The sequence below is a fragment of the Apteryx mantelli genome, chromosome 3 (genome assembly GCF_036417845.1).
Source record: "Apteryx mantelli isolate bAptMan1 chromosome 3, bAptMan1.hap1, whole genome shotgun sequence".
Taxonomy (NCBI): Eukaryota; Metazoa; Chordata; class Aves; order Apterygiformes; family Apterygidae; genus Apteryx; species Apteryx mantelli.
Window position 1 is genome coordinate 28,032,013 of NC_089980.1, and position 144,179 is coordinate 28,176,191.

The window sequence follows — 144,179 nt, forward strand, 5'->3', positions numbered from 1 at the left end:
CCTCCTGTAAACACTAATTGATTGTTTTCCCCATTGTACTTCAGATTCTTCAAGCTTTGACAGTAGCTGCAAATCTAGCACATAGGGAACGTGAACGATCACAGACAATATAGTGTAATAAAACAAAATATTTGATGTATTTGCTATAAGAAGCATCCTCAAGTTACTCTCTGCAGCCGTGTCAGGAAAAGCAATTGTACCGATGGAAATGTCCTCTTCGTATCCTGCACCCATATTATGACAATAAAATACCAAAACTGAATGTTTATGTGTGGGGAGTTTATTATGATTTAGCCTTAGAAAAACTGTGAAAAGATCTTAATAATATTTCACCATGAAATGTCCAAAATACCAAGAAACATCAAAGTTAAGTTATATTCACTGTGTTCTACAGCTAGTTGTGTTTCCATATTATAATACTTTTTTAGTGTCAAGAACACCTCAGCAGTTGTATATACCAGTTACATTGCATATTTGATTCAAAATCAAATTATTAACTCTGTTGCCAGACTTACAACAAGAACAGTGTCAAATACAGGATCTTAAGTCTTTCTGCAAGTATTTCATGCCTTTAAATGAGTTATTGTCTCACCTTGTATGTCATTATTATTATAGTATACATGTACTAGACATTGTCATATAAAATTATATATGGAGGGTTAAAGAAAGAAAACAGTCTACAGATACCTTCATTGTAAAGATTTAAGATCTTGAGAACAAGACTGATGCACAGAAATTAACTCTGTAAGACTGATTTATATATTCTCTCTGGCAAATACGGTATTTTTCCAAAAAAATACAGTTCAAACTCAAGGGGGTGGGGAGACAAAAAAATTGAGCAAGAATGGCTTACATTAATGAAATTATTTTGTTATCACTTATGAAAATTAGATGCTTTGTCGTATATAGAGCTAATATGCCTTGCTTCACATTTTAAAGCCATAATCAAGTATTTAAGAATTAACAGACACGTACTAATTTCAACCCTTTCTCTTGCAGAGAATTTTATATAGGGGTTTATATTTTCTAAGGAATGGGAATTTGGGGGGCATGGGAGTTTGGTGTGCAGGACAGTACATCTACACTGGTAAAAATAACCACTGCTGAGGTGCGTGCTTGGGCAACGGACCACGACTGTCTCTACTCTCGCACTGTGACAGTGGCCCCTGCCACAGTTTCGCCCAGGGCAGCTTGCATTCATTCTTCTAGACAATTCACAGGCCAGGCATGGTTCAAGATTAGCCCAGGCCAAGCATGATTACAAATCAGCAATCTGAGGTAGCCAGTCTGCTCTAGAGGCTACATGTTCAATAGCATAGACTAGGCTATTTCATGATGGTGGGAATTTGTGACAGACAGCAGTCCTGAAAAAATTTAAAATGCTCATATAGACTTAACCAGAGAGTATGTTACTTAGCACCTTCTTTATTTTCTGTATCTTAACCAATCACTATACTGTCATGTATAACATTTAAACCGATAAAAATACGCTGGCCTATCATGTCAGTCATGACACTGGTTCAAATAACATTGAAAAACTAAATGATCTCTCTCCAATTCTGAAGAAAACATTTAAGATTAGCTATTCCACTTACTGGCTTGAGAATAGGGACATTTGGGTGGAAACACATGACTTGGAACAGAGATTATATTAGAAAAGGATAATAAATTGTTAGGAATATTAGGCAACAGTATTGTTAGTGTGCACCTGTGTGGGTGTGTAGTTTTCCATCACAACCTTAATTCAGAAAAGGAAAGGAAAGTAAAACAGAGGAAAAAAAATCCTGAGTCATCAGTGTCAGGAGCTGCACAGGGAGGGCTCTGAACGGGCTCCACAGGCGCCACTCTCTGCCGGCTGACTGACAGAAGTGGGAGTTCAAGGGAGCAGAGCTTGAGGCTGACTCACGTTACAAGGTGGTACCCTGGACTGCAGGGCAATGCTCATTGAATATCTAGTAGAAAATGACTCTTGGTCTTTGTCAAGCACCAATAATCATCTGATGATGATACAAAAGCATTCTCCCTATGCAATATGTGCAACATCCTGTACTGTCTCTCATTCATTAGTAGTAATTATTGAAATTACCAAAAATCTAGTAGTTCTCCCCTGATGGGCCAGGCAGCTGTTCTGGTACATCGATGAAGCATCCTTCAGACTTTGAGTAGTAGAGCTTCTTGTTATTTGTGGGAATTGTTGAGCAATTAAACCACAGAAAGCAAGCCCATTTCTTTACCTAGTACAAGCACTAAATGTTTGGGTTTGTGGAGAGTTTTTCTGGTGTGTCCTGCTGTGCTAATATTTACAGGACAACTCTAATATAGGACTAATGGCAAATGCAAAGGGGAACCAATCTGCAACGGGACCTTAAAAAAGAGTAAGACCAAAACAATGCCAATGGTAGTGGCAGGCTACTGTAGTGAGCAGGAATTCATTTGCAGAAAGATGAAATCCCAAGCCCAGGGTCTTTTTTTTTTATTATTATTTGGTCTCTACATAAATCAAATTTCACCAAAATGTGCCACGCCAGATGATAGTGTAAATATTTACATATTTCAATCTAAATTCACTGAATAATGAGCTAGAAAGAAGATGAAATTAGATCACATATTCTGAGAGTATTTAAGTGTGCTACATTTGTTGTGAACATGTATATGCATGCATAGCATGATCTCTGCATAATTTACATACATTAAAAAAAGGTGGCCTCCTTTTTCTTAGATTATTACTATCCTCATATATGCTTTATGAGGATGTGTACATGAAGGGAACTTAATCCAATAACCATTAAATGTCGTTCAAACATATCATTAGCAGTTAGATACAGTTGTGTAAATATCCATATGCTAACTGTTTAACTATATAGCCAGCTTCTTGGGACTGGCTGTAGTACAAGCTGCTTCCCTTAGTCAAACCCTGAAAAACCCTTTGAGTTTTATCATTTAATGAAGTCTCACAGACTAAACAATAAGCATTTGTTCTCCATACTGAAGAGGCTTTGAATTACTGTATTCAGTTCCCCAAAGCATAGAGTTTGTTTTCAGTAGCAGGAAAGAGTCTCAGGCTATGCTGCAGAAGTCCTTAGAAAACTCTAGGTAATGGTATGGACTATGTCTAATGTACAGGCTAAACACTGTTCTCGTTTACATGCACATGTGCACTTGCAGGAAAGAACAGGCCAGTATTTTCACAAGTGAATTTATACATCACGTTGTTTTCAAATAGATGAAATGCTCAGCAGTTTCTCTGAAGGTTGCATATTGCCTATGAGCTGAAGGTAGAACTCACCCTATGGAACCACACTGCCTTTTTTTTTTTTGATACGCACGCTAGAGTTTATTTACTAAGCTATTCCAGGATGCAATCACAGCATTATGGTAGATACTATTTATGAATAATTCCAGTAGCATAACTGTAGCTTCCTCTTAATTCTGCTAGTCTGTTTAAACTCTATAGTACAATGATAGTAGCCTAGCAGACTTCTATGCCAAATTCAATGCAAAGGCACTGAAAGTTGCAACACTTCGATGAAAATGAAGCTGTTGTCAAATTTTGTAGAGTGTATCAGAGAATGCTGCCTTTTTGTTTAAATCAGCTCTTCTTCTTCAGTGTGAATGTGTGTGTAATTCCACATTCAGCATATCAGAGGCCATGCATAGCCTCTTCCTTGCGTAGAGACAGGAAGAAGAAATGGGCTGATACAGGCAATCCATGTTCTATTTTAAGGCTGTCATTTGCAGTCATATTGTCAAGGTACCTTCAGTTATACTTTTAAAGATGTATATACCTGTGCAGGATTGTTGAAAGTGTAGCTCAAAGGACCACAGACAGGTTGAAGTCATGAGTCTGTACACATTCACACATATGCACACAAATTCATGCTCTTATATGAAATGCATATATATGACAAGTAGATAGCTATGAGCTTCCTCAACTTGCACGAATCCAAAATTCAGTATCTGATCTTTGGTTTCAGTGGTACTTAGAAAGAAAATCAGAAATGATATCCACTGGGCTGCTGAAGGAATTCAGTGAAAGCTGCCCAAAATTTCTTTAGGTGCTTAGCATCGTAAACAATGGACAGCCATGAAAGGTAGGCAGTATAGTTATAAAGGAGAAAACTAGTGGAAAGTTTTCTTGATAAAACATTTTTCTTTGGAAAATATGGATTTGACTAAATTGTGTTTTGCAGAGACATATTGCTTTCAGCACAATTCAATAAAATTGTCAAAACTTCATTTCAATAGGGTTGAAAATATTTCATTTTTACCTCAGATAGATATGAAACTTTTCAAGTGAGTTAACGTGATTTCTATGTCCACCTGTGCAATCCTAATGTCTCAAGAGAAGATGATAGTCTGCTTACCCCTCTGGTCTCCGTTCAGGCCAGGCTCCCTTTACGAGAGAGGCAGACTGCACACCAGTCCCTGAACTCCTTCTACCGAGATACTGCAGAAGGAAAATTGTAGGGACTTTATGAATAAAATTCTAAGAGCTATCTCAGTGGGTCAGGTAGCTAAATATTAAGAATTACCAGAATCAATATTAAATATTTTATTTCTCATTGTTGTCCATAAGTAAAGTCTTTCAGATTACAAGTACTGAAGCAGCACATGCTGGAGGATAGGGAAGGGGCACATTTCAGCACCTCCGAAACAGCTTCTAAAAAAAAAAAAAAATCTTGGGATGAGTGGGGAGGTTTCCAAATGGAATAGCAAAAGCTATTTCTGTATTACCTCTAATCCTTTAAGGCAAGTCCAAATAATATTGATTTAAAATTGGTTCACCAGATCTCATTCTCTTTCCTCTTACAGTGATGATCTCCTTAGGGTGATGAGCAAAATTTTGCTAGGTAGTGTGTTGATTTCACTTGCATGCTTTCTCACAGATACGATTATTGTTGAATTTTACTCATGTTGTTAACTTTAAGGCTGAAAACATAGAGTATCTTGAAGCTGTAAATTAGAACCTCTCAGAGTTTTATTTTTTATAAGTATACCTATGCTTTATAAAATGGAATATGTTTTTATACATTGCATTCCCAGTCTGCCAAAACTTTTGCCAATGTGGAGTTGCAGAAAAGTTAGTGGAAAGCTGTTGTTCTTTTTCAAGCAAGCCACAATTTTATCACGAACTCTTCACCCAAAAGGGGCTGATGCAACTTCCATAGAAGTAAATGAAAATATTTCTAGTGGATTTGGTGAGGACTGGAACAGACTCATAAAGAGTTAGACTACTTGTATTGGTAAAAGTAGGTCTGCCTAACTGTTTCTAAGTCTATAGTCTCCACATATGTTAAACAGGAACAAGAGTAAATACATTGCGCAAATGTGAAATTATTTATCTTTTATATAGAGGAAATAGCCTTTCCTTTAAACAGTTATTGAGAACCATGCTTAACCATACTGATGTATCATACAGCCATCAGTCTGTGTCTAGCCTGTGTTCATCATCATTAAAGTAAATGTTCTACCTTCTATATATTATTGGTAATGGAGACTGTAATACATGCATCAGTATTTAGGAAGTTTCTGCAGTGTCGACTTTTCATCCCGATGCATTTTATAAGTGGATTTATCTATAATAAATCCATGAAACAAATGCATGCGGAAACACATTTCTGAATTTATTACTTCATTAAGTTAAGCTTCAGTAAGGTTGCTGAGGTAAAGCTAATATCAAGGCATGCCATATTCTACAGGCTTTCTAGATTTTTCTAAGTAATATAAATAAATCATAAAAACATTCCTTGCCATGTTGTGAAGGCTTATGGGTAATTGCCAGTGTGACTATTCTCCCAATTCCAATGTTTTAGGATTACTTCTATATTTCATTTTTCAGCACTAACAGGCAGCAGCAATAAAAATGTTGAATCCAAAGAAAAATCTAACAGTTCATAAAAAGAAATTGACATTATCTTTATTATTTGAGAAGAAATCATATTTACTTATAATTTTTCATTTCTAAACCTGCCTTTTGCATACCTAAACATTATAGAGATGGACCCAATCCTGAAAGCACTATAATCTCCAGGAGCCTACTCAAAGGCCTGTGAATTGGGATCCAAATGCAGAGACAGTTATAAATGTTAGTATAGAGCCCTAACTCCTACAACGTTACATAAAATTGAGGCACCTCTATTTCATTGTCCTGGACCCAAAATTCTTCATTTTAAAAAGCAGCTATCCATTAACATTAGTCAAATAGGTAATGCCTTAGGGAGAAATCTTTCTTTATTCAGAAGTGTCAAATATTTTATGCAATTTTATAGGAATAATCTTTCTTTTCAAACCTCTTTGGTCCAGTTTTAAACTGTCCAAGTGATCTGAGAACCTAACTAACTGTCTTAAAGTCCTTCATGCCATTTCTAAGAACAACACAGACATTTCGTAGTTTTACTGAACATCATTGGTAGATCTGATCCTCCTGCCCATGGCACCTAACTGAGGCAATGAAAGTAAGAACTGGGGTTGCTCTATGCACTGTATATTCACAATGGGGGAAGCAGAAACCGCTCAGATGTGACTATACACCCATCTCAGCTCAGTTACATGGGATGAGCCTGAGCCCTTGTGCTTAAGTCACTTTTGCAAATGGCCTGGAAGGGAATAGCTGCGCAGATGGGTGCAGACAGAGTGGAGCTGGCTGCTATCTGCCTAGCTGCTAGGTACACGTCAGCTACAGAAGCTGTGTAACCATCTTATCATGTTGCTGTGGCTGTTCTGACATACCCAGCCTTGCAGCTGAGATTATCAGCTCAGGCACGACCCCACACCAAAATAATTGTATGTCTAATGTAGTTGGCACATATTGTCCAGCTCAGAGCACAGGCCGATTATGCACCCCAATTGTCTTTACCCTATAGACATATTTAATACAAAATATCTCCACATTGACAGCTACAGTGTTACACTCAAAACATTGCTATGGGAAAAAGGGAATGCACCATCTATATGTAGCCAAGAACCTATTGTTAGCCCAACTAAAACCTGAATAAGCGTATTAAATGCAGGAAACTGTTGTTCTTGGTCCAGCTATAATAAGACTAACACTTTAGAGTCACAACTAATACAGGCAACCCTCAATAATCACCCTAAAATTATAATGCAAGTTAACTTTATAACATTCATCCCTTTTCTTCAGTGTTAATTCTCATCCTTCCAATGCTACTTTGGGTCCTAAGGTCAACGTCATTAGTCTGTCTCAAGCTAAGAAGTAGTGGGTTGCCATGGTGCATCATCAGCATTCCAACTTCTCCACCATGAGGGGGGGTCCTTCCTCCTCAGTTCAGAAAACCACAGAGGTTGGAAGAGACCTCTGGAGATCATCTAGTCCAACACCCCTGTTAAACAGAGTCAACTAGATCAGGTTGCTCAGGACCATGTCTAGTTGGGTTTTAAATATATCCAAGGATGGTGACTCCAAAAGCTCTCTGGGCAACCTCTTCTAGTGCTTGGTCACCCTTGCAGTTAAAAGCAATTATTTCCTGTATTTCAGGTTATGCCCATTGCCTCTCGTCTTGTCACTGAAGAGTCTGTCTCTGTCTTCTTTATGTCCCACCCCGCTGCCCACCACCTTCAGGTATTTACATGCATTGATCAGATTCCCCTGAGCTTTTTCTTCTCTCAGCTAGAGAGTCCCAGGTCTCTCAGCCTTTTCTCACTTGAGAGATTGCTCTAGTCCCTTAATCATTTCAGCTGCCTTTCTTTGACCCCTCACTGGACTTTCTCCCTGTCTTGTACTGGGGATCCCAGCACTGGACACAGCACTCCAGGTGTGGCCTCACCAGGGCTGAGTAGAGAGGACTGGTCACCTTCCTTGATCTGCTGGCAATGCTCTGCCTCATGCACCCCAGGATACCATTGGCCTTCGTTGCCACAAGGGCACATTGCTGGCTCATGGTCAACTTGTTGTCCACCAGGACCCCCAGGTCCTTCTCCGCAGAGCTGCTTTCCAGCAGGTCAACCCCCAACCTGTCCTGGTGCATGGGGTTATTCCTCCCCAGGTGCAGGACTCTGCACTTGCCTTTGTTGAACTTCAGGAGGTTCCTCTCCGCCCACCTCTCCAGCCTGTCCAGGTCTCTCTGAATGGCAGCACAGCCCTCTGGGGTATCAGCCACTCCTCACAGTTTGTATCATCAGCAAACTTGCTGAGGGCACACTCTGTCTCATCCCCCAGGTCATTAATGAAAATGTTAAACAACATTCACACATCTTGAATCTGTTGATTTTTACCCTTCTTATCTTTTTTTATCTTTTTCAGAAAAAAACTGAGGAGTTCTGCATAAGTTTTATAACACTCCAAATTATGGAGGCCTATATCATGACATGATAAACCCAGTTCAAGTTTTAAAGATTGTTTGACAACATGTTTGACAGCTACTTTAAGACTTTAGCTCACTGTTAGAGGTTGTCTGCATTTCTAATGCTACATTTGTTTAAAGAGCAATTAATCAGTTTTTCTGTTTGTATGCTGCTAAATACCCTTCATAATACATAGCTGCAGTTTTAAGATCAAGAAGATTAAAGCTATGTAAGGATACCCTATTTATCTTCTGTCCTCAGAGACAAAGTTATCAGAAGTTATGGATGTTTGTGAATTATCAAAAGAAAAATGCCTGTAATGAGAATTACAGAAAAGACATATGAGTAAGGAAAGTAATTGAAATTCAAGAGAATGAAAGTAGATTCCATAATGAAAGATGCTGTCATATTATATGACAATACTTTAAGTCATATAATGACAACATATTCTCATTGCAACACAGTGATCTGGACTGTGTAGAAATGGAAAATATTTAGAGAAAATCACTGTGCAAATGTGATGATTCATCACATTTCTTTGTTGGATGAAGACATACCTTGGAGCTTTTAGTCAGAACTGATAGTCCTCTACTCTTCTTTCAGAAGGGTTTTTTGATAAGCTGATTATAAATTTAACAATTTAAAAATTTAATCTCTTCAAAAAAAACAAAGGATTTTTATTAAGGACAGCATATACTGCTTATTAACCTAAAACAGATTGCTACAGGTAGAAATATTTATTTATTTGCTTGTTTGTTTTCCATCCTACATTACCACATGTCTGCTTTTAAGAACTATATGTACACTGTTTGCACAGTGCTTTAGCACAAGGTGTTGCATTTCTGGGTCTTATATATTTGAAGGCAACATTTGCCTCTGAATCCATGCCATATATGTGTACCCACAGAAGCCCAGAAAGATGCAGAAAAAGCTGCAGAAAGATGAGAACAGGAAACAGAAGATTCAAGTTCTTTTAAAAAAAGTTCTACTGTTAAAAGGTGCAAAGAGCAGAGAATGAGGCCAGTATTAAACATACGGTTCAAATTTCACTCGGAGAGCCATCTCAGACCCACTGGAATCTTACTGCTCAATTAGAGCCACTGTCCACACAAAATTAATGATTTTGGCTAAGAGAGTTTATTTTTCTGATAATGCAAGCTTCTCTTGTTTAAGGAGATTTTTCTTTAAAAGCTGTCAGAACAGCTTTTATTAGGTGTCCTTATTAGAGTGACCAAAGATCAAAGAGGTTATTTAGTTTTTATATCACAGCATTCAAATTCCAGCAGTTGGGGCCAACAAGAAATCCATGGCTGAGGGAATTCCATTGATGTATATTATGTATTTTTAAAGGCAACATTCACATTCCTCAGCAGAGAAATTTTTGGTGGCAAGTCACTGTGATACTTTCGTGTCCAGGTATTTCTGACTGTAGTAACATACTATATTTAGCTCATGCTGATGAAAAGCACACACATGCACTTCTGTGCATGTGGAGAACTCACGCTTTAACCTGCACAACTATGTGTTTAATATTTATTTTGTCAGCACCACTAGAACTGGAGTACTGGAGTTAATTGGGTTAGAAGAGAAAAGTTTGTGTTTAAGAAGGCTAAGGAAAAAGCTGAGAACTGCCCAGACTCATCAGCTCATACAGTGCTCCCAATGACTCTGCAGAGGAGGGTGCTGGTTCAGAGGTGAAAGGGGAACCTGATACAAAAACAAAACAAAACAAAACATTCCCACTAGGGACATTTCAGTTAGTACTTACTGAGTGCCTTTTAATTCAGTGAGAAAGCGGTTCCTTCAGAATAATGTTGCAGGTGCCTATATTTCCTTCCTTTCTCTACACTGTCTCTCAGGACAGTAGCTAGTAGGAAGACAATTCTAAGGTAGAAAAGGAAAGGGAGTAAATACAGGAGAAGGAACTTTAATTTCCTCACTGTTGCGATTGTATTTTAAGTCTTCATCACATAACCAGTATGCTGAATGTGGTCTAAAATTAGTAATACTGACAAGAAAAAAATACTTCAACCTTCCTAAGGCAACTGGGTTGCTGCAGGCATTGCAATGTGAAATGTTATGGCCTGTGTCATGCAGAAGGTACTCCAACTAGAAGATAGTCATTAGCCTGTGGCCTTAAAAAACAGGATTTTTATGAATAAACAAGTTGTTTTGATGCTAATCGCCTCATTGATCAGCAAATGGAAAATGCTGTTTGATCACAGATGTTGCCAGCAATGTTGAAGATAAGTACTGACTTGCTGGGTTTTGAGAAACAATTTAAAATTTTTTGTTTGCTAAGCAAAATAGTCAGCAAATAAATAATTTGTGTCCTACATCTAAATATATGGAGAATAAGTAAAAGACAGAGTTTGAGCTCTATTGCATGCTGTATCTTCTCTTCAGTAAGGGAACTAATAGTGAAATTTGCTTCAGTATTATTCTCACTTATTGCTATTAAGTTTTTACTTATTGCTTTTGTATTTCAGTGAAGCATAGCTATGGAATTAAGCATTTTTTAATCTCATATGAAAAATACATCATTATGTTATGATAATTCATACTAAGGTGCATATAGCTAACATTTTTAAAACAAAAAGTTAATTGTGATTTGTTTCTCATGTAGTTTGAGTACGATTCTGTACTCATGAAGTGCAAGTCAATTTTACAGTTCATTTCAAGGCTTTATGTTGGTAGACTGTCTTAAAGTTCTGCAATTCAAAGTCACAGTCACTGTTCAAATAAAATACAGTTTTCAAATCACATTTCTAAACCGTGACGCACACAGTTATGTTGTGTCCTAGATTTCTTATGTGGACTACTCAAGATGATAAGAATTACTTTAGATATATATCGTTTACAGGCTAGATTCTCCGTACAAGCCACCTTACTGTTTACAACTTGGTGCTGTCTCAAGGACCACCCCGCAAGTACTAGTTTAATCTGAATATCTGTCTCAAGTTCATTCAGTGCAGATGACTCATGAATATCTGGAATAAAAGAATTTCACCTCTCTCTCTCTCTGCAACATGACTTCTGTATATATTATTAGGAAAGTGTAGAAATCCATCAAAATCCAAAACTACCACCTGGGCAACTTTTTGACTTCTTCCTCTTGCTGATGGTATCTGAAGCATCTGGAAGGGGGATAGAGAAGATCTGTCTGCCTATATTTTATTAAAGATGTTAAAGTTTATAATAGCATAAAAGTCAATAGACTTAAAAAGTCAGCTTCCTACACTCATAAATGAAAACTTGTGTTCTTGAAAACATTCAGGATTTCTTTACTAAATAGGACCAAATTCTGTAATTTTTATAGTAGTTTCATTTTATAGGATATCTTAGCTATCAATACCAATACATTTTCTATACATTGATTTAACAAATTATGGCTATGGACATAAGTGTTTTGTTGGTTATGAATTTAAACAAATCAGTTAATCTAAACAATATTTTGACCTGAAAATAGCTCACCTGGCTTTGTAAACTACTCCTCAGCACTACGCAACTAAAGGTTTTCCTTTGTCTCCTGCAGCGAAAGGTCTCAGAGTTGCCGAATGTAATTTACTAAGACTAAGATGAAGCATCTTTTAAATTTCCCCTCATGATCTAGAGCTGGTGATGAGAAAGAAATATGGAGGCTCCACAATTCTTGAGAACCTATAAAACATTGTGCCTGCTTTAGCATTTATCAATTTTTAACTACTGCTACAAGGCTTCAAGCAATCAATTATTTCCCAGCTCAGTGAGAGACTCAGAGCTATACCAGATAAACCAGAAATCAATTTTACTGCCTTGTGGCTAGTTTCTAAATACGTTTCTCCTTACCACACTTAAAAACAAACAAAGCTGGCTTTTCGTTTTGTTTCGTTTTGTTTTGTTTTGTTACAGACATGCCTGAACTTCCTTCATACCTTACACAATGTTTAAAATTCAGAAAGGGATAAACCTTTTCTTTGTTGTGATTTATACACGTGCTCCTTTGATTATTGTTTCTTAAAGAAATGGAAAAACAAATCTTTTCCTTTTCTTTTCCTAAGCGAGTCTGGTAGTGAATTTGGGAACTGTTTTCCATAGTTAAGAGACTATTTTTTTATATATCACCCTTTTGGAATTTTCTGTTGTGAGGGAAGCATTTGCTAGGCATGGGGGCCTATTGTAATATGTAAATATGTAATATTGTGTTAAGGAAACACTGGAGTTTGATTGTAACTTTCAGCACGCTAATGAAAAATACATCTCCTAAAAAGGACGAGCAAACCCTTGCATGATAGTCAAAGCAAATCTTATGCTTTTTAAAGAGACAGCAATACGAAGTCATAGATTTAGCTTTTCTCATGCCAGTGTCCTCCTATGAATTCCTGTGCCTGGATCTGACTCTGCGTGCCATCAGGTGAAATGCTGCGAACAGCACTGGGCACAGCAGTTTATGCCTTCCCATCGCAGACCACAGATATTTTGATAGAATACTTTGACAAAGCCTTAGACTGCCTAATTTATAAGGTGAGCCTTATCCCAAGGTACATTGTAGTCTAACTTTTAGAGAGAACAGAGCTGATGGCATTTTACTCTCAAAGCGACTCCTGGACAAGGGTTACCCAGACTTTGCAAACATGGTTGCTTGTAAGGATAGGCTGAACAGTTGTATAGTCTGTACGGGCTTTATTCCTCCTCAGCTATGCTTATCAGTTCACGTGCACCCTGTACCTTAGTCTTGCACTGTAGTTTGGTGGAGATTGTTTCTGCGTGCAAAAACTTTATTTCTTTCTACTACAAACCTCTACATTTGAAGCTTATATAACTTCTAAGAATTATTATTTTTATTCTTTTCCCATTATGTGGAACAGTTGTACACAAGTTTTAGTAGACCTTTTCACTCTTGAATAGACTCTCTTTATGTAAATGATATATAGGCACAGGAAAAAGTAGAAGACATTCTTTCACAGCATTTTAGCACTGCTTTTTACTAAAATTGAAATCAAAATTTCCAAAATTTCATTTACTAGATACCACCCCATATGATACTTCTTCCCTGTCTAAAAAACATTAGTAATATTATTTTAAATGACACAAATACCAGTCAATTTTCATGAAGCCTGGGAAAATATTGGGTCACCTTCAAAGCCTGTGAAATGGAAATTGCTTCAGGTGTTTATTTTCTTTCTGAGTCCCTTCTGATTTTGACCAGCCCGATCAGGACAATGTGTAAAGGGCAGTGACATTTTGATCAGTAGTGAAAGCACAGGAGACCAATGATAAAGACTAGGTACAACTGTTTGAATTATTTTCCTTAGAAATGAGTCACAGGTTCAAAGCAATGGTGCCTTGAACCCATTTCTAATATAAACCAGGACATGCTCAACTGTTTAAGCCTGTCCTCTCAGACGATTCATTGGCACTACTGAGTCATTATCTACTCTAGTGAAGGCATAAAGCACATGTTGTTTGCCTGCAAATATTCCTACAGTAGTTTGCAGTCAGAACAATGCTGCTTTTACCTTTTTACAAGCTGAGCCATTTGGCTATCAGCAATAATTTATTTGTGTGTTCTTTTTACTAGATTATACATAAACAATTCCCCTCTGGTCTGACTTGTAAGGCAGAAGATTCGCCATCATATTCCAGGATAAGTTTACTTTCCTGTATAAATTTTCACGCACAAAAACTTCATTAAATAACTAAACTATGGAAACAGAGTAAAGACCTATTTAATTTTACTTTTCACATGCACAAAAAAAAGTGGTTTAAAATGCTTGATGCACTTTATACCTTATTAGATTTCATTAAAGTTTAAAATAAACACTGATGATTTACAATTTCATATATAAAATCTTCTTTTTTCTCCGAGAGAGATGTATATACTCTCTATCAAATTCCCCACTACATGAAAAATAACATCTTTCAGGTACATTGAAACCTCACAGTGCCAGTGGCTACAGAAGCGTTAGACTGCGTTGTAGCATGGTGCAACCTGAAAGGGACCACAAAGGACTAAAATTATATGAATGAGTAGATGAGTATATAAATGAGTAAAGCTAGCAATATTTGTGACAGCATTTTGCAGCCTGGTTATTCTCATGTAGCGAGTGTGTCCATAAGTACAGGACATAAGTTGAAGCATATACAAACAAGTATGTACGTGTGAAATCATTAATTTTGCACAAGCTTTAATTCTGTTCCAACAATTTCAACTTGTATGTGAAATTTGTCTGAGGGTTTCATTTTATTTCTCTTCTCTTTTGAATAGTTGGCATGATATACTTTTTGACCAGACTTCACTAAAAGGTATAACACTGAGGAAAAAAATTGCCTTTCTATCAAGAATCATTAAGGTTGCACATGCACCATTCAAAAGGTAAGAAATACTATAGCAAAATTTGTCAATCCAGTTTTAAATCTCCTCTACTTTTTATATGTTCATTACACATGTGCAGTGTGCATGGACATTCAGTTTTAATTACACTCTCACCTACCATTTCTTGCACAGGATTTAAATCAACTCACAGAACAGAGTATGATCTCTTAATGAGTAGCTGCCCAACTCTAGGTTTTATCTCCCTTATTAAATATGTTATCCTATGCCTTATTCACTTTACCTGTTTAAAATCCTGTTACAGAATTATTAATTTCCTCAAGGGCTTTCCACTACATTAGTCACTGCAAGCAGTTCATAAATACACATTTATTTTGCAACACCTGCATGAAGTAAGACTGTACAGTAACCATTTTCTAGAAACAGTGAAGCACAGACACTAAGTCAGTCTGGCAAATGAAACTAACCCAAAATTCATAAGGCCTAGATTTGGAAAAAAAATACAGTAAAATTTAAAATACACTTTTTTATAAGTTATTGACACAGTTAACATTATCTTTATTTTCTCTCATGAATCTTTGTCACATCTGCAATTTGGGACCATGTTTCTGTTTAGGTTCACAGAAAATGAGCAAGATAGATAGCTAGGGCAAAACTGAGTTGCTTCATAGGACCACAGGATCACAGGATAATTCAGGTTGGTAGGAAGTCCTCCTGCTCAAAACAGGGTCAGCTGTGAGGTCAAACCAGGTTGCTCTGGGCTTTTGCCAGCTGGGTCTTGAAAACCTCCATGGATGGAAATAGCAGCCAGAGCCACTGCTTGAGTGCTCTCCATGTGAAAACACTTTATTTATGCCCATTGCTTCTCATCCTCCCACCATGCTGCAAAAAGCCTGGCTCCACCTTCTCAATCACTTCCCCACAGGTGCTAGGGGCTGCTCTTAGTTGCCCCTGCAGCCATCCCTTCCCCAGGCTGAACAAACCCTGGTCCTGCAACCTCCCCTCACAGGGCAAGTGCTCCTGCCCCTGACCACCTTGGTGGCCTCCCCTGAACTCGCTCCAGTCCAGCCGAGGAAACACAATACTTGTTTTCTGTATTGGGGAGACCCCACATTGGACTATGTATTCCAGACTACAACATGGTCTAATGACTGCTGAGTAAGGAGGAATCATCACTTCCCTTGAGCTACTGGCTGTGCTGCTGTTCACGTAGCCCAGCATGCTGTTGACAGTCTTTACTGCCAGGGCACACTGCTGGTGCATGTCCAGCTTGGTGTCCACTGAGACTCCACAGATGTAGTGGGACAGCTGACATGATGAGAGTGCTGAGATGGACAGATAGAAGCTCTTCAGGAGAGACAGGGAAGATGAGGAGAAGGAGTTGCCCTCTACGTGAAGGAGCGGCTCAGATGTATGGAGCTCTTCTATCAGATGGATGACAGGCTGGTTGAGAGCTTGTGGGTCAGGATCTCCTTGTCTCATCACCCTGCAGCATCCCTGTACATCGCTACTTCACTTAAATATGGATTGTAATCTCCCTCACCCGTCGTTTCTAGTTAAAAGCTTCCCTCACCAGGTTGGCCAGCCTCTTGGCAAGGTTGCTTTTGCTCCACTTTGTGAGGTGGATCCCGTCTCTCCCCCTCAGTCCTTGATCTCCAGAGAAGGTCCCATGCTCCTAAAAGTCAAATCCCTGTCAACAACACCAGCTGTGAATCCAGATGGTGACTCACAAGATCTATCTGTTCCTCCCAAAGCTTTGCGCCTTCACTAGCAGGATAAAGGAGACACCACCTGGGTCCCCATATCCTTCACCCTCACCTCCAGAGCTGCATAGTCACTCTTGATATGCTTCAGGTCTCTCCAGCAGTATGGTGCCCACTTGGATGAACAGGAATGGGTAATAAGGGGTGGACCAATACTCTAGGGGTAGGCTTTAAATGTTATATGCAGTGCTGTGAGTATCTTATCTGGTCTGCAGCTGCCTTCCAGAAGGGTGCAGATTTTCCATACTTCCTATGTTTTCTCTCCCAGCCCTGTGTGTATGTTATAGATACTGCTTATCTTTACGCAACTGAATCCTTCCTTTAGAGATCCTGTACAAAAAGTCTGAGTGACTTGTTCAGGATCAAATAGGAACATTGTACAGGGGTAGAATCAATACTCTTGGCCTAACATCATATCATGTTAACATCTCTGTGTGGATGTCTGGTGTATTCACTACATGCAACCTATAACAAAAGAAAAAGGTCTTAGAAATAAGCCACTGCTTTGATTCAACCCCAGATAAAGACCATTCTCTGCACTGAAAGATATACAAGAAATGAAGAGAAAAAGAGAGTATCATAAATTCTATTAAGAGTATTGTATATTAACATAATGTGCTTTTAAAAGCCTTTTTATGTTTAATTTCTTTAGTTTTTAAAAAGCTGAATTTCCATTATATTCATTTCCATATGATTTATGAGCAACTTGGGACTTTGACAACCTCTTCACAGACTCTCGCCTCTTCTCCTGAGAGTATTAACAGCAGCAATATGGAGTATGGAGTTCTGTGATTCAGACTTTTGCTAGAATTACATATAAAAAAGAAGGCCAGTAACGAGAGGCATAATGCTCTGATTGCCAGCTCAGTCCCTCTAAGTAGGGAGATTGAGATTAAAACCCTTTTTGAGGCTCTCAAAGTCTAGATGGCTAGCACTGAGATTAAAGAAAAGCTGCTTTGTTGAGAGCCATGGCATCCAATTAACCATTTCAGAACACTTGAAAAAGGGTAACTATTAGGAAGGAAGTCTATTTTCCAAGGTGAACAGAGGCATTGACCTGAAGCCTAAGGGTAAGGATGGTGCTATAATTTACATGTTTTATTTGGAAACTCTACGTTAGATTACTTTTTAATCGAGCAGTAAATTCCTTTGCCTGACAAGGAAGAAATTGATTCTGTATTGCAGTAGCAGTGCCTGGCCAGTTATGAGAAAAATGCACAAAAGGTAGATTTTTCTGGTGTGAGCAGACTCAAACTTACCCATGCATTATAATATTTCCATATGGAACAGAGGAAAGGTGGGGAAGAATGGATAAAATTCGAAGGAGGTGAACTTTGCCTTAGGAGTTTTCCTTAAAAAAGGGACAAAAACAAAGCTGAAATATCAAATTGCAGAGCTCAAAGCTCCAATAAAAGAGTCAGACTGGAAATAGTAACTCCATTTCATATGACACCTCTCTCAATCAGAGTAAGGTGCTGTGACATTTCTGAATCAGAATATTTGGTTCTGAGTCAGCTTGACACTGCGTCCAGGATGTCTCAGGAGTGACTTGATGGCTTACCGGTCAGAGGCACCCTTCCTGATGACCTTGCTTACCTGAAAGATATGGTGCACCACACTATGAGTGGAATATCCTTCCAGCATGAAACACTGAGACCAGCCTAAGAACCTGTCTAGAGCAAAGAAGGCAGAGGTGGAGAGACAGTGGATACCTCAGATTAATTTTGAACTGATCGGTAGCAAAGTGCTCTGTGTTAAGGGCAATGAAAATGTTTTAATTTAGATTAAATATATTTGTAACCTTGTGTGTTTTGGGGGGAAATCTAAAGAAACTGTATTTCTTGAAAAACTAAAAAAAAAAACATTCTTACCTGGCTATAGTTATCAGTTTTCAAAGAGCAATTGAAAAGATGTTTTTTTCAACCTATGGCATTTACAAGAGGAAGAGGACAAACAAAAAGTGAATTTTTGTCACACTGATCAGTTAACCTATCAGTGAATTAAAGTACTTGAAGAAAAAAACAACAGCAGTGTGAGAAAAAATCCATGCTGTTCAGACAGATTCAGACAGAGGGAGAGCAATATGATCCTATGGTATCAACATCCCAGCAAGATAGCACCAAGAATTCCTTATCTACAGTAGTCCATCCAGTCATATTCAAGTCTACAAAAAGAGTTTGAGACTGGTGAGTTCTTTAATACTTTTAAACAATATGAAGTTTAGCAATAAAATGGATGAAAAATATGTCACAAAAACTGCATTTTGCATATTCTGAAATTTTCAGGTTTTAAACAGAGTAGAAATAGGTGAAACACAGAAAATGATATTCTTTTTATATGTAAAAAATTGGTATTGCAACAACATTGTGCACAGCAATGCCAGTGCACTGATACCATTTGGATGAGGTCCCCCGATCCTTTCTCCTGTTGAACACAACCATGTTCTGTGAGCAGTCCCACTGCAAATGCAAAGGAAATGACTAACCAGGATTGTGAAGGCATCCTGATATTTTGGTAGCTATAAGACAGCTAAGTCTATGCTCCCTATGAAACTTCTAGCAAAACCGGGTTCCACGTTTATATAGTGAAGGAAGGGGCAAATTAATCTGGTGAATTTCAGCAAGTTTCACTCCTAACCCAAAGAAAATTTGGATAGTTGTCAGTGCAGACAACTCTTACTTGTTACTTACGTTCTGTCTTCAGAATAACCAACCTTTTATCACTCTTAGTCCCTGATCGATATGCCTTGATCCTTTCTAACACATTCCTTGACGCTGAAACTTTACACAGTACCACAATTTAAAACTTTACAAATGTGTGGCCCTCCAGAAGGTGTTTTCAATAACTGCCAACATAAAGTGAGGCTTACTCATACCAAAACTCAATGCCTGGCAAATCCCCTGAACAAAACACAAACATACTCACACACACACACACATAGACACAAAATCCAGAAAATGCACTGAAGGGATCAATCCTACAGTGCTAAGTGATCTAGTCTGTCAATGCGTTACTTCTTAGACTGGTTTCTTTCGTCCCAAAGTTCTACTGTTCTGCTTTTTCTTTCCCGAGTGGCTGAGTCACTCTTCCAGAGACTCAGTAGATATGTCTTCACTAGATTTTGTTCAGGAATACATTCGCCTTTCAAAGAACTAGTATATTAAAAACCTAACGAGATTATTTCATGGAGTTACTTCCCCCCAACCACACCACTATTTTCCAAGTCTCTAATAACCTGGCCCTAGGACAGATTCACATGATTATATTGCTTCAGTTCTTTCTTCTTTTTCTTCCCTTCCTCATCAATAACTTCATCCAAGTACCTCTTCCTCAGTTGTTAGTAAATGGCATTGCTATACAGTGATCTACTGTATAAACAATTCAGGAATCACATAAGACAGAAAGCTGAACAACAGTTTGCAAGGTGATGTTCAGTCTGAGAGGATTAACGTAAGCCTTGCATGGTTCAAGAGAGAATAGCAAGCTGGAAAGTATGGTTCTTTCATAACTGCATGCAGCACTGGTAAGAATGATACTTGAATTTTCATTTTACATACATTTGCTTTTTAAATACATTTTAGGATGTGAAAGAAGAAATGTTGAGAGCCAAAAGATTTCTGGGCTGAGGAAAGATGCCATGTAAAGAGGGGCTTAATGGATTTAATTCTGTTTGAATCAAAGGACAATTCAAAGATGATAGGTCTTATACACAGTTATCATTTTGGGAGAGTCTGCCAATTACAAGAGAACCAACAAGTTGAATTCTCAGGCAATTTCAAAAGAAAAATTAGACACACTGGCAATGAAGGTGGTTAATCATGTATGCTACATCTCTAATGTCTTTAAACAGGGACAAGATGTATTTCTGAAACCCATACACCATAGGGTACTGTGTTCAACAAAAGAATAACTGGGTAAATATGCATGCTGCTCTACAAGGAGGGAGACAAGACAGCCTGATTTCGTAGATTATATACTTAGTTCCCATTTTTCTTTGTTGAGCAAGATGAGGCTAATGGCACTGGCAAGGTGGCTGTTTATATGCCTGGTGCATTCAGCTAATGCAGGGCACTTTTAAGCTATGATCTTCCTGAACACTTCATTCTTTGATACTTGCAAGAAAGGCAAATGAAAAAACAGCTAGACTCACAAAGCAAATGAAAGCAACGGGTGGAGTCCAGTCATTAGAGAAGACCTAAGAGGCAAATTTTCATCAGTTTCATTTGACTTACCAATGCACTCAGAGACCTCTAGTGAGATGGAAAACCCTTAGCTAGTCAAGCAGAATATTTTAATGCCTGCCTCGCAATAAATGTCAATACACCAATCTATTCTTTAAAATCATCTAGCATTGAATAGTAAAGCAAGTATGCAAACTGTAGAATTATCACAGTCTCTGGAAACAGAATAAATGGGCAAAATAGCCAGACTTTTAACTGTATTAATCGATCTTTATTATATTTGCATCTACTCATTTTTTGTTCAGTACATTTTATCCATTCTGGCTAAATTAGCTGTTCAGCTTTCAAAATGTAACTGTGGTCTCAGTCCAAGTGAGCAGCTGTCTGAAGTGCAGGCCACCACTCAGTCTGGAACAATATGGAACAATTGGCAAGTCCTTCCCAAAGGAGACCCAATGCAAGGATAACTCAAGTGTTGTAGGTTAGACTGATTACTGCCAAAGGTAGTTATAGAGGCTTGTTCAGTGCCGATCTCTCTGCACACTGTTGGTCACCAGCTAACTATTTTAAAGAGGTCTTCAGTCACCATAAAACAATCATATTTAAGTCTATCTACTAGAATGGGATAAACATTTGCCAGTCCTCGCACTATAATTTTTGAGTTCCTCTTAGTTAACAAATACTGAAAATAAACACAATTAAAACCAGTGTGAGAGAAGAAATGGAAAGTGTTTTCACTGACATTCACCTTCATATCAAAATATACTCAGACACAGTTTAATACCCACCACCAAGATTTGAGGCTGAATCCTAATTTCATGCTCGAGTTTTTCAATAGGCTGAATTCAGATACCTACTCTCCCCATTTCTAGCCCCAGTAAAACCTTGGGATACTCATATATACTTGGACTACAATAGAAATAGATGAAACAGAACTTTATATTATCTTTCTTTCCTGCTGTACTGTAGCTGCAGATCAACAATGAACAAACTGACTGATACCAAAAAGTGTCAGTATTTTCCATGGTATTAAAAATGTTTGTGTTTGCGAATATCTCTATAGCTCTTAAATTAGTTGTCCAAAAATTAGATTAGTTGTCCAAAGTTGCAAAAACTAGACATTTTCTTAATTTCACAGAAATAGAAAGTCACTCATCAGTTTTCTAGCATCAAATTCATGGCCAAGAGAAGAGATAGCACCAAGGGACAATGGCATCTCCTCTAGCATTTTCTGTGTGTCTGTTTTTTCATATGGCCAGACAGCAACATAGTCAGGACCCCACAGGAATGAATGAGAACTGATAACACTCCTCTGAATTCTGTGAGCTGTTTGCAAGATCACTGTCACTTAATTCTTCTTGAATGCTACTAACACACATTTGCAAAATAAGAAGGAAGCTTATAAAAGAAGTTTAGTTCAAATTAGAAAAGCTTTTTACCCTGTTTATTTGGAATTCAGTTGTTCCATCTAGGGCTTTGCTATGAGTTAGTTTGTTACACACATCGCTCAGTTGATTGTGACTGTGATATGAATGGGAGTTTTAACAGAAGACTCAACAGAGCAAATTATGGCAAATTTAGGACAAATGAAAATGATACTACTGTATTTCATTCTCCAGTTCTTATGAAGTAGTGAAATACTATTGTCTCAGAGCTCCCAACAGTGTCATAAAACAACTTATTTTTTAACTTAAATATCTAGGAAAAATCCCTTCAACATTCATATTCACATTACAGTTCTGGAAGCATTTTTCATGAAGAGCTACATTTTGGGCCTAACTTGGCCAGCTTATATTTAAAGAAAAGAGTTTTGGGTAAAGCCAAGAATTTTTTCACAATGCCAGTTTGCTAGGTGAACAAAAGAAAAATCAAGTGAAAATCAATGGTGCTTCCTACACTCCTGGAAGATAAGATACAGGCAATATAGTACTTTGTAAAATGGTACTGTCAGCTGACTGTGGGGCTCTTAATAGCTTTCCAGTCTTTGTCATATATATCACACATCTTTGGATTTGACAAAGCAGAACCAAGCTCCTGAAACACAGTGTTAAAAATCCCTCTGTCCTCTGCAGATATCATCCTTGGAGACACAGACAAGGAGAAATAAATTTGGAATTGACATTAAACCAATTTACTCAAGGCCTCATCTAATCCACAAGTCACCTTTGCATACTGGAGACTGCTGGTGGGGATTGGAAAATAATAGTTTTTTTTATTGGAAATCTAAGACAAAGAGGTTGAGGCAGAAAGCAAGGAAAACTCTCTCATAAGTATATGACATGGGCGCATACATATTGAATAGCTATCTGACATTAGTCTGTCACTCCTAGGAACAGATCACAGGCTAGCAAGAGTCAGCACAGTGCCACAGAAGTCAGGGTAGCAATGGCCATTTGCATAAACTGAATATATATTTTCTAGAAGGGAAAAAGGAAGAGGTTGTAGGACATGCAAAGGCACAAGCACCTCACATTTTACAGACAGAGACTGGAATTTTACAGACAGACTCTACTCAGAGCTCTGGAAGATGAGAATTTATATAAGGAAACAAATCTATTTTGCTCTCTTTGTACTGGACACAACCAAAAAGCAAACTTGATGGAAAGGTTTCTTTAAATATAAGGCCATACTACTAGTACGGTAGTGGTACGGTATTATCCTGTGGACAAATGCATGTAAAGAGCCTTTCATTTGACAACAAAACACAGTGTCATTTTCTTAGACTACAAGTTTTCAGTGACATGGTCCTTTTGTACTTGTTCTATAGAGCAAAAGGGTAACAGAGTTTACAACTGCACATCTACTTGCTACGGTAATATGTTTAGCACCTGACAACATGACAATGAAAAGAAGGGCTGTGAAGATGGAGAAGGAAGTGGCAGTTGCTGTAGCCATCACATAAATCCAGCAGAAGTGGAAAGCAGGGGAGCCCAATACTGAAGCAGTATCTACTTTCAAGTCCTGTTTTGACTTAGCAAAGTCTGATTCCAACTAGCTGCTCAGCAGTACCTATCCTTGCTTGGTAAACTGTAATTCCTACGGCCCTGGCTGAATGCCATTCTTTTCCTGCACAGAACATCCCAGCAAGATACACTGCCTTTTGCAGCTGGACCAATTTGCTAGTTTTCAACGGCAGGAAAAGGTACCTCTTTCATTCTGTGGTTCAAGAGTCTGAACAAACTAACTGACTCCATTTAGTTCTGCTTTCCCTCCTGTCTGTAGGTAAATTTGGTGCATCAAATGAGCTTTGCCTGGAGGGCTGCTTCATGCACAGACAATATTTTCTTGCTGTTTGTATGCACTTTAGAAAGAAATAGCGAGGCTGGAGGACTAATAAGATGCATGAGCCCTGACTGAGCCAAGTAATTCTTTTCACTTACGAAGAGTAGTGATCCAGGGAAAAAGGCCAGAGCAGAATCCAGCAGAAATGGATTGCAAGGTAATCATAACATTACAGACAAAGCAGAATTCTAAGTCTTCCACCCACCAATCAGAGCAGATCTGGGTGCAGGATGTATTCTGCTTATTTGATCTGATCAGCCAAATCAGAGATTCATTTGTGAATGAAATATTTTATGTGAAGACTGTGCAACGAACAACCTGCACTTGTTTATTTTTTGAATTGAAAATGAAAATCTGCTGAAAATTTCAAATAAAGAGGCACTTAGTATGTACAAGGTTTTATGGAATGAAAGAGCAAAAATGTATGAGCTAAAGAACATATAAGTATACATACAAGTATAGTCATTCAATTGCAAAATTTTGAGATGTAACTGTTACTTAGTACATCCTACAAACCAAAACTCCATAAAAAGCCTGATGGAACAGTTTAGCATGCAGCTTCCTTTCTTTTTGTATAAACGTATTAGAAATTATGTAAATGTCTAAAATTGCCACAATAAAGGTTTCATCATTTGTTGGCAAACATATAGTGAACACTGAAAGAAAATGTCTTCCCTTCCAAACTAGAATCTTCGCTCAGTGAGTGTCTGTGCTGCTGAGATTACTTATGGAAGTTTTTATAAATAGTAGAGTCATTTCCAGTATGTTTGTCACATGTTATTATTTTGTGGCTTCTCCCTGACATTGCATCAAAGAAAAAATGATTTTTATTTCAACATCAACCATCTTGACAATTATAAATATTCACTCCATAGGGGAAGTGGATGCACAGAGTCAAATTCATGCACAACTTCATGCTATCGGAAATATAAACTATTAGCATTCTCTCTAGATTTCTTGTTTACTTCTCCTGTATGAAAATTTTACTAATTAAAAAAGGGAAGAATCCCAGATGTAATGTACATTCCACAGGAGTTAAGTCTGGGAATGCGGCTGTTAGTTTCTCAGTGGAGAAACTGCTGCAGTAGTCTTTTAATGAATGACTTTAAGCAGTAACAGTTACGTTCTTGGAAAATTCAGAAATAATACAGTAAAATAACACAGCAAATAATACTACACTAATGTATGGAAATGTAAAAACTAAGTCACTCAAAGACCCTTAGCTCTGCCCAGGATGAGTAACATTAAAATGTCTAAATGAGAAAAAAAAGTGTCCTTACTGTTGATACAATATGAAATTGCAAACTAAATATGTATTGCTCTAAGAAGTACTGCATTTATATTACATAAGGTTAAGGGTAACTATAAAGTTCCTGAGTTCTTCAAAAATGTATTCCCATCAGGTTAAAACATATTTTCCTAGCTTTTTGTAATATCTGGTTTGAGAATAATGAAATATTCCCATAATATATTTAACCTTATCTTAATGGCATTACAGTAGAGAAAAGTTGCAGTTGTATGTCATGTTTGCCTGTATTAAAATACTCATATTACCTGCATTATCTCTCTAACCTAATCTGTGAAAACTTCATTTCCCAACTTCTGAAAGTTCTAATAGCTGAACCTTAGTTTGCTCAAATTCATATTATTTATGAAGGGAAATGCTGTACATAGTACTCTGTATGAATGTAAGATTAGATTGCCCCTACTCAGCCATGTTCCTCTCTTGCAACTCTGCAGATACAACTTATCCAAATTTAGTGCATTGAGCAGATTCACACCAATCTCAAAGTATCTGCAAAGAAGAGATGAATTTTAAGAGTGCTTCATCCTTCGGGAAGGTGAAAAAAGTAAAACACTTCAAGTTTCGACTTTGTTGTAGCAGTCATGCATGGACTATAACTCAAGCTCTTGTAGAGCTACTGCAGTCTGATTTCTTACTGCAATTCCCTCCTCAAGGGGCTTACGGACTAGTATAGACAAATAATAAAACCAAGCCATTTGTAATTAATTCTGATCTTCCAGACTATTTGAATAGTCTTTAAAACTGTGAAATACAGTGGATTACAGTTACAGTTCTGCTATAGCAAAGCCAAACCTGTGCATGTCAGTCAAAGGGGCTGAAAAGAAGTTAATATACTCTACCCAATTAAATACAATGATACATTACAACACGCTTTTACTCTGTCAAACTAATGCAGTTTTTTTGATGTATCAAGAATAAACTGAAAAGTAAATAACAGGGCACATCTGGATTTAACTGTGACTGCTACATAGAGCTAGGGACATAAGAATGGTAGCTGGATATGCTTTACTTACACAGACACAGACACACACACACATTCACACTCAAATACAGACACTCACATGCATAGTACTGCTACATAGTGCTACTCCATAGGGTATATGGTAAGCAACGACACTTAATGCATATGTATACAGCATTTTTCTGTCTTTCAGATCAAGAAAAATGTCACAGATAAATAAAGTTAGGATTTTGAAATTCATAGGTTTCATTTGCAGTCAGGTATAATAAATCTCGACAGGTTCTGCATTTCTTACCAAATTTTTGATCTGTTCCTCAGTATTTCAAACAATAGCCTCAATTTACTAAATTCCAGAAATAAAAACATTATTCAGAATTATCCAGTTGAATTAATCAATCGAATATGTGAATTCATGTGACACTACTCTTATCAGTAACTGGAAGAAGTCATTGGCCAAAACCACACCAAAAATCAATACAGCCTTTTTTTAAATTAATTTAACTTCACACCTTTCTGGTGAATGAGTCCCAAGCCAAAGTCCCATTAAATCTCTGCTCTCATGGTATATGACTCGGGCCAAACAAGTGCAAATCTATAATCAAGATGGAATTAATCAGAGTACACCTACAGGGATATTCAGAGTCTAACTTGTGGTCATCCAGCTGGCACGAAAGTTGAACTTCTTGAAATCTCCATTAACATATATTCCAAGCTCTTCCACACTGGTCTGGGGACAATCCAACTTTCCTTTGGCTCTGTGTTTACTAAAATACAGAATAGAGAAGTTAAGTAGGAGAGGTGACAGGAACAGGGAAGTGTGGGATTGCTGCTGTCAGACTGGCTGTTTCAGAGCCTTTTGCCTTATGATTCTTCAAAGACAGCACAGAGATGGGTGGCTGAGAGGAAAAAGGAGTAGGCTCGATCTCAAACCCAGGAATTCAGCAGGGCTTTATTATCTGTGGATCAGGCAGATGGATATACAACATATATTGTCAATAGGAATAAAATAGCTTGATGAGGAATTTAAAATCAGCCCAAACTACCAGAAGAGCAGTAGTCTAAAAAGGCTTTAAGAATGGAAAAAAACAACAGAGCTACAGAAAGGGGATATGGGTGAAATAGGAGCAGTTCCAGGGACACAAAATGATCTGTTATTCTAATTGTTCTGCTTATTATTCTGTAAACACTCTATCAAACGTTCTCCATGGTTATCAAGCATATGTTTTGAATGCATTATATGAAACAATTAGAAGCACCTGCTTCCTTTTCTATTCATAGAAAAATGTCAATATTAATCTTATTCTCACAGTCCTGACAGAACTCTCCTTTGGCTAGATACTCCCCAGGCAGCTGTGTTGGATCCCAGGCTGCTCAGCCTCTTCCTGTTAAGTTCCCCTTTGCTTATGCAGCTGATAAAACTGCTACTTCTTTTAGCCTTCCTTGCCCATTTTATGTGCACATTCTTGCCCATCACCCTATTATACAGAAACCCCAGGATTTATTGCCTTGGAACACCAGTGTTAGCCCACTGTCCAGCTCTTCTGAACCTCCAACAGCCTTCATAGGCCCCTCTTTTCACAGAATCACAGAAAGGTTGAGGTTGGAAGGGACCTCTGGAGATCATCTAGTCCAAACCCCCTGCTCAAGCAGGGTCACCTACAGCAGGTTGCCCAGGACCGTGTCTAGATGGTTTTTGAATATCTCCAAGGATGGAGCCTCTACAACGTCTCTGGGCAACCTGTTCTACTGCTTGGTCACCCTCACAGCAGACTAATTTTTTCTTAAATTCAGATGGAACTTCCTGTGTTTCAGTTTGTGCCCAGTGCCTCTTGTCCTGTCTTTGCTTAAGGAACGTTTGGGTTTACCGACCTGGGACAGCTCTAGCACTGGTGCAGTGAGGTCTATCCCCACTGAAACTTTACCAAGGATTACATTGGTAAAAGCTTAGCAGAGTTATTTCCTTCTTGCACTAAGCACAGATGGCAGCAATGTATATGTCAGCACCAAACCTGGCACCACAACACACGAGAACTGGAAGTGCACAGCAGAATCAAAAATATCTTGTGCTGCAAATCAGCCCTCTGTGGGGAAGATCCCCACCAGCTAAAGGGCATTACAGCTGCCACTGCCACAGATTAACTCTCGTACATACTGTGGCATGTGATTAAAATAGTATAGAACAAACATACACAGAATTTGTTTAGGATTCTTGATGGAAACTTTGGTCAACTCTTGGCTCATGTAGCAGAAGAAATCTAGAAAAAATATTAAACCAAAGCATACAGTTTCCTGTGGTAGTTTCCTCAACTCTCTAAAGCATTCTTTGGTCAAGATCTCAGTAGGATAAACTCCATATTTATCAGTCCATTAGCATTTTGTTGACAGCCAGCTATGATTAGGTGGCTGACAAAAACCTCTTTCCTTTGTAGTCCTTGTGTTTGCGTGATGGCCAGATTAAGACTCCTCCTCCCTATTATGTCTCCTGTTTGCTGGAGGAGCAGAGTGTTCTTATGATCTAGCTCAATCCATCTAATTCAGTTCACTTGACTGGAGGAAATGAATTCTTTCCAGAAGAATTTCTTCTCTTTGACTCTTTGAAAAGGATTATGTCATAAAAACCTTCTACAGTCTCCCTAAAGGTTAAGCTCTATCCCCTCCCACCCTGCCCCAGACCACACACAGCTATCTTTTTTTTCCAGACAATCCCTTATTTGAACGGACAACCAATTCCGTGCAGTGGTTTGATATTGGTAGGTCACATCCCAGAAAGAGATAATACAAAAGCAAGAAAGCAAAGGCTAGATTTATGGACAAAATGGAATTTACAGTTTATCATGTATTCTACTTCCATTTTCAATGGACACACACATGACCTGCTAGCAGCAGACCCCTCTCATAGAAAGTCTTCTCAAGAAACAGACATAGAGGAAAATCCTAAAATGCATTACTGTCATAAAGATTATTAACGTGACTCCAAGCTCAACAAATATAGAAGGTTTTTAAACTATAACAAGTTGCTGTTCATAAGTCTTTGATGCAAAGGGGTTTACAATCTGGAACACATGTTCTTTTCAATACTAACCCAAAATGGAAATACAAAATAGTCATATATGGAAAATAAACAATCTCAAAGAGAATTTAAAATAGATTGTCCAGACCATCACAATAATGCTCTAATATTGCCAAAAATTCAATATCTATTCATTTCAGTCAATTTTTTTCAGGCTTTGAAATTTGCTGTTGCTGCTAATGAAAATGGGAAAAAGAAGTGTTCATAATTTTCATAGAGAAAAAAAAAGGTTCTGCTTACTCCTCCCAGTGTAAAAACTAAGGACTTGGAGAAAGCCCTTCAAAGCAGCTTTCAACTGTTTTGCTTGCTTCCGAAATAACCAGTCTTTTGCCAGTCTGTTGTGCAACCAGAGGAATATCTGCTTGAGAGCCTAGCACCCCTCAATGGGCAGCTGCAGAAAACCGGCTGGCAAAAGGAGGCCATTCAGAAGAGAACCTGCAAGAGGCAGGAGGCGAGAAAGGAGACCCTGCGCTAAACTGCTCCCACAGCCCTTCTTTTACAACAGGACAAAGCTGTTCAGACAAATTTGTGTAACTGACGTTTTCACTTTGATAATTTTAATTCATGGCATAACCCCCCCCAAATCTTGAACAGAATGTAAAACAATTATAGTATCTCTACAGAATTAATCGAAATGCTTTTTGAAAACATCATGGTTTCTTTGTGTAATTTATACCTCTCAAAACTAGAATCAATGACAGGAAATCAGCAAACTCTGTACTCAGTTATTTCCTTAATACCTTAATAGCTTTGAAATTCCTCTCCTAGTGCCACATTTCTTTTCCAGTGAAACTGATGTGCAGTACCAGTTTAAAAAAACAAACAAAAAAAACAACCTTGAAGAGCACATTAATCTGGGATCTTAATATAAAGCTTTAAATAAATAAAAGAATATACTGCCTGTATGTCAGCAAAGCACTTTCTTCTCAGCAGAAAACCTAAGAGTGACAAAAGCAGTCAAATGGCAAATCTGGATCTTCACTCTGGACTTTGAGCTCCTCGCCTTTATCATGAATTATCTATAAACAAACAATGACTTTCTCAGATGCTTGGAATAAAAACAAAAAATATTGTGCTAATATGAATATTATTTCAAGTAAAATATTCTTAGTAACTTAATATCACAAAATATTCATAAAGCACTTCTTTAATGAGTTCCCCTACACCAGACCTTTACTGAAAGGTGATAAGTTGTATTTTCAGAATTGCTGTGTGGAGTTAAGTAATGTGATTATTATAAATTGTATGATTACATTAAACAAGGATTGTTAACCACATTCAAAGCTGAAGAATATTTTTAAAAGAATGTTTATTTTACATTTGATTTGCTTTTCCCTTTAAAAACTTTACATTAACTTGAACAATCATTTTTAGTGTATTTTGGCAAATCCTTGAGCAAAATCTAATTGGCTTAGAATAGATCTCAAAGAAATGATCTGCAGTTATGGGAAAAAATACTTTTTTGAATGATGAAACAAGTTATTACATTAAGGTAGGACAACAACATTTGTCCCAGTTTTGGTACAACAGGACATGATTTAAAAAATCATCTTTTCCGCATATGATATTGTGACAGACTGAAAAAGTTTTGACAGAAAGAGGACGCAGTATAATCCCTTCCAACACAGTATGCATATCTATATAGTACATTTATTTTATATTCCTTTAATTTTTTCCTCCTTTCTCTGGATGGGGACATAAAACTCACTACTGCAAACATCATGCTTTGTGGAAGTTAAGCCAGGCACACAAACAGGAGCACAGTTAATGCCTTTTTTTTGCTAACAGAGTAGTCACTTGCACATGTCACTCAATCCCAGAACTGCTTGTAGTTCTTACTGTAATATGTTGGCTTTATAACCCAGCCCCCTCCCCCTGCAAAAGACACCATAAAGACAAATATTTTGTAATACAGATGATCTGCAACATTCATCAGTAGGGAAAATAGCTACAGGGGAAGGAAAATACAGGTTCTGGGGTTTCTGCTAGCAGAAACCTCTGTGTCAAATTCTCGTTCCAACACTGACATGGGAAATAGTTTTATTGACACTCACTCTGGATGACCCACATAACTCATTAATAGCTCTTCTGTTTGCAAAACAAATATAAGTCATTCAAAATAGACAGACATAAAAAATACAAAACTTCCTGGAAGCATCAGCTCTTACTTTAAATTCAAGACCATGTTACCATTAATGTACAAGCTTAAGTCTCAGATGGATACTATGGAAGTAAAAGGTACTCAGTACCTTGCAGGACAAGACTATATGATACTACAACAAAACATTCACATTTTCCTTTAATTCATATTATACTTCATATAGAAGCCAAAGCCAGGAATTTGTTTTAAAAGGAAAATTTGTTTCCCTAGTACAAAGACAGTGAATAAACTCTATACATTTCCTGTCACATCAATAGGTCGACATTCTTCTGCTTCCTTGGATCAATCCAAACCCGTAATAAAACCCAGTGATTTGGTGACAGAGCCTGTTACTCAAAACGTGCAGAATGAGTGCTGTGAACATCCACAATGCAGGGCTCATCCACTGCTGGCAAGCACTTGCTACGATGAAAAGTGCCACTACACTATTGATGGGCAAAACTCATCTCAAAGGGAGAAAATGTTGCATAGCCTGGTCTGAATATTTTCATGACTATTACTCTGAAGCTTCTGCTTTAAGAAACTACTGGCGATTGAAATCACTGTGTAAAAGAATTGTTTTTATTTTCAGTTTAGTTTGTCGCACTGCAAGAATGAAAAAGAACAACTGAGTGAAGACCGATATCAGGAAATTAGGGCATTATAGTGATAAAAGCCCCATAAATAATTTACTATTATCCAGTTCTGACCCCAAATCACCTCCTCACAAAAAAGGGGAAAGGAACAAAGAAACAAATAAATGCCACTGCAGCTGGTGGTAGTGAACTTAACACTAGCAGTTACATCAGCTGGTATGACCTACTCACAAAGAAACAGTGAAAAGGGCATCCAAATGCAGCAGAAAAAATCTGGTAATCCATCAGCTTACTGTGGTATTAGCAGAAATATTTACCATGGATTTTCTGACTCTATTTGTTGCAGAAAGAATAAAGATTGTCTATAACACTGGACTATGAAAATTCCAACCATGCAGCAAAATATCATGGCAGGAAAGATGTCCAATATAACATATGTAAAACACTGCAGACAGAGTTACCTCTGAACTTGAGCAGAAGAGCATTCAATATGTGTAACTGCTGATCGTGTGACCGTATAGCTCTCCAAGCATGAATTCACCTTTATCTTCAGTGTGACTACCAAAAGCAGAATGATCAGTGTCCGTCTGCATAATGTAGACTGCCACTGGAGAAAATGGTACTTAAGCCAATATTTACACACATAGGAGAAAGAGAGCATTGTACATATCGCTAGGTTTATTTACAGGCAGAACTCTGAAATCAGTTCAAGGTTTGGTCCCCGAAAAAGAGACCACATGTCACGTATTAGCATGACTCATGTTAATGGTGTAGTTACAATGGGGAGAAACATCATATTAAATTGGTTGGAAAGAAGTTTGGAAGATAGGAATTGGCATTTCATAAAATAATCCGTGGATATGAGGTCAGTAGAGTTATTCTAGATTTGGACAATGCAAATGAGATCAAAATGTACCAGCATTTGTTTTCTTGGGACTGGAAGGAGGGGAAGAAGGTGACTTTAAAATTCTGACTATAATTAATAAAATATTCAAATATATGGCAAAGACCACACTGTCATTTATATAGTGGCTGTGACAGGACTGGCAGAGAGAACAGTCTGTCCCTTAACTCTCAACTTCCCCGGAAACCCACCTTACGGGGCTATGATGGGGGGAGGAATCTGAATGTCAGAGGAGCTCATTGGAGACCATGTCAGTAAGTAAGTGCAATGTTTACATTTAAACTATTTAACATTTTTGAGAGGCCGTTATGATTATGTCATTTAACTCCTTGCAGAGGAAGGCTAGAGCATTTCACAGCACATCATTCGTGGATCCCACAAGCTCTTGCAGTTGAAACTGAAGCATTTTGCCCCTTTGAAACATCCTCCAAAAGTGAGCACTTGGGTAAAAAGCCAGACAGCAGTTAGCAACTACCATCAAATCTATATTTATGCTGGTTCTCTAAGCACCTGAGTCCAGGCAGTCGTAGGTATTTAAGAAAATAACTCCCATCATAGTCAATAGCATGTAGCTGCAAAGTATCTTTGAAAATCTCAGCCTTTATGAAAGTCTACAGAATCTGCATCAGTGCACCACAGGGATCATTTCTGAAATGATGCAAGTACGTTTACCTTGTTTCAACACTGGCTGCTTCCTAACTTCATATTGCAAAGCTAAGCTTAATAGCTGTATCTGCCAAACTGTGTTTGGCGTGGTCATGAGGCCTATGTTATGTAAGTGTGAATAGCATGTAGTAGCACTCCTCATGGATGATACCCCAGATAAAAATAAAAATACGACAAATATTTAAATGATGACTCTGCGACTTCCATTTAGGCCTTGTATTAAAATAAAATTTGAAAAATGAATGCAAAAATAACTATATAAGTCTCTAGAAATTGTGTAGCTGAAACCCACATCATATTACCTTGCATTTTAAGAGCAGTTTATCATACATGTAGAAAACACTGATTGGTATGCAGCACTTTCATTTTACTAATTAGCAGTCAGTGTCCCATCATTTAAAGCTCTGATGTGCTTAAAGGGGAACTCAGAGCTGATCTCCCCTTGTGACTTCAAGACTGCTCCAGGAGCTTGCAAATGGAAGGGAATGCCCACTCTTGTTTCATGTGTTCGTAGGTTGTGATCTCGACAAGCTTGTAAACATGTCTCAGGCTGACTATAATTTCTTCCGATATAATACCAGTATAAGGTATTTAAAATAACCACTAAGTTTTCCTCCAATTTCCAAGAGGCATTTTTGGTGCCAAAAAGCAGTGGAAATTCTAAAGAAATATTAGCAGACTATGTTTTTTCACTAGAAATCATAATTTTTTGTGGAAAAAGAAATTTGCATATTGCATATTCTTGCATATTTACTTACACATTGCTATTGTATGTCAGAATTACATAGAAGTCATGGAAAAAGCTAGTATTTCAAGCACAATAAACATTCATTTCTGTATTACGTTTTTACGTTTACAATAAAATTCATTAATATAATACTGTCTCTACAATTTTAAACAATAAAAAATCCTGAGTCAGGCACTAAAAACAATCCTGAGCTTTTTTTTTGAGACTCTTTAAAGTTATATTTGTGTCTTTTACATTTTTCTTCTCATTTTTGAACCTCCATGGCACATATTTTCAAAAGTTTCCTTTGCAGCCATCAGGGGAGGTATGCAAATGTTTCAAAATAAAAATTGAGATGCTCTTATATTCAGATGCCTCAAGAAACTAATGCTTTAATAAATACCTCAAACATCCTGATACTCATTATGACAATGTAAGTTTGTTACACAGGTCATAAAATCCCTCCAATAAGTGTCCATATAATGCTAATGTCTTGCTTAGACTAATAAATACAAGAAGATCTGGCAATTTTTTTTCTTTTGTGCATGTCTAGGTATTGTAAGTCATACAGTGTAGGGAGATCAGCAATAGCTTAGTTCTGCAGGGTGTCTTCTAGTGTCTTTTCAAGGCAAAATATCTTTTAAGGTTAGTATCACTGAGACAGTAATAGTTAGCCTAACAGGTATGCCAAGGAGTGCATATATCTGAGAGCAAGATGCTGTTAGCTCTCCCTAATTTAATGAGAAAATTTTAAGAACATATTAAGTGCAACTGTTTTTAAAACAACTGAAATAATAATATTAGCATAGGAAGAAAAAGAATGGAATAGTGAAAATGGGTAAACATTTCTGTGTATATGAAATGCATACAGAACATCCCAATAGGGTGGTGGCTGTGGATGGTCCAATTATCTGCTTAACCCACTAAACGGGAAAGCTGAAGATATGCTATCTTTATCCATATTTATATAAGTATCTTACAGTTCCAAACAGTTCTGGGATTAATCTCGTATTTACTACAGGTATCAATCACTTGGGAAGTATTATATGTTGGGGGGGTGGAGGCTACAGAAATATTTGATTTCCCCAGACTTCAGGACTGTCTGCCTAGATTTTAAGGACTGGGTGAAAAAACAAACAAACAAAACTCTTCTCTGTTGTTTCAAGAAAAATCTTCAGTCAAAACTCCAACATTCATTTAGTGGTTGCAAATGGGGGTGAATTCGGGGTTCCCATCAGCAAGTGCTTGCTGTATTCCCAAGGCAGGACTTGCTGCATTTCTCACCACAGAGAACAGAAAAGACTGAGAATTACAGCAGAAGCCTTAGTGAAGTACGGATTTCATTGCACCTTCCCGGGCTCATTAGTTCAGTTAACAGCTTCTACTTGTTAAGAAGCTCTGTGGGTAACGGCAGCAGCAGCAGCACTCAATGATGCTAAAATAGAGGTTCCTGCAGAGACCATGGTTCAGGCTGTATCTTGGGCTGGAGATGACACTGTAAACTCTGGTTAAGGAATTTTGGGGTTGTTTTCGCTTTATTCATTTTTTATTATTAATTTGTTTTCACATTCACGCCAACTTCACACCTCTCAGACTTGTCTTTTGTACCTCAGAAAAGAAATTCAAGAAATATCAGTCATACGCTGCTTTCACTTATATCCCTTTAACCCCTTTCAAATAGGGTCATATAGCTGTGAGGTAAAAAGATGCCCTTTATGTTAGCTTCCCTCTGTGGAAGATTTTTCGTTTGCTTCTAAATTTAGTCATACTGAGTAATAATAGAAACTGAAATCTAGCCTCCTGGAGTATGGTGGTTTAAACAGTGGAAATGCCTTTTGCTGGAGGGTGCTGTTAGTTCTTCTGTGTGAGTTTTTCTCCCTATTCAGTATATGTTCCTTGCCACACTGCATAATGAATTTGAAACATATATTTATGAAAATTTTTATGCAGTCTACCTACAAAACCTACAGGTTCAATAATGAAGGCAACAATATATCTATAGCTGAATACACACATCATCACCCCTGCTCTTCTGCTGAACCATATCTGCTTGGTTTAAAGGGAGAGCCTTTACAAGGACCCAGTATTGTGTAAGGCCAAGCTGTGCGAGGAGGATTTGAGGTGGTAGCAGGGCCACCTACACAAACTTTACAGCAGAAGTTATCCTTACAGAGTTGAAGAGTCCCAGAGGAAAATCACCAGATTTTCTGTGTGAGGTAAAATATTTAGCAGTGAACTGGACGTGTAGGTGGGTTTCTGCACACATTTTACAGATAAACGGGTCACTTATGTTGATGTACTCTGACTGATCAGTGCTTCTACAACTGGACCAGTTGGCCACCTGAGGCTGCCTCTTCTCTCATGGTACAAGAAGAGAAAATTTTTACCATCTCCAGACAAGTGCCTGGGGAATTTGTTTCTGTTATAGTAGTCCCTGTCCTTCCCTGGGCATCTGTGTCAGAGAGGGAGAGCACAAAGTTTTCATCTTCCTTGAGCTCTTCATAAAAGCTTGGCTAGGAGTTGCAAAGAGGAAAGAACATCATCCATAAAATAAAACTATTTACGCATACTTCCTCCATGTTTATGGCAGTAGCTGGAAAGAAGAAATTTTGGATGCTCCTAATGATGGAGGGAGACAAGATGTACCACTTTAACAAAAACAAACAAAAAAAAATCATGTAAAAACAACAACAGTGGACAAACCCCAGTTTCTTTTACAATATGGTATTTTCTTAACAACTTCCTCCCAAAAAACAAAACTAGAACAACAACTGTTACAGGCTGAACTGTATAAAGAAAACTTGTCACTTTGCTGCCCTTCTCTGTATGGGTATTGCTTTTTCTCATGCCTGAGAGAAAACAGTTGATCCAACAGTCAGATTGCTAGGGCAAGTCATTCAAGAAAATGGTTCAGTTCCTTTCACTGCCAATGGGACTTTGAGCAAATCATTTAGACCAAGTGATGTTAGGAACCCAGACATTTCTGAACATCTCATTACACATCACTGCATCATTGGGATCCTAACTATAAACAAAAATACCTCTCTGTGCTACAGTTTCCTGTTTGTAATATGGGTATAAAGACACTTCCTACCTCATACATATATTTTGGAATTTAATATATTATAGATGCAAATTGTGGTGTAAGTCCCTATACTAGCTTCATGGAGCAAGGCTGAGATAAAGTTGACATCGTCATTTAATTTGACATCTATGCATAAATCTCACAGAGCACGTAACAAAAAGTGTAACACTGACGCAAAAGCCTATACACTGTTAAGAAGTAGAAAGTAATCTTTACAATTCTTGTGTGCTTCTCATCTTCATAATATCTCAAAATATTAGACATATCCAAAACCAGAAAGAAGAGTAATAACCTTCCTTTTTTTCTCTTACTCTATACTTCCTTAATACACCAAAGAAAATAGCTCGTTTGGTTTGTATGCTTTGGCTTGTTTGTGTCAGTGGATGTGTTGTGTGAAGAAAAAAAAAAGACTTCAAGTCAACATTTGAGAGTTTCACATGTTTTTTTCAGAATGAAAACGTACATGGCCAGTCTTATCTCCCACTGGAGTAATTTTCACGATAATGGTCTACCTTTCTGAGATATTCGTTGTTCACCTTCATGAGCTTTCGTTATGGCTGGTAGTCTCAATTTTAAAGTTCTAAATTTCTCCCAGGAAAAATCTCCATGGAGATTTTAAACATCAGGGATAAAGATCTTGAGTCATCCTGTGTTTTCAATATGGAGGGACTGTATAGAGCAGAGCACTGTGTTTTTTTCGTGTTTTTTTTTTTTTTTTTTGAGACAATATGGATTTCTATCCTCGAATATATTTAGACCATTTTCAGAGTGCGAAAGTTCATTCCTAGGTCTAAAGAACTCGTCAAATTAGTTCTCAAGGTCAGGAAAGCATGTGTCAGTGTGCCAGCAAGGATAGGAGACAGCCTTTCTGATATTTTTTTATTTAATTGTTATTTATTTCCTATTGTTTTATTGCTTGTATTGTTCTTTGGGGGTTTTCCATGATTAGTTGTTTTGGTTTTGTTTTTCTATGGGTACTAAGGCAGTATAGTAGCACCCTGATATACAAAAAGAATCCAGCATCAAAGAGTGTTTTAACAAGACAGTGGTAAGATTGCTTCATGGTGGGAGAGAGCATGGTGTAAAATAAGTTTTCCTTTTATTTTTTAATCAGTCAACATTCATTAGCTGAGTTAACTTAATACACAAAGTATGTACACACAGTATATAAGGGCAGATATGAACTCATGAATTGTATGCTCCAAAATGCTGGGATGTGAGTCACCCTTCTCCCAAAATCTGATCACAACAACCTGTCTCTGAGCTCAACCTAAAAACTGCCTTCTCTTTTATTAGCTTAGCATCAGTTGTTTATGTACACCTCCACATGCCAACCACAAGGCATGTGATCCTGCAAGTATGTTATTAAACCACAGATAACAAATTCTGATGGAAAACATAGTATTTTTAAGTTGTCATCATGCTCTTGGAGTGGAGCTGGATCCCATCTTCTAATTTCAAAGACCAGACAGAGGAAGCTTGTGTTGCTTCCCCCAACAGATCAGGCACATATAGCCTTCATTTCTTTATGAACATATTGAATCCTATCTGAGAAGAAACTTTGAGACTTGATTCTGAATGGTCATGTTTCATTTGAATATAAAGAAAAAATGAATGAAGTTTTGCTGTAACCAGTTTTCTACTAATGGGAGTTTTCTAACTTCCCAGCTGCAAAATGTTCCTCCTTCAACAGAGAGGTTAATTAAACAACAAACAGGCTATTACCACTAAGTTACATGCGCGAAAAAAGCCGAGAAAACAAGGAATTCTATTTTCTGGGAATTTTTGCCATTACAACTATTTGTTCTTTAGGAAAAAATTAGTTGCTAAGCTGCGTATGTCTATGAAATACAGCTATCATGTTTGCTTAATAAACTCAGGGATATGTAGCTTCATTCTGACAGGCAGGTGGTCAACAGTTTGACAGTGACCACATCTACTTACACCACAATTCCCATAGCTTTTTAGTTCCCTAAGTTTTACATTCACATGGTATCATTTACAAAATGAAATAATCAAGTAGCAGGCTTGTAGATTAGCTATTACAGTATCTAATCCAAAACTGCCAATTTTTACTTCATAAAACCTTCACCCATCTCAAGAAACAGAATAGATCGAATTTGCTCTATAAATCCCAATGGCTACAATTATCTTGAGATTTACACTGTTCTGATAAGTTATTTACATTGGGTTATAGTTCTTAAACAAAACTTACCTTTGAGGTGCCAGAAGTTTGCAAGCAAACAAATAATTATTTTCACAATCCCATCTCTGCTTTTGTAGTATCATAAGAGAGAACAGATCGAATTATGCCATATCCATACCTGCCATATCCATACCACTCCGTAGATGTTCCATCTCTATTTATATGGCTGGTGGACATTGATCTTGCCTTTCAATATGGAACATCACTTGGATTTATTATCTTGATATTTATTAAAGATCTCAGATATTTGTTATCGCTGGATAAAATTGAAAAAAAAATTATAGAACAAAAGCCATTCAACCTTTGTCTTAGAGGAAAAGCAACATATCAAATTACAACATTTGAAACTCTCACTGAGGGAAAATTTTCCTCCACTGAATTAGGACTCTCCCAATATAGCCAACCACAGAGATCACGTGCAATATGACAACAAAGGGATAAGGAGACATGGTACAAGTGAGCAGAATGGGCCTTGCCCTTATAGACCTAGGATGAAAGTGTCCCAAATGTCACAAGAAACCTGCTATACTAATGTAGTATGACCTATACAGTATTCAGTGAACTGGAACTGTCATTCTTATTCACTGAGAATTTTTCTGTGGGTTTCTTTCAGACAGGAAAATTAGTCCCCCCAGTTGTAAAGGAAATCCCAACCTGCAGAGATTCTTTGTAAGCTGAAGGAAAAAAACCACAATCCTGATATTTTCAGAGTTAGAAATAGCTTTTAAGAATGAAGGCAATGAACTATTGGAACAAGATATGAAGGGAAGCATTGATTTTCATTTGTTGATGTCTCCAGATGAAAACTAGGTATTTTTCTTCACAGTGACTTTGAGTACAACACAGTTCAGTGGGTTAAATAAACAAATGATAGGTCTAGGCTATCTCTGTCTCTAGCTTTGATTGCTAAATTTCATTCTTCTTGTGTGAGGTAATATGTGAGAAAAAAATCATATTTCAGTAAAGTCAGCTGCATGAATATTGTGCAGAAAGTAGTGAGTAGGGTGAAGCTGGTATCTTCCTCAGTTAAACCACCACCAGTCACTCAGGCACTGCGATCTCCTGCCCTTCCTGACCTGTGCAGATGCAAGTGGATGTATTAGGTTCACAATGGCTTTGAGGCAGAAGAAAAGAAGGACATAGATGGAGCTAAGTGCTAAACAGATTATTCTGAGACTTTTAATGGCATGGAGGACACAGACAGATTTATGAAGCTGATGGTACTTCAATATGAAGCCAAGGAATGTCTTTTTAATGTGAGTGTAGACGAGAAATCTGAAGTGATTCCTACTGACAGTAACTGTCCAAATCTAACTTCATCAGAGATTAAAAACAAGCAGCACCCATAATATTTTGAAATAGTTATCGTCAAAAGCATGTGTACACCGACAAGGCTTTTTAGTAAGAAGCTGACCAGTATAAGTCAATTCTAATAACGACATCTACTTAAGATGGAAGTCTTTCATAGGAATATTCATAGGTGTTGCTTCAGTACTGATAAATAAGCCAGCCCACATTTATAACAATGCAATAGGATACAATTAATAGTTCAGTGGCAATAACAGTGAGTGGCAGATTTCCTTTTAACGAAAAACTATCTGTCCTTTAGAACTTCATCTTTGTTCTACCTCTGTCTTTGTTAACGTATCTTCATTTAAGGAAATGTAAGTGTTACATACACATGCATAGAGACATATGTCTTTAAAAGGATAATTATGAAAAAGGCACTTAGAACAGAAATTTGTCATGTCAGCAAATATATAAACAATTCAAAAAAATTAAAACATAAATTGTGGGGATAGGTAAAGAGCAACTTAGAGGACTTTAAAAAAAAATCTGGAAGTATAAACTATAAAGACTGGTAGCTATAAAGAGAACCTGAAGTGGAACACTAGCTTTGTGAAATTGTTTATTTCTTCAAAACAAGCATGAGTAACAGCTTACAGGAAAGCGAGACCAAGTACTTACACTAAAAGGGACTGTTTGTTCTATTCAAGTGATTCAGTATGTGAAACATCTGAGCTCTGGGTGGTAGTATATGGGTCTCAAATAATCAATATTCTAACATTTTAGATGTCCTGCTGTGTATATTGCTGATTGGAGATGAAGATTATAACTTGTGCCACATAATGCCAACTTTATAGATATATAAACTTGGTGACATTACTTTAAAAAAGTCACTATGTATGTTTTAGTTTTACTCAGTTTATCCATTTAAATTATTTATCCTTTCTGTGGCACTTTTTAGTCTCTGAAAGGCTGAAACACTTTCATCAAGCTCTAGGAAATCTAAGGTCCCAAGCTTATTTTCCTACTTAGTTTTCATTTTTTCCTTCTATGACTTTATTGTTCATTGCGGAACGTGAGGCATGGTAAGTTGACCGAATGTCCCAGCATTTGAAGTAGCATATTAGTAAATGTTTAAACTGTCACACATGACTACTATTCTTCATAAATAAAGTTTCTCAGAGGGTTTAAAAGGAGTGTTTAGGACTCACAAGTTGCCTCCTCCCTTTGGCTTGTGAGTGCTTACATCTTGAAGGATCAGACCCTCAGCACTGAACTGCATTTAGCACTTCTACCGTAAAACATATGCTCAGGCTTGTCAAAGTGAGGAAGCTACTGCCCAGCAGACCACTGTGTGAAAGAGAGTGCTTCTGTGGTAGGGAACTCTGAGTGAAAGCGGGCCAAGATATTTTGCTTTTAGTAGGCTCTGTGAATATTTATCCCAGGGCCTAGTTTGGAGTAGCTTCTGTGCTGTAAATTCACACTCCACCATTCTGCACACTAACTTTTTCATGTACACAAGACCTTTGTAACTCATTGAAAATGAGAAATGTAATGTGCTGTTTTCAACTTTATGTATATTGGCATGTGTAGGGGTATGTTTATCTAACAAACACAACTCCTCTACCTGAAAAGGTGATTCATAGGGAATTGAGTGCAAAGATAGGAGGCAGCCTGGGGGGAAATGAAAAAACTCAGAGGAAAGATTCCATGGCAGTGAGCATAGTGTGAAAACCTAAATGAAGGAGAAAAACAAAATCAAAGAGTAAGAGGGATGAAACAAGTCCAGTCAGGATGTGAGGAGAACAATTATTTCTGAAATGTCTGTTTGAAGAAGTCATTCCTCACATAAAAGACATTTAACAACAGGGGTTAACAGAGAACTTGCAACCTTATCCCAAAGCACACAGAGGGAATTATTACTTTTCTTTGTGTCACAGATTTTTATGTAGTAAAAATTACTATCAGCACCAAAAAATACCTCCTAGTTGACATAATACATTTTGAAAACTCATGATGGTGGGAGTCTGTCATTCATGCATATTTATTTGTGTATAATGAAAAAAACATTCATCAGTAAGTATTTCAGGTGATCCAAGACATTAATTTCTGGACCCTTTCCCACTGCCAAATATCAAAAAAATGCCTAACTAGGTGAAAACACATTTCATAGCGTTGATTATAGTTTAGTGTTTTTAGTGTATTCTTTCCCTGAGCCATATAATAAACTGGAGAGAGAGAGCTTTTCTTAGATATAATCTGAATATATTTCATGATTGTTTGTTAGGTGACTGGATAATATTTTTAATATCTTTATAGAAGGAACTAGAGTTACAAGCAATATCAATGTCTATCCTACATATCTGCAACACTGTAGCTCCTTTTTAAAATCAGTAGGGTTTCCTGCATGTAAAGATTGCATAGCAATACATAGTGCCTGTACTTGCTCCTTTTTGAATGTTCAGTGTCTGTGACCAGAATTTTCTCTTGAACTTAATCACTTTTGCAGGAGAAGCAGTTTCAAGCAACCCTAAATACACTTGAGCTGGTACTCTACAGAGCTCTCCATTGCAAGGAGGCTCTCCACAGCACAGTGACAGCACACAGGAGCTCCCTCACCACAAAGCATCTGAGCTCTTGGAGTGTGAGTAAATGAGGAACAGTGTCATAACCGAAACATGGGTAATTATTATAATAAATAACCCATATCATATAAAGCTGTTCTCAGGTTCTTTTAACTTATTCTGGGAATCAAATGAGCACACTACTGCTTAGGGCTAAATTTTAAATGGTATTTAGATGCTATAAGATTCAAGTAGGTGCTTAGTGAGACTAATAAATGTGCCTACGCATCTGAAGTCCACTAGTCTCGTGCTTTTCATCTGTAAACCCACGCACTTTTGTACATTCACTCTATAAAGCTATTTGTGTGTGAGGGTATAGTGAGTGTATGCATATATAGCCACACATGTACATACTCCTCTGAAGATACACTGTGCACTTCTCAGCTACAGCTGAAAACCTAAGCCCTTTCTGCCTTTCAAACAAGTAAAACGGTGAGTAACTAAGAAAACTAAACAATGCCCATTATGTTCAGCTGAACAGTCAAAAAGTTAACAAGCTAAGAAACATCTGTCAATAGAAAACTGTGAAATGTGTTTGTTTATGCTGACAATTATAATCGGCATTTCTGAATCTAATACTGGAGGCAACCATCTTGCTGAAATGTGATGTCACATATGACAGGAACGGCGTGACAGACTTGCAGAGGGGAATATTAACCTGCCAGTTTATCACTACTGGCAAATACCAATTTAAGAGACAGAAAGAAAATATTAATATTGAATATTTATAAAGTATTTTTTTGCTTAAAAATTTCTTCTTTTGAGTGTCATTCCAGTACTGAAACACAGTTTAAGACTACTTTCAGTGTGTCACCAAAAAAATGAAAAATGCCAAACATCATTGTTAAGTCCTTGAGCCACCTAGTCCCTTGGGAGAAGAAGAGATTAAATATAAGTAGATGAAAAAGAAACACTATACAATTTCATCTGAACTTCAGAACCTAGCAGCTGCCTATTTTGCAATTTCAGATAAGTACACACAGCATTTTATTTGGTTACAAATTGCTTTTCCACATTGTTTAAACAACAAGGGGAGCAGATCTACATTATTCCAAGTTCCAATCCAAGTCAACTTCAGTTCTTTCTTGCTCATTTTCTATTTATGTTCTACATTTCTGCAAGCAATGCACAATGTATTCCTGGGCATTTGATTGTATGACATTTCATTTGTCATATATACTGCTAGGCCAGTAAGGAACAATCACACAAAATGGGGCAGTAACACTGGGCCGAAACAATGTGTCCTTGAATGTAACAGCTGCATTGCCAATAACATAGAGTATCTGCCCTATACACAACACTTTTGATATTTTGTCAAGGCTTTGATACTTAGGTAACTCTGTTGGAATTAATATGTTTCAAGGAAGAAAGACCACTGTAGAAATTAATCAAGTTTCCACAAGTAAGGTAACCTCGATTTAAGCAAATTACCCTTAAAGCTCTAAAGAATCAATTGTTTAGATAAAACTAAGTCAGTAACTCTGTGGTCTGTAACTGGAGTCTTAGAATTGATTTACGGAATAACTTCTATACATGAGTCTTTGCCCAACACCTTTAAAGTTCAAATCTACTTACCAGTCCAGGCAACGATTCTGCAGAGGACTGCAGTGAGGGCTGACCCTCAGTGCAGTGTGCAAGGAGCCCTCAGGGCCAAGGCTGCAGCCAGAGTCACCCACGGTCACAGCGCCACTGACTATAACGTGCTTCAATGCAGTACAGCTTCCACCTGCCCAGCAGTTTGTTGGAAGACTGCTGTCTACATGCCTGATCTCAAAGTTGGGAAAGTCAATGGCAAATTTCTGAAGGATTTCAATGGGAATAAAATTAGGCCATTGAAAAACATCCTATGGGTTGTATTAGCAAAAGTGTTGTCCATTGCTGGAGCCTCTTATGAATGTAGGAGAGACAGAAACATCTATGACTTGCCAACCCTTCATTAAAAAATGAGTGACATATTTTTAGGTTATTTAATTAACGATGTAGAATGAGCTAAATGAGAGAACCTGCCATCATCAGCTTCCAATGGAGAAACAACTGGAAAAAAAGGAGAACTAGAGAACTGTTTTCACCAGATTGGGCTGTATTCACTTGGTTAATTTCCAAAAAGAAATAAAAAAAAAACAGGAACAGGAGAAAAAAGCACTATCTGCCTTGAAAAGATGTAGTAGAACACGGCCATAGGGAAGCAACAGTTCAAGTCCTTTTACAATGAGCAGCATAAAAACATTTGCACAAAAAATGAGGAAATCCTGCATGAGGACAAAGTGAAAATCTAGATGTGAAGAACCTGGAAGGTGTTTTGGGTCCTTTACAGTTTTCTTCCAAAAATGTGCATCTTGGTGGTGGAACAGAGAAGAGCGCCCCCCCCCCCCCAAAAAAAAAAAAAAAAAAAAAGAATAAAAGCTAAGCACTCTTCCTTTGTAGAAAAAGTAGAATGTCAGTATGATTTACAGAAAATTTTCATACAGGAATTTCCCTCTTCATGCTTTTAAAATATGTGTTTACTTTTAAAGCCAGACAAACTGAGCAAATTCTCAGCTAATGGACACTGACCTTTGTGTTGCAATGCTGGCACCACTGCCGCATTCACCTAAAAGGACTCACACTTGTTATCAAGAGAGTCATAAGTCACAAATTCCTCACTATTAACACCCACAGAACTCCAAAGAATAATAAGGAAATAGAATTTAATAGTACAACTTGTGGAAAGCAACATGAAGTGTGAAGCAATTCTTTTAATTAATAAGAACATTGGTATTGCAAACTTCTTTTTTAACCATAAAGATGGTTTATCAAATGCAACTGCCTTAGGGCAGTCTGGACCTAATCCAAAGTTCATTCAATAAAATAGGAAGTTTCCTATTGATGTCCATGAGCATCATTGTAGGCTGCGTATATGAAAACTGACAGTTACTGTGATGGAAATCAGCAGGCTATGGTACAAAACACTGAGAAAAGCATAGCAGTATAGCTACATAATACTCTCTCAAGTGGGGCAAAAGCAATAAAGAAGCTTGCAGAAATATGTTCTGATTTAATAACACCCCTGTTTGTGCATGACATAATCAATGATAATTGCACAGAAGACAGGTCACCTTCCTTCCAGCCACAGGTGGGATTCATTGTTAAACTCACTGTGAGATGAAGATTGACATAGTTGGATGAAAAATTTCTGAGATAGATACTATCTCTCTATAGACAGATGTTGAGATAGAAATGTGTTAGCATTGAGAAGCTTAAGTAAAGAAAGGGATAGTAAGTTTTCTGGGAGATCATCTGCTACATGTTCAATTACTTTTCCTGCAATCCTAGATCTCTGCAGCATTTAAGTGCCGAAGTATGTTTTTGCTCAAATAGAACTCAATATTTGTCTGTCTGGACTCACCCATGCAGCGCATACCTGTTTGATGTTGCTGTATATGTTTGAATGGTTTGGCAGGCAACAGAGCAAATTTAACTGAACACTGTATCTCTGTCACATATATGAGCTTATTAGAAAGTAACACAGATCAGGACCTCATAAAAAAACAGCACAGCCTGGGGGGAGCCAAACTGTATCTCCCACTAGATAAGCTGATAGGGTGTGTTAAACCGATGTGAGCTCAATGACACTTTTTCCATAGGAACTGGGAATGACGCACATTCTCCTTAATACCTCCAAATGTGAGGTTTGAAATTGCCAGAACCAAACTCAAAAAACATGAAGTACTCTAGGTACTTATTTGTAGCTGACTTTAAGGAATTTGAAGACTCACATTTTGGAACCTCAAGCCCTTCTCATACTCAAAAAGAGGAAAGCTGGTTCCTTTCTACCCAAGTCCTTTCTTTCTGGGCCAGATTATATAACATTCCAGGAAGCAATTTGCAATATCATCTCAAGAAAAAACATTTTCATGACACTGAAGTCTGAGAACAGTTAATGAGATTTTGGTGACATCAACCATAAGCCTGAAGCAAAACTCCAAAATTTGATCACAAATTTTTGCTTAAACTTTATTTGGAATCTAACATCAGTTCCTTATTTTAACATTTGTTTTATGTCTAACTGAAACACTCATGCTGAAAGAGCAAAAAGTAGATTTTCCTTTAAATGCCTCTTGAATTCCAGTGTATTAGAAATGGCTGTGCTACATTTGGCATTTAATGCTGCACAATGAATAAAAATAATGTATCATGTATCTTATCAGTTGATCTATATTTGACCTAGAATCCAAAATGTATCTCAAAGTACTTTCCAGGAACATTCAAAGATAACATAATAAACTTAATCCTGAAATAGTATTCACAAGGACAGATCTCAAAATGACACCTTGGTTTGTCAGAGAACTTGAAAAAAAAAAAAATCACAAGCTTAACTGCATGAGTATAAAGTGCCCCCACTCTTCTGAATGGTGGGGGGTCATAAAAATGACTTATAAGAGGCAGAGTAAGCCTCCTGCACATATTTCTTTTCACACATCAAAAATCAGAATAAGAAAATAAGAAAATGACTGGATGTTGGAAAAGGAAGAAAATACTCAGTTTTAGTTGAGTTTTGACATGAAAGCAGAAAGATGCACAATAACCGTCTCAGATAAGAAGAAAGGCTCATTAGCACAATAGTGAAATGGCAAAGTGAAAAAGAGACAATCAATAAAAAGTGAAAGGCCAAAGCAGAATGGAAGAAGTCAGGAAAGTTCTCCAAAAGGTGAGGCTCAACAATGTCACTGACAGTTTAATTCATAACTAATTTTATAACTGAAGTCTGCTGAAGGCAGGCTGAAATAGTTATGCTAAAATGAATAACTGCATTCTGTACAGAGGCAATCCTCTTCAGCATTCATAACCACATAGGATAACACATACCTGACAATTTAAAAGCAGATAATTTTTTTCCCACGTAACAAAATGACTTTTTAAATTTCCCTTCTTCTAAGAAGACATTATCCTATGCAGGGATCTGGCAAACAGTTTAGCAAAATTCTGTTTAGAATTAGAGGTATCATTTTTAAAAGCGTAATCACAGAATCATAGAATGGTTGAGGTTGGAAGGGACCTCTGGAGATCATCTAGTCCAACCCCCCTGCTCAAGCAGGGTCACCCAGAATACATTGCCCAGGATAGTGTCCAGTCATATGAGTACTGATGTGCTATTGCTCTTCATGAGTGGGAGCAAATGGTGCACAATCTGACATGATGAAAAGAAGATCATTTTTCCATATAAATAATAGACCGATGATTTTCATGTGCAGAAAGACATGAAAAATTCATGGGTTTCAGGCAAAGATGGACCTAACTTGGTTTCAGGACTAGAAGTAATTTGTAAACTATCACATAACTAGACAAGCTGTTCCAGAGATCAGTAACCCTCACTGTTAAATATTTGCAGATTATTTCCAATCTCTGGGTCTTTTGCTGCTGTTTTCTGCTACTAAAGGGTTATCTGGTATGACATACATTTGAACAGTTCTTAATCTTTATTTGGAAAAAATTGGATGTTACAGTGGTTAGGCTTCTAATGAAAGGACACATTCTTTGGAACTCCAATCAGATAGTTCTTATTCTGAATAATTCCCCACTTTTAACATCAGTTAGAGGAAAAACTTGACACATTTGTCTCACTTATTCCATATACAGAGATAACATCAGGATCATACTGACTGCTTTTCCCCTGCTCACATAACTAAGGATTTGATTCACTCTCTCAGTTACATCACTGAGCTATGAGCACAGGTTCAAATGTTATTGCCACTAATTTGCAAAACCACACAGTACCCAACTCTGAACAATTCATATACCGAGTTCATCTACATATCAGGCCAGAGAAAACTAAAGAGATCCAACAACACAGAGATGAGAATTCATAAATGCCTGAAGAGGTAAGGGCCTACTTTGGAACAGCTTATAGATACTGTTCAGTTGAGCAGTACATGGGAGTCAGGATATCAGTTTCTTCATGTACAGAGAGAAAGAATGTCTTCTGTGACCTAATTATGACCTACTATAGTAATGGAGAGTTTTCCAGTGGGAAGAAAACCTTAATCTCCTTGTCTGTCACTTCTCCAGTGTTACAAAAAGGCATGCAGTCCAGATGTCCTGTAAAAAATGACCTGATAGGGATGTGGCAGAAAAGCAAAACTGCTGAGGTTTTAAACCATTCCGTCTTAACTCTTGGACATCCTACAACCTTGAGACCTACAGTCCGTTGGTCCTGTCATACCTTAGAGTGCTCAAGATCAATTTGAATTTCCTAATTCATATCAATGGAGTGTTAATCTTCTTAATGCCAATCTAAACCTAATATGGTTACCTCCATTGCTGCTAAACAGAATGACCAAAAAAATGGACAGTCTTACATGAGAGGCCTCAGCATACTCTTAAGAAATGAGCTTGATTTTCAAACGTTATTTTCAGATACAGTTAACACATATTAGAGTTAACACATATTACTTTAAATTTTACCCCCAAATGACATTTGTTTTGTTCTACTTGTATGATATGTCTGAGGGCTGTCCTTTTTCTGAATGTACACAAATTTCAGGTTTCAGAGGCTCTTTGACTTGCACAAGGGAAAAACCTATTCTGAAAGTTAGCCATTTCATTTTTACCCCTTTGATTAAAAAAAGAGAAAGAGAAATAAAAGACATCTTACCAAGATTTTCAGTGTTCCTTGTGTGGATTCTGTCTAGATATAAAACAAGCATAATTTTTTGCGTGAGTTTCTGGCACTTGTTTCTTCAGTTCCAGTGGCTGCTAAGGAAAACTGAGGTAAATAAAAATGAATAAAACATGGCAAATTATACTTAGAATTTTCTTAATTTCAAAAGAAGTTGTGTGTGACTTCTGGCAAAGCATTTCTCCTTCCTCCAATCAAACTCACTCTAGATTTTTTTCCTATTTCTGAATAATGCCCTAAAATTGATTTTTAATTATTGTATAAACAAACAACTAACTCCGGAAAAAACCCTGAAAGAATTACAAAAGGGGGTTATAGATTACAGAAGCATAAAATATAGGTTATAGAAGCATAAAACAAAGAGGAATAACAGTTTAATATATCCCAGTCCCCAACTCTGACTGATAACTGGTCAGCAGATAAGTTTGCATTTCATTTATTGTTTGTTAAAATATACTTCTACGAATTACATAAATAAAAAGAAAACTTATTAGTTAACATTTCTAACATGCACTGAAATTAGATTGGTTAAAAGGTAAAAGGAAACATTAAAACTCTCAGGCTTCTGGATGAAAGCTTTGATAACAATCTATGAACTGTATTAAAGTGAAAATCTATATTAATTAAAGGGAAATGCAAGAGACAGGGCAAAGTTCCAGCATACCAGCAGAAGTGACAAATTATAACAGAATTTGTGTCACCACATAAGTATCTACTTATGTGTATATAGGTTAATGACTAAATACAAAAAAACATTTGTACTTTGAATAATAAAGTATCAGGGCAGAGAACTGAATCTCTTAGACAACTTTCTTCCCTTCAGAACAGACAATTATAACGACACCTTGTGCTTACTCAGAAATCACACAGTTCCATGAAAACCCTCTACAGTAAATACTGTAATGTAAAACAAGATGATTAGATGTACTACTTGATTTTCTTCACAGGCTACAAAATTGAACAGATGGTGGCTTATCACTAGTGTGAGCCTGATAATGTCATCGGCTTTAGTAACGTAATATGATGTACAGCTCAGTGAAGGTCAGCTGGTATGAACAGAATTGTTGTTATGATGATTTATGCCAGCTAAGATATAAGTTCTGTAAGAGCTTTCCAGCTTCACTAACATGAGGCAACCATGAGGAAAGCAACCTAACTGTTGGCAAAAGGCAGGTCAAACATTCTGTACACAACTCTCTTGTTGCTAGAAAAATTCCAGCCAAAACACAAGGCATTAGAGCGTTCTTCCTTGAGAACCCCTTTATCTGGACCATAGCTGACAGGCTTGGACTAAGGGACACCAAAGCTTAGGGCTGCATTACGGGTAGGGTTAGAAGAGTGACAAAGCCTACAGCTTCAGGTGGAGTATGGCTGCAAAGGGGCTGCCAAAGGAAGAGGGAAGAAGATGGATTTCTCAGGGGAGAAATCTATCTGCAGCCTACCTCTTCCTTTGGTAGTCCCTTTGCAGCCCCACTCCAAATGAAGCTGTAGGTTTTGGCTCTCTCCCAGAACTAATCCTAAACCTAACCTCAACAAGAGGCAAGGGCTGAGCCTAAAGTCAAAGCCTGCAGCCCTGTCCTGTGTGAAGAAATCTTCAGGGGGCACATCTTTTTCCAGCTTACCCCTCCATTTGGCTCCAACTCAGCTGGAGCTCTAGGCTTTGTCTCTCTCTCAAATCTAATCCTAACATTAACCCTAGGCCATGGCAGGGGTTGAGCCCTCCAGTCCTGAACTACATAAAAATGTTCTAAGCAGACAAATCTTTTCGCAGCCAGTCCCCCTTGGGTGGCCTCTTTGTTACCTCACTCTAACTGGAAATCAAGGTTTAGTCTCCCACAACATTAAACCTCATCTAAACCTGAACCCTAGACCTTGAACCTTGGACCCTCCAACCCTAGTTGGATGAACTTTAGCCCAAGCTGTGACCCAGATGAACGTAATCATAAGGGGAGAATCATTTTGCAGCCTGCTCTTTACTTTGACAGGCCCTTTGCAGCTCTACTCCAACTGGAGCTTCAGGTTTTGTCTCCCTTCCAAACCCAAATCTAGGTGTTCCTGTGGTCTAAGTCTTAGCCCTCAGCCCTGAACCACAGGAAGAAGTTGTGATGGGAAAAACCTCTTTGCAGCTGACCCTATCTTTGGCAGTCACTTTGCAGCCCCACTCAAGCTGGAGCTGTAGATTGTCACTCTCGCAATGCTAGCTTTAAACATAACTTCAACCTTAACCTTTGGTACAGGCTAAACATTAGCCCAAGGCCCCAAGCCCAGCACAAAAAGGATTTCTCAGGGAAAAAGTTTCTGCAGCACAGCCCTTTATTTGGCACCCCTTTGCAGTCCCATTCCCACTAGAGCTCCAGGCTTTGTCTCTCTCCCAACACTGTTTCTAACCTTAATCTGAACCCTGACCCTTGAAGAGTGCCGAGCCTTAGTCCACGCTCCTTACGTGCAGCCCAGCAGAAGAAAACCTCTTCAGGGAGAATTCTTTCTGCAGCCTATCCTTCCCATCAGTGGCCTCTTCTAACACCCAGTACAACTTGGTCTTCCAACACTAATTCTAAGCCAATGTGTAGGCCTATGGTTAGTGTTAGTGCTAGATGAAAGAAATCCCAGAGTTCCATCAGGAACAGGGCTACAAAGGGGCTGCCGAAGGAAGGGGTAGGCTGCAAAAAGAATTGCTAAGTTTTCTTAGAACAAGCTGTCCAGAGACTTGGTTTATCCTTAATAAAGGCTGTCTCCAGCAAAAGTAGAGCTACAGCCCTAAAAATAAGCCTTCCAATCCTCACAGGCTAACTGTTATGAACTTTTCTTATTTTCTAATTCTTCCTGCATCACATCTTAGAATTACCTGAGTTTATTTTGGAGAGAACATTTGTTATAGAGTACACCATCAGCTTACCTTGTAGTACTTTGTCATCTGCTCATACTGTTAAATATTAGGATCACCCCTTTCACGTTTTCTTGCAGGCTTGATTTCCATGTCCAGTTACAATATCAGGAGTTGTTTGGATTTTCTTCCTGGAAGAGGAAAACATAACAACTCATAACAAAACATGTCAAGATGGAGAGATTTTCTTTAGCCTAGATCTAGGTATCTTCAGCAGTGTGTATTGTTTAACTTGTCAGTGTTTAATAACCTAGGAGGACATAATACATGCAGCAAGACAAAGTTTCTGAGGAGGCTTCAGTGCACAAGCTGATGCTCTGCAAAATTTCCTAGCTTTTCCTTACTAGTAAAAATATGGTGAAAGTTCTTCCTGCCCCAATATAGTTGTAATTTACACCTTTCTGTTGCTATCTGCAGTGAATCAGGCCCCCTAATAAGCAAAGGCTACCAAACCACAGGAAATGAAGCTAACTGAATAGCACACACAAATGTCCTCTAGCTGAAACAGCAGGTTTTCACACAAATTTAGATATATCAAATACAACTGCAAAATTGGTACCTGACTTACCTTTCCTAACATGAAAAAGTAATGCCAAAAGAAGCACAGTTTTCTGTTTGTTTTCTGGAAAGAAAAGGAGTATGAGTCACATCAGAAAACATGATAGGTGCAGCTGACAGGCATGCAGCAGTATACAGCAAGGAAACAACACTGGTCCAGTAACAATCTGGATAGTTCTGATTCTATTGGGATACCCTGAAAAACTGAATTCAATGCCAGAGAGCTGTGCCAGGAAGTTCTCACAGACCATCCAGTGTGTAATATATTGTTTGACTGGCTTATGAATTGACAGATGACTCACAAGGAGAAGTGCCAAATGGATATTACATCAGGCTTTGTAATATTAACTAAAAAGCAGAAAAAAGTCAAGCTAGATATAAGTCATTCATGCTTTCTATAGCTTGCCATGCAGCGTTCATCAAGTGTGATGTCAATTTGTATCTTATTTTGCTGTAAAGACACATCAATCGTAAATTTTGCTCTAGAACAATGACAAAATGTCCTTCACTTGACTTCCTCCTAAAGGCAGTAGTTTGAACATTTATGAATGAGACAAAGGAGTGAATAAAAGGAAGAAACCTCTGTCAAATTGTTTCCAGCCTGACACAAAACGTCACCTGTACAACAGCTTCAGGATTATCAGGATGTGAAATGAGATTCTTCTTCACCACACAGCTCAGCAGGATCTATAGATACTAGAGCATGCGTGCAACAAGATCAGAACATCAGAAAAGCATGAGCTGCGGATGGTAACTTCTAATTGATTCATTAAAGAAAGTGTTTCTATCTTGATCTGAAGGTCTGGGCTGTTCAAGTTTGTCTCGCTTGCAGCAGCATGGTACAGAAAACAGTATTTTATTCTTTATTAACCTGAAGACTTTACTAAAGCTCAAGACTAGCAGAAACTGTCTCTATTTAAAGAATAAGCATGACTGCATTAGCCCAACAGAAGTCTTGCCCCAGGCCCAGGGGTCTATTCCAAGACCATAGGCCTTACTGTTGAATTTAAATCAATTAATTTTTTTCTATTGCTTTTACTAGGTCGTGCACGAGGCCTTCCAATATCACTCAAGCGGCAAGGTCAAACACATCTCCTGCACATATTGCTGCTTAAGGCAAATTCAATAGTCTTACTTTTTCCTATTATTCATTTCAACATTATAATTCCCCTCACCCCATCGCCAACATTTGCTTTAGAAGTTTAGGAGACATCTTAACTCAGCTCCAGTTCAGGGAGAAGGCATGAATGACACTCTCTAGAAAAGGATTCTTGATCAGTTTAACTTTCTACTGCAAGTAGAAATTTTTGAGCAGACATCTGATGTTTGAAGACTGCTTTTATTAAATTTTACCTGTTAGAAAGATGATTTTTCAGGGGAAAACATACACAGAATAAAAGCAAAACTATGACATGGACAAATGGAAGTGTGAGCACAATAAAAGAAAAAAAATGCTTACTGAACCAAATGATCAAAAAGGTGTGCAAAAGTGAAATACCCTAGAAGATTAAAGGCATTTCAATAAATCTAACACAGTTTCTATGTGGACAGTATGTAGCACTGCTGTAACAGACAGGCATACCTCATTATTTGGGCTAGCAATGTTTGAGAATACTGTAAAACAAGAGGTAAACTTCAGAAATGAACTTAGAATTGATCCCGTTTGTTATGACATACACTCCTTCAACCCCTTCCTCATTTTACCAGCATAGGTTCTTGATGGCCATGACTGCTCATAGTGTCCTGAAGAAGTTCTCCTGTTAATTGAATTCTGGCTACCTCTATTCCTTCCGCAATCAGAAGGAGGTATAAAATGCTGTACTTCAGACTCTACTAGATTCCCTTGTGTATTTGTTCACTGATTTTGGCATAATACTTCCAGTTCATCCATGCTAAGATGCAAAATACAGGCTTACTTGTCAAAAGATGAGTTGTCTCCACTTTAGCCTCCATGGGACTCCATTGATCTGAGTGAATGTTGATGCAACCTGAAAAAGGCAAAGATGACCTGGGCTCAACAAACTCAGTTCCCTCTAAGGGGATTAACTAAGTTATCTGGCTTTGGATAGGCTTGGCCCAGCCTTCCTTGATCTGTAACGAAAAGAAAGCAAGGAGTTCCTGCTTATACAGGAACTACAAGGTGTATCATTAATTGTCTGAATCATACTAGTTAAATGTTTTTCCCTGTGTGTGTGCATTTGTATTTCATGGCCTGCTTAAAATACACTAAAGCTGTTGACCTAGAATGAAGTAAACTGAGCAACAAATAAACCCTATGTAAATCAGAAATTAAAACATAGAGTTGCAACACCGGGAATCTCAGTTCAATGAGCATGATGAAAACACTAACATGACAAAGAATACTGTTCAAATCACCAATGTGGTCAGACTCTTATGTGTGAACAAAAGAGCAACAAAAAAGCCTAGATCTGATCCTGTAGAAGTTTTCCCACAAACTGTTATACTGAAAACAGCAAGATCACTCATGAAAATGAAAAGTTCATTTTAAGTCTTGGTCCACTGGAAGAAAATCTAACTGTGCCTTCACATTTTACACCATCCACCTTGTACTAAGCTTGCAGAGAAGCAAATTATGACTGTGTCCAAAAATGATTAAATGACTGAAGTAAAAAATTACTTTACTGATGAATGCATGTAGGGTGAAAAGAATGAGGGAATAGAAGGTCAGTGGCTTACTCTGTGGAGCACTGCACAGACCTGTTTAGATAATTAGTATTCAAGTAAGCAGTGTTTTATCTGAAAAAAATGAGATCTAATTTGTAGCCAGGACAGAAATGACTGAGTTAAGAATATGTGCTACTAGGGAAGCTGACCACTTAAGAGAAAACATGATCAGTCAGTAGAATTTGGGGAAACATTCACAGAGTTGTAGTTCTTAAGCAGAAGGCATGAGTGGTAGGAGGGAAACAAGCCACAACACATAATATGCAGGAGTGCAAAACATTCTCCATGTGGAGACATGGAAGAGAGGACAAGACTGAGAAGAAGTGGTAGGTCTCTCACTCACTCAAATCTGTGTAAAGACTTGGAAGCAGCTGAAGAAGAAATTCTGTGAGGCACTGTACAAATAGGATCAGGCAGGAGTGTAAAGGATTATCAGGCAAATGATTATTGTGGCAGGGAAACACAGAGCAAGGTTTGCAGGAACTGTAGGACTGACACTTTCTTGTTGGGTCCTGGTAGCTCAGAGCAGGGACAGAACAGAATGAAAATCAAGCACTTGGGAAGAAAGCAGGATCTTGATAAAGTATTGAAAAGGTTACATGACTTTCCCCAGTCAAAAGAGGAGTTTGACAATGAAAGGGAGAAGGCACTGACTTCTATGAGAGAAGGCTGTGTAATGAAGAAAGTGAACAGTAAGTCCATGGCTTTTTATATGCACTGGCTGGGAGGGAATCTTTGTTCATCTGACCAAAGGTGTGAAATAACATAAAATACACAGCCCAGAAAAGAGTCTTGAGAGAGAAGCTAAGGTAGCAGCTGCACCTAACTTTGGAGAAAGTAACCATGTCACAGCATACAGCTAAAATTAATACAAACACTGAAGAACAAATGTGTTCTGCTCCCTGCAAAATTTTGCTTGTTCAAAAAAAAAAAAAGAATTAAATTGTGTTTGCAACTTCGCCAGCTGTCTTGTATGTATTTCCCCCCTTTCGCACCAACACCATTTTCTGCCTTGGGCATAACTGTGAATGCATAATCTAATTGATCTGCTTGTCCTCACAGGAGAGTCTGAAGTGTTAGCAAAATTCCCTGAAGTGCAAGCTCGGTGCATTGTAAGAGGTGGAGAAAGTATCTGAGTTTATAGCATTTGAACGGCTAAGAAAGCTCACAAGAACTTCAAACAGATTATGCTGGGTGACTATAAGTCACAAGGAAGGGTTTATTAGCTTATTATACTCTTTGATGATTGAAGGGGAAATATTCTTGTAAGAAAAAAAAAGACATTTACTTCTGTATACATATTTGAAATAAACTCCTTTCACCAGTCCTTGTGCATAAAAATACAAATAGCACCTTTTAGTGTTTTGTGGCATTTAGATGGATAGACAAAACTAGTGCATTTTCAACAGCATTAGTATTTGTAAAATAAGCTTTGTCTTTCTTCACAGATGTATTTTAGTCATTTTTTCTCTCTTTTTTCTTTTTAGTATCTACAATGTTACCTCTGAAAGGTTAATATTGGAGCAAGGCCAGAGGAAGCTTTTCATTAAACAATGGAGAAGATTTGTTTAAGCTGCAGTTAACAAAGAATAAATCACAGCTCTTCAGCAAGTATCGTTCCTTTATTTCATGTTACTAAATTTGAAGAAAACTGGAATTTTATAAGTCAATTCCATGAAATATCAAAGAATGAGTATTGTTCTAAAGCTGATCTCTAAAGATCTGACAACCGGTTTCAGTATCAGTGGTGTCTTTGACAAAGAGGGGAGCTGTATGTTTTGAAATAATTGGTATCCACTCTTGAACCACTGCAGCCTATAGAAAGAGAAATACCGAGCATTAGTGGGAAAAACAGGGTTTCACACTCAGAGTCTGTGATCAACTTCTGAATATATTTGAATTACTTTGGCAAAACTACGCATAAATCTACATAGTTCTGAGAGTAAGCGGAATAATGGTTCCCCTCTTTAGCTCACATTTAGGCAAACACTTCATTTCTTTTGTTTTTCCTCCTGCTTCCCGCGCTGAAACTGAATGTTCTCTCCCTCCAGCTCTAACAATGCAAGATTTGAAGGAACCAAAGTGGACTTCTGTCCATGACACCACTCATGTTAGTCATCATTTAATCAAGCTTCAAGTGAAACCTGTTTTGGTGCATTTCAGCACATGTCCTATTGATTTTGGAATCACAGAATCACAGAATGGCTGGAGTTGGAAGGGAGTGCTGGAGATCATCTAGTCCACCCACCCTGGTCAAGCAGGGCCACCCAGAGCAGGTTGCTCAGGGTCTTGTCCAGCCGAGTTTTGAATATCTCCAAGGATGGACACTCCACACCCTCTCTGGGCAAATTTATTTTTCTTATGTTTAAATGGAATCTCTTGTATTTAAATTTGTGACCACTGCCTCTTGCTCTTAAGAGTTGGAGCACCTCTCTTATCTAAAACATGTTACTCTTTCTACCCTAAGTACAATCAGTTTAATACAATTTTTCTGTGTGCAAACACAGTCTCAGATTAAACAGTTCTTCTCCTACCCTGGTATTCCACTTGATATATTTATAGGATAGAATCATTTCCCTTGCTCCATCTCTGTTTTGCTCTCTTCTTGTATGATAATTTGTCCATTCTCTGATCATTCTGCTATTCTATGCCTGCTCCAGCATGTATTAATCTTTCTTTTACGTGGACAACCAGAATCATACATAATATTCTAAATGAATCTGCAGTGCAGTGTAGAATAGTACTAATATTCCTCAGTCTCTTCTAAAAAGCCCTTGACTTGTATATTCATGTCTGCAGAATGTTAGTGTCTAATCTCCATGTTTTCCATAACAAATGCTATACTGATTTTCAGCCAGATTAGATGACTGGCAGTTCTCCTGTGCAGAAGAAAACATAGAGATCTGGTTAATTAGGCTATATCCTACCTTTTTAAGAATGTTGGATTGCATTTCATTCTACATTTATCTCTGCATCATGTTTTCTTGTACCAATCGTTCACTAATCAAACAAAAGAGTGAGATGAGACTAATGGATCTACAGTTTGCCCAGATTACCCTTTTTGTCTTAATTTTCTTGATCATCCTTGGCCAGTTTCAGATTCCTAAAAGAAATTCCGTAATGGAACAATTTGAAGAGGACTTTCTTGTACTTCTGTCTAGTATATCTGTTTCACTTTGGTGAATGATTTTGACACTGAAGAGTAAAGTTTATAATTGTATTTAACCATATACTTGGTGTATATATGTAAATCCCAATGAACAGTAAACATAAAGTAGCTTGTTCCTACAATTCCTACCATTCTTCTGACAACCCTACAAACCCATCAGATGGTTGAACAATACTGACAATTTCATAAGGAGGAGAACTTCCTATGTGCTTCCAGCCCCTCCTGCCCATACCACTTGTGAATCACCTCATTTTTCCCAGCATGTGAATTCCATCAGAATACTGTTGAATGCCATGATTCATTCCCTGCTGTGGATGGCTGCTGCGAAACATCATTTTGAATCATGGTTAATCACCACCTGCTTGACCATCATAACTGTGTTATATAGCTACCAGATGGCAGCTACTGAAAAGTACACCCAAGCCTTCTCTCTCTACCTACTTATTAATGTCATATTCTTCAGAAAAACAAAATGCATTTTAACCCTGTCATTTGTTTGCATTTTACTTTTGTTTTATTTCTAACACGAACCTAACACAAAGTAAACGTTGACTTAGAACTGTATGCTTTCTTTCCTTATTATGATGCTATTCATTTTCTTAGAGACAGTTTAAGTAGTTGTGCACTTCTTGTATGCACAAAATAGCATACATTATCAAAATACATAAGGAGAAAATCACTATTAGTCAAATGCAATATATTTTTAATTGAAATATAGCTTCTTACACATGGTGACTGAAAAGATCCCTTATGCTGTAGAGTGTTTAAGATGCTCAAGTATATAAATTGCATGCCTTTCCAGTGTCTAACAGAAATCCAGAAAATAAGATATCAAATTTTCTTTCAGAGAAGAAGGAAGTGATGTTCTCAAAAAGCTAGAGTTATTATTGAATATGCCAGTAGCATCAAAGATTTACCCCTTCCCAATGTGCTTTCAGAAAAGACTACTTCAGCAACCACCAGAGCTTTAATTAAGCTTTTTCTCATTCATGGATGGCTGGAATACAGTGTCCTTTTCACAGAAAGACATAATACTAGATTTTTGTCATCTTCCTTACAAGTAGTAGCGTTCATTGTTTTCTCCTTGATGAAATACTTGAAAACAATCCAAACTTAAGCATAAGTACAATTTGAGGTGCAGACAAAGAAATATTAAAAAAGCACCTTTCACTTACTGTTTGCACAATGTGATGACCATTTATCTGCTTCTGGAGAAAGTCAAGATAAATATTTGCCACAGTGTCTTCAAAAGCTTCCTAATGGCAACAAAGTTCTTAGATGAGTTTCTCTGAATAATGTATTGCATATGTGTCTAGCAAAGTTAAAATCTACTATTTCTTGACTATAACGGTACTACAACATCCTTCAGTGTGGTAAATCTTAATTGCTTTATCAATGAAAAAACAATTTCCCCAAATTAAGAGTATTTTAGAAGTTAACTATTATAGCTTTGTGAATTCCCATGCACAATCCCTTTTGAATTAAAAGGACTATTAACTATTTTTTTAAAAGAATTACAGGTTCCTTTAAACAAAAATAACTTTGCTCAGTAGTGTTTTCAGAGCTGCAGTGAGGGATAGGCTATATCGATTTGATTAGAGGATATTTTTCTTCCCTTGAGATTCACTCACACATCTCTTATAGAATGATTCATAGGGCTTGTGCATTTAGAATTGCAAATGTGGTATGAAACTTTCTGCCAGTTGACAAATGGGTTTATTCTCATTTAAATGAAGAAACAAAAGATAGAAATTATATCATCAAAGAGATTAAACTGCATTCATTCTAACCATCAGGCCCTTAGTGTTCCACACTCATACATTATTGTGATTACTCTGATTAAAGAACTTCCTTGGTTTACTGGGTCTTTTAGTTCACACGTATTCTCACAAGCATATCTTGCCCACCTATGGCAGAAGAAACTGAGAAAGGAGCCATTTTGGCTCATGAAATGCGCTAAAGTAGCTGTCTGCATATCTTACACTTGAAATTTTGTTCTACAAGATACTTGGTGTGCTTGAGCAGTCAACTTAGAACAGCAGTGTGGAAATGTCAGTCACTAGTCAGGCAAGCTGAACTTAATTATACAGTAATTGCACATCTGATGCACTGAAAGTGAAAGGAAGCAGCATTTCATTGTACTTACCATGAAGTAGACATGTATTATTCATTCACTTAGTTACTACACTGCAGTACTATTACAGACATTACCATTTTGCTGTAAGGTACAATGAGTAATTTATTAGGTAGTGACATACAGTACAGATGTTTATAAAAACTGCTAAACTAAACTTCTGAAATGAACTACTGCAAAAGGTACATGGGGCTAACAGTCTAATTCATGGTCAGATAAAGCATACGTTTATTATGATTGGGTAGGACTGCTCCAAGGAAACTTTTGCACTTTTTCACAACCCAAGGGAGAGATGCTCATCAGGTGTCTGCCATTAAAACAACCCCCCCCCCCCAATCTCCTAAAAATTTCAAGAGAGAAATGGTCAAGGATCTGCAATACTTTGGTTCTTTATCTCAGCAGAGTGATTTGCTGAGGGTGACCACCTATCTCTTGTGTCCTCTTGCCATTTCCCTATCATGGTTTACTCCAGAGCATTTAGAGGGGTTGGCACAGATACCATTTCTGCAGCACATAACGGTGATGCTATTGCCTCTGTACAGTTGCTTCATTTATATCCTCTCAGGCAATTTGTGCTTAATGTAGGTACTGCACTGACTACCTCACCATAATTGAATTTTATCCTTTGACCATTGAAAAGACAGTGTTCTGCACTAGAAGGCATTTCATGGAAGTCACACCAGTGAGGTGACAACATACAGAAACAGGGAGAGAAAATCTGCCATTGAAAATGGAAGCAATACACAACTGCTGAGAAAATTCAAGGGATTTGAAATATCATTTTAAACTTGTACAGTAAAAGTCTACAACTAGCTAGGCATGCACCTATCTATCTCAAAAACAGTTATACCATTCAGTTACCTCAGTTTAATATAGTTCATCCTGAAACAATGGCTACAGAACAGGAAACAAATATTTAAGATGATTGACTTATCAGTGAAAACCGGCATCATGAATAGTACTAGACAACTCCCAAAACACTTGCTAATGGACTTACTTTCTGCCTACAAGATTTTATTCTGCCTGGTTGATGGAAACAGAAATGAGAAGCTGTACTCTGAGTGACATGAGCTATTCCGTTATTCAAATTAGAGACAACAAGGAACTGCAGCTATACGATGAGTTAAACACAATAGTTGTGGAAATCTGAAGCTTCCAATATGTGGGAGATGTGCAGGGTGTTATGGAGGGTGGCATACTTGCCACTGTGAAGTTAGCATTGGCAGCATACCAGGAAATATAGGTGGCACCCAAAAATGAACTATTCCCTCTTCTGCCTATATCACCCTGCAATGGGGATTTTTCTTTTTCTTCTCATCAGGGAAGGAACTGCCCAGTCACATAAGAAAAAGGGGCTTCTTCTGTTAGTGTGCTCCTCTACTCTAAATCTTACATTCTTGACATCAAAAGACCTGTTTTAGTCCAGTTTGAGAAGTTTCCTGTAGAACTGTAATAAGATTGTAAGACTAAAATGAGGGTAAACAAAAGATTACAGATTCAGTAGACAGAAGAAAAAAAGTGAGGGAAAGCCCCCAATTCCTTATCAGCTCACTGGAAAATCATTTCCTTTTGAAGGGGGAAAACATGAGCAGCATTGTTAGTTTGCATGCCTGAGCTATATAATTAAGCAGGATACAGTTGTGTTATTTTTTGAGAAGGAGAATGTTGATCTTCTGATTGAAAAGATTTACTTTTTACCTTTGTTTTAATACTGTTCAAATAAAAATCATTGAAGAAGCATAACGGCTGAGCAAATGGTGATAATGGATGTTACTATACAACTTAGGTGTTTAACTATGGAATTAATTAAATGCTCCTCTGCATCTTATTCACTTCTCTCTTCAAACACATCAATGACCATATAAAATAGAATTTCCTACTCATGACAGAACCTGTGTTAATATAAATTGTGTCCAACTTCAAATGACTAAATAGGATATTCACACAGACAACTTTAAGCAGCTAATATATGGGCCTGAATTTCAGTTTTGCCTTCCATATAGTCAATGAAACCTACAGGGTACCTGAGTGCTCTGACTTACCCACTGGAAACTCCACTGATTAGTAACTCCATAATGCACTAATTCAAGCACCCATCTCCAATGGTGAGAGCACCCCTTTTAGTGAAGTGTGCTAAAAGAGAAGGTTCTTTTCCATGGTATTCATCAAAGAACACCAAGTTTTTACCTCCAAGGAATAGTTAGTTTTCACCCTGCAGGCTTCCATGGAGACAGAAATTTTTACAGTATTTTGTGAAATTTCTGACCAGATCCTCAGGATGAATGATTCTGTAGTATCCCTTTGGAAAGTTAATGAAGCCTGGATCTCAGAAAAGCAACTACACCGTAAAGCAATCATTACAGAGCTCAATCAACTATAATAACTGGAAGACTCACTCAGTTACTTGTGTTCAAGAAAACAATCTAGAAGTAGCAATATTCCCATTTAGTTAAATATGGCTTGATAGACCAATACGTTTCAACGAAAATGTCCGAATATATTGCAGGTGGATAGACTTTGGGGATACATTGGGACTAGACCTGGGCTAGAAGTTACACACAGGAAGCTTTCAGAATTCGCATCGTATTTCTAAGACTATGACAATTATTTTCCAGTTTAGAGAGTCCTGCACACATGAGGTGAGATTTTTATGAGACCCTATTTGGATCATCCAGATTTATTTTAATGTCTAGAAGAAATCATTCATTCAGCACAATAAAAAGCATTTAGTACAGCTTTTGTAAAGGATATGAGGACCAAACTAAGTAGAGCAAGCAACTGAGCAATTTTTTTTTCTAATCACATGATCCATATGCAAGGTTTCCCAGTGCTCTGCACCGACTAATGAGTGAAATGTCACTCTAAGCATACAGAACAACTCCATGTATTCAGCAGCAGCTTACCCAGGGGCATGGATTTCAGAATTTCTTTTATTCAGAAGGAGTAAATACACTGGCCAAATAACACTTCAGATGAGTGCAAGTAAAGCTATGTTGGGCAAGAGAAACCCCTTCTGATTTTCAAAAGCAATGAAGAATCTTTAATAAACACTTCTACAGGTTTTAAAAATGAAGAAAGCGCCATGCCAGTTTTGCATCTTCAGCAGTGTGCACGTCTCTGTGTCCAGTCCCTTTGCATCAGCAAGGGTGTTGGGCAGATGACAGAAATCCACTTACTACATTTCATTTCTTTAAAACGGCAGCAATTTTGTAAATGCAAATGTGATCACATTTTCTTACAGCTGCTGAACTCTCACAGCTGATGCTTTCTCCAGTGATATGAGTACAGAAAACTAGAATTACCACCATTCCCTAGTGCTTGCTGCTTTCTCAACAAACATTCAAAGGACACTGACTTACAATCCAGGGAGGCATCAGACAGTGAGGGTGTCACCTGGGAATAGTACTATATTCAGAATGTTGCCTGTCCTTATAAATGTATCATAGACTTTGCACTAATTTGTATTTTGCTTGAAAGGTGCAACATTAACCATATGTTTGTGGTATCATATAAGTATACATTCATGAAATTACTTCAGATTTGCAGTTTTTATTTAAAAAATTAAGCCTGACTCTAGTTTCAGATCACCATGGCTAATAGGAGAGAAGGGCTAATGAGAGAAACTCAAAAGTTTTTTAAAAATAGCATTACACTTGGTCTGTCTCATGTTTCCACAGAGGGGAGCTAGCTCATGGTTTATTAATTCTTGAGAATAGTACCCTAAATGCACTACAAACTCCACCTTGGACAGAGAAATGGTGAAAAAAAGACAAGATACAACAGATAAGAGTCAAGAAGATACTCTATCTTACACACACAAAAAAATCCCATGTAGATTACTACTGTCATTCTGAGTAAGGGGATGGCAGTTAGCATATTGCATCAAGCAATGCGTATTTTAAAGTCATTGCTTTAAATCAGATCTGGGGAAGACAGAATACGAATGACTGAGCAATGTGATTCAAACCTCTTCCAAAATACGCTTAATGCTTCATATCACTTGCGTATATCTAGCAAAACTCACAATTCCTTTCTGATGTTACTTTACTAGCAGATAAGTGTTGCCAGTGTTCCAGAAACAGAGCATAAGGTTTCTTTCAGAAAACCATCCAATATATTGAACACCTGCCTGAGACAAACATTCATAACACTGATTTTACTGGTTCCTAGAGGTAGAAGAACTATATCCTGAAATACACGTAGAAATGTATGGTTAATTACTATTGTATACTGTCCTGGTAATGCCTATCTATTTTCACTCAAGGTGATTCATATGCGCAGTGTTTCCATTTAACCTTAAGCAAAGACTGAGGTAGAGAGAGAAGTGGCATAGCAAAACAGCTTGACATGACAGTGGAATATAGAGCTCAGGTCTTCAGGTCCCAGTGTACTGCTGAAGCCCGTGGACAACTGCTATTTCTCAGACTGTTAACTGCCTTCTTACGAACGGTCAAAGTGCCACCTCAAGCAAATCGCTTTAGAATCCCCTTAGATCAATGTCCTATAATTCTTCAGTACTCAGTTCCTCTACAGTTATATGCATACAAAATAGATTCTAAGATAGTCCAAACATTCTTTTCCAATAAAAGACAAAAAGTAGCAATCCTATCATCAAGGAAACTACTTGTTCATTTACATATATGCTCTAAAAATTGGGAGCATTTACTACCTGTGTTAGATAAATTTACTATGATGCTATGTTATCTTCCATGCTGACTATGAGGACTATGGCAAATACTGCAGACTGATAAATGTCCTTTTCCTTAATGGAACCTATTCAAAACACAGTGAAAGTGACAGGGTTATTTATTGTATAATTTTCATAGTGATGTAAAATGCAATAAAATGACATAAAAACAAGAGTAATTTTTAAACTTCATTATAATCCTTTCTTTTCCTGTAAAATTCAATACTTTGCTCCCTTCAGAAGAGGCTGCATATATATTACACTGCCTTCCTTAAATATGGCTTACAATTTAGAACATAAACTGAGATTGCATGCAAATTGCAGAAAGCCTCCCCTGTCCAGGATATTTAGAAGATCCATAAATTCCCATCCTCATAGACAAACATTTAAGAGACTAGTCTGACTCAGTATTTGCTGGATGAGTGGCAAACGACTCTTGCTTCTCAAGTACCTGCCTTCTGCTGAGCCAGTTAAAACATTTTGACCTTGATCCTGCTTATTCAGTTAATAACTTTGCCACACAAATATCTCTTCTCACTTTTGATTCTCTGCATTTGAGAAATGGTATAGAAAATGTAGTCTCTCAACAGATGTTCTGTTTTCTCTTATAGTATCTTAAGCATGTCTTTGTTTCTTTAGTTTAAAATATTTTATCATCCTGTGGCAAAAATCCCACAGAAGGCCACAGCAACAGGCTGATTTTATGTGGTGACTGATCTGTCACCCATGGCTGGAAGGAACAGTGAATCCCAATTTCATTTCAAAATCTAATGAACTTGGCCTCTCAAATCCACTTGATGTATCTACTAATATTAGGCTTAGGTTGAAATATGAGATTTCTTTCTCAAGCCCTGTCACGATCATTTGAATCAGGGTTGTTTAGAACAAAGAAAAGAGGCCCAAAAGAGGAACATCATAACACTTTCAATGACACAAAAGTCTGCTTGAATGAGGAAGGAAAGAATATTATTCTTCATATCCATGGTGGATAGGACAAGAAATAAAGTGGACTGTTGATTAGAAAAAAGACACAGGATACAGGCAGGGGGTTTTGATTAAAAAATAAGTCAGTGTTTTTAATGATTGAGATAATGAAATACTGTCATAGATTGCCTGGGGAAATCCCAGAGTCACTGTCTTTGGCAGTTTCTAAGAAAAGGATACCCATTCACAGCATTAAGAATGCATAGATTCTGTCAGGAATGATGTATGAAAAGTATTCCCATAGTGGACTAGATGACCTCCTGAAGTTCCTTGAAATCCTATGAGTCTATGACTCTGGCAACTTCTAATTACATAGCATATATTACACTATAAGTCCAGTCTAATATTTCTCACAAAATACTTATGGAAAGATGTATCCATAGACAATTACAAGTTTGAAATAAAAAAACAGATAGACTTTTCCTGACACTGTTTTTTGAAAGAAAGCTCAATTAAGTTTAATTCCATTTCCAAGAAGTATTTGAGCATTTATGGTGCTGCTCTTGATTAAACAAAAGTCAGCCAAACTTCACTTTAGGAGCTGTGGGGTTGAGTGGTTGTGGTAGGAATATACATATTTATGTCCCTTTGCAACATTCATTATTTATTACCACTCATTTTACTCTATTTTCACAGCACTAAGGCACTTACTGCCTTCTGGGCTTGTCTTGTTACTATTGGGGCATTTTACCCACTGACTTCATTGACTATTGTACCAAGCATCTAGTAAGCTGCTCCATTCTCCACTCAGTTTTTACATTCCCGGTATCCCTGGACCTTTGCTAAGCCTCAGTGTCATTACAGCTGCTTCAGAACTACTTTAGCTTCCACAGTGCATGAAACAGGATAAGAGAGGCTATTAGTCACAAAGCTTTGCTCATGTCTTCTTTCATTTTCTGTTTTGACTCTTCTTTGTCTTGTTTCTGATGTCAGAACTGAGTAAAGAGACAATCCAGTTCTACTCTGGCAGCCCTCTGCTAACTGGAAATGCAAGCATATTCTCTGGAGGTCATTTCTGTCCCTTACTATATGCATAACTACAACTGTACATTCAAGCTGATTTAAAGAGAATTACTTTAATAAAATGGTTACTGCTGATGATTCTTCTAGCTATTCAGATTTTATGGGTTGAGAAACTATTGCATCATTTAGCAAATACAGCAACAAAAGTGAAAGGCAGATGGTTATGGTAAGGAAGCAAACCAATACAAACAACAATAATAATTTGGCTTGTAGTATCAATGTATGATTGGAAAAAAATTAGGTAATTGAAGGCAATGGTTGTTAATAAGCCTGTCGTCTCAAGAAGAAGTTTCAGTTGCCTGCTAAAGTCAGTATTATTAGCACATTTCAGCACATACCTTTCCCAATTTTATGGCCATATGGTGCCCTTACATGTGCTCTGAGCACATCAGATGTCTAATTTAAATTACCTCAAGCACTTGTATAATGTTTTATATATTCAGAAATCTGCAAGAATCTTGGCTGGATATACTCAGGTCTTTCAACAGCATCACTAGAGAGAGCACCAGGTGCCAGCCAGAACTTCTCTCTTAGCAAGATTATAGTGAATCCTTGCATCGACAGAAGGTGCAGGTGCAGAAGTTCCTTTCCCCAACTCTGCTGCTGTAAGCCAGACTCTAGCAGTAGCTTAACATTATAGATTTTTCATTACTAGGAGTTTGAGTTTTGATACTGAACGTTCTATTCATGAGTCCATCTAGTGGATACTATGAGAAATATTTCTATATAGAGGCAGATATATAGCACACATATACACATCCCTAAACTTTTTTTTCATTTTTCCCTTATTCTAGCCATAACAGTTTTTAAAAAGTTTAAAAATATGACAGAGCTGGGCAGTGATTTAGATAATTTCCTAAAGATTAAAACCCACTGAAAATACTAAAGTACTTGTATATATATCTTGCTTACAAGGCAGAATCCTTAGCACTTGACTGCAAGAGCTAAATAAAAATTCTCTTGTATCTGTTTCCATGGGCAGGGAAGTATTGAAGATGATGTAATCTGTAGACAACAATCACTTCCCTTTGTGAATGATACTGAATTTTATCAAAGGTTTTAGGGAGGTTGGAATTCTTTTTCACTAAAGTTGGAATTCTTCAGAGCCCAGTGCAATCTTCTGCAAGCCATCCTTGAAGCCTCTGTTACTTTTCAGACCTTGCTCTATTCAGGGATACAACTGGTCATTAGAATCACGAAGATGCCTTCAGACTTGCTATATGCTTTAGCAGATAGTGCAAATTCAGTGGATTCTCCTGACTCAGCCATCAAGTAACTCCTTTGCCTCTGTTCTCCTCCTCAGACTTAGTCCTTTCAGACTTAGGCCTGCAGGAACTTCTCTTGCTTTTGAATTTACATAATGTTGGGCAGTGCGCGTGACAGATGATAAATACGGGGAAGAGAATCCAATATTGCATGGGATCCCCTGGCAGTGCAGGGTTTACAACATGTGGAGAGGCACAAATCTGCAGAGGCACAAGTAGAGAGTAGCCTTTTGAATACTCTGATTTTCAAAATCTAAGACCAACTGAGAACTTCAAAATTCGTGATGTAAATTAGGAAGGGGTACATTGGACTTTTTTTGTTTTTAATTACTATACAAGCAACTAATCGTACATAACATTGCAGTTTCTTGCAAGCATCTCTGGTCACTTCATTTTCTGAATTACACCATTATTCTGTTGCTCATACAATATGATGGCTGCCAAACTTAACCAACTAGTTCCCAGTTTAGAAATAGCATCAGCATGCTCAAACATTGGCATCTTGTATCAATTTGACACAAACAGCTTTAAGTTTTCAAGAAAGTAAAAAACAGTCCATGTATTATTTGATATTTGCAGAAACCTTTCATTTTTCTGCCTTTCTTTTAGCAGCAAAATTCTACCATTTACATCCAGTAATTTCTCCGTGAATACAGTTTTTACTCTCTATATTCTTTCAGGCTATTCTTTTCCACTGCTCTTCTTTCCCCGTGTGCTCTTATTACTGGAAACAAAACTACAGCAGCACTAGACACAGAATAACTACTAGTCACTCACAGTATGGGAAAGTGAGTTAAAAACACTACCAAATGAATAAGGCAGTATCTTGCATCCATTTTACACTTTGGTTGTGAGATGAATGCTCCAAGGAGAAGACCATCATCTGTCTAGGAGAATTTCCTTCTCAAAAATAAAAGCATTCTCACTCCCAATAATTTTTGGAAAAAATGTTCTAAATACTTCTGTTTTGGGAAAAGCTAAAGAGGAATGAAGCTGTCCCTTTGCCACTTCCATTCCAGCCCTGTCTCCTAATGCAAACATTTCCCACAGCACCACCTACAGAACTGTCTAGCTGGAGGCTAGAATTATGATATATCAGAGGCAAAGATTAAGCAATAAATCTAGTATGTTATTAAAAGACCACAGTAGTACTATCTCTGCAGATAGATTAAAAGCAGCACTTAATGCATGTGGTAGTTCTGTGTTATCAGTTTGTACCCAGCCATACAGACACTTAGTGTATCATAAGGTGTAAGTATGACTTAATATGTAATTCTTACATGTATGGCCAGAGGTAAGCGTGGATAAAACTGAAAGCTTTTTATGATATAACAATATCATTAGACATTTATTTTGGAAGGAAAACCTTAACTTGGTCTTTGGTTTTGCTTCTGTTGAAAAAACTGTGAATGAAATGTAACTTTAGACACAATTTCTAGTAGTTAGATGGGGGGAAGGGTGCCTCTGATGCCTCTAGTAGGGGGAACACAAGCATCTAGTGTATTTTATATGTGATGGGTCTCCCACCTGGCTTCCAGCAGCTCCTCCAATAGTAGGTACTCCTAGACATCCACTCCTTTACCTGCCAGCCAAGTGCCTCAAATATTCAAGGACATGTAAAATGGCATTAGATGGCTATGTTTAAGAACCTGGATCACCTCCCAGATTACCCACTGAGTTCTCTTGGGATAGAAATATGAGTGTTAGTAACTGAGATTATCATCATTTTTTACTCCTGGTGGAAGCCATTTTTAAAGACATTCTCTGGCAAAAAGTCTCAACTTTATAGCTTTGTATCAGCACCAGGAGACTACACCAACTGATACTCTAAAATGATAATTTTCCATTTCTGCTTTCTCATGCTCTCCATTCTCACATCAGTGTTGCGCTCACTTCATTTTAAATTCTACCAAAATTGTTTCAATTTAGGCGATTTAATTAAACTCCTATCCAAAGTGCTTCATTGACCCAGTTAATCATACTTAATATATCCTTATAACTCCTCCTTGCTGGTCTTAAACATAAGCCCTTTGCTAATTTGTTTATATGCAATACTTTAAATTAGTGTAGATGATAGTTACATGACATTTTTCAGTAGCTGGTGAAAGAATCATGTTGTTAATGCAATATATTTTTGATGGTTGTTTTTATCTTGTAAGAGAAAAGAAAATAGAAGAATATCATTCTTTAGAGTCTAATCTGACTAAACCATTTGATGTTATAATTGTTTATTATTCTTTAATTTTAATTATAACCTTGAATTTTTGAAATCATGATGAATCGTTGGTGAAATTTTATTTTACATTGCTTTTTGGCGCATGACTTCTCCAACCATTTCTAACTACAAATTCTGAATTAGAAATTTATTTTGAAGCGTCATCTTTCATTTTTTTCCTTCTTCTCACAGTAAGTTTTGAAAGCATTCTGTGAACAATCATTTCAGGATTCTTTCATTACTTCCCTCAATACTACTACTATGAATTCTGGACCAAAGATAGACAAAGAGACAAACACTGAATGGAAAAGAGAACAAAGACAGGTGGAGGAAAACTGGCCATATTTCTGGTCATTGAAATGGTTCCTTCATTCCCTCATGTCTCCCATCTTCTCTGGAACATCTTCTAGTCAATGCTTTTTGACAGCTGTTGTTCAGTGGCTGTCCTCAGTTCTTCTAATGTATATGCTGCTTTCAGTAATAATGCCTGGGAGCTATAAATCATTGAAAAACTCTTTAATGCCAGGCTTGGATGCTTTTTTTGTGTATGGAAAAAGGTGTTGCTGCTAATGGTATCAATGTTCTGGTCTTGTGGGTCTGACCTTCCTGACTAGAAAAAAAGTTTTACAGTCTCAGAGCTGCAAACTATACCTTTCCATAGAAATAAAATTAAGAAATGCCTTAGGCAATAGAATACAGACGTATAGGTGGAATAAGACCTAAGAATAACGCAAGCTAACAGGGAGTGAGACTGTTCTGTGAAAGCATTAAACAGTCCCTGCTTATAAAAATCATGAATTATTCTCACATTCAAAATATCATAGACTTCAAGTACAATTAGAAAAGGATGACAAAATTCATGTCACCCAACTGTTTGGTTTTAAAACCTCCAGTCTTTATCAAACCATGAAAAACCTTAGCCTTAATTTACTAATCCTAGCAAATGTTCATTACGGAGTTCCATGAAGTGTTTAGGTGAAAAATCAAGCCTCCATAAGGTAACCATGAATATTTGTTCTGAAGGACTACCTTTACAGGAACAAAATAAGAGAAAGAACAGCATGTGATAGGTATTATTATCCTATCTACTTCACAAAAGGTCGTCTGCTAGTCCTGCAGACAGTTTGAAATGGGAAATGAACTACACAGAAGAACAGCAGAGCTGAAGCATGTCCTTACCCAGTAAAATATTTATATTTCTTTTTAGTAAATATGTTTTGTCATCCCATACCATAGGTAATTGCTGTTTTTCTAGACTTTTCATTACAATTTTCTGATGTGTTCAAGTGACTAGAGTTCACAATTGCGTTTATCACTCTTCAGTGTGGCTAATACATGCCAAGATACAGAAGAACGAAGATTTTATCTGTATGTAGTGCCTTCCAAATACTCAGCACATGCTCTCCAGTACACTCCTATACTTATTATGTGCAGTAAATCCAAATTCAATCAATACAACAAATCTACATTTGAAATACATGTCTTAATTTTTTAAAAGCTGTAAGTTCTCCTCAAAAAAAGGGAATTGTTTTACAGAATACAAGCAAAAAGCATCAGCACGTCTTTTACATAGAATAGTTCGAACAGGTCTGCATCTTCTTTCATATTCAAGAAAATTTATCAAATTTATACTACTGGACTTTTAACATTAGACTGTCTGTGTGGTTAAGATAATGGTTACGAACATGCGTGTTCATGGCGGGGTGGGTGATTTATCAGTAAAAGAGTAGAGTTCTTCTGAATGTTTTCTACAGACGATTTAGCTGAAAACAAGTATTTCTTTTTTCTCAAATGTATGCGGATTTCTTTCAAAAAGCATTAAGAGATGGGCATGGACTTTGGTGTTCTGTATGGGTGTAGTTGGGGGATACCTGCATGCTCGATCACCTCTCTGAAATGCCTGTACACCAATGCATTCAGCATGGGGAACAAACAGGAAGAACTAGAGATCTGTGTGCGGTTGCAGGGCCGTGATCTCATTGCCATTACAGAGACATGGTGGGATAGCTCGCATGACTGGAGTGCTGTCATGGATGGCTACGTGCTTTTTAGGAAAGACAGGCCAGGAAAGCGAGGTGGTGGAGTTGCTCTTTATGTGAGAGAGCAACTGGAATGTATTGAGCTGTGCCTAGGGGTGGATGAAGAGCGAGTCAAGAGCTTATGGGTAAGGATTAAAGGGCAGGCTAGCATGGGTGACACTGTTGTGGGTGTTTACTACAGGCCACCTGATCAGGAAGAGGAAGTAGATGAGGCCTTCTACAGACAGCTGGAAGTAGCCTCATGATCCCAGGTCCTGGTTCTCATGGGGGACTTCAACCACCCCGATATCTGCTGGAAAGACAACACAGCCAGGCACAAACAGTCCTGGAGGTTCCTGCAGAGCATTGGTGACGACTTCTTGACACAGGTGGTGGAGGAGCCAACAAGGAGAGGTGTGCTGCTGGACCTCATACTAACAAACAAAGAAGGACTGGTGGAAGATGTGAAGGTCAGGGGCAGCCTTGGCTGCAGTGACCATGAGATGGTGGAGTTAAGGATCCTGCAAGGAGGAGGCAGGGCACTGAGTAGGACTGCAACCTTGGAGTTTAGGAGAGCAAATTTTGGCCTCTTCAGGGACCTACTTGGAGGAATCCCATGGGTTAGGCCCCTAGAAGGAGCGGGGGGTGCCCAAGAGAGCTGGTTAATAGTCAAGCATCACTTCCTGCAAGCTCAAGATTGAAGCATCCCTATGAGTAAGAAGGCAAGCAAAGGAGGTAGGAGACCTGCATGGCTGAGCAAGGAGCTCCTGGCAAAACTCAACCAGAAGAAGGAAGTATACAGAATGTGGAAAGGGGGACAGGCCACTTGGGAGGACTATAGGCACGTTGTCAGCGTCTGCAGGGATGCGACGAGGAAGGCCAGGGCCCATTTGGAATTAAATCTGGCAAGGGATGTCAAGGACAACAAGAAGGGCTTCTTTGCATACTTCAGGAGCAAAAGGAAGACTAGGGAAAATGTGGGCCCTTTGCTGAATGGGGTGGGTGCCCTGGTGACGAAGGATGCAGAGAAGGCAGAGTTACTGAATGCCTTCTTTGCTTCAGTCTTTACTGCTCAGGCCAGCCCTCAGGAACCTCAGACCCTGGAGACAAGAGACAAAGTCTGGATGAAGGAAGACTTTCCCTTGGTCGAGGAGGATCAGGTTAGAGATCATTTAAGCAAACTTGACACCCACAAATCCATGGGCCCTGATGGGATGCACCCACGAGTGCTGAGGGAGCTGGCGGATGTCATTGCTAGGCCACTCTCCATCATCTTTGAAAGGTCATGGAGAACAGGAGAGGTGCCTGAAGACTGCAAGAAAGCTAATGTCACCCCAGTCTTCAAAAAGGGCAAGAAGGAGTATGCAGGGAACTACAGGCCAGTCAGCCTCACCTGCATCCCTGGAAAGGTGATGGAGCAGCTCATCCTGGAGGCCATCTCCAAGCATGTGGAGGAAAAGAAGGTGATCAGGAGTAGTCAGCATGGCTTCACCAAGGGGAAATCATGCCTAACCAATCTCATAGCCTTCTATGATGGAATGACTGGCTGGGTAGATGAGGGGAGAGCAGTGGATGTTGTCTACCTTGACTTCAGCAAGGCTTTTGACACTGTCTCCCATAGCATCCTCATAGACAAGCTCAGGAAGTGTGGGCTGGATGAGTGGACAGTGAGGTGGATTGAAAACTGGCTGAATGGCAGAGCTCAGAAAGTTGTGATCAGCGGCGCAGAGTCTAGTTGGAGGCCTGTAGCTAGCGGTGTCCCCCAGGGGTCAATACTGGGTCCAGTCTTGTTCAACTTCTTCATCAATGACCTGGATGAAGGGACAGAGTGCACCCTCAGCAAGTTTGCCGATGATACAAAACTGGGAGGAGTGGCCGATACACCAGAGGGCTGTGCTGCCATTCAGAGAGACCTGGACAGGCTGGAGAGGTGGGCGGAGAGGAACCTCATGAAGTTCAACAAAGGCAAGTGCAGGGTCCTGCACCTGGGGAGGAATAACCCCATGCACCAGTACAGGTTGGGGGTTGACCTGCTGGAAAGCAGCTCTGCTGAGAAGGACCTGGGAGTGCTGGCGGACACCAAGTTAAGCATGAGGCAGCAATGTGCCCTTGTGGCCAAGAAGGCCAATGGTATCCTGGGGTGCATCAGGAAGAGTGTTGCCAGCAGGTCGAGGGAGGTGATCCTCCCCCTCTACTCAGCCCTGCTGAGGCCACATCTGGAGTACTGCGTCCAGTGCTGGGCTCCCCAGTACAAGAGGGATGTGGCACTACTGGAGCAAGTCCAGCAAAGGGCTACAAAGATGATTAGGGGACTGGAACATCTCTCTTATGAGGAAAAACTGAGAGAGCTGGGCCTGTTTAGCTTGGAGAAGAGAAGGCTGAGAGGAGATCTGATCAACGTGTACAAGTATCTGAAGGGAGGGTGTCAAGAGGATGGGACCAGACTCTTTACAGTGGTGCCGAGCGACAGGACACGAGGCAATGGGCACAAACTGAAACACAGACACTTCCATCTGAACATGAGGAAAAACTTTTTCACTGTGAGGTTGACAGAGCACTGGAAGAGGTTGCCCAGAGAGGTTGTGGAGTCTCCTTCTCTGGAGATATTCAAAACCCGCCTGGATGCAATCCTGTGCCATGTGCTCTAGGTGACCCTGCTTGAGCAGGGGGGTTGGACTAGATGATCTCCAGAGGTCCCTTCCAACCTCAGTGATTCTGTGATTCTGTGATACTGCCAGTTTTGCTATCTATTTTTTTAAAAAAAGAAAAGTAATTGCTACCTTTTGGCTGTATTTTTTAGAAATTAAAAATGCACATTGCTGACCTCCAAAAATGCAGAAAAGTATCCTGAACTCTCCTTTAAACTGTTCTTAGGAGTAGAGAACAGTTTAAACAGAGTATCTCTGCAATTTTGTTTTAATTTTTGTTTTAATTTGATTTGTTTACATGTCTTTGCAAGCACATATGCCACTTTTTGTAGAAGTGACTTGTCTCAAAATTATTTCAGTATGTGGTTCAGGGGCTATTTCTGTAAAGTCTCATGCAAGTTGGTTCAATTGAATCATATTGGAAAGGAGCAGAAAAGGGAGAGTGGCATTTGGTGTATGTCCAACATTTTTTTTAATTACTCATCCTTCAAAGACGTTATTAACATTAAGAAACCTCTCATACGGGTTAAACAAAGCAGTGTTAATTTCCAGCAAAGAAAAAAAAAGGCAAGAACTATATTGCTTTGAGCAAATGGAATAAGAAATATGGGAATAAAGATCAGACCTATAATTTCATAAAGTGTTTCTACCAGTTTTTAATTTTTTAAAGATAAATGACAAAGCAGAGTACAGAAAAGAATGATCTGACACATTCTCACACACATACACCCTTCTATTCCTTTACAACTATAAATTATAATTCATTAGATATATGCTAGATTCATGCAAACATACCATGCTTTGAATAGGAAAGCTGATAATCACATATAGATATGTCTGGATGAGACCTGCACCATCAACTCATATTGGGCACTGAAAGTCTTTTAAAGTGCTTTAACAATCAATACAGAACTATCACCACTTCATAGGTTGTACAATGCACATTGAGAGAATTATCCTCCCCATTTTACCCTTATCCAGATACATTGTACTTCACATCCTTGATCCTAAATACAAAGATTTCTTATTCCCTCCACTCTCCCTAATCTAAGCCCATATCAAACCAGAAGATTCATGAGTCATGAGGGTTTTTTTATTTTTAAAAATGACCAGCAAAGTGTACCCATGTGAGTGGGATGCTAAGAAAAGGCAGGGAATAAATAAAACCACATATACACATTCATATACAACACTGTAACTTCAGCCCATATATCTGTTTTACTTACTGTAGAGAACTCTGCAAATAATTGCCACAGATACTGACACCACTACAGCTTTATCAATGCTGGCAGCCCTAGTATAGATGGCACCCCAGCAGCTGTCATCAGCATCGTGTCTATTAAACCAACTCAGTGCCAATCTAATTAACACAGTGCTGAAACAGCTGCTAGTGCTGGAGAGCTGGGAACATTGCAGCTCCTCATATCACTAATGTCAATGGAGCTGCAATAGTGGGAATGTTCTGTAAATGTTCCCCAGTGCAGAACAAGCCTATGTTGGCAGTGACTTGGATTTTCTTTCCTTGTTGGAGACAATACTTAAAGCAAGGTGTCAAACTCTACTCTTTACTTCCAATCTACATTAATGGCTCCCCATCCTACATATTTTCTTACAAATTTTGAAATCCTGGGTTTCTGATGGTAAGTTCCTTTATGTATCTGACTTTAGTACTGTATATGATCCTTCTGTTATAAAGAGAGCAGAACAGCAGTGCAGCCCATGCACTTGTTGCTCAGCACTGAAGAAAACTTTGCAAAAAGGCTCAAACTATTTTGGTAACAGCTCCCAAAGGCACGCTGTGTGTTTTTATCATTTCTGAATGAAAGTAGTAGTAGAATTTACTATTTTTGGATTATTACAATGAGGCATGGTTGAATATTTCCCAACAGAGAACATGGACAATCTTAAATGTTTCACCCCTCCCCTCTCCAGTCAATTGAATTAAAAATTATGCCACCACGTCTTGGGAGAGGCTTTATATCTTGTCTGAGGAAACTACATTAATCATTTTTGTTTTTAAAATAGCAATTCTTGAACAATGCTGCAGAATGAGAAAAATAGATGAAATACCAGCCAAGTATAGTTAGCCAGACAACACTGTCTGAAAAGATCAGCTCTTGTAAATGTGCTTCTTCCCTGAGGGAATGGTTTCCAACAACTTGCGACTCACCTATTACACAGATGGTATGGGAAAAGACAAGCCAATGAGTTCATTGGAGGAGGCAGGAGGACCTTTTAACTGATGTAAAGTCCTTTCCTCCTTGAACACAAGGGATCTGGGAGGAAGATTCCCTCTCTACTTCTGGGGCCATACCATGCCAGCCTCTCTCAAAGACAGGACTCATAATAAAGAAACAAGTCAACCTTAAGGAAGGAAGGAAGAGAACAGGAAAGACACCAGAGTCCAGAAAGCACTCAGAGAGTTCCTATTTTGCAGGTTTGAATTAAAAGAAGAAAGCTATGGCTGGTTGTTTTAAGCGAATTGAAACAACCTTTTCTCCTGACATACTGTAGAGCTATAGCTCAGATTTGAGTGTGATTTATGGAAGTGAGAAAACATTCAAGACAAGCATTGTCTATTTTCCATACTTGTACAGCATAATGGGACTTTAGTTACAATTAGACCCTCTTGAATACTGCCATGATATTAACATGTGATGTCCCTTAACTGTGATTGAAAGTTTCACATTTTTTCCAAAGAACTGCATAACTTAAGTGACCAATTAAAACGTTACTATGAAAATTTTCTTCAAAGTAACTCATTCATTTGAAAATATTTATATGAAATGATGGTGGAACTTTCATTTATTTTTTAAGGGTAGACTCAGAATGTGCTCTATCCATCTCCACAAAAAGGAAGGACACGGCCATTTCTCACTTGGCAACAGTACAAAGCCTACTAGGCTCCGTGAGATCTATATCCCTGCCTCATCCTCAAAATACGATGGCTGGGATTTCTGGACACAGAGCGAAATCTCCATTCCAGTGTATTAGGAATCAAGAGAGTCTGTCCCAAACACAGCAGGCAGTGCAGATGGCCTTCTTCTGAAGCTTCTGCTGGCACTGAGCAGCAGCAGATTGTTCCAAGAGGGATAGACTTAGGGAGCAACATAAAAGCCAAGGATAAAAGTAACATCCAGCTTTGTTCCATGGGCAAAAAGAAGTCTATTAAGTGCCCCTTTTGCTTCCTTTGTTGCAGGAAGCAAGAGATTTTAAGGGACTGAAGTTCAAAGACAGATGCTATGAAAAGGTAAATAGTATTTTTCTTCTCTTGGCTCCCCAGAAATCAGGACTTGTCCTTCCACTGAGATTCCTTGAAGAGGATTTTTAATTTTGGGCTCTAATGGTTATGCTATTTCCCAGATATGAATACCTGTAAAATTTGAATTCTCATTTCAGTTTGAATCCCTTAGCAGACTTACTGTTTCTAAGAAAGTAACAGGTTTTTTAAGCTCTTCTCAGTCTGGGAATATTTGTCTGAATATTTCTCTGTATACACCTAGAAATTATTTGCCCTTTTCTGTTAGCTGTGTATTTTAATCACAGCTGTGTGTCTGTATATGAATGTGTGGATCTGTACACACAAACATATTCTGTGGTTTTATGTGCACACGTACAGAATCTCTTTTTATTATAGCCAGGGAAATGATAGGGTTTACAGTGCTTTTCACCTGTGTGGCCTGCACAATACCCTCTCACCAAGCTGCATATCAGGAGCAGTCTTTCCATTCTAGATGTACAATGACTAGAGGCCTGAATGTAGTGGGAATGTAGGTACCACAAGAACAGAAAATATATATTCCAACAACCCAACCTTTTTATGCTAATGCTCAAACCAGAATCAATGACAAAGAATCCTACTCCCAAGGTCTCACATAAGATTTCTCTGAACTTCATCTTTACCTCTGCTACACCAAGATTGATTTGAAGGTCAAAGGAAATGATCATGTTTGTCATGAAAATGTATCTTTCTATTCCCTTTAAATAAGAAGGCTCACCCGTCTTTAAATCAAAGCTGTTTTTTTTCTTTTGTTACACGGCCATATTTAAAAAGCAGTAATACTGTTTAATGTTCTAGCCAGAACAGCTGACAAACACAATATGCCAAAAGTTTTTTTTTTTTAATTATTCTGTGTCACTTGTTGCTGAAACTAAATATTGCCTTAGAGAAGACTGCAGTAGCTATTTAATAGCCTATCACAATAATAAATAAGACAGGAAGTGAAAAAGAATACATATTACACCTGAATCCGCATCCAACACACTCTCTACCATTGCTAAGAGAAAGCACTGCATTTATAATTCAGTTTTCATAAATAAACTATATCTACATGGTTACTCTGACCAAAGAAAACTACCCCTTATTAAGCCAAAATATGTAAAAAATTTATAACTGAAATCAACATTAAACCATGAAATCCTACATGTCAGGAAAACGGTCATGACACTTTCTTATTTTTTAGAGTTGCCCCAACTTAACCACCATTATCACTTATCACACTGATGTCAATTAATGTGCAACTTGCCAGTTAATTTTTTGCTATTATTTGCAATTTACTCCAGCTTTATTCTTAAGTACCAATCAAATGCATGTTACATAGCTTTCATTAACTTAACTTGCTAAAAAACGCTAACATGCGAAAAAAATGCAACTGTGCATTAGTTGTTTATGTGATTTTAAATTAATTACACGTCAAATAGATTTACTTCTGACATAAATAATAAAACTTAATGAGAATTCTTTTTATATTTGGATTACAGTTAGCTTTCAGACAACACAGAAATGTCAAAGCAATGAATGGCCTAAAAATAGGTTTTGGCTTTTTTTAATTGTCAGTCCTAAATAAAAATATCCTCTGCTAACACCAAGAGTTGACTCAACCTGCCAGTTAATCTTTACAATAAATAAGTCAAAACATGGTAAAAGAAACATACCATCAAAAACTTTTCTTATCATCAGTTTGTAAGTTGAACATATGCTGAATAGAAATGTTGTGATTAACCAATAAAGTACAAATGGAGGAAGACACAATGAAAATCTTTTACTTTCGATGGCTTAGGAAGGCAACTGAGTTCTAGTAATTTGGTTACCTGTGCTGTTAACATGGCTGAAGGTAACCACAGAATATTATTTATTCTGACAAGCAGGAGTTTTATGCAAATCACAATAAAAACACAGTCCCCAGAGCCTACACAAGGAATTCTACATCATTACCTTACTATACTTCATTGTTTCATTTGTTCATTTACTCCAGAGCCCATGTCAAACCTCTAGCAAAACTTCGAGCCAGCTCACAGCTCCTGTATCTTATGCCCAGATGAAACAGCTGTGGAAGACAGGAAACACTGAAATAGGAGCCTCTTTCTTGCGGTTCTAGCCATACGTTAATCATGTCTGCGTGCAGTAAGATAAAACATGGTTCTGCGAGGTGCCACCTCACTCACATTCAGCAAGGGGAGTGTTTGGACAGGCAAACTATTGCCTATCCTGGCCACACAGAAGTGGTAGCAACTGGACATTAGCTGTTCTGGGAAAACCAGATAGAAGGTATTTTGGAAGAATGGGTGAGAGAGCCAGAGATTTGTTGCACAGCATGAGGATTACAGGGGGTTCAAAGGCTCCATCTGTCCTGTGAGTCAGATGTACTCCAGCAAACCTCATCCCCTTATTCTCACCTCCCCAGATGAAACTGAGGACTAAGAGGGGACAGCATGCATTAAGATCTCCTCCCATTGTGCAGTCTGAACATGATTAGGGAACACATGCAGGAACAAGGTCTGTGGAGCACATCCGACCCATGACAGAGATGCAGCCAGTCAGATTTCACGTCTGTTACAATCAAACCATCAGGGCAGAACTGGTTGCTCCTGAGTTTGTTAATCTTTGTTTGCTACTAGATCAAATGTACCTAAGGTATTTTGACTTTCTGGTTTTGTCTGCCCAGGTAAGTTAATCCTTTACTATGGAAAGACTGACAGGGGTAGGTGTCTTTTTTCTTTTCTGGATCCCTCTAAGACCTACAGCCTGAAGAGCTCCACATGAGGAATGCCTATGGCAATTTTTTTCAGTTCATAGTATACTCAGCACTACACCAAATATCTGAAGGATTGCTGATCCACAACATGTGCAGGGATATGATATGCAATGAGGGCCAATATCATACCCCAGAATTTTGTGTATTTACAAAAAGTCAGGCACTGATTACAAAGCAATAGCAAACCACCTCACCAATTTGTTCAGTAGACCTAGCTGATGTTGTCTGCAATCTGAGTCATTGCTTATTACGGTGATTTTTGTTTATGTACTTATATTTCATACTCACTGTGCAGCTTTTTACTCATAAAAGTTCATTCTCTGCACTTTTCACTTAGGCTGCAAAATGCATTACTTTTCCTTAGTATAATTTTCTCTTTTCTCAATGCATTATGAAAGTAATTCTATAAATAAGAACAATGTATTCCACTGAGTCATTTTCTGAATGAAATAATCACTTAAATGGTATTTTTCTGTTCCCACTCAGGGAAGGGTGAGGGGGGTTCCCTTTAAGAGTATTCTAGAGAACACACTTGCCTGGTATGCTTATAATTTCCCACTTAGAAAGACAAAGAAGTTGTTGAATTCCTAACTGCTTCCTGCATGTTTCAAAAATGTGACAGAATGGAAAGAATACCATTTGGCTAACTTAGCTGAAACTGGCTGGGAGCTGACTTTATTTTTGGAACTTATTATGCACCTGGCTCTAATAAAACAGGTGTGTGAATGGATTTGGTATCTATTAATTCATATTTCATGGGATATAAAAATATTGATCTGACAGAGCAGTAAGGAGACACTCACAGAGAGGTTTTTAGTACAAGCTCTGAAGTGGTCCTGTGCAAACTCACCAAAGCTGGCTCTGCCTTTGCTAACCCAAGAATGAGAAATACAAGAACTCTTTGGGGTGGCTGAACCTTGAAGTGTCTGGATATGGGTTGCTAAAGATTTGAAAGTTGCTCATGTTCTTGCCAGGGCTTAGCACCTCTGGAGAAGTCCTCTTAAATATTAGGTTTCCTAGGGACCCAAACTGAAGTAATCTGTTCAGCATGGACAATTTGTACTAGTGATATCAGAAAGGAAATTATTTTCCATGCTCTATATATTCCCAAGAAGCAAGAAAAAAAAAAGGCATAGATGAGCCAGGACCAATGGGCATGCACATTACCATTCAGACCCCTTGGCTTTTGATTGCTAAACACAAGAAACATTCAAGTGCCTTTTGAAACATTAAAGTCTGAGCTAAAATTTGGAAAAACTGAAGGGACTTTTTTGCAAACATTCAAATTTAGGGAAGGAGAATGGTGCAAGCTAGTAATTATTACTAGAAATAAGCATCAATTATGAAGAACAGATTAGATAGTTAACACAGAGGATACACCTGAATTAAAAATCAATGTGTGGCTCTAATCTGAACCCACTTCACCCAGGCATAACAACCACTAAAGGTGAAACAACTCACTAAGGAAAAGGTAGCCTTGGACATAGGGACACTGTTGTATGACTCTAAAAATGAGACCTGGAGAAAGGGGTAAGGTAAATTACTAATAAACTGGTTTTGACCAAAGCATGGGCAGATAGGTCACTCCTCAGAGAAAGAACAAATATAGGGATATCTTCTATCACATTGTAGCCTATGTCAGAGGGAGCCTAGGTAAATTAAGCTTTATTCAGTGTTTCAATCCAAATAGGGCAATATTTAGAACCTTAAATTAAATACACTTTTCTTTCTGTTGTCTTAATAAATATTGCCGCAAGATCCTCAATTTTTGTTGGCTTCACTGAAGTCAGGTGAGCCAGCTAGGCATGGATGAGTTGAAGAACTGTTTCCTTGTCTTTAACAAAAGTGCTCAAGACCACCCCAGGAAGAAATGACAGAGAGGTATTAAATTCTCATCTCATCCTAAGGCAGAATCAAAACAGTACAGACTACACCATTCCCCTCTTAGAAAGTGGTGCAATCAAAGCTACAGTGCTACAACGTGTGTAAGGACTTCAGGGGAAATCTATTTAATGTAGTATAGATAAAGTGCTGAGTTCTGAAAGTGCTAGATTTGAACTTGCAAATGGTTTCATTTCAAGCTATTTTTGTAAACCAATCTTCAGTATTCATACACAAATTAGAGACATGTTCCCTGACTCTAACTCATTTTGACTACATAAATCAGAATTGGCACACCTAAGTCACATGGGTTGTACTGATACAAGAAGAAAACGCGTTAAAATTCCCTACACACAGATAAAGGTGAAACTCTAAACCAGGGTCTCCTTCCCTATAAAATGTCACTACCAGTCCCTCTCATCACTTAAGTACATCATGTATTTATTAAATGGGCCATTTCTTTATGAAATAAACTATTATTTATTAAAGCCCAGTTTCTGGCTAGTTCTAAACTTTAAAGCAAAGACAATGCTTACAGCAGCATTCCCAGAGGCCCAGCGATATGATGTTTGGTTTAATTTAGTTACAAAACACACATGCACAAGTGAGCAGAAGAATCAAGGAAGGGGTGATAAAGACTTGCCTCATCCTAAGAGAGGAGAAGGCATGCTACACCTGGTAACAAAGTCAAGCAAATTATTTCCTGTTGGGAAAATGGGGTAACAAGAAATAATTCCAACACTGAGTTGCAATTGGAGCAGCATAGCCACACATTGCTTCCTCTGGAGAGAAAGACAGGCACAATCTAGCCCTGATTTACCAAACTGAAGTGAAAGAAGAGACAAAGAACTCCAGTCTCTTTCAGTGTTAGCCACCTTCTTAAATGCTTCCTATCTTGTAGCTCATTACGTAGTATTGTTTTGTCATAAAGTTCCTTAATGTTGCTGAACATTGCCCCCAAAGGTGGAGTAGGTTGCGGTAACAAGCAGAGACTTCTAAGCTTCGGTCAATGATTAAAATAAATTGTCAATCTTTAAGAATAAGGGTATAGCCATAAACTTTCTCTTCTGTGATTGCACCTTTTTTATAGGAATTGAGCACTTTGTTCCAGCCTAGTCACCAGTGGTAGCGAGCTGGGAAAACAAGACTGCAGCAAAATACTGAACATTCAAAAATGCATGACAGAAATTGCAGTGGAATATTTCTCTGATGCTTTGTGAAAGTAAAATGAAATGAAATACAGTCTGAAAGACTGCAAAAGACAGTAGTAAATTACATGCTAGCATCCAGCATCAAACTTAGAGAAGTCAGAACCAATAGGCAATAAAACTTGGCAAAAAATCCACACAGTTGCCTTTTCATTTGTTTTACTGATGACTTCTTCACTGTTTTCAGTCTCTTTCAAGAAAATTAAAATTCACAAGAGGTAACTGCTTTCCCCTTACTTTGTTTCAAACTACAGGTGCATTCAGTGGGTTTGGCTATTCTGTACAATTAGACAGAACAACAATTTGACTCCAAATATAGAAGTCCTGAACTTGAGTGATGTGGCGTGGAGAACTCAAGAAGGCTGACTACAACAAGCTATCCTCCAATGACAGACCCTCTGCATTGCTGGTACAACCATTCTGTGAAGTTCCATCATCCCACCCACGTTAGAATATGCAAGTATAGGTAACACAACCAAATCACCAATAACGACAATTCAAAATATCATATCAGTAACAGGCAAGATAAAGTAGCAAAGAATTTTCAACCTGCTGATTATTTATCAGGAGGCAAGTCATTCTTGCAAAGATATAAGCACATAGGTATCTTGAAAAAACCCACACTGGCTTCCAGTTTGGCTATATTGGGTCATTTTACTTACACACACACTTATCTCTAAGCTAAAAGCCATACTGAAAACAGACATAGATTGCTGGAAATAAGTGCCCCACAGATAATTCAGCAAGAACATAGGACTGGAATGTTTACTTAAAAAGTTTAAAAACCACAAAGAAATACTAATACAATTCAGATGATCACTAATCTGCTACATCTTCAAAATTTCTTCTAAAGCCTTGCTGTACTATTAAGGTCAGACTAACAGGGCCGCAGCTGCCTGCATCCTCACTCCCCTTCCTCTCTTCTTTGCAAGGTATAGTTGCTACATTTGCCATTTTTCAGCCATATGGAAGCTCTGGTAGGAAAGAACTACTAAAATTCTTAAGTATAACTACTGAGCATTTTTACATGAAGATTACTTCTTGACTCTAATTTGGACAAAGAATAGTTTTTGTCTTTTGAGTCAACTCCAGATGTGGTAATATGCCAGTCCATACACTATTTTCCATTAGTCCACCTCTATGTCATCATCTTTACTAAAAATCTGAGGCAAAATTTGACTTTAGTAGGGTTAGTCACATACAAAATTTAAGTGTGTAGCTCACTTTAAAAGGCTACAGCTGCACTGTGCACTATTTTGCTTCTAATTAAATCCTCTATTCTGATGAGTTGTGTTGACAAGAATATAGCTGATGCTTAGGACGTAGAAATGAATTGTATTTAACCCACAGATTATCATGCCTTTGCTTTTTTTTAATGAACAGACAATAAGACAGTGGCTGTATGGTTGCAATCATTCATAATTTTATCAAAAAAAGACAAAACAGCCCTTACCAAAAGCTTAAAACAATATTGCTTGTGTAATACAGAAGTAAAGTTAAGACAAATACAAAAGAAGGACCTGTACAGCAATTTCAGCTCAAGCCAAGACAGCACCAAAATACCCTGGAACTTTTTATATCCTCCCAGATACACAACTTCCACATAGGCATCGCTGTACATAAAATATATCTCTATTGATTGTTCTGTTGAAGTGCTATTCCTAACTTAATCAAAATATCTGAGGTTAATAGCTGCGGGCTAATAAATATAGCCCTCTCACTTGCTGTACTGCAAAATTTCTGTACATATTGAGTTTAACTCTGTCTTCTACAGGTGCATGAACTCATCTAACTAGTAAGCAGTAACATTTACAGTGCTGCAAACTGCATGTTACCCGTTCTGAAACACTGAAAACAGGTTTGTTTCCTTTAATTTCATTGAAATATAGATATGCTAAATTAACGCAACATCTTATAATGCCTTGAGTACTATTTTATGTGACATTTACTGTGTTACAGACATTTAATCTTTGCAAAGTTTGCTCCTACCCGTGGATATTACCAGTGTGCTGTGCTGGTTTCCCTATTCCTCACATGCATTTCTCTCCTAGAAGTATTCAACACAGACCTGAGGAGTTCTTTGTGTTGTTTCTAAAAGACCCTTACTTGGAAATATATTGCTGTTATCTGCTGTGTATTCCTGGATGAACTGTGCAGGACCTAACACACCCAGAATGAATACTGACTGGTTAGAGCATTTGCCTGGAACGTGAGGGTTCTTCTATTCCTGCACTGATGTCCTTGCTTTAATCATTTTGTGAGCCTTACTGAGACACAGCTGAGATGAATTTTCCTTTGTTCCTAAGGCATTTCATATTTCAGGATGAAAAACAGCATATAAGAGCTTAATATTATTATTAATAGTACTAAAACTGAACACACTAACAGAAAATCATTATTTTCTGGATAGACAGTTATAAGTATTTCTCACTTATTCCTCTTTCCTAAAAGAACTACTGTGAAGTTTTTTAGAAGTGTACTTTTAAAAACATTTAATCAGATGTGTATTAAAGAGCTTAGCTACCAAAACCAGACAAAGGTCTGCAACCCTAACTTAAAGTTGATTACTTTCGAGCACTCTAGACAAAGAATGCAGACTGGACTCTTTTATTTGTCTCAAGCCATTTTTCTCAGGTAGCACAAGACCCCAGCGTTTGAGTTGCAAGCAGACCTGGTCAATACTATTCTGTGAATATATTATTCAGTAAATGTTGCAATTTTTAATGAATATAATTCAGTGAACATTTTTTGCAGTATTCATACTGCTATATAAATCATTCAGAGAATAATGGCAATATTTGTCAAATAATTCCTCCTGTCTAGTGTTTAACCAGTCCTAGCTGCAGAAGAAGGGGGAATATTTCAGCCTATACAGAACAAGCACAAGTCTTCATTACAATTAATCAAACATGGGCATTTCTACTGATCTTATTTCCTATGAGCCTACAACCCTGCTTTTACTACAAGGATCACAAAGCCTTATCCAAAACTTCTTCCACTCAATGAGAGTATTTCCACTAAATTTCATCTTTGGATCAGACCCTGATAATACTGATGGTACACAGCCCTATGGACTTCTGTTTTTTGAAAAGTAAAAAACTAAATGGTCAGAAAGGAATTTATGTCCAGAATCAAAAAAGCATCCCTATTCAAGAAAAATCCTAAACATGGGCTTAATTTTAAACATACATCTAAGGCATTTCCCAGGAAGGGAAGAAATGAGATTTAGCTTATTCTAAACTGATAAATATGCACCACGTTACATATGCCATTGCTGAAAATAATCTTTACTCAGGATTAAATGCAAATTGCTACTTGATCAGTCAGAACACCGCTATGTACTAAGACTAACTACACTTGTGATTTGGAACAAATTTGACTAATCCAGTTCACATGATTATGATGATCTATGTTGTACTGTTCTTTTATCTGAATTAGTCTTGGCAAAACAAGTCACCTCTTCAGGCTTCTGTTTTCTGAATGATTCAACACCAACATAGAAGAAAACTACCCTTGAAATTATGTTTTTCTACCATACTTTTCAAATCACATATAAAAATGCACTGACATTTGATGAGAAGTAAACTCCCAGACTCAGACACATACTAAACTGATGAAAATATATACCAAAAATAGTATGACTCTGAGCAGAATCCCACCCTCTCAGTCTCAGTCTGCACCATCGTCTAATTCCCAGTATAATGCTCTTGAAACAGTTAAGCTGTCCTGAGATCCCTGTATAAGACTTCCTCACATAAATACATTTTAGACTTTACATTTTGGTAACCGTTCTTAGCTTCTCACAGAATTGCAAAAATTTACTGCCTACATAAAACACATAGTCATTTGAACAAGAAACCTGCTGATTTTTCCTATAACTGGAGTGCAGTTGGATTCCTTTCTTCACTGAGCATGAAAGATCTTATATTTTCCTGTCACTGAGAATCCCAAACATCCATGAAATGCAAATCAGACCCCCCCATCCCACATGTAACGAGGTAAAAGAGATTTTAAAATAACTTACATATTTTCAGCCTATATCTCAAAATGAGATTATCCTTTTTTTCATGGGACTTTGAGCAATACAAAAACTAGGACTAAAAAAACCCTACCAAATATGACAAGATGCAAGATAAAACCACAACTTTTGCTGGCTATCATTAAACCCCCCCCCCCCCTTTTTTTTTCCCTTGGAAGACTTCCATTCTTCTATGAATTTCATTATTTTTCCTGTGGAACAAAAGTGTTCTAGATGCCTGCTTTAAAGAGACTTCAGTGAACAGCTCCAGTTTTAAAGATTACAACCAAATAATCTTTTTTTCCTTCCTATGCAAACTCCTGACTTTTGTAAGCCTCTTGATTCCATCTCTACCATGGGAGAACAATAAAAATATTCCTTGCTTATGAATTTTTAAAATGTGAAATGCAAGCACAAGATGAATAGAATTCTGAACACACACTATTACACTGTGAACGATTACCCAGAAAATGTATAGAACACATACAAATACTTATACATTCAAGATGATTGCTAACCTTGTCTCAGAAGCTAGGGCTTTTTTCCTGCTGCTTCTATCTGCTTTAATCTGCATTTCCTTGGACAAAAGTAAGTTCAATGCATCTTTCTTTTGACTATAGTTGTCTTCCTTGTTCAGAAAGCAGGAGGAAAAAAAACCAGCATGTTCCTTCTGTTTATCACCAGAAAGAAATCTATAGCTCCTCTGTTAATTATATTTTTTGAATTCTTCTTGCCTTGAATTCAGTTAGAGTTAATATTCCATATAAACCCCATTTTCCCTTTATAAACTATAAATAACCATTATATTAAATATGGTTAAGCATACGGATTTCTGACATTTTGACTTGCAAAGCAAAAGCAGCTATCTGAAATCTCCACGATTAAGTTTCATGTATCATTGTCTCTTTGCATTACTTCACTTTTAGTTCTTTTTACTTGCTCTATGAATGATACACAAGGATCCATATATTAATTAAAAACATTAGGTTTGATTACCATCACAAATCTGTGCAAAATTTTCAGCATTCTAGGTTTCTCAGCTTTTCCAAGTAATGTTGTATTTTCATGCAACATATCTGAAAATTATTTTGACCATGAAATATGTATTCCCTAATAAATAACAATACATTGAATGTGGTACATTAAAACACAAATATGTACATTAATTCTAAGGTCTTTAGAGTTTAAAAAGCATATACTAAAAAGCTATTAAAATATTTGCCTGTTAATACCAGAAGCTTTTTTTTTCCCCAAAAAAGAAAGCAACAAGCCTCCCTGTCAGTTTCTTAACAATTGTAGTTAGCATTTGAGAGGCTTTCTCTTAATAGAAAAAAAAAAAAAAAAAAAAAAAAAAAACAATTTCAAACCTACAAGTTTCACAAGGGACTGTTTTGTAAAGAACAGTATAAAAAAAAAGCCCATAGCATCCACTTCACCTGTAGATTCAGAACTTGAGATGTACATAACCTGGGACCCAGCATACTATGTCTTGGAAATTAGGGCTGCTAATCAAGCTCTATCACACTTGTCTTACAAAGTCAAGGCTATTTACTTGACAGACATCAACTGGAATGAGTTTTGATTTTAACATCAGTTCTGTAGAATAAAACTGCAGGTAGCTGGGTGCTTTGGTGGCAATCCTAGCTCCAGATAAGCCGCCTTCTATTTATTCAGGGACAGGTGCTGAAATTAGAAAGCAAAATGTGCTGCCTTATTCAAGCCAATTTTATAATCCTTAGCAATGCTCAAATTGATTTACCTTCATGAGTAAATTGACTCATGGGAGTAACTTCTAACTTGGTTGCATAAGGACTATGTAAGTGACTTCATGAGACTAGTTACTGGGGCAATAATGGGCTTCATGGTCTAACTTAGGTTTTCTCTCTTTTTAACATAAGATTCCTGTACCTTGTATCTCAATGTCATTGCAAGCAGACATCAAGGAAAAAAAAAACAAGCATGGGCTAATTTAACAGAGCATGCAAGGAGTAAAACTTCTTATTCAGCAGCGTCCTGGCTAGAAGGCTGTTCTATAAGTAAGGGCTAGCATGAACTGTCTAAGGAATAATTGCAATGTGCATGACTGTTATACTAGCAGGAAGCCTGCTGCACACTGAGTTTGTTTTTTCTGCTGGCAAGAGTCAGCTCTATGCCAACACCTATTTTTTTTCTTTAACAAATGTGTAAATACTTTGCCAAAAAACTGTATCCAGTAGTTTATTGTATTTATTTCACATCCTACATTTCTCATGCAGTTGTTGGAACTTGCAGGACCAACACCTCCGGCTTTCAATTGAAAAGACAATTGAATAGTGTAAGGTATCCTGTACACCGTAAAATACTGCTTCTATTTCTGAAGACAAAGTCCAAATAAAAGGTGGGAATGCCTTTGTCTGCAGAGGAAAAATTCAGCTGTCTCCTTCTGTTGCTCTTGATGCTGTATATATTAACAACAACATCTGTTGATGGCGGCAAAGAAGACTGCAGATCTAAACTTACTATCAAGAAACTGTGTTTCTGTCTGATAAATAGACAGTAACAGCTGTTATTACAGCTGGAAGGTTTCCTCCAACCATGGGACCAGATCTGGCCACTTCTTACCTTGGTCACTCCAGATGGTCTTGAATAATGATAGAATGAAGAAAGAACAGAAAGAAACATTGAAATTGCAGCATTTGTTGTGGCAAGCTAGAGTATTCTTTGCATTCTTCCAAGTCTTCTTCCATGTGTTGCCCAATTTTATTGTGCTATAATCTGAGAATGCCTTCAAAGCACCTCGATAAAGGACACACCCTCAGGACTACACCTCTAATGTTCTGTGCTTGACTATTTGCTCTGTGCCCCTTACCAGGTGAAGTTCTCAAGTTTATACCCAAATTTCATCCCACCAGCCCCAAATAACATAACCATAAATTATCTTATTAATATGGCAGCTACAGTAATAGCCACTTTTGAAATGTGAAAAAAGAGATGAGATCTGTTTCTGAGACCTTTTTGCTAAAGGTGTAACAAGCCCCACATTGAAAGCGGGAGTGAAGGGTATGTTTGTGAGTCAGTTTCAGTGACAGTTTAGATAAGGTTCATTCCAGTATGTTTCATACTGGAAATCACTACTAAAACAAGTTGGTCCATCTGTTTTTTCCCACAGAAAATATTAAAGATTTGGTCAAAATTTTATTACATTTAGAGAACTCAATACTACTGAAAAGACTGAAATGGAGATTTTTTCCTGAAAAGGCATGAGTTTAGGTTCTGATGGGAAAGCAGATTTTTGTGGAAAAGTTTTCTCAGTCAGAAAAACCCAAATCCCTATAAAAAAGGTCAAGATATAAAACTTTCTGATAAAGTACTGTCAGCACATTGCAGTGAGATCTCTCAAAAGTCCACCAAAAGAGTCAGTGTACATGTATAAACACCTGCATACCGCACACAGGTTGTGCTGCTAATGTCTTGCAGCACCTTTTAAATTTTGACTACTGACATTCTTTCAGTTCTCACCTAAACAAAGGATTTCAATCAGTTCCTCACACATAAAAGGAAAATTAATTCACTTACTTTCTAATCCTAGACTATCAGAACAAATTGGAAAACCAGCATGAAGAAACTAGTTTCACAATCAACTTCCATGGACCCCATATTAAGCCACTTCCATTAAAACAAAGGAATAAAAAAGAACTTGTAATAAATGTTCTTTGGGGACTTGAGGAGATAAAATACATACAGTGATAAACTCACAAAAATGGGGGTACAGTAAAACCCAGTAATTTGCTATTAGGTATACACCAGAAAAAGTGTTGGTAGCATTTAGCAATCAAGTAATGTCAGATCTACAGAAGCATTTTTAGTCTGTCTATTTTCATACTTGTTATTTAGTAGAAATATTATCCACCATATTTTTCCAAGAAACTGAAAAGGTAATTGAAGCCTTGACATACTTGATCCTTTATATCATCAAAATACTTAAATATGCAAAAGAGGATTTTAAATTGTCTGAAAATTATCTTCAACTGAAGGACATTGTAAATAGCAAGTCCAAAATCTAGACAAGTAGATGACTCAAATGGGAACAAAATGTTCTCCCTGGTCTTTACCTTTTCACTGTTCACGCAAACAAATTTGCTAATTTAAAACCCTCATGACTGAGACGATACTTATGTCTTGCAAGATTTTTAATTCCAACTATTTAAAAATTCATAAAGGATATTGCACATAAGTCAAGGGCGGTAGGGAACATTTAAGCATTTTACTACTTGACGGCAATAAATAGAAAAAACTATATTTTCCAGGTTTGTAAGTTTATTCTTTTATTACAAAGAAAATTGAGAAATTCATTATAGTTTCTCCCTCAAGTATCCACTAACATTCCTACATCTTTCCAAATAACCACATACCAAGTAGGCTATACAAGATGATTAATGGGGACTTTGTGATCCCTAAGATTCACCCCAACCCCCCCCCCCCCCGCTGATGGCATCTTAGCGCTTTCAGGAGACAAAGGATTGGATGATTTAATCCTGAACCAAATACGCTATTGAAATGCATCTAATTTGTGACTCAAATTGGAGCACAGTAGTATATTTTGACTATTTTTAATTTGCAAGGGGAAATTCACTTCCTCGCAGTAAAGACAGAAAAAACAGAATACCAAATGCAATAACAAGTCTGCAAAATTGATATCTGGTACTGTCCCTTCAAACTTTTCCAAGATGTTTGGACTGGATAGAGGCTTTACAGTTTCTCATTTACTCATTTCTTCTTCATTAATAGGGGTATAATTCTTGAGTTCTTGCAACTTGCTCTTCTGCAATGGGGATTTTTTTTTTTAAATGATGCAGTAGCTGCTACAAATGGCTCAGAGATTTGTTTGTATCAGGGTAGTGATTTGCTACAGTTAGATACAGTTTGCAGAACTTCATACAGTACATACCTACTTCTTCATGCTCCTAGTAATTCTACGGTGTTTACTGCAGTTGCTATCAGTTGCTCTTTTTCCTTGCTTCTTTAGGTAACTTTCACTGAGTCTTTGTTGTAGAAATTTTAAAGAGCTATCTATTCACAAAGCTTTCTGAGATAAAGTGAAGCAGAGCTTACAAGGATGAAGCACTGGAAATTTCTAAAGCATAAGGTTTCCAAAAGGGACGAATAACACGAAGTTGGAATTTGACAAGACCCCCTCCTCAAAAAATGCATGCCTGAGCACAGTAAAGAAATGCTTAAGAATAAAACTATACTTTTTTTTTCTGGCACTAAGGTGCAAGCACAAAATCAGGACTGTAACAGGAGATCATTATTTTCCTCAAACTCCTGCAGCATGCAAACTGTAATTTTTTGCATTTTTGATACACATCTACCTCCAAGCAAAGCTTGAAAAACTAGATATATTTATGAGGAAAGAGAATTTTTGTTTCACTGCTTCTGCTTTTGCTGGTTTCCCCAGATGGGAAAGAAGAAAACAGGGAAAGCCCTTATCCTGCAAGTGTGCTCATGAGTAAGTGTGATCCTCATTAAGATCATAAGTGCTTCTATTTCATATCATGTCTGTTATGACTCAGAACTCAGAGAGCTGAAATTTATCTACTTCTACACAACCCAAAAGGTCAGTAGGTGCAGTGTTGTACTTCAGAATATTGCTAAAACCTTAGTTCAGGAGGTGGCCTTAAAGCAAATCTGACTTGCAGAGATACTCCAACATGCTAGAGGTTAGATGATTAAGTTTAAGCACATAAAAAAATTAGGTTTTTTTTTATTAAAAAGAAGGCAGCATTATGTTGGCAAATTTAAAACCTTCTGGATTGTGCTATTTATATCTTCATTAGCCTGGACTTCATCCTTCTTCCTATCCCTTCCCACAGTTTGCAGCAATGTTTTTCAATGAAAAAGTAACTATCTCCTGTTTTTTTTTCCTCTAAGTGTTCATTAAAACACTCAGACAACAGAGGTCTGTTAAGGAAAGTATGTTAGAAACTTAGAATTATCCTCCATATCCAAGAATTAAATGCAGAGATTCTGATGTTAACACTTAAACTGAGTAATACCTAAATTCTCAAATTATCACTTGGGGTACATTCAGTCAAGGGAGGAAAAAAAAAAAAAAGCCATTCAATCTCCCATTTAAAGTTACATATATATAAATGCTCTCTTAATTATCAGGCTTAAATCCTACTACCTCCCATTGCACATGCATACATGACTAAAATACATGCTGAACTCCATTTTGAATAGCAATTCAGGCTGTTTGTCAGTCTCATTTCAGACAGAGATCTTGCTGAAATGCCTGGGGGAAATCAGAGTCAAAACTGTATGACAAAGTTCATCAATGGGGTCTTCCTTGCTGAAAAAGAAGTGATAAAGGTATTATATAAACCTTTCCTAATAGCAGCATCTTTAACGACATGTAAAATATTATGTTTGTATCAAAAAGAACTCCAAAACCAGCTTCTCACTAAAATCTCAGCTATTTGCAACCAGCCTTATTTTTAACATATCCAAAAACTATAGAGAACTGTGAGCAAGAGACATACGGTGTGTTCTATAAAGAGCAAGCAATTGCCTGCCAACAGAGTTGTTATGATTAATTGCCAGTTCAACAGAAGGTAGGAAGTTTTGAAGCTAAGGAAAAGGAAAAATGGCCTGGGAAAATTTAAAAGGGTCAAGCAATTTAACTGGTTTGAAAATTATATGGTAACCAATTAAGGCAAGAGAGAGCATGGTAAAGGTGAGTTAATTCATAATGCTGAGAGCATAATGGCAAGTAACTGATGCACACTTCAGCCCATAAAAGGTTGCTTAAATATCTTCTCTCTGCAGGTATGAAGGTGAGCAGAAAGGGTAAAATCAGACTAATCCAAAAATAACAAGAACTACTTACAATCACTTACAGAAGTAAATGCAAGAGAATATGACATTAAAAACAACTTTAAGAAATCAACTGTTCTTCATTTGTTCCGTTCACATAAACACTCAAAAGCATATCAAGGCTACAAAGTCAAGATCTACAGTTCAGGCTGTCAGTATATTCTTAACTCATCCCACACTGATTCATATGAATTATGATCTAGTCTGCCAGATCATATTACTTCTCAAGTTTTTTGTTTCTATTCCTTGCACAGGGTCAATAATACTTTCTGAATAAGCAGCTAGTCAAGATTTGTTCATTCTCCTCAAGGTAGTCCTGATGACTTAGAATAAACTAGGTTGGAAAGGACCTCCAGAGGTCATCTAGTCCAACCTGCTGCTAAAAGGAGATCTAATTAGATTAGATTACTCAGGGTCGTGTCCAGTCATCCTGAACACCTCCAGCGATGGAGATTCCACAATCTCCCTGTTCCAGTATCTGACCACCCTCATGACAAAAAAAAAAAAAAAAAAATCCTAATGCCTCATCAAAACTTCCCGTGTTCCAACTTGTGCCCATCGTCTCTCATCCAAGAGGCATAGAGGCATTTCCAAGAACAGTCTGGCTCCACCTTCTCTATATCCTCTGATCAGGTAGTTGCAGACAACTAATAAGGTCCCACTGAAGCCTGATCTTCTTAAGGCTGAACAAGCCCAGCTCTCTCGCTCTCTCCTTATTCACCACACACTTCAGGCCTCTGACAATCCTGGTGGCCTCTGCTAGACTCGCTCCAGTATGTCAGTCTTTCTCGTACTGGAGGACCCAAACCCAGGAACAGTACTCCAGATGTGGTCTCACAAGTGCCAAACAGAGGGGGGGGGGGGGGATGGATCATTTCCCTGGACCTGGTGGCTAATGTCTGAACGTAAATCCAGTTCACATTTGCTTTTGTTGAACTTAATGAGGTTCGTGTCTGCCCCTTTCTCCAACCTGTCTGCATCCACCTGAAGAGCAGCCCTGCCCTCCAACCTACTGACATCTCCCCGCAAATTGGTGTTATCTGCTAACTTGCTGAGAGTGCACTCTGTCCTATCATTCAAGTTCTTCAGTTATGAAGAGATTAATGAGTATTAATCCCAGAAATGATCCCTAGAAGAAGCCACTAGTTACTGGCCACCAGCTAGACTTTACATCACTGATCACAACTGTTTGAAGCACAGTAGACTAGCCAGCTTTCCTACCATACTGTTCATTTATCCAGCCTACATCTCACCAGTCTGGTAATAAGCTTATAGGAGAGTCTGTCAAAGACTTTGCTGTAGTTAAAGCACAGAACATCCTCTGCCCTTTCCTTATCCACAGCATGAACCACCTCATCACAGAAAGCAAAGAATTGGCCAGGTGTGATTGGCCTAATTTGCTGTTGGTAAACTACACCCATGTTAGCTGCTCCTAAACACCTTCTTGTCTGTCACTTGATTAGAAATAGCTTCTAAAAGGATGTGCTTCCTAAGCTTCCCAGGGACTGAGGTAAGGCTGAACAACCTCAAAGGGTCCTGTGGTCACAGAAGCCAAAGCCCTGCCTGCCACACCAGCCACACACACCCAGGTGTTAACTGGCTGGATGAGTCTACTTCTGCTTAAACCTTTGCCACTCAATGGAAGGACCGAGACCACCCACCTGGCTCCCCTGCCCTTCATTCTCTGTAGTCAGTCTTGATATGCAGCAGGTTACCACTAGCAGTATTACTGGTACCCACATAAAAGAACAGCAAGTAGTAATAGTCTGAGAGCCAGACAGGCCTTAGCAGTGTCTCTGCAAATCCCAAACCCTGGCTCCTGGCAAGCAAAAAACATCCCAAGACATCAGCTCAGATCAGCACTAGTGCCTCTGTCCCCTGCAGAAAAGCGTCTCCTATAACTATCGCTTACCTTTTCTCCCACACAGGGAAATTAGGTTCAAACACAGTGGGCTCCAATACATCCCCCAATAGGTCCTGATCATCCTCAGCAAGCACTATACCTATACTGCAGTTACAGATCTGCAGATGGAGCATGAACCTTCCTCCTGTTGACAGAAGTCACAGCTTCCAGCCTTCCCCACCTGGACAGCCACTCTTAACTACTTCTTTGACCATGGCCTCCAGGTAACCCTCCACCCTTGCTCGGGCTCCTGACTCTGCAGATTTTCTCCCCCTCAACTCCCCTGGTCGTGTGCACCCTGCTCACCTCTTCCTGCCCCACCCTCATCTGACTCAGCACCTCGACCAGAGCACACCTCCCACAGCAGAGCTGCCCCCTCCACCCCACCACTGGCCCTGCTGCCCCAGCAAGGGGCTCCAGGCATTCTCTGCAACCCAAGACCTGGGCAGCTCCATCCACCCTCCCGCAGTGCTGTCTGGGCCAAGGTCTCCACTGTGCCAAGGACATTAGCACCAGTCAGTGCCAGAGCATGTGCCCTGCGGTGTGTTGAGACCACCACTGCACAATCTCCAAGCAGCCCCACATCAGCTTGAGCAGAGACACCAGGCCCGTATGCGCCCCTCCCACGACAAGCACTATGTCCCTGCCTGCTGTGTTCCATGAGCCTGACCCTGTCTGAGCAGGAGGCCGCCCTTCCCAGCATCAGCCGGATGCTAGGATGGCAAAAGCGCCCAGCAGAGCTGGAGGCAGAGCCCGGAACTCCCGCGTACACTGAGAGCGCCAACCGCCAACAGCGGCCGCCGTAGCGTAAAGGCACCCTGCGCGCGTCCCCTCCCCCCCCCCGCCAACCGCCGAGCGCCAACCGCCGCGCGCGCGCACGCTGCCGCACGCTCCGAGGAGCCGCCGGGCGCAGCGCGCAGGCGCCGTCCGCGTCGGAGCCCAGCACTCCCCGCCCCTCCCCCCGCCGGCGAGTCCCGTCTCGCGAAACTGCGAGCGCGTTTGCGCGCTGAGGCGCTGGAGGGGGCTCTCGCAACCTTTCCCTGGTTTAAACTGATCGCGCTTCGGGAGTGAGGGGTGGTAATTCCCGTTTTAGAGGCAGGCAGCAGAGGAATAAACACTAGTGATGACAGCGTCCATCGTGCTGCGGTGCCTGCGGCGCCATTTTCTGTGGGCACCGCGGTTTATCCGATGACGCTGTGTCTCCCACTGAGCTCAATAGCGGGTGTGTGGCCTCGGCCTTTCCCCGCCGCAGAGAAATGCCCTGGCCTCAAGGCACCCGGGCTCCGGGGACGAGCCGCTGCTGGTAGAAAGGGACTTGGCTTAAATTTCTTGAATACCAGCACTCAGGTTTTTTGCTTCTCTCAAAGACAGTACATGCGAATAAGTACAGTGTTTTAAAATTCACATCTGTGAATTTAGTTTTCACTTAGAATAAGTGATCTTATTTTAATATTAAAATAAAAAATATAACTCGTGCAGTCAGCAAAGCTCTTCCCTTAATATGGAAAAAAATTCTATTACAGAAAGATAAACATATACTCTCATTAACTTGGATGTCCACAAAGCGGCTGTGATTAGCAAAGAATTATGATTAACTGATTAATGATAGATGTGAAAATATTGCACTCTGGTAGAATAGAGCATGTTGCAAAAATTCAAACTCTTGAACAGCAAACCATGTGAAGACATTTATACATATTGATATGAACTCTTCTAGACAACTGCAGATGGAAGAATTGTCACAAGCTGTAAACATGAACTAGCAAATAATCTTATTTAATATTGGCCCTTGTCCAGTATTCACTGTGTCCACACTCACCCTTGATCTGTCATTGGGCATCATGATGTGCTTTTATTTAACTCCGAGATCTGTGTTTCTCCAGGGAGGTTTGAGCACCCTCGGTTCCCACTGGCATCATCTCCTCAGTATGCCATAGGACTAAATCTTTTTTTTAGCACCATTGACATGCACTGCATTTTAAGCCCTACTTACAATTTATACATCGTACAATAGTCCTGCTTGTACACAGTACTATTTATCTTGGATAATCTATGCACACAGTATAATTTATTCATCAAAGTGTAGTAAAACATCCTGATCCCATTGAGCCAAGGCATATCCTTATGCCTGAGACAAAGTTTTGTTAAAAATTTTCAGTACATTTTTATATAAGCGGTCCAGCTTCAGAAGCTGGTGCAAATTCTACTATAGACGGCTAGGGTTGGAGTTTGTCTTGTCTTTCAGTTCTTAATTGAATCCAAAGATAAAATTTAAAGGAGAAATAAGCTGTTCATTGACAAATTAGCTGTTATAAAAGATGAAATGATTATCCTGTCATTTAAGTGTGACGTCCCCATAATTTAGACATCTCTTGCACAGGAGTAGCACATTTATGATTTGAGGATGAAACTGTACTTTCTCTTCAATTCACTGATGACATTTTCAATTTCGAAAGGTCTTCTTTATTCAAAAAATAGTATTAGTGATTCTAAAGAAACATAACAAGGCAAGGCAAGCCAGCTGAGGTGGAGCATGAAATTGCATTTTTCAAATATCATTAAGAATGGGTTAATTTTGTACCACTGGCCATTCTTGACTTTAGTCACTAGAATGTATTCATATGCCCGACTTCTGGTCAGTAGGTTAAATTTGATCATGATGGCTTTAATCGTTACTGTGAAAGGTTGTTATTAGTCAGAGGGGATGGCAGCAGCAAGAATAAATAGCTTATTACTAATTTGTGTCAGTTATACATGAACTCTGCACTTTCCTTCTTTTTTCCCCATGTGAGCTCAAATTCCATTCAGCAGTCATGCCCCTATTTGCTCTTTAACATGTCAAGGATTCTCTTTTTTCTGCCTTTCTCACAACTACTCCTTTCCTTACAGCCATCTTTTCCTCCTTCCCTCCTGTGTGACACATTGAGATGCATCTGTTTTACAGACAGAGAAGAAGTTAGGTCTTTGCCACAACAAAATCATAGTCCTCTCCGGTCAGTACTGACCTTCCTCAAACTTCTCTAATAGTCTTCCAGTTTTCTGCATTTCCCTTGTTTATTAAAAAAAGAAAACAAACAAACAAACAAAAAAACCCCACTTACCTGTATAAGTTACCTATTTATGAGCAAAATTTTTGCTGATTCTTCACTGCTCAACAAAAAAGTTTTTATTATTTCAGCTATGGTATTTCACTGAAAGGACATCTAGGTTTTCATGTGGTGTGCTGACCCTGACTACCCTTCAAGGACATGATACTGTTCGTAAAGGCAGCAATTAATCACTGGGAAATTTTACCATGATAAGTGGAGGATTTTTTGTCACTGGGAAAATGTAAATTAAGATGTGCTTTTGTTCCACCACTAGTTAGTTGAGGAAGTGACCAGTTTACATTATAGGGCCTGTAATTTGCAGAAAGGCAAGCAAGCTGTTCACAGTCACCCTTCCTGGACAGCAAAGGTCCACGTCTGAATGAACAAAAAGAATGTACATGAAAAATATAAAGCAGGGAAATAATTGATCCTTACCATGGCTATATGTGTGTTAGATTTCAGAGTGAGGAGAAGAGCTGCCAGAATTCCTTTCAGTTTTATTAGGAAGATAAGAAATGACAGTTGAAATACTTCCTAAGATAATTCACATTTTGCAAGAAAAGTAATTTTTTTTAAATTATTTCTAGCTAAACAAATCATCAGCAGGTACAGAATGACAGATATTATTTTCTTAGTAAATATATAGCAGTTCAAATCTTTGAAGTCCAGATCTCTTGTAATAGCTAAAACGAAGATTCCTGCAGTGCTCTATTTTCATTTTTTCTTGATCATTGCAGGTGAACATTGAATATTTCTGTTAATTTCATGTTAATTAGGAAGGAAAGAAGAAGGACCTAGACCCTTTACTGAAAAGTCAAATAAGACTAAATTCAGAACTGTTTTCAGATCTGACAAATTTAGGCAAACGTTCTCTATTTCTAATTAAGTCTAGGATTAGGTCCAGAGGCACAAGAAAAGTACAAGACAACCAACTTTCCTACTCTATTTATTCCTATGAAACTATAGAACACTACAATTTAAAAATGGAAGTCTAAGAACATATCATCCATTCATTTTTCCCAGTTCTGTTTAAAGAGCTCTGTGAAAAGCATAGTTAACATCTGTTTTATATGTTAATATATTAAATTGCCTTATTGCTTTGTGATGTACAGAATCTTTGACGTTGGCTTCTCTAGTTTATTTCAAGTATTCTTTTTTTCTTGTAAGCTTGAAAAAAGGACCTACCACTTAAATAAGTTGATTGCAAGCTGTTTCAGTAATTGAATCCCTAGATATTTGTCTTTATGCTGGGAGCTTTCGTTTAACTTTTAATGGATTTTTTTAATGCTGAAACAGTTTCATTTAAAACTGTTGCCATAAAACATGTTAGAATTTTCTATTTTTATTGCAGGATTTCTTTCCCCCCAAATCCTTAAAAGACCTGAAGTTTAAGAAGATCTTATTACACTAAGAAATACTGTAAAATATATTCTGCGATATGAAACACAATTCAACAGAGATAGCACTGTTAAGACTATCATACATCAATCTGTTGTAGAGCGTTCACCAGTACAAATTTTTTTACATATAAATAATATTATTAATAACTGGAGTATATTTTCAGTGGGAAGAAAATTCCCCTACGACCAAAACCCATAAACCATGTAAACCAAAGGCCCATCTAGCACAAAGTTGACAAATCACTAACTTTACAACTACTACAAAAGTCCTGTCATCAGGGTGATTTATCTGAGCTCACCTCCTGTTAAAGGAGGATAACATACTTCTGCCCCTTGCATTTTTTAATTGCACACTCTTTAAAACTGGTTCCATTTACCATCCCACTGTTCCCTGATTTTCTGGCTTGAGGGCAGCAGGATGTATACAATGCCCTGTGCTGTGAATCTGGATCTAATGGGCAAGCAGTTTGCACAGGGACAGAAATGATAGCAGGGACAATGACCCCTCTTACAAGCCCAGGGAACAAACCTGGTGGTCCAAGGACAGGTGGGCCCCATAGGGCAGTGTCCAAAGCACCTAATGATGCTAGTTATGACCACAGCAGGACTGTGTTCCATTTTCTGTGTAATGATGAGATTCAATGACTTTGAAGTTTTTCAAGATGTATACATTATAAATTCATGTACACAAAAGTACTACTTGAATGTATTTTCTGGGTGCAGATAGTGGGAATTTAGTCAGTGGTCCTAAGTGACCAAGCTAGTGCAGCTTAATAAGCTACTATCCATCAGCTGGGCTATGGTAATAAAAGGCATGTTTTGATCAGCCTGAGATGCAAAGTAATTTGCCTAGATCAATATTTTCTGAGAAGAAAAAGTTTTGAGGACAGGACCAGCCTTTCATAACTATTTCTTGTAATCAATTATTTGCACAGATCTTGTTGACATTCTTTGAAAAAATTTTCAAATATTCCTTAGATATACAACAAGTGCAGTATCTGACTGGGTTAGTAGAGAACAGGTGGTTCAGATCCAAGTAAGCCAGTATCCAAACCTTTAAGGTAACTTAAATCTGAAGTTTGGTTCCTCACAAAATATCCACAGACTTGTTATTAAAAAGAAAATTATTTTAATGTGAGAATAGGGAAGTCAATGGCTTTGTTACTTACTCATATAATTCGAAAATATCTCTTGTTTTCGTCATTGTTGCAGGGAAATTAATTGTTCTGTTTATATATCTCTAAAATTCCCAGAGATCAATGAATATAAGATCAGAGTACAATAATCTTCAAGGGAGAGTTGGAAGCACATTCTTATGCAAAGCTGAAAAATGACCAAATAGTGCCTTGCACATACACTTATGGGGGGGGGGGTCGAGGGGGAGGTGTTCTGTTTTTTGAATAGCTTTCAACTCTCCCTGCGCTCATTTCCTCTGAAGTCAATCTAAATTAAGACATTCAGCATCACACAGAATATGTTCTTAAATTCCTGTATTTCATTCCTGTATTATTCTATGTCTTGTTTTTGAGCCATTGGAAAAATGAATGAGCAGAATGAAAACCTGTTTTAACTCTCGCTCATACCATTCATCTAACCCTCTGATCATACTCAGGGAAGTCCTCCATTGAAGTCAGACGGATACAATGACATCAGAATCTGGATTTGGCTTCACTGTGCACATTCGTACATGTGCATACATTCATGTCTGGAAGATTAATAAGCCAGGCTGATAATTACAATGATGTGTGGCCATTGTCAAACAATTTAGCGTAATACATTGGTTCCAAAATCTTCTGAAAATACCTGCTTTTGGACCCTCATAAGACTTCTAATAGAGAACTCTCTAAATGCAATTAAAAACATTTTAAGCCTTGTATTGCTAAAAAGGAGACCTGAAAAATTAAGGCACTATGGTTTCTCATTAATGGCTATGACAGCATATGTTTATTTTTAATATTTACTATTATTTTTCTTGTGAAACCCATAAATATATCAGAAGGTTAGCTGGTTGGTAAAATATTACATAGTTTAGCTTCTGCTATAACTTAGGAGGTTTTTTTTAAGTTAGGGTTTGAAAATGAGAATCTTTTGAACATTTCATATGTATTATTCTCCTCTAACACAGGAAAATCATGCACCCTACCCTCTTCTGCTCCATCCAGTGAACAGTTCCTAAAACAGCAGATGACTGCTACTGTAGCTAATCAAATTATATAATGTTATAGATTAACATGGAATTTCCTTTTCCGACTCTTATTTATGTCCTTGCCCATATGATTTCCTTAACCCTATTTTAGAATATATCGCTTAATCATTCAAGGGCATCAAAGACATTTTGTCTCCTGCAGCAGTGAATTCCATAAATTAATTATATATACCAAATATATTTCCCAATAATTCTAAAACATGCTCCTTCTTTACTGTCACATTCTCCACTCACACTGCTAAATACTACAGTAAAAGGCCCTATGACTCTTCTTTTTTCATGGTAACATTTTAGCCAATCCCTGTATCAAAAAATCAGTGACAATACATTTAGCAAAGCATGCCAAATGCAACAACAACATTGAACAATATAAAGTTGTCATAGGTTTAATTTTCTTCTAGTCATTTAAAATATATTATCTGCGTTGTTAACTTCTGGTGGAGGCTGGGCAGAAATTGATATTGCTATTTATGTTTGCTCCTGTGGAGAGGTTCTGCTTGTTCAGATCACAGTAACTGTGCTCAGTAATTGAAGTATGGGATTATTTTAAGCTAATGTCCATTTACTTACCTCAAGTTAAATTTAATCTCTGCTGCTTCTATTTCCCTCTGACACATTTCACAATCCTCCATAATTTTCACCTTCTCTGCTGTACCAATATTCTCCAGTGGTATTACTGACTCTGTCCTGTTTCTGTCTTCTTCCTTTGCCACATCAAATATCTGGGTCTATTTATACTAAAAGTCTTATTTGTATGTCAGGTAGACTTGGACCTGTATATTCTAAACATTTCGGATTATACCTATATATGTGCAAACTATTAACTATGGTTTCTAACCTCTTACTTAAATCTGTTTGGGTTTCCAAGATCAGCCAAAGGGTCAAATGCAATGCCAACTTTTAAAAAGATCTCCATGCCTTGGAGACCTCCACAGGTCTGAGGAACTGCAAGTTCCCAGGGAACCCATGGAAGCCTGTTGTCTGTACCAGACAAATTGCTACACAGTTAGTGAGTGCATGGATAATTATGCAATATTGAGGCAGGGTCACCTGGCTTTTGTAAAGAGAAGTCCTGCCACACAAACCCATTGTTATTCCTAGAAGGTTATTCAGGATGAACCATCTGTAAAGAATTGCAGAAGGGGCTTACAAAACTGAACATACCATAGATATACAAGTCTATGGTGCACCCAGATATTGCATATATAGTTTTATTTGCATCATCTCAAAAAGATATAATAGAACTGGGAAAAGTTCAAAGAAAAAAAGCAATGATCACAGGTATGGAGTATCTTCTCTATGAAGAGTGACTGTGCAGACTAGGACTCTTCAGCCTGGAAAGAATGGAAGATGTGACAGAGGTCTATAAAACTATAAGTAGCATGAGAAGGTTGGTTGCTCATTTTCTTTTCCAATTCAAGAACTAGGGATCATAAAATGAAGCTAGCAGGAAGCAAGTTCAGACCAGCCAAAGACCATGAATCTTTATACAATATGTAGGTAAACTTGTGGAAACCCTTGCTGTAGGATGCTATAGATGCTAACCATTTACATGAGCTCAAGCAGACAATGTATAAAATCATGGACAAGAAATCCAGTTGAGCTATTGCGCACAAAGATTTACCTAAATCTGTCTGGAGAAGCCCCTAACCTGCAAATTCTTGGCAACAGTACATATCAGAAGGTGTCACTGGAGGGTTGCATCCCTGGGCACCTGCTGTTTGCCACCACTGGAGACAGAACACGTGATTAGACACAGTGCAGCTGTTTCTTTTGTTCTACTCCCTACAATAGGGAATTGTCATGATGATTGCTTTCATTCCGCTAGATACTTGGGATAGCTTCACTTAGTAAGTGACAACAGATGTTGTGCCTACCCAGTCCTATGCTAGTCAATGAAGTTACAAAAAGATCCAATAGCTGGATATTGAAACCAAGAAACTTCAGACTGAGGTGTAGGTTTTAAACACAGAAGGTAATTTACCTTTGGAAACCCTTAGTACAGCCAGAGCAAACTCCCACTCATTGCCTGCTTTCAAAGACAAACTTAGGGCTTTTTTCAAAAAAACATACCTCTGTGCAGACAACTTAGGGAAGCCCCACAGACAGGTTGTTGGCTGAATGTGCAAGTTCTGACAAGACTAATTTGCCTTCCAGCCTACAAGCTGGATGCAACTTCACTCTGAGCCCCTGTCTAAAGTGATTGATGAAAGACAGCTTATAAAATTGCCAACATCATGAATTGCATTCAATGAGGCTCTTCCAGTGGAAGTCAGACTTCACGCTGTTTAAAATGCAAGCTTAAATTCACAGGTGTGTGTATTAAGAATGTTCATATAATCCTTCATCAAGAGTCACCTAACATGTGATGATCCATACCTTTAATTTCTACGGGCCAGATTTTCAATAGCAGCTAGTAAAGCTTACTGATTTGTGAAAATTTTGGATGCTAGGCACTTTTGAAAGTTCTATTTATTTAGGCTCCTAATGAATATCAATATATGGACTTAGAAACCCAGCTTTGTGGATCTTGGTATCAGTGAAATCAAGGCTCAAGACTGTATCTAGAGCAGATTCAAATTTGTATGAGTAAGCATGGCAGGAACTTGCCATGAGAATGCTTTTCTTTCTTTATTTCCAGCTTCTAGAAATAAAGCAGGTCCAGATCTTGAAGAGTTCCAAACCTGAAATTTTCCAAAAAACTTGAAAATTAAGAATTGCTCTTTTAGCCAAATCATATACATTTAAGTATCAACAAGGTAACTAAAATTTTATACTATCTAGAAAGGTCAGTGAGTTCTAACCTTGCAGGAACAAAAATGTTGCGACAAAACTTCTATTTTTTGTCTCAAATATGCTTTAATCCCTTAAATGTCATATATTCTTTTTCTTTTACAAAAATAATAAGCAGAAGATAAAAAAAGAGAAAGACCACATTTTCTTTCATTGAAACAAATACATTGCAAAGGTTAGCACTTGAAGATCATTGTGTTATACATTGGGAACTTTGTAATGTTACATTTTTAATGGACTTGTGGAAGTTTGAAACAGTCTCATACCTCTATTCTTTCCTTTCCATACAAAAGATAAGCTGATAATTTGATATGTACATAATGTATCTCCAAAAGTACCAGAGAATACAAAGTATTCTGATTAGAGATGTCAGTGAAGAAAGTAGAATATTACAACACTACCCTAGGGCTAGTAGGAAAACTGGACAGCATTGCAATCTTGGAAAATCAAGTTCAGTCTATATTTGTCTCCATGTCTGTAACAAGACAATAATAATTTACTTCACAGGAGGGGTATAAGGATGGAACTGATCCTGTCAGTTCCTATATCCATATCTCGCTTTATAGTCAGAAGAGTTCAGTATCTGGAAGAATGCACGGCTGAGCCCAGTGTTAGCAAAGGATTTTGGAGATGAAAGCACTAAATACTATTTTTAAAAGACATGTTATTCTACCCTCAACTATGAAATTCCTATTGCTATGTAAAGAAAACATTAATTTTCCTTTAAAAGAACACTGTGTGGGTTAAACATTTCTGATGGCAGGGCTATGCACAGCATGTGGGTTTTAAGTACAGATATAAAAACTAGCCTAGAATACTCTGTTCCACATGTAGTGGGAAAACTGGTACTACTTGGATGAGCAAAACACTTATGATGAACTCTGAAGTTCACATCTGCAAATGTACTTTGTCAGCTTACTCTTACTGCAACCAGTGGGCATTAAGCACCTAGATACCTCATAGGATCTGCACCTTATGTGCTGTAGTTGGTGCTCAGGTGGGATTCAGATCTAGATGACCAAAATCATGGTCCACAGAAACTGCATTAAACTACTATCTAACTCTGGAAGTTCCTCAAGTCCCTAGAGAGATCATTTTTTAACACTGGAGTCCCAAGGCAACCCCAGGGCCTGCGCAGAAATTTCTTATTCTCATCAGTGCCAAGTAGCTCTATAAGTTTCACACACAAGTGCCAGTCAAGTCTGCAAACTAAGTGTCCTGCCTCTTTTTTCCCATCTTAATCTGTCGGGCAATTAACGGCAAACTAACCAGCTCATACTATCTGAAAGCATAGTCTTTAAGATATAACCAAGGGAAGGAAAATGGTGTTGTCCCCTATCTTACCTGTTTCAACAAGAGTGCAGTTTTTATAGCATTTACCCAGGGAGACCAAAGTTCAGTTCTCCCTGCCTGTTGGGGCCAAGTCCAACTCCTCTGAGTTCAGTAATACCAAACAGGGAATATTATATGCAGTGAGGAACAAGTACTCGCAATATTCCCATATAAGCTATTCACATTAGCACAGAATACATAGATAATTGGAAGAATGTGTGTATGGCTAATTAGTGTAACATTAAAGGCATGCATTTAGAGGGGGAAGTCCTGGATTCCTGCTTCATTTCCAAGCACAAGGTCTATATTTTGTTTGAACTTTGTAAAATACACTAACAGTCCTTAGATCTATGACTTGGACCAAAGATTCCTCCTCCCAGGAGAAGACACTAACCGTACACCTACATGTTTCCATGTTTTGAAAGCAGAATATACAAAAGTACCTAAGCATCTACCAATAGGAGAATCCTGTGTGCAGAGCTTATTCTAGATAGCATTCAGCAAAGTATTTAGACTCCCACTTGAGACAGGATTTCAATTTCAGACCTGTGTTACAGGTTTTTCTGTTAGCAAATTCAATGATTTCCTGATCACTATGCTAATTTTCAGGTATTTTTTCCAGAGCCGTAGGGGGAACTGCAGCACTTCATGTAGTCCTGTGGATTTTGCTTTAGCATAGGGGATGGGGAAGTCACACACCTACAAGGCAAGTATTGTGGCATTTAACTTTCTTTTGATACTGCTCACCAAAAAAATTAATAAATCTATTTAACTCTCCCTGAAAGAGCCCTGAAATTCCAAGAGATGCCCACCCTCCTTTCTCAGCAAACCACTTTTTTCACTTAACAGGGGTCTTACTTCTGGGCAGGCAGCTTTCCTCCCCTGCTAACTATGAACATCTGCCCACCCAAACATTCTCTTAATATTTATTCTCAACATAGCAGACCCTCCCCCAATATCAGTTCCAGTTCTGTCATTGCTTTTCCTTGGCTGCCATAAGTGAACCATGGATCATGGGAGACACCAAAGGTACAGCATGGGGGCTAACAGAAAAAATAACTGTTGCTAATTTGCAGCTGTTACCAAGCTGATCAACTTTGCTCCAGTTGCACTGCTGTCACTGACCTCAGAGGAAGGAAAAAAACAGCAGTGTAAAAGCACATTTACATTTCAGGAATATAGATATGCAAAAACTTTGGGCATGAGTACACTACAGACATTCAATGGCCTTTTTCATCAGAGAACAATTGTGCCCTCGGCTACCACGGCAACATAGCTGTCTGTATGAGGGCTGGCTTATCCAAACTACTTCTCCAGGTAATCTGGCACTTGGCCATCACAGGAATTTTTTCTGGCCTGTAATGGGCTAGGTTTTCTTGAATATGGGTTTTTCAAGGATACAGACCTAGAAAACAAAATGCAGTCACATAGTTGATTCTCTCATTTTGCTCTCCCTGTGTTTTGTTGTGCACGTTCATGTTACACTGGAGCTAGAAGTGACCTATCAACTTTAATGTTATAAACGTTTGAAAAATGGATGAGAGGTATATTCATTCTTCTCTCTGCTGCTGTCTTGCTCCCATTTAGGTGCAAAAGAACTGCTGGTACAAAGTGCCAAAAGTCCTGTCTGTTCTTAGACTAATGACTATGGGATCTCTCCTTTTCTGGTCAAATAGAGTGTTTCTCTGTCTCAAGCTTTGATTATTGTGCCATAAATTCCCTTTAGGTGTCACTCATCTGACAGTGTGAGTTCAAATTACATTTCACTTTCTTTTGAATGAAAAATCTTGATTCATACATAAAATATTCATTTCACAATCTCTGGAAAAGTAATTGTGTCCTTAAAGTTCAGACATCACATCACCCCTGGGGGTTGTATATACCAGTTTAGATGGTATACATTATTTTCAGATGCCACTGTGGATTAAACAGAACCTTGTATGCCAACTACTAATTTGATTTCTAAGCACTGTCACTATGTGCCATATGAATGTATCTCAGCAATGTAAATTGTTTGAAGAGCTAGTACACCTAATCTTATTACATAAAAAGGACTTGTTTATTAAGGGAACAATAGAAAACTTAAATGTCTGGAAAGCTTTCTCTGTCAGGTAATCATCATGCTCACTGGGAAACTGATGCACAGTCTGTATTCTGCTAAAAACCCTCCTTTCAGTTCTATGTTACCATATAGCTCAGTATGGAAACTTGTGGCCACTTGGATCTCATACAACAGTCAAGAACAACCTGATCCAGCTCCAGCAAATCTGACAGCAACAATCTCCAGACCTCCTTGGGATTTTGCTCAGATCTGTAATGGACTACGTGTGCCCACTAGCTTAGAATGCACCTGACTATTTAGGAGAGTACATGTAGAAGGTTGAGCACAACGGGTCCTCTTTTGCACCTAAATAATGTGAAGAGGTCAGCTATAGTCATAATCTTATTTATCGCAGCGGTTGGATATGCGTAGGCAGGGCCACAGTCAGCTGCACAAGCCAGCAGTGGACTATACATGCTGTACTCAGTGGTGCAGTGACAAGATGGTTTCAGGTTGCATGTCATCAGTGCAATTTCTCCAGAAACTCTCTTTCCTGCCAAACATATAAATGTTGGCCCCATTTACAACTATAAAGCCTCTCCACTATTGCATGAACACAATCTGGGATACTTTACTATACTTTAACCATTTTCTCAACCAGTGTCCACTGGTTAGTTAATTCCTAAATTCTGCCCCTGCAGCCATTCACCCTACTGATGCAAATGATCAGTGTGGCCTGACCCACTGCCTCAGAAACCTTTGGCTTAAACCCATAAATGCTGCAGTTCACCGAGTCTGAGCTAGGCTTCTCTTTTTGGTAACACCCACAAAGATATCGAATGGGCATGCTACAGCTCTGTTTAAAGCATTAAAATGAGTATTAAAAAGTATTGACATAATTAGAGCCCAGAGGGGTTTCACTCTTTACCAACTTCTGTGAATAACAGATGCCTTTAATTCATGTCTCTGGTTTCTAACCAATTCCTTATCCATCTTAATAATGTATTACCTCACCCATATTTAGAGAACTTTTACAATAATCTATCAAGGGAAACTATGTCAGAAAGCTTTCTACGAATCCAGACATATTAGATCTATTAATTTAATTTAATAGCTGCTCCACATTGTAAAAGCAACCACTTCCTTTTTCTGTAATGGTGAGAAAAAAAAGTGCTTCAAGTCATTACGTTAGCCTTACTCTACTCAAATTATATGATGTGACTGCTTCAAAGACATTTTTTAATAAAAACTGCCAATTTGCACTTGCGGAAAAACTGCTTTGCTGGTTGGTGTCCTTACATCCTACAATGCACATTCACATGGAAGCCACAAGTCCATCACCTTAAATAGCTCGTTATCATCAGGAAGAAATGATGCTGGCCATCTCCACTGTCTTCTGTGTGCCAAAGAGATCAAACTGAGGTAAGCTTATGGATTGCTCTCCTCCTTTTTTCAGAAGATACAGCCCCAGCAGAAGATGTCTCACATTCTATTACAAATAAGTATATTCCAGATCCCTGCAGTTGCAGAGGAAAGTTTGAACATGTTAGCCTTACATTTGCAAAACTCAGAATACAAATAAACATAACCCTAAACTGAATATATTTTTAAAACCCTTGAGTTTGAAAATCAGACTCTTATTTAACAAGCTGAGCAGTGGTATTATTCATCAGACAGAAACAACACTTAAGGTTGTTTCAAGAGGACCTCTAACCTATTCTTGAAGAACATTATTTGGGTCAGCTGAATATTTGGCTGGTGCTGAATCAAAGGTTAGTATCTTGTATTTTTATTCATAAAGCCAGGTATTTTGTGAATCTGAAGTCACCTGACTCAGTATTCTCAGCCGCTGACAACTAAAAATAATGTTAATCTTGTAATACTGTTAAGAAGGCTTGATACATATCACACCATATGTATTGAAAAATATCTTAATTCTTGTTTTCTGTATTTCTAAGGACAGAACATCTCCTCTTTTATCTTGAAAAGCTTGCCATACACTTTTTGCATCACATGCTTTGAATTGTTGACTACTGCTAATCCAGATTTTAAAGAGGAGTTTTTGGCCTGAAGAAGTTGGTATAGTGATTCAAATTTCAAAGAGATCAGAGCAAACACTGTTTTCTTCTTTGGTTAACTTTACAAAAAATGTTAAGATGTGTCAGTCAGTTTCTGATAAATGAAAGTAGATAATGTCTGAAAGCGTACTGTGGAAATCACCGGCTGGCTGTTAGCATCCAGGGTGAGTATCTGCTATCAAGCTTGAAGGCATTTTAATAATGCTAATGTTTTAATGTTGACTGTTAAATGAATATAAAGTTTTCATTTTTAATGAGGAATACAGAACTGTTCTAATGGTTTGGCTAAGACTTTCTGCTATATCTCATAAATTCATACAATCAGGTTAAGCTATGAAAAATGTTGGTGTAGGAAGTCCACCTGAAGTCAGTGTAATAAAATAAGAAATAATTTGGCCTGACAGCTTTATTTAATATACTTAAGTTTAGGTTTAGAGACATGGTCATTCCTGTTTGCTGTCCTTTTCATTCTGCAAAGTATTATGGATAGGGCTTCATACTTGTAAAAAATACTATTACAATAAATGAATGTCTGATCTTTTTGTTATGTTAATAATGAATGAAATCTCAGAAACAGTTATTAGTTGTCTATAGTAGTACATAACTATTTAAATAGATAGTGATGTGTTTTATTAAGAGTCCCACACCCTACAGAAGATTTCTCTCAACATCTCAAGGAAGAACAGTTTAGAGGATTTAAAGGAATGGGGTACAATGGTGACAGATATTTCTTTCCCATTAAAAATAGAAGAACTTTTACATCTGAATCATTTTTGGTTTTGTATCATTCCTTTCCTTCCAATGGGTTCAACAATGTTTTGTATGTACTTACTATTATTAACTACTCAAAAGAGTCCTGGGAGTTCATTCAGTCTCATGTGAGCAGATTTTCTCCTTGAATCTATGTTAGTTTGCTTGAGTCAGGATTAGAAGCAAGACAGAAAACTCGCATGCCAAAAAGAAGTAATGTTTGAGAGAGGAATTGTTCTTGTGGTGCACTAATGGACTAGGAATCTTGAAAGCTGGGTGCTTTTACCAGTGACTACTGGTTTTATTCTGGGCAAATCATGCAAGTTTTCATGCAACAGTTTTCTCTCCTCTAAAATAGGAACATGTTTCCTTCAACTACCTTATGTCTCTCACACCCACATTAGATTATTAATTCTTTATGGTAGGAAGCATCTGAGACTATATGGCCCAGAAAAATAAAGGTCTTGATCTTAATTACGGTCTCTCACTGGTACCTGAAATATGAATAATAAATGCTAATTCAAAATTAAAATCTTTGCAATTTTTTTTTTAAGTCAAGTTTTTTTTCAGGTCAAGTTTGAGATCACTCTTATTGCACCTGGATCAGTTTGCTGGTTTTTTAGTTCCAATTATGATTGAAAAGTATCTGGCACTGTAGTCTTTAATGTTACTCACTGGGGCATTCTAGAATCTTTACAAAGCTGAATATGTCCTAAATTCAAGAAAAGAAAAGAAAGCACCTATGATCTTTTAAAATTTGTTCATCTTTCTTATGAGCCTCTGTGTTCAGGAGAAGAGAATACTTCTCAACTGTTTATATTTCATTTGGTTCTTCTAACTTTAAGCTTAGTAGGCACAGTCTTGTTTAGTTTTAATAGGCAAACTTCAATGTATTGTAATTAAAACAAATATAATTTATTGTGAAGTATATATCTGAATTGTATGTTACCGTACAATGACATTTACATGATTTTGATTATATTGATATGATTATATGATTTATATGATTTACATGATATTGGTTTATACGAGGCTGACAAACTGAAGGTGTAGATCTTAAAAGATTGGGGAGCTCTTATTCTCTTTTATTTGTTATTCTTCCATTATTGGGAAATGAAAGTAAGCAGTCAGTAACTAATCCAAGAAAAAGAAGGCTAATGGGTTTGGGGCATCAGAAAAAGATGCTGCCTTTTTTTTCTCTCATCATTTCTTGTCACTCAGATTTTAAAAAGTGCATACAAATCTCCATTATAAATCAAAGTTACTGCCTTGTGAGTTAACAGAATCATAAATACAATCAAGTCTGTAAGAGCAAGTTTCTCAGATCACAAGTGCATGTGACTTCAAATCACTTCCAGGAAAGGAGAGGGTTTTTCGTAAGTGCTAAACTTTGACACCTAAATTTGGATGCTTGCTTGTGTGTATAATTGATGGAGACATGCAGTAACTGATTCAGAGCACCCAAGTTGCATCCTGCTTAGAATCACTACCTGGAGAAGACACTCTTTAGCCATCAAATAAACAGAAAACCTATGAAGGCAAGGTTTGTAAATTAAATAACTAAATTAGATGCGCAAAGTTAGGTGGTAAAATAACTTTTTCTGTTAAGTGTTCAACCTGAGCATAAACTGTTGTTTCCTGAAACTGAATTCTCTATGGAAACACAGAGCCCTCTCAAACATCAGTGTTGCATCAGGTATAGACTAGCAGCAGAAAATGTAATTATTTGGTCCAAAAATACAAATATGAGAAATCATTTTTAGAGGAAATAGGAAACAGCTTAAACTAGGAATGGACAGGAGCCATAACAGAGCTAAATGTCAGGATTTTGACCCACAGCAGAGAGAGGAGTCACTTACAAAGTGCAGAATTGGTTTTTCCTCAAGTCTTCCTTTAAAATAAAACACACCTTTTGAAAGACCAAAAAAACTTATTTTATCCTTAGAATCCAAAGATTCCAAGAAATGCTGTGCTTTGTTGGCTCTATGGGTCAACAGTCTTACTTTTTATAGTAGGCAATACATGATACTTCAGAGGAAGCAAAAGCAAACAGCTTGCCCACAGGGATTTTTTTTTTTTTTTTCCCTAACAGCCAGAATTAGTGGGCTGGGCTATGCTTGAAGGCTTCATTTTTTACAGCCCATAGAAATAGTTTATCTCTTGTTTCTTTCTGTTGTATTGCTATACTACTTCTGGGAGCAGAATCAATAAAAGCAACAAAGTAGTATGAGAGCCTGCATGTAGGCTGGCTGGATGAGGTTTAAGTACTACCAAATTATGCAAAAACTCCTTAGATTTCCAGATGACTTCATTGAAAGGAAAGCTTTGGAGAAGCATAGGGTGATTGACATTTGATCTCCAAAACAAAAGGCTGCATTATTATTCTTATCGTATCCACCCCTACTCTACATCACCAGTGTGAGAGAAAGTAGCTTTTCTGCTCTAGCATTTCTCCTCTACTTTTGCAGCAATGGAATCACATTTTTCTGAAGTGTTTTTAAAGTTACACTTTTTAGCAGACACTCTTTCCTTTTAGAGTAATTCTTTTAGGAGTGTATCAAGGGTTAGCTAAGCTTAGCTATTTTGCTAAATGTCAGGAACATACTAACAGCAGCTATGGCAGCAGGAAGAGAGTCCTCTGCCTGATAGTGAAAGCCTGGGACTGTTTTGACAGAGCAAGATGAAAAGTTAAGGAAAACACAATAGTTGCTTTTATTTCTCTTTCTCTTAATACTCTTGGAGTTAAGCGACACCTTTTTATTTCCTTTTTTTGGAAGTAAAAATGAATAATTGAAGGCAAAGAAATTATTCTGCCTTTTGGGGTAGATTTTTTGAGCAGTCTGAGGATAGAACTAAATTACTCAGTGAACAAGGATTTTGAACATTTGGGTACTGATTTAATTCAATAGACATGTTTGCTGAATTATTCACATGCAGGAAAAACACACTCCCAGCGACATCAGGCAGCTTACATGGACGTGCATGCATATACAGATATAGATGCACAAATGAAGAACTTAAGATAGAAAAATGTCCCTGAAAAGGATGGTGCTAGGGCTTGGCTTCACATCAAAAACCACCTCTTGCTCCATAAAAAGCCTCTTGTAAAGAGGCTGTCCTCCTAAATAGCTGTCACCAATTTATGCTATATTGTGACAGTTATGCCTTATTATCCATCCATCCGTGTACATCATGGGTACAAGATTTCAAATATCTTCTAGATATGTCTGTGTCTCCTACTACAAATATGCCTATAAAATGCTGTCCCACACTGATATATAGAACCACTGCCTCTTACAAAAAAGTAAGTGATAAAGCCATAAAGAATTTCAAATAACAAACAAAAATGATAGATGAGAAGCCTCAAAATGAATTGCCACAACTCAGAATGTGGAAAAAAACAACTCTCTACCCCTGCCTAGTTAGCCACCTTGTTTATCAATTCCAAAAGGTAAAAAACAAAAAAAGCAAACACAAAACATTGCAATATGAGTATATGGTTTGGGGAGAAAAAAATGGTTGATTCCCTCTTGGAGCTCATACATATCTGTAAATACAAATATTTTGCACCGCTTTCTAAACAAAAAATTATAGTTTATCATGAACCAGAACCACTGCTAAGAAAGCAGAATATTGATATGAAAAAGAGGAAATTCCTGCTTCACTCCAGTAGGATTTTAAACCACAGAAAGCATTTCTGGAGTACAAGCACTAATCAAATGAATGGTCAAACCTTTGAACAACAGAAGATGTGAGAAGAAAAATCATTGTTTTAAGCTCCTTGACTAAGCAGATCAATTTACTATCCTGCTCCTCCTGTATTTTTGGAAGTATACTTCCTTGTGAAAAAGTAGGTTTAGAAAAAAAAGATTCATAATTTGGGAAACCTTTTATGGCAAAGTACTTTTTTTTTTTCTAAGACACTGAAATCCACTCAACATTCTATTAAGAACAGAAGAAAGATAACTTCTCTGTGTTTAGTACACACAATTCTACAACATCTTTGGGGGATTCAGCACTTAAACTTGGCCCAGAGAGCAATTCAGGTTTCCAATTTATTCAATTGTGTGTGTGTTTTTGAAAAGAACAAACATTTACTGATAAGGAAGGCCCTACAAATATTTAAAGTTCTGTTGGCTTAAGATTTTGCCATGTGAACTCAATCACAGAATCACAGAATGGTTGAGGTTGGAAGGAACCTCTGGAGATCATCTGTTCCAAAAACTTTCCACAACAGGGCACAAAGATATTAAGTGAATCATTGCAAATCACATATCAAAGCTATTGCAGGCTCTAGTTTTCCAGAGTCACAGTTCAGTGTCTCATCCAATGGACTACTCAGGCTTTTGCAAAGGTTTGGGATCATTTGGGGGGGGGGGGGGGGCTTAGCTCCTTTAGTCTCTTAGAATTTTTCCAAAGGCTGAGCTTGTGCTTATTTAAAGTTTAAAAGCAGGACAGAAGGTATTCATGTGAGCTGAACAATGAACTGGTTGGTCAGTGTACCAATATAAGTTCACTCCTATATGTAAGTTAACCATATAGATCCAATTATATAAGTCATGGTCATTAAACAGCTACTGAGTTTGGATGTGGAGGTCTGTGGTACCAGAATACAGCTCTCCATCATTTCCTTTCCATGAACTTCAGCAACACTTGGCTGTTATTGCAGCTTTTAATTGATGAGGAAATAGTACTAGTTAGAAAAAAATTGTTTGCCATTTCCAGATTAAAAAAAAAATGCTGCAACAGTAGGGAAACTAATTTTTGACACTGTATACCATAATAAAGTTAGCTGTTATGACAGGAAAAGGCAAAATTAAAGTCTATGAGTTTAAGATCAAATGGTATGAATCAACATAAAATTAAACTCAATCAAGAATTTACTGTATGCACACACTGACATTTTAGTCCATACCTCTGGTCCCCTGCCCACATTCCACCCTTACTAGCTTACTCCTTGCTCCCATTGGGAGCACTGACTTTGGATATGAAGGACAGATCCCCAGAAGGACATAGGTACCTGCAGTAGGAAGAATATAAATGTCTAAGAACAAGTGAGATACTGCGGGGGGGGGGGGGAGAGAGGGGGATGTCAATCATTTCATTGCTCAAGTGTCTGAAGAGGCACAGGCATCCCTGTTTTCTCCAATAAAGTGATTATAGTTCTGTAGCTGATGAAACACAGCAGTGTCATCCCTTTGGCTGAGCTGTGGTCAATTTTTCTTTTCCATAATAAGGCTTTCACGGTTCAGGTATCAACCATTAAGAAATCTGAAAGCTGCTAGGGATAGCCCGTTAAGCAGGAAAAGATCTATAAAATGGGAAGGGCTTCAGCTAACCATGGTGTTGAATAGTGTCAGTAGGAGAAGGTTTTTGTGTGCCTTTTGTTCCCCGTGCTTGTTCTACAGGAATTGTAGTAGTCCTTCAGGGTTCTGAAGAGGAGATAATGAACGTCCTTTGAAATGCCACTGATTTTGTGGAGTCAGATTTTGTTTCTGTTTACATGGGCATCCCCTGATGTTAATTATCTTTAATCCAATGTGATGCCACGCTGGAAAAAGAGTTTGTCTTTCTCTGTCACATATGGTTACACACACTCTGTTGTCAACTGTTAAGTGTTTACCTGTTCTTTCTCTATTTATTTCTGAGGACTGTCTTTCTAAACAGTTACAGGACTGTTATTAAAGTTACAATAGGGAATCTTGCACAGCAGATATAAACACGATCTTTTTCTTTACTGAGAAAAATCAATAGACATTCTAACAAAGCAAAACCTTCAGCAGTTTCTTATCCAACTCACAAACTCCTTTGGCTCGGTGAGTATGAGATGAATGACAGATAGCACTCAGCTAATTTCAGGAAAACAGCACCAAAGCAAAATCCCCAAAGGGCCCATTATTTCTGAAACTATTGAATTTACACATTTGTTTGTCATTAAATATGGTGATATATCCCATTATATGGTTATGTCATTTATTCTACTGATTAAATACTACATTTCCATCACTTCAAAAATAACAGCATTGATAAAGTCATCTAATGCATCATTATCCATGATTAACTTTGCAAGTATGTTAAAATATTTGGTACCAATACATCCTAAATCAATTAATATTTTATTAGGAGGCTTGATGTTAAATTTACTGATTTCCCATGCAATCCACAATTCTTTTTTTTTCTTTCCTTTGGCTTTGCTTTGTTACCCCAGTAATAAAAGGATGTGCCCCCTTCTAAGCCCAAATTGAACTGCCACCTTATACATACAGTCATTATAGGTATAAAAAGAACAATTTATTAAAATCTTTTTTAAGACTTGATTGCTTTCTGCTTACATACAGAAATTCTAATGTTGACAAAAAGTACAACCAGGTGGTTAGGGTAGGGGGCTGAAGTAAAGACAGTGTGTTAGTCTGACAGTGTCTTTCGATAATTATAGAATCTCAGACCATAGAATTTTATCATAAGAATCTGCAGCCAACTAATACCATCTCTGTTGCTATCTTCTAATAAATTTCTCCTCTTTTCCACTTATACATTTCTGCCACTCTGCTAGAGGAGTGCAGAAACTCTAGTTATTGTAATGTCATAGGGGAGACCTTCACTATCATTTCCTTTCCAAATCTTTTCATAGGAAAATTTTTTATTTTTTTTAGCCCATGTAGCAAAGGTAAGAAACTTGAACTGATGCTGATGTTGACCTCACTGAGGTATATGTAAATTAATTTATTCAGAATTGTCTTGTAGCACAGAATGACTGCTTATGACTAGATGTTACACATGAATCTAGCCAGTGAGAACCACTGAGATTGAATTCAGCAATAACTGCAATACCATGAAGACAGGATGCCAAGGAAAGTTCTCACTTTTCACTGCATAGTGGAGAACTGTGGTTAATTTAGTGAAGTGGTGAAGTAAAACAGATGGAGGAAACAATCTGAGTGTTAGGGAGGAAGACAGAGCAGTAAGTAGTAAAGGGAGATGACCTGTTTTGCATGAGCAGTCAGCATTCTGGTCAGGTTTCTGGGTCAGATTTTTTAAATATTAATTTGAAAATCATTTTTTTTTAATATTAAGCCAACAATATGACTATATTCTCAGAGGAATTAGTTCTTAGAATGGTCATTTGTCACATACCTGTTTAAACAAAAACTTAAACTTAAAAAAAAAATTCCTGTTCATTTACTTTTCTATAAATGAGAAAACAAATCCTAAATCTACAGGAAAAGCAAGTGTAACTTGACCTATGCAGCTGCAGGAAGGGTAGACCAGGAATAGTGGGCTCTTAGTCAGCTTACTCCCTGCATAGAGAAGGTGGCTAGTGAGAGGCTGAAATAATCAGGGGTTGATCATTTATTGCATTCCATCCACACTGTTCAGGTGTACTGCTGCAGTATAACAATAATATATGACTACAGTAACACTAACATTACAACAATGATTATACAGCTACTGTGAACACAAACCAAATGATAATCACCTCCTCTAATTCTCCAGTAAGTGGGCAAGATTTTAGTGTTATTTATCCAGATTATAAAATCAGTGCAGGTAGGTGTAATGATATTGGTACCCTGTGAAAATAAAAATCATGAGCATTTATAATGTTGCAGTAGTAATGTATGATGCAGTTTGAAAAATGTTATATGCATCTTTTTATAAGCCCCAAATTAGTTAAGAATGTAGAATATCTGCCTATGATATTTCTGATACCTGGGAACATATTTTTAAACGATTTTATCTCCTGTGAACCTATCGCTTGTATTTCCTTATGGCTACTTATCTGGATTACAGCCATGAAAATTTGATCAAATTAGCAAGGGCTCATAGATTATTTGAATAATTGTTTTCTGAGGATCAAACTCTTCCAAATTTAATTCCAGATGACTTATCTGTGACCATTTCAAAATCCCTCTCGAATAATATTGAGGCTACAACGGTATCAAGAAAAAAGAAGTAGAAAAGTACAGGTTGGAATTGAGATCTGCTGTGCTACCAGGACCTCATGTAGAAAAACCCCTTAAAGTGCTTCAATTTTTTGGAGAAAGTTTCTCATACATGATATGCTGGAGGTGATACTAGGTGATCACACATTTAAATCTGTATTTTTAAGAATGTGAGTAACCCTAGGAATTGGGTTACTAGGCCTGTCCATATGCTTTTACAGTCCTACTGGTTCCGAGACTTCAGGCTTTCTTCTGCTTCCACTGAAATCACTGAGAATTTCTCCGCTGGTGAGAATTTCTCAGCACGTGAAAAGACTTCTAATGAGCAGATATCTTCACTCAGAAAGACGCTTACTGACAGGAGGGTCTATCTGGCCAGCCTTTCGAAGACCTTTGCTATCTTCTGTTTGGCTGTTTGAGCCAACTGCTGTACAGCACCAATTACCAGCTACTGCAGCAGCAGAAATACTCCAAAAAATTGACAAGCTCAGTGCTGCAGTGGCTGGATGGGTTGGCAGAGCAGCAGAGTCTGGGAAGTTTTCAGGCCCTAAGTCTACAGTTTCTTGGCAGTTTAGAGAGAAGCATGTTGAAATATATAACTGGGTAGGATGGGCAGCTGACCCTGAGCTCCTGCACTCTGCTGCAACCCTGCTATATAGTCACAAGTCTGCCAGGTGTGACTGCTAACACTCAGACAGATAGCAGTCAGAAACCCCACATGCTGACTGCCATGTGCAAATAAGCACAAAATGTTCCCTGCCTAGTGTTCCCTCATATCCACCGTAATGGACTGGCAAAGAATCAGTGCTAGTCTGGCAGCATAAATGCTTGTGGACTTGAAAAAGAGCCTTCATCAGATTTTCCAAAATATGAGATAATATAAATCATACTATCCTGTTTCAAAGTCTATCAGTAGATAGAAGAATGATACATAGTTCAACCTAGTGCTTTTCACAATGACTAATATGCAGCTTTCCTGGTGTTCACTGGGATAATGATAATGATGAATATGCACGCGAAAAAACTAAGGTTTTAGGAAAACGGTTCCCTTTGACTCACGAAATACACAAGCTTCACCAGCAATATAATGCGTCAAAAGCTATTTCTGAAGAACACAAGCTATTACTTCATTTAAAAAAAACAGGAAAAAATTAAAATGAGTGAATATGCCCGGATATTGCAAATGTAAAGCAAAAGTAAATTTTTCCTCCTTTAAGACTTGCCTTTACATTAGCCAGGAAAATATTAAGCTTACTTTCACTGCAGTCATATCTCAATTTTATACTCATAGAATTTTGTGATGGTGATAAATACTTTGAAAAATTAGTATACCCACTACGAAGAACTGCAGCTGATGTGTTCACTGCATACAGAGAGAACCATGGCAGTTTACATGTAACATTTCACCTGGAAATGTATGAAATAGAGTAACTAATTCGCTATGTAGTCCTGACATAAACCAAAATAGACATAGAATAGCAATACACAATCAAATACAATACAGGGCTACATGAAATAAAAAGCAGATATTACTGGCTCTAAATTGAGTTAATGCTTAGGCTGCTTCCTTCACTGAATAGAATAACATAGCACATAGCGCCTATGGAAAATGATCCCCATGGATATGTTTGAAAACTGACAGGCAACGATGCCTCCTGATATTCAGAGAAATCAACATCGATAGTGGCTGATGCAGACCAATAGCAAAATCGGCCTGAGCCCGGAAGTGATAGGTGTGTGTCAAGATTGAGAGGTATCGATACCTATCAATAGGGATACTTATCGATAGGTATCTATAGGGATTGAAATGGGCAGGTATCAATGCCTCTTGATATCAGGAGGAATCAATGTCGATATCAGTCAATGCTGACTGATAGCAAACTCCGCCTGAGCCCCAAAGTGATGGATGCATGTTGAGATGGGCAGTTATCAGTACTTTTTGATGAGGATTGCTATCGAGAGGTCTCAGTATTGAGAGGTATCGATTCCTATCGATAGGAATGCATTTCTATGTATATCGAATGAAGCATGATATGATTCAAATATATTCATGCTCAAAATATAATGAAAAAAGTAATTGTAATTTACTCAAGATGTGCCTGTACTTAATGGATGCATACAGGAAGCAAGAGGCATAAAACAAGCATAAAATGTAGTAATGGCTAGGTGATGCTCTTTTCTTCTTGGGAACGGTAAAATTTTGAACCATAACAAATTAGTAAGCAGAACAAAAGCATCGAAAAAGCAGTATAGCCAATCTCAAGTAGCACACTGCAGGAGAAGAAATCAGGAAAAAAAAAATAAAAGAAAAAAGAGCAAATAAAAAACCCTGAAATCTTATACAAATAGAACTGTAAAAGGAAGTGACTGTACCTAGTCGTTCAGCTTCTAACACTGTAGTCTGTGTCAACGGATACTTTCTGTTTCTGTCTTAGCACAGTTTTTTTCAGTATTTAGGAAGCTCCAGTTTCGTCCTTCCCCTCTCCCTTTCTGGTTGGATCCTTTATGACTGACTGCTTGTTGCTAATGTTAGCTTCTTCAAGGGAGGGAATCATTCCCCTTGCTCCCTTTAATTCTGCTTTGAGGTTGATGAGTGTAAAGAGGCATGTCTGTTTAAGAGATTCTGCAGCATGGAAACATGTCCAGCAAGCAAAGAGAGGAAGGACTGCTCTGTACTTCAGTTCTTTGACTTTATAACTCCTATTCTGTCAGTCTGTTAGGGAAAATATTGGTGGGTGCATTTCATCATAAATGGCAAAATAAAGCTATTACACCTCATTTTAACTGTTGCAGATAATAATAGAACATAAAAAATGCTGTGACATTCTTGGCCTGAAAAATACTGTATTTATAGAATTTTAATTTGTACTATTGCACAAGGAAGGAAAATTTATCCAGACTCCAGCTGCCTTTCACAGTCCATTATAAATGCATTAATAAAAATAGGCTATCAAATATTCTTAGAAGACCTAGAGATAGTAACAAAATGTAATCTACCTTCACAGTTATATGAATATGTCTGTACAGCCCTTTTCATCATCCACATCCTTGAAAAGGCTGTTCCTGGGTTGTAGCCTGCCAGTTAAACTATGGGGACTTCTAGGAACATGACTCTTAACAGGGGGAATGTGAATTTCCTAAAACATTCCCAGTACTAAATAGAAGGGATCTATCTGTGCAGGTAGTGGCAATGCACTCATCTGACATCCTGCTTGCAAGTAATACTGAGACATATTTATCAGGTGGCCAGAAGCAGCTTGCTCTTGCTGGGTAACAGCTTTATCCTGTTACTCTTGAGGCTGCTTTAAAGACACTAAAAATACAGGCCTCATGGCTATGCGCTAGACTGACAGAATTGGGCCCCCACCACATAATGGCTCAAATTTAACATGATACATGATGTCAAGGCCAGAAAATCATTTTGTTTCTTAAAGTGGATGGGAGATGTGATTTAAGCTGCCTGAGCTGGAGTCTTATAATCAATCATCCAAAATAAATTTTATTATTTAAGACTTATTCAGAGGCAGACAAGCTGAAAACCTATTTTTATAAACTAAAAAGTTTATAGGCTCTCATAAACATTAAAATTACTTTTTCATACACATTCTGCACACTGATTTCTTTTGTTTCATGTGTAAGACCTTCTGTAGCGCTTTGTGATGCTCAGCAACTTCCATTTGCAGACACACCACACTGGGGGTTTTTGTCTTTAGTGGCCCCAATCTCCACACGTGTCCTTCAATAAAACATTACTTTGGAGTATAGGCCTAAACTAACCCAGAATATCCCACATAAACTTTCTAAAAGCACCTGACTTTGTGTAGACACATTTGGGATTTTGCTATTGTTTTGCAACAGACAGGTGCAAGCAAATTCTTGCTGTGTTGCCTAGGTCTTGAGCTGAGTGGTAGGATATGTTAGCTTTCAAAAATGTTAATGCAGGCATACAACTTTCAGACAACTTTTCAAACAGGAGAACAGCAGATCACACCTCCCTGTAATCATCCAGTTATACCTACGAGTAGTTCCCAGATCATACTAGCCGATGTCATATGAACTACCTGCAGCTGTACGGTTACTACACAGGGTTATTACAAGGTTACCAGTGCATGTGGATGCCCGGATCTCATCTCCTATGCAAACTGCAGAGCAGCCACAGCGTAACGGTCACTTATCTATCCATTAACTTGCCTTATATGCACAGGGAGTCTCAAGTGCCCCCTCACAGCATCTCAGGGAACAACACTGGGACTAGAGCAAATATATGGGATTTTGTCTGATTGGACTTTACTGAGAAGTTCAACTGTGAATATCTCTTCTACAGACCTTGCATCCTAGAGCAGAATAAAATAATACTCAATGAAATGTTCGATACAAGGACAATTTTTAGCTAATACAATACTTCATATTCCAGTAAACAACTGGGTTAAATTCCACATGCCCCAAGACTGAGAATGAAAGTGATAGAGCTTCCATTGGCTGTAAGTGCACTACAATGTTTTCCAACTTTTATGGAAAAGAAAGAGTTTTCAAGAGAACTTTTTTTAAAGATTTCCACTTGAAGACAATAGCCTGGTTTCCCAATTTCAGAAGAAAAACAAGAACTAAGAACTAATGGACATGGCTTATTTGTCAAGGGCATTTTCAGAGAAACGGACAAACCCATCTATTTTTACCTCTTTTTGTGCCCTCAAAGGTTAGGATTCATTTTTGCAATCAAAAAAAAAATGAGCCAAATCTTTCAGAATGTTGTATTTTACTTAAATAGCTTTTGCTTAAAAATGCAAAGCTTCCTGAAAAACACATCTATATGTAATGTAAAACTTGCCAATTGGTTGAAGAGTGGGAAGAAAAAGATGGTAAATCATGTTGAAAAGATAAGAGATAAAATATACAGTCCAGTAGGAGACAAATATATAAAGATTATGACCATATATATTTACTCCTGTGTAATCTGGAAATGACTCGAATAATGACTGAATTACTTATACAGCTGTTAATGTATTTAAACATTTCTTTCCTGTTATTTTAAAGGATTACAGGCAAACACAAATAAATGCTTTTTCATACTATCCTGCTAAAATGAACAAAAAATAGTCTTTGACTGTTGTTTTCTTTTTGTTTCCAGATTGTAATCAGGCTTCATCTTTGGAACTTTTCCTGTTTCTAAAGTTTCCCTTTGCTTGTTTTCAGTTTTCTAAAGTTTCCCTCCTTCCCTTTGTAAAAATGTGAAGACCCTAATCCTGAAAGCAGCCTCTGTGGACAGATACAGAGATGAGATCAGACATTAGACATCCCTCCCCTGTTACTTGCAGACTTGCTTGGTCTCCCAGTTGCATTCACTGATTTGTCCTAAGATGAACTGATCCTACTGAGGTCAAAAAGAGCTCTCTGAAAAATTTCATTGGATGTGGGACTTGCTTTCATGTCCATCCCTTTGCTCCCACATTTACAAATCTACTATTCTACCTGAAGCAGCTCCTGTTTGTGATGTTGCTTTCACTAGTTTCTGACATTAGAAAAGAAAAGGAATTCTTTTCTGTACTCAAAGATTATCTGTAGCACTACAGAAATTCACTGCTGGGTTTGTCTCGTATATTTTCTTTTTTTTTTTTTCTAGAAGCAAATTTTGGGCTCACAAAGTTCAAGTGAATTTCATATCTGCTAAGATATATTCTATAATCTTTATTAAATATTTATGCTGAACAAGAATCACTGCTTCTCTATGATTATAAAAAATGGTTGTCCCTAGAATGTGCCATATAATTATTCTTTTTTTTCTTTAAGATTGATTTAAATACTTTTAAATATGACATCAGCCTTGAAGCTTTTCATAGGAACAAAGACGTATAGGTCAGGAGTGTGTCAAAATGACATTTAAATGTCAGACCAGCACTTATTTTATTGAGATATGAAGTAATGTCTGCCTGTTCACTGAAAAAGTATTTAAGCCTAATTCAAGTGATCAAAGACAGTTCTTCAGTAATGATGCCTTTGAGTGGCTCCAGGAAGAGATGGAATAGAAACTGAGATAGACTTGGTGGGGAGAAACACTGGGGAATAAAACTAGGAACTGTCTACTAGTCTCACATCAAGTCAACATGAGCACCTTCTGTGCTTGCAGACAGCATAAGTTAAAGCAAAGAAAAAAACAAGTAAAGTACTTATGTTTATGAAGCATTATAGATCCAAAAAGAAAAAAAAAAATCAAATGCCACAAAGCTGGGGACTGATAAGACTTATTTAACATATTTAGCCAACATTAGCCTCCATCCTTTCCATAAAGAAAAGTAAGAGAAAAGGGGGTCAATAACTTCTGCGCTGAGAATTTACAGTCAGAACTGACGGAGGATGGGAAAAAGAAACTATTGCTATCAAAATCCAGAGACAGACAACTGAGGCTAAAGAATATTAAGTGACCACTCGAAGGTGTTGCAGGCAGAATATTATGGGACCACAATCTGATTTTACATCTCCCAAATGAGGGGCTGCCTTACCTAAAACAACAGCTTCCTTTCTAACTACTAGTCTGAGGTTTCAAGACCCTCCTCCTAGTTCAGGCTGGGAAGGCAAAAAGGACTTTCGGTCCCGTCAGCATTGCTCCCACCGCAGGAGAGGCATGGGTGCCCCTGAGCCACAAGCAAGGATCACAGCCATGGAGAGACGGGCTTTCTGCTCCTGCTGCCGCTCAGGGGATGGGAAGCAGCCGCCATCCCTCATGCCACACCATTTCCAGGCAGGGGCAGCAGGTCCCGCAGCCACCGTGCCTTTCTCTTTGCTCTCCGGCCTTAGCAAAGCAGGCCACTGTGCCAGAGCCATGCACTCCCCGCTGCAGCCCCAGGCAACAGCGTGCCTGTGCCCTCAGCCATGCATGTCTCCTTCCTTTACATATTTAAAAAACATTTAGGACTCAGGAAAGTTCCCACTTCCTCGGCAGAGGTGCAGATTTTCTCCTCTGTTCTTCTACCGACCTCGTCTGTGGGTGTCTGTGCCCAGAGGTGAGCTCAGTTCCCCCGGCCGGCGGTATGTCCTTGGCCCATGCGGGGACCACCCGTGAGGGCACTGACTCATTCCAGACAAGATGGTGACACCTGTCCACTGGGAGGAAAATGGACTGTGCTTATTAGCTAATTTCTCCTACGTAGGTTACAGAACAGCTGTCAGATAATTACCTTCCCTGACTGGTAGCCTAAATTGAATTTGAACTAGGTGCCTGGAGGTAAAAAGCTTGATAGGCTATTCCAAAATCTCACAGTCTTTTTTCCCCACTTGGCTGGGGAGGGAGCAGGGTATGGAAAGTTTCCATTTCTTCCACCCCACAGATTGTTGGGTTTTATCTCAGAAATTCATCATTTAAAGGTGTTGATTATTTTATGGACAGTTATCAGTGTATTTTTTATGGCATATTTCAGAGCTCAGAAACTGTGAGCTTGCTATGCTGTACAATACTTTGAATTATGGGACAATTTGCATTCATGATGTGCTGTTAGTTGACAATATATGGGTATGTTAACTGACAGGAGGACACAGTCCTTGTAGTCAGTACACTTACTTTAGGCTGGCTCTGGCAAATGCAGCAAGTAGACATTAAATGCTGCAGACATTCAAAATACCCAAAGTGAAATTTTCATCCAATATTATTTTTCATAAATATTCTTAGCTGACAGCTTGTTTAATATACACTGAATAATATGGGTCATGACATTTGCCAGCAAGCGAGAGCACTCCACCAGCAAACATTTTATTAGGTACATTACTGCTTAGCGTTCACACCATCACAGTATTTACATTTCCTTTTTAACTGGTAAATTACTGAGGGCTACACTGTGGCATTTAGCTTAGCCCTACGTTAGGGATTGTGCAAAAAGAGAAGTACGAGGAGGTGGAATTCATCCCAGAATGGCAAACAACACAAGGGAGAGCACAAAACAGTGCTTCCCTCCAAGGGGTGCAGGCTCTCACATATGTCCTCTTACATTTTTGGTACCTGAATAAGAAGAGTGATACAGGTACATGGGCTATTAGCTACCCTGGCAACCCCTACTGCCTCTGCTCAGGAGAACCTGACAAACTCTCCGAATTCAGGAGATGAAGTGCTGAGGTTTAAAGGTCAGCCTCCAGTTGGGCTAGACTTAGGTTTCTTATGGTTAGGTCAGCGGGCTAAATCACGACCTTTCTTAGGTGGGCTATGCGAGGCAGGGGCTCCTTGTTCTTTCTCCTCTTCAGCTGTATAGCCATAACAAAAACATGACTTTATAGCCAATGGTAGTTTAAGGAATACGTACACAAAAGAACATTTGGACAAGCATCTAAACATAAGATTTTGGAGTTCGGATTCATCACAGTGACATACATATCCACACATATCTGTCAGTAAGTTCATCACCTTCTAATTTAATTGGAGATAACTTTGCAATAACCTGACCAAAACATTTTTAAAACTATAGAAAGAAGAAGCCTAAAGTAAAACACACACACACACACACATTCTGGGTGTGTTTATACCACACAAAGACATTCTTGTCCTAGCACCAATACAGAATGTTGCATCCACATGGCCAAGAGCAATGCCATAAGGAGATGCTCTCAGGTACAGAAGCAGCATAGTCACGTTAGCACTGTACCATCCACACACTAACAAGACCTGTCACTTGCCAGCACCAGCTAACACAGACTCCGCATTGGGCTGACATAGCTATACTGCTGTTGAGGACACTCAGAGCAGATTGGAGATCTCCACAGTAACTCTGTCGCACAATTCAGACATGATCATAGAAATGCAGCATCAGGTCCACCAAAATGTTACAGTTAGAATGTACTCATGAAGCCAGAGGTAGGATGAGGAAAAATGATTATGGTATTTTATATGCATGGTTCTGACTAGCACCATTCCCACAGACTCAGCCTTCATCAAACAAATAATTCAGAACATCTGCCTCTTTTCTGTACTGTTTTCCATTTCTAGTTTCTTAAATTCACTTTTGCTAATGTAAATGTAATGTTTTGTTCATATTCCTCTGTGTCATCACTGGTTTTGAGTATACGCTCAATACAGAACCATAAGTCCAGTGAAGACCAATAATTCTTAATTTTCAAATTCAGATCTCTGGAATCAACTCAGCAATAAGATTTTGAAATTGGACCAGAGACAAATTTTTTAACTCAATTTGATTACGACACAACATCCTTGAGATTGTCCAAAACCAAGCAATGGCATTTTTTTGCAACGCAGGTTAAACTCAGACTATAATACTGCACTGAATCAATCACAGTTGCCAATCAGGAGGCTGCCCAATGCTAATTTTGGAATTAAGCATCACCAGTGCTGACAGTAATGAGCACAAGGTCATAATTTTTCCATATGAAAGATGTTTCCTTTTCACCAGCACTCAGCTTACTCTTAGGACCTCATAAAGTTTGACTTTTATGGGCAAAGGGGAAGAGGGGAACAGAATTCACACACTTTTTGTTCTGCAAAGTAAACATCCAAATGGAATTTCACAGGCTAATAGAAGCCATGTCAACTTTTGCAGACTGTGTTTCAAAGCTAGTGGCATATATTACTTCACCATGCCACATGACCTCATTTAAAAATGGCATGATTAGCCTTCTAGTGGTTTTTTCCTATTAGAAAGATTGGTAGTGCGGCTCTGAAGAGAGAGGATTCTCTTCCACACTTTGAGATAACTTCAGTGATTGCATTGCTTTCATCATTATCCTCATCATTACCATACTTAGGTCATCAGGGCTGTCCAAATACTTTTCAAAGATGATGATGATGTTATACCTTTTTCTATTTCATTATACCCATTTTTTCCTCTCCTCCCCCCCTCCCCCCTATTATTTTTAATATCCATTTGCAGGTAGGGACACAAAGGCACAGAGAGTAGAAAGATTTGTCACCCATCTAGCAGCAGCAGCAAAGGTGAGAAAATTAGGTCACCTGGGTACCTAGCTACTGTGCTGACCACGAGATAACACTACCACCCTGTCCCAAATCTAAGTCAGGCTTACTGGAACAGTCATACAGCCTCTTGTTTTCCCTCTAACCTATTCACAGTCAAGTCAGTATTTCTGTCCAAATTAGCATTTTGATTCTGATGTTCTGAAATATCTGTCTTGACATCTGGATGACAATGAGTTGAAACAGCTTGATGTATATATTTGGGGGGGCAGACTGAAACCAAAAATTGTGACAATCCACCGGTGATTAAAACATCTTTGCTGCTTTATTTGGTGGGTCCTGTTGGTGCTTAGGGAGACTAAATCTGCTTGAACATTTCCCGTCTATTTGAGAAGCTGGTTTGACAGAAATTGACTTTAGGCAATTATGAGGTGCAGCTTAGCTCTTCTTTTTATCTTTTCTTTTCTGTTGTATACACATACACGCCCTCTGGCCTGTACACAGATTCCTCCAACCTTTCCAGTTTCCTTTTCACAATCTGCCCCTTTTATCCACATGTAAGCCTTTCCATCCAAATGCCATGAATTCTTCTTCCTAATGTTAATCACTGCTAAATATTGAATGTTGCCTTCCCTATCCAGGTCACATATCTGATCCTCTACCTCTAATCCAAATTCATGTGTGAAATCATATTTTAACTTTTACAGTATGTGCACAGACACTGTTAAATTTGCCAGTTGTGAATGCACCCTGGATTTTTCTTATTTTTACATAATTTTAATCTGAAGCAAGATCTTGGCTTTCTTGTAACATAATCTTTTTAAAATAAAACATAAAAGGAATGAGGGTTTGTGGGGTTTGTTCTGAAATTCCTTCTTGTGCCATATTTACAACATTAGCCTTTGGATCTCTTCCATCATTTCTACATGATACAGGCCTTTTTTTTCTTTTTTTGTCTTGGGGCAGGGGAGGAATATTTGTTTAGTTGGAATTTCTATGATGCCCTTTAACCTTCTCCAGTAGCTTTGAGGGTCTTGATCTAAGTTCTGTATTAACACTACATAAATGGCTGTTTGGGGGTGGGGGGGCTGCTTACAGCAAATCAAACATTTATTTTACCATTAATAATGATAACTTCTGCCTAAGGAGGCTGTGAGTCTACTGATGAATATGAGAGATGGTGAGATATGAAAAAAGCATAACAAGGACAAGTGGAAGTGGAAGTTAAAGCCAGATATGTTTAAATTAAGGGACACATTTTATCAGTGAGATTTATTATTATTGATATATATTAGCAAAGAAAGTGTTAAATTTGCTAGCTCTGGGTTTCTTCAAGACTGCTGGTTTTTGGAAGATCTACTACTGCAAAGCATATATTCCTGGACCTGAGACAGGAGGGACTGGATGAAATCCTGCTGCCTGCATTATGCTGGAAGTCTAGCCAGAGCCACAGTTCCCACTAGAGATGTGCGTGCCTCTGAAGGGTGCTCACAGCATTGCTGCTGGTAGTGCCTCTTTAAAATGCACCCTGACTGCGAGGCAGCCCTACGGATCTCAGGCAGAAACACTGTGCTGTGGGACAAAGAGGGAGGGCTCACATGGCCAGACATGCTCTCTCGCTGATCTGGCTGCCAGCTACCTTAAAAAACAAAGGAGCAAAAGAGCAGCAGCCATGCTGCAAGACCCAGAACTAGGGCTTCAGAGAGATGGAAATGAGCAGCAAATGCTGTGTTGGTGGGTAGTTGTATTCTCTGCTTCTTCCCTCCTTCCAACCCTAAGCCCATAGCACTAGATATCTGAGAGAGAAAGGAGATGCAGATCTGAGGGACAGGATCTGGAGAGAGAGAAGGAAGCAGGTGGACAGGAACTGGAGCAGCTGCAGGGACAGTGGCCGGGATGGGTGGAATGAGAGGACGGGTAGGCAGGGCTGAGGGGACAGAGCAGAGGTGTAGGGAGAGAAGACAGATGCTGAGTCTCAACTAACACAGACTGGGAACCGCCACACTGGTCCTGTCTCCTCTGAGAAGCAATCTACAGACTGTCTTCCTTTACCATCTACCTTCATTATGTAAAGATATGAAGAACATCTGCAGATTGCACTGAATTCTGCTTTACTGTCAGTGTTCCCCAAAATTTTAAGATTGAATGCCCTTGAGGAGGGGGAAAGGAATATAACCCTCAGACACAGGCTGACATACAGGCTCCTGTAAAAGCTACAGGCTGCCTCATACATTCATATGAAAAGAGAACATGGTGCTGAATGTCTACCTGCATAACTGTATCCATCAGTGCCTGATCTTGTCCTATTGCACCCTGTTCTACCTCTCTAGTCCCTAAAACAACACTGTTTCAAGAAACTCTGAAACAGAAGTTAGGAGTCTGCTCCTTTCTCTTCTTTCTTTGATAAGTGAGACAACTACCAGGGGATATATCCATATGAATGCAGATTGACAGACACAATGTCCTCTCTCTATGTTTTAAGCTGGCCAGACATGAGCTCAAAACCTCTGTTAGCAAGGTGTCATCTTGTGCCTTATTATGATCAGTCTCCCTGGGTTTTAGTGACAAAGAGACCTAAGCTATTTACATGATATCTGCACTCATTTCTGTTTGCATCAGTATAGGCACTTAATCTTCCCTAAAGTTAATACAGATTTACACTGGTACTAGCAAGATCTGAATCAAGTAATATTGGCAGAACCAGGCCTACAGGAAGGCACAGAGGAATTGATAGATTGTCCAAGTAAGTGACGAAATTACATAAAAAAAATTCTGTTCTTTTGACAGATTTCTCACACTGAATATCTTGTTACCATATATTATTTCCCTTTTCCTTTTATAGAAGCTTTGATGCTCAATTTCTGGGTATAGCTTTCAAATGTTAGACTGTGTTGAATTTGTAGGTTTCTGGAAGCTGATGACTGACATCAGTGATGAAAGATGGTAAATATTGTAATTATATTAAGTTCATAAACGAAGTGCTACAGCTATGAGATGTTTAAAACAAATAATGTTACTCTTAACTTTTAGCAGGAACAAATAAAATAATTTATAAAAAGTTTTAACAAAAATGGATTTGTAATTTTTTTGTTTAGGAAATAAATGGCAAAAATCAATTATCTTTGGGGAAAAAATGTTTTTATCAGTCAGCAATGATCTGATTGCACCAAAGAGACAATTAAAAATAGGACAGCAGATATAAAAGAAAATTTTTTGATTGGTTTTGCTATGAAGAGGAACAGAATGAACAGCAGCACTATAAGCAACTCTGTGTTTGACTGGTCTGTAATTTTGTCATGGAGGAGAGGTTTAGTTCCAAATAGAGGATACAAGAACTTATGTGCTTATTCCTACTTTTTCCTCTGCTTTGGATAAACATCTACTTGCCACACCTTATCTGTGAAATGTGGAGTTTATGAGAAATGGTTATAAAGTGTTTTGCAGATCAAAAAGGGTTTTGAACAGGAAAATAAGTATTATCATTAAATTATTTATGCAGTTTCCCCTGTCAACATTCTGCATAAGATTGCAAGTGAACTTACATAACCTATGTAGGGTTAAGGGTTTCTTAACCCTGTGCTAAGAAAGTACAAGAGCTCTTTGTTGCAGACCTTGATTGGCTACACCACCGTCGATGAAGTTGTTGCACACACTTACCTGTCTCCACTCCATCCTGCACAGCCAACACACTTTATTAGGGAACAGAAAGGGAGACAGCAAGGAACAAACAAACCTCCCCTCTGTCAATTGGTCAGGGAAGCTGGGAGTGAGACACAGCACAGTTTACAATTGCCAAAAGATCAGTAGGAATTTACTGTCCTGAGCAGCAAGACAGAAGGAGAGAAATGAGGACTAAGTATGAGCTGTGGTTACCCTCGAGCTAAAGAAGTGTTTAGCCTTTGCTCAGGCTTATGTCTAACATCACAATTTAGTCTATACCTGCCTTTTGAAAAGTTCATTCTTTTTACAAATCACTGCCAGGGAATGTATCTAAGATATACCTCCTCAAAGAAAACCAAGATACTAGGGATCACCGGAGTTACAGATTGAAATTTTCCAGCTCCCCATAATTTGGCAAACTCTAACCGATATTTCTGACTCCTGGAAGCAACTGATTAAGCCAGTACTCATAGACAGACGTTTGCTTTCCCTTTAAGAAAACACACACACACACAGACACACACAGAGTTTAGCTTCATTCCACTTATTTCAATAGCTCCTTTGTCTTGCTTGTCTTATTTTCAAGTGTTGGCATCCAAGGGCTGTCATGCTGCTTCTTAATAATTTTGACATCTGTTCAGGTCATTTTTCAGAATTAAATGACATGCAACTTTCACGTTCTCCTATTTCACCCTGGATTAAACTACTGTTGAAGCTTTTCTTTCACAGATGGCATAAACACTTCCATATCAGGCTCACTACTGTTCCCAGAACTTCCAGTTCTAACTACTATTTTTAATGGCTCTACAATGAGATCACAAGCATTTTTTTCTGACATGGGTGATACTGATTCTATTGTGATGTGCCCCAGTTTTATTCCAGTTTACCCTTACGGGAAGAAGACTGCATACTGACTCATTAATAAACATTGGCAGAACCCCACCGAACCAGGAGCCATGAAAACATGGGATACAGTCCCGGCCCCGAAAGGTTTATAGTCTAAGTAGACATCAGATAAGAGCTGATCTAAGGGGCATCGGATGGATATAAATGAGCTGAATGCCCCCATCCCCCCCAAAAAAGCAAGACGGGTTTGCAAGCAAACAGTACTCACAGACTATAAAGCATCCTGAACCATTGCCCATGATTTCTATGCAAAGGAGATTTGGGGTTGGTTTGTTTGTTTGTTTGTTTGTTAAGAAAGGCAGACAGACTAGATAGAGGACAGTGCATTCTTCAATGACCTTAGACAAGTTGGGGCCTTGCAGCATCTCCAGAAGCATAACAGATGCAGGCAGGCAAAGAGATGTAAATGTCCTTGGGAGATCAGTGGCCCTTATAAATAGAAGAGATGCCAGATAGTTCCCCCTGTTTGTAAGAGGGAATTTCTGGAATGTGTTCTACAGCCCAGATGATACTGTAAGGTTCACCAAAGGCAGATACCTAGGCAGCAAATCACTTGCTTGGCAGCAATTTTCTGCCATGTGCCTTATCACATGGTCAAAAAGGTTAGGTATGCACTACTAAGAAAAGCAAATCAGATACTTCCTGCATGAATTTTGGAGCAAAATCCCAACCTGTATGCCTAGAAGACTGCTGGCTGAAATTGTGAATTTGTTCTTTTTCTAACATACGGATGCAGACATTTAGAGTTTTGATGAACTGATGCACTTGGCCAAAAGTCATCCCCATGACTGCCTGCTAGTCACAGATGCAAACAGAACAAATATGCCTTTAAAACTGTGTCTGCTACTAGTGCTCAGGGCAGCTTATAGACTTGAACCTTATCATAAAACTTAGTTGATTTTACACTGGTAGCAACATTATAATCACTCAGTTCTGGTTGATGTGGTCACATTTCCCTATTAATACAGCATTTTCAAGAAACAATGAAAAACATTATTTGTTTGTCATCTTAAGAGGTTACAAAAGGAAAATTGAGGATGTATATTTTAATATGACTCTCATTAGTATTTCTATACAGGGAGCAATTCAGCACACCCCAAAGTGCTACCATTAAAACCAATTAGTACCCTTGCAGTGTGAGCTGCCATTCACGATGAGAAAACATCTGCGATCTATTCCTGTATAATTAGTGTGTATCTGTAACATGGTAGATAGTTTTCTTTTTGTGTAATTTTTATGCTCCTGTAATACTGAAGTCAGACAGAATGAACCCCTTGCTGCTCACTTTCTCCCCAGGAGTGAAGCCTGTCCTGCAGTTTAACGGAGAAGGAGGCCAGCAGTAACCAAGTGAAGGTGTCTGTGCCTTCCTTGGCAAGAGGGTGAGATGTTCCTAGGGCATAGTGGGGCCCTGACCTTCTAACACAGGGCCACATTGCTGTGCAGAAGCATCGGACAGAGCAGTTCAGATACACTGGACATCTTGACAACACATTTATGAATAAACTAGTTTGCTGTACCTTTTTTTTAGAAAAGAAAAAGTCTTTTTAAAGAGAGGAAGGACCTTTCTCTTTCTCAGGCTTGATCTATTTCTAAGAGGGAAATTTACCCTATTAGAAGGATATGCAAATCCCAGTTTTCTTTTTTAAATGGTAATTACAGTCAGTGTAACTCATACCATTTATTTGCACTGTGTGACATTATGTTAAATTCTTTCTCAGTTAATTTATTGTTTGCTACTGATCTCTAGTGCCCTTCAGACACTCTTGAAAATAATTATTTGGGACCCTATTAAAATATTTTAATGAATAAAACCCCTGAAGAACTAGCTGATGACCACCAGCAATATTTTAAACAGGAACAGGCTTGGGGCTTTGGGTTTTGTTATTTTTAACATTACTGCAAGAGACCGGAACAAAGCTATTGGTGAACGAGCTTTTTAAAGCGCTCTAATCTTGTGAGTCAAAAGAAAACTTAATACATTACTTTACACATAGGCACTGTTTTGAAAGGCTCTTGTCTGATTGCTGTATTGAATTATGGAAAACTAGATTAGCAGAATCACACAAAGAGTTAGTCCATCTTTCTGCCAATGCAGCATATTTCTGAAAGCCTCATCACCTGAAGTCCCACTTCTACTGTCGAAAAACAAAGTGAGACAGTGCATATTTCACAGTGTAAAAGATACTGCTTTTCTCATGACTTCCTTCCTACTGTGGAGACTCTGATGCCACCAACTTCATCAACAGAGCTGCATTAATTTGCATTAAGTGGGAGCCTGAAATGAGAGCAGACTGGCTCTTCCTGTTGGGACACTCCCATCTGGGGAGGGGTGGGGGAAAGAAAGGGGGAACAACAACAACAACAAAAATTGCTGTAGTCTGGATACAATTAATCCATTTTGAAAACCGATAGAATCAATTTGGAGAGAGATGCTTTTATTTTGGAATTAGGGTATCCACTTCTAGTTAGAAAGCATTTCTCAGAAATCATTACTGAGAAATAGCTTCTCATGGTGGCAAACCTTAGCAAAGAGCTGTGGGAAAAGTCAGCTATACAAATCAAAAGTCAGAAATTCCAGATGATCAATAATGCAACAGCGAGTTTTAGCCTGGTGTTTCTTCTTCATCTCTAAATCTGTTCAGCTGCTGCTGCAAACCATTTTTCACCCCCTGCTCTGAATGGCAGAAGATCACAGAGTTAATGATATTACCAACATATATTACATTACAAAATTTCTGCTTCTCAGCATGTGCTCATTCAAACCCTTTCACCCTACCTACCCCACCCATTTCAGCTTGTGCCTGTTACATCATACAAGTAGAAAATAATATTAATCACAGATTTTGTTAGTTATATTTAAAAACTACAAGTTTCCTGCAAATCTGAATGTTTCTGAACTGCATTCTAGATCAGTATTTTAAAGACGTATGTGAACACTTTTCGCTATGACAGGATCAAGTAAAATAAAATAAAAGGACCTAAAAGAATGTGATTTATTTACTCTTATTTTCCAGAAAGCAAATAAAAGTATATTTTATATAAATAAAGTGTGTTTGTGAATGGTTACATACAGCCATAAATCCAACACCTTCCTTGTTAAAATACTGTTTACATAAAAGTTATATACACATTCTTTCACACTTAGCAGAGACAATGTCAGCAGTTTAATGTTATGTTTCCTTTTCTGCCACAAGACAGAGTGAAAGAAAGCGGCATATTCTTAAGGGAGCACGTCAACAATGTAGTGCCAAACATCAGATTATGACTAATGCTCCATTTTATAGCTTAAGTATTTTTATCTTGTTTTCATTTTGTTCTATCTGAAGTTAGGTTTCTGAATGGGTGCATCAGAGCAAATACAAGCCTGTATACTTTCCTGCAGTTTGAGAGCACTTTTTTTCTCCACAAATCCCCTCCTACTACCTCCTTCCTATCTGCTGAGTGCCTTAGCCTCTCATGAACTAGACTCTGTAAGGCATTTAACACCCTTCCTCGAGAAGGCTCATACTCTGTCACCTTATACATGTGAAACAACAACAAAATGCCTCCTCCAGACATATTCTACTAAGAGGTCTCAGGAGCTAATCTCCCATTTCTTGGAATTTCATAAAATGACTCATCCTTCTTTGCACCTCCTTTTTATCTCTCTGTCCCTTCTCATGTTTCTTTCTCCTCCTGCTCTCTTTACCCTACAATGAGTTTGATGAGATAATGCTTATGAGTCAGGCGGCTTTTGCGTACAAGGCTGTAAAATATGCTCCCCAGGCCCTTCAGGTCAAGAAGTCTGTCTCTGCAAAAGTGACAGAAGACAATACATCACAATTCCATTGCAGTGGCAGAAAATCAATGAAAATCCAATAATATCAACAAACTGCATATGAAGATTATGATTTTCACTATTTTTTGGCTTCTTCATTGATAAGATCTATTTACAAACCAACAGCAGTTGCCATGAAGCCGTGACACGTTGATTTTTGCAAAATTGGGGTCTCTAGCTGTGTTTCTGTTAAAACAAACAAACAAACATGCATTCTTCCCGTGAACCTGAGAGCTGTTGGGTCAAATAATTCGGAATTAGTGCTGCTTAATTTTAACAGTGAAAACTACCCAAAACTCCTTTAAAATAAGAGATCATTATTAGGGGGCATAATCTACACTGAAGATATTTTCTGCAGCTGAGCTTCCAAGCCAAAATGCTTACATCTAACAAGACAGGGGGAAGGGCAAGAGAGCGTGCTAAAAATATCTGACCATGTTTTCTATGTTGAAAAGGGGATGCTTAATAGAAAACACTGCAGCGTAAGATTTAATACATTTCTGATACGTAGCATCACCTAACATTTTAAGACGTAAAATTTTAAGATGTAACCTTGCTTTCATTCCAAAAGATTGTCATATTCATTGGAAACTAACCAATTTGCCTATTTATTGAAAGATACTAAAAGATGTGACATTTGTATTTATAACTAGAACCAACTTCTCAATTTGCTAGTTGTGAATGGAAGAAGTATAATTATCATGTGAAAATAAAAAAGTGAATATAGCACAGTATGAATTTGACCTCCTTTCCTGTGCTTGGTGATGATCTCTCTGCTGCTTCAGCACAATTGACTCTTGACTATATTTCAATGAAATTCTATTTGAAAATATTCCGTTTAACTGCACCATGAGGCTCAGTCATCTCCTAAGAAAAATACAGACATTCCTACCATCTCTGCCACATAGCGCTCCTTGAACTATGCCACACGAAGAGGATAAAAAATGGATTTAAAAGATCAGGCTACCTCCCTATTTATTCACAGGCATTTGTTTATCCTAGTATTTTTTATACAGCAGCCACTAGAAGGTAGCTGAGAATGAAGATATAACTGAGAAAGAAGCTGCCTGTGTAGAGAGGGTGAAAGAGCAAGCCACTCTCATGCAAGTGTTTGTAGTTGAGAGAAACAAAGAAAAGGAATCAAAAACTGCTATTACTCTTGTTCTTTTGGGTGGAGAACTGAGATGGAGGAGACTGAATGATTTGCACTGTCATATAGAAAAGCTGCAGAAGAGCTTTCTTCAATGGGAAGTCACTCAACCTCCATCTCCTGACTCTAGTCTAGTAGTGTGCCCTCAAGTCAGTTTGCCCGTACTTTATTAGTAAAATATTCTAGGCTCAAAACATTATTCCAGGATCACTCTTAGGGTGCCAACAAAGGCTTTGCTTGCTGAACAAATACCTCCTTGTCAGTCACTTTTTGGAAACGCAGCTACCACAAGATCTGAAACTCCAGAGCTGCAGAAGGATCCAGTATTTGAGGGAATCACAATACCAGCTAGCAGTGTAAGATCACTACCAGAATCTACACAGACAGACATCTCTTTTAGAGGAAAAATAGAATAAAATATATTAAATTGGTCCTTGCTTTCAACACATTTTTTTCTGATAAATGCTGTATGCCCTACTAGTAAGACGTACTGGTTGACTTAAAGCAAAGAAAACTTAAAGGAGCCAAAGAAATACCAACTAACAGCAGTATGTTAAAAAAGCTTTCTTTCAAAGGAAGCTCATAAAATAGGTAGCCCAGCTGTTCTTTACTTTCTAATCAAGCTTTCTGATATAATGAAAGTTCATCCAGAATGACACTTCTTCATTCATGTGATGCTTCTGGCAAGAAAAAGGAAAAAGCAAATAATGGAAAAAGACGATCAACTTAATCTATTTCAGCTTAACTGTGCAGGTGAACTCTGGAGTAAATGATATTAAGCTGAAATCTGTGAAATTTTTGGCTCTTCAAAAACCCTTTTCTAAATAGCAAATATTTGTTGAAGATTGCCCTGTATTATTGATGATGCTAATTAGCTAATAAAATAAACTGGTTGTGCAGTTATGCCTGTCCCTTCTATCTGCTTCCAGTATAAATAACAGTAACACTATCCCCACTCATAATGTTCTTACATATCCCGTGCCCTATATCATACATTGTACAACAGCATCAAAAAATGACCACTAGTCTACTGGCCAGACTGGTCGTGCTGGTGGCAATGGCTTATTTAGTCATGTATGCGAGTATCACCTCAAAGACAAATAGAATGAGATATTCAGGATAAATGAGAATGGTGTTATTAATGGCAATCAAGAATGGACGTCACCTCCTACTCAGCCCATGTTATTCAATATAAAAAGAAGTTCAATTAGCTCTGTTGCATTCAGAGCTTTCGCTCATCTAAAGTTGTGGAAACAGCAATTAACCGGGGCTTCTCATTTAGGTAGGTAGAAAAAGAGACATTTGGGTGGTTGTTTTCACTTTTAATGAGAGCACCTTTTACTCTTAAGGTCAGAAGTGTGACATGTTCTATTTCACGTTACAAAAATAATGATGTATGAGGTCATCTGAGATGCAGAGGAATGAGAGGAATAAAGGGAAAAGCAAGATTGGGAGAGAGACAGCTACAGGCCTGCTGTTGACATATGATAGTCTTTTTCTGTGCAGCCATCACTAAAATGCCAGGCTGCTAAACACCTTGAAAAATAAAATCACATACTGAAAATAATTATTTATTGTTTTGGATTGGGAAACAAAACTCTTTTATAGATCAGGCATTTAAAATAACTGTTTTGATATTCAGGCAGTATCAAGCAATGAGACAACTTGTCAGTGCTTCCCTTATAAAACACTCGTTTCTTAAAAAACATTGGATTTCTTGTCAGTTAAAAGGAAAATGTTTAATTAGCTTGTCTATTTTTGAAATGAGGATCAGCAAAAATCAAAACAAAACATAATGTTTTAACTATTTCCACGTTTTATTTATACTTCTTTCTAGCAAAGCATTTTATTTTCCAAAGGAAAATCCAGGGAAGCCTGTATTAAGGATCATTTTAGTTCAAACTCAGTTCTGATAATTTGCCTATTTTGTTAGCTCAGAGGCTAGACAATAAAGATGCATTTATTTCAAGAGTTAGGAAGCCATCAACAGTGCCTTTTCCCGCTGCTTTCTGGGTGGCGTGTTGATGAGTACTGCCTCACGACACCTTTCTTTCTGGAGGGAGCACTCAGTTTGTGCTGGTATTTGCACACCCAAAGTCAAAGTAATCTGCATAGCAGCATCTGACTGTAGCATGCTCCCCAAAGTGGGCAAATAATCCAAGTCACAGGCTAATTTATAGTTATTCAAATGAACTATTACTGACCAGATTCCAAGAGGATTTCTCAGCGCCCTACTCCATGAACTCAATTATTTTGCAGAGTAAGCGTATGGGCAGACAAGCAAGTTTCTGTCAGATAAATTGCTCTGTTGGCTAGGCCACATGGAGAAAGAATCAGCATGAGGCTGCTTATACACTATGACCTAGCTTACTCTGCGCAAATTGGTTGAGTGCCCATCCTCTATCAAAGTGTTTTCTTCTGTGACTCACACACTCATTTAGAAACACCGTGTCTGTTCTTCAACTCGCTGGCACTGGCGTTCACGACCAGCATAGTCAAAGTCAGCAGAATTACATGAGTGTGAGAAGGGAACCAGGCCAGCGGCGTTTCTGAACTGGAGCGATGGCTAAGACTAAATGAATACAGAATCCTGCATAAAAGGTTTCTCGGGAAAATATTTTTAGAAGCTTGCAGATCTGCCGCCTATCAAGTGGCTTCCTCCATAGAGGCACCGGTCGAACTGCCTGTTTTATAGTAGGTCAAATTTGTCTCTAAAGGACAGATCTGACAGGCTGGCTGCGAATGCCAAGCCAAGAAATGGAAATCTGCAGAACTTTCTCTACTTCTTCTAGACTGATGACCTTTCTGAAATCTAATACAAAATACAAGGTATTGATGTTTGGGGATTGCTCGCTGTTATTGTATGATGCCCATTT